General features: G+C 43.5%; 3 protein-coding genes across 8 annotated transcripts; all 3 read left to right on the top strand.

Annotated features, from left to right (window-relative positions):
• The first annotated feature begins 10276 nt into the window (after positions 1–10276).
• LOC148840612 (uncharacterized) lies at positions 10277–15852 on the top strand. The gene is made up of 4 exons (XM_088917604.1): positions 10277–10542; positions 12838–13122; positions 13821–14102; positions 14588–15852. Exons 1-4 carry the CDS (start codon positions 10461–10463, stop codon positions 14809–14811), a joined length of 873 nt encoding a protein of 290 aa, XP_088773730.1. The 5' UTR covers positions 10277–10460; the 3' UTR covers positions 14812–15852.
• Positions 15853–23605: 7753 nt separating this feature from the next.
• Positions 23606–43204, top strand: pgm2 (phosphoglucomutase 2). Its single transcript, XM_088922471.1, has 14 exons — positions 23606–23944; positions 29257–29424; positions 29547–29653; positions 30179–30263; positions 30732–30815; positions 31866–32059; positions 32754–32943; positions 33752–33849; positions 34798–34978; positions 35563–35656; positions 36535–36664; positions 37543–37732; positions 39109–39242; positions 40318–43204. Exons 1-14 carry the CDS (start codon positions 23870–23872, stop codon positions 40418–40420), a joined length of 1833 nt encoding a protein of 610 aa, XP_088778597.1. The 5' UTR covers positions 23606–23869; the 3' UTR covers positions 40421–43204.
• Positions 43205–45343: 2139 nt separating this feature from the next.
• Positions 45344–137844, top strand: tbc1d1 (TBC1 (tre-2/USP6, BUB2, cdc16) domain family, member 1). Of its 6 annotated transcripts, none has more exons than XM_088909116.1 (22): positions 45344–45456; positions 47610–48087; positions 82007–82528; positions 87722–87811; positions 89089–89193; positions 91029–91161; positions 91644–91735; positions 93577–93693; positions 95037–95162; positions 95322–95414; positions 96334–96596; positions 98152–98310; positions 99527–99658; positions 100610–100749; positions 111509–111694; positions 121200–121361; positions 125382–125540; positions 128281–128525; positions 129205–129364; positions 132357–132526; positions 134965–135141; positions 137084–137844. In XM_088909116.1, the coding sequence occupies exons 2-22, from the start codon at positions 47626–47628 to the stop codon at positions 137297–137299; spliced, it is 3909 nt and encodes a 1302-aa protein (XP_088765242.1). In that variant the 5' UTR covers positions 45344–45456; positions 47610–47625; the 3' UTR covers positions 137300–137844. The 6 variants fall into 6 exon arrangements, with proteins under 6 accessions (XP_088765242.1, XP_088765218.1, XP_088765265.1 ...); XM_088909092.1 differs by having other exon boundaries at positions 45357–45456; positions 47515–48087; XM_088909147.1 differs by lacking the exons at positions 45344–45456; positions 47610–48087 and adding an exon at positions 55512–55805.
• Positions 137845–143739: the final 5895 nt, after the last annotated feature.

Raw genomic sequence — 143739 nt, 5'->3', positions numbered from 1 at the left:
TTTGAAGACCGCTGTGAATTGAACTCGAGTACCTCAGAGCTGCGACTGCTGAATCTGACAGCTGCCGACACTGGCCATCTTCTGCTCCGAAACTCAAGCGATGAAGTTGTTTGGACCGGATATGTCAGCGTGGAAGGCAAGTCCCGTGAACAGCAGGGAACTCTCCTTCTTTGATTTCAGTTTGAAATGTACAGTATGTTCAGGTTGCGGTTAATGTCAACTGCACCGAGTTCGTCATTTATGTCAGGCTTGTATTGAATTATATTGTTGGGAGAGGGCCGTGCAGTCGTTTTTTTTTTTTTGCATTTTTCTGTTTGGATTGCTGGCCACTTTAATGGAACCTGTGCCAGGCAAGACCGACAGGGTAATGTTGAAAATGAGACTCAGTCATGTGCTCTCCGTGCCTCATGCCCTGAGCTTTCAGGATTGACTCCAGCTTTGTAGCACCTCTCACCAGGATAGGTGACTTTCTCATCGAGGATGGGGGAGTAAGGAAAGACATCAGGCAATCTATGTATTGTGTTATCTCATGTGTATATACTGTACATGCTGTCGTTGAATCACTGCATTCATTTCTTTCTTTCTGCTCACCTATCATTGCAGCCATTGCAATTTGTATGTGCAATTTGTATCACAGTTTCAGTGATCTCTTCTTATCTGACTCAATCTTGAGTGCAGTTAGAATTACATTGACTATTTGAGTTGTTGTCTACATTAGTGTTGGTTTGTTTCATCAGCTAGTATAAAAAACATTCTTTAAAATGTCAGCTCTTTTCAACCATATAGTAGTTACAATTTTCCTGACTTTTTCTCCTCTTCCACAGGTGTTGTCCTCATGCAAGGGGAAACTCTGAGACACACTCTCAAAAACACAGTGCATCTCTTAAGGCTGTGTTTGAGAAGCCCGGGAACAAAGACAGATGTTCTTGTAATGACTGTAGATCATAACACATCACACTGTACTGGTCGATTTACTGACCGTTGTGGATACAATTCATCTACTGCAGAGTTCTGGTTGAATGATTTAACAGTCAGTGACACTGGCTTGTACATAGCGAGGAACTTGGACAAGGAAGTCATCTGGGCGTGCAATGTGGATGTTAAAAGTAAGTCTTCTGAATTATTATCATCATCTTAATTTATATTCATCATTTAGCATATACGGTATGTAAATGTATTTCTTTAACCTGCCGTTAATTCTGTTTGTACTTTAACATAGTAAGTGTCATAATCCTACCTGGGCATTGGACTAAATTGATCACAGTTTCAGGTACAGTAGGTGTGTTAAGAAGTCAGCAATATCTAATTCAGACCAAGGCAGTTCCAGTCCTCTGATGTATGATTCCTGCATGGTTTAGTGTCACTGTTTCATTTGCACCTGGTCACCACCTTGAAAACAGTTGTTAACCAAGACTGGAGTGAGACTGTTAGTGGGGTACGACAGGTATCAGTTCTAGCATTGCTTCTTTTCCTAATCTGTGCCAAGGATCTAGTCTCTGGTGTAGTCTTGATGCATTTATAGGTAATGCAAACATATGCAAATACAGTGTTAGCAGCACAAACAATACAAAAGACCCTAGACACTGTTAAGATCTAGTTCAGGTGGGTAGCTGTGTCAGCATGCGTAGGCTGCAAAGGAACAAGTTATAGGTTTATTCCATGCTGAAAAAAAGAAGAAAGAGAACACAACGTTTCGGCCGTGGAGCCTTCTTCAGGTGTGAGAGAGACAGGGCAGTAGGCAAAGGTAAAGTAGCGGGAGAACAAAGGTTGGGAGGGAGGAGGAGTGAGAGGCGGGAGCAGGGGACAGAAAGAGAGGCCAATCAAGAGGTGTGAAGTCAGAATGGGTGCAGAGAGGTGTGAAATGAAACTTCCAATGAATGGAGAAAATTTAAAAGAACAGTAGTCTGTCGTTAAGGGAAGGGAGAAGGTGTGATCCTAGCTGCAGAATAATTTTAGTTTCGGTGGTCTTTCTGATATATGAGTTTGGAAAACCGTCTTTGAGAACACAGACGGAGAGATTAGAGTGGTCGTGGCCGTCAGAGGTGAAATGAGAAACAATGGGCTTGGAGAGATCTTTAATCTTTACAGCCCTGACGTGTTCTCTGAAACGGTCTCCGAGTCTCCTTCCTGTTTCTCCAATGTAGATGGCTGGGCATTTACTGCAAGAGATACAGTAAATAAGGTTGCTGGAGGTACAAGATGCTGTCTGGGTGATCCAGAATTGTCCTGAGGGGCCTTGAATGAGTGTGGTGGTGGCTGTGTATTTGCAGGTGATACAGCGAGCTCTGTTGCAAGGGAAAGTGCCTGGTGTGGATGGTTGTTGAGGGCGGTCAAGGGAGCTGTGAACAAGGAGGTTACGCAGATTAGGTGGTCGGCGATATGAGATGATAGGGCGATCAGAAAAGAGGGCCCCAATGGAGGGATCATCCTGTAGGATGGAAAAGTTGTGGTTAATGGTCCTGGGGATAGGAAGTGTGTTAGGGTGGTAAGGAAGCACCAGAGGAATGCAGTTGTTACGGCGGGAGTTCCTGATCGGGTTGATGGTCTGGGGGGTGTTTTTGGCTCGGGCAAGGGCCCTGTCAATCACACTGCTGGGGTATCCTCTGTTGATGAAAAATGAGTACATTTCGAGGGCTTGGTTCTCGAAGTCGATGTCGTCACTGCATAATCATCGTAACCTAAGGAACTGTGAAAAAGGAAGAGAGTTTTTAGTGTGGTTGGGGTGAAATGAGCTGTACAGGAGGTAGCTGTGTGAATCCGTGGGTTTGTAATAAACTGAAGTGGACAGTCGGGGGTAGTTGATAGACAAGTGGATGTATAGAAACGGAAGAGTAGTGGAAGATATGTTAATCGTATATTTGAGGGACGGGTGGAAGTTGGTGAAATGGTGCAGGAAGAACTCAAGCTGATCGTTGGAGCATGTGGCGGCACCGACGCAGTCATCAATATATCATTTGTAGAGGTCAGGGACATAGCCAGTGTAGGAAGCGAAGAAGCGTTCTTCTACCCAGCCGACAAAAATGTTGGCATAGCTGGGTCCCATTCTGGTGCCCATGGCAACTCCACTGACCTGTTGGTAAAAAAGATTATTGAAAGAGAATGCGTTCAGTGTGAGGACCAATTCTGCAAGGCGTACCAGGGTGTGGGTGGGTGGATCAAGCACTGTGCGTTTGTTCAGCATGTGCTTGAGTGCTGTAAGGCCGTCATTATGGGGAATGACGGTGTACAGAGATGTGATGTCCATGGTAAAAATGTAGCATTCGGTACCCTGAAATTGGAAATCATTAAAAAGTTGGAGCGCGTGGTTGGTGTCTTTGATGTATGAGGGAAGATCTTCAACCAGCGGTCTCATGAGGCTGTCGAGAAAGGCTGAGATGTAAGTAGTTGGACAGTTACATGCTGATACGATGGGGCATCCAGGGGTGTCCGGTTTGTGGATTTTGGGGAGGAGGTAAAATTGAGATACCTGTGGATGTTCCATGATGAGCCGGTTTGCCTCCTGGGGGAGCTCATTACTGCTGATAAGAAGAGAAATGGTGGATACCACTTCCTTTTGGTAGTCAGTGGTAGGGTCCTGTTGGAGAGGGAGGTAGGCAGAAGTGTCAGTTAGTTGTCTAGAGGCTTCAGAGATGTATAGATCCTTACGCCACACCACAACAGCGCCTCCTTTGTCCGCTGGTTTGATGACGATATCATCCCTGTTGCGGAGAGACTGGAGCGCCTGATTTTCTCCTTGGGTGAGGTTAGACCTATGTTTACTGGGTATAGAGAGTGCCTTGGGAGCTTGATTAATGCATTGGTTGATGAAATAATCAACTGGTGGAAAACGGCCAGAGGAGCCGTTAAGATCTAGGCAAAGATCTTAACAGGCAGATGCTCTAGGCATCTGTTAAGATCTAGGCAAACACCTAGCAAATGACATTTAACATAGATAAGCACAAGGCCAACAACACATGGGCAGTAATGATCTGACCTCTGACCTGGAAAAGGCAATGCATGAGATGAATGAAATATAGGAATAAGCATGTGTCACTTTGTTGGTAACCTCACTTAGTGTGGAGGAGATTATTGTTTACAAAACATTTTTTTACTATAAATTGCAGCCTGTGTGCTTGTATTTGTGTATGGAAATGTGTCCGGTCAGGGGATTAGTCTCGCCCTGTTTGACCGGGATAGGCTCTGGGTTGCTGCAACCCTTACAAAGGGTAAACTGCTTTCTGATAATAGAGAGTTTCATACAACATTGTACTATTTCTAAGCTTCACGAGGTGATTTCTTTTCTTTTCCCACAGGTAACGCACATTCTCCTCAGAACATTCTGTATTTCCAAGTCCTTGTCATCATCGTTGGTATCATTGCTGTTTGTTTTCTTTGTATACTGCTGTATAAAGCCTTAGAGACCTGGAGGAGGAACTGAAAGTTTGTCTTGAATGTACTGTATGCCACAGTGCTCCTGGATACACCTCCCATACTAAACCCGGCAGTGTATGAGCCCAACAAGGACGAGAGCTGTGGAGGAAACCACGTGTTTAACCCCTGCTGCTTGGAGAAAACTTTCTACCCTGCCTGAATGAGTACTGCAGCACCTGAAAAGATGTCGCTGGCCTACTGTCAATTTTTTATTGGCATCTTGATGTGTTTTTATGATTTCATGACTGTTCTGTCTTTAGATTTTTAAATTATACAACTTTATTTGGAAGAGTAAACCTCATTATATTCGAAAACACCTTCTGAGTAAACCAAAAAACCAAGGTGGCATGAATGTTATAGACTTTTATATGTCAAATCTAACATTTAAAATTAATTGGAATAGGAAATATATGAATAATATATCTAATATTTGGATTTTTATTCCAAGCATAATTATTCAGAATGTTGGGGATCTTGACTTTTTGTTAAAATGTAACTTTGATATAAAAAAATCCCAATTAAGTTATCTAATTTTCATAAGCAAGTATCATTATACTGGACTTTATTATGCAAACACAATTGTTCACCACATACATATTATATTTGGAATAATCAAGACTTCAAGTTTAAAAATAAATGTATTTAGTGGCTCAACTGTTGAATGAAGACGGTAGATTGTTTCCTTATCCTGAATTCCTGGAGAGATTTCAGTTCCCTGTCACCCCTAAGGAATATGCAATAGTTTTTCATGCCATTCCAGAAGGTGTAGTGAGCTTGTTAAAAGCAAATCAAAGCGCTTTCAGGACTGACTTCCTTTCTGGTCTTACAACTGATTTATTCTTGGATGGCGTGGAAATAAAGGATAAGAAATGTACTGTAACAATACTCATGTACGGAATCTTTGTAAACCCCATCTTATCCCTTCTTGTTTATCTTTTTGGAATGCAATGTTTGGAAATATAAACTGGAAGTTAGTTTGGACAACTCCTGATATCGTATTACCAATAAAGTTAAGGAGATATCGTTTAAAATTGTTCAGAAGTTTTATCCAGTTAAATGAGTGCTCTCTACATTTAAGCGTGAGCAGGATGATCTGTGTGTTTTTTGTCGGGCTGAAAGGGAATCTTTGGTGCATTTATTTGTGAGGTGGAGGTTTGTGAAGTTATTTTGGACAGACATGCAGAGTTTTGTTTGCAGGCAGTTAAAGGTGTTTTTTACATTTAAGGATTTTGATATTTTATTGTACTGTTTAATAGAAAATGTGGAAAAAGAGCATTTATTTCTAGTCAATTTATTAGTCATTCTGGGTAAATTTCACATCCATAAATCAAAATGGTTTAATAATACTCCCCTTTTTAAAACTTTGAGGAGGAGCTGAAACACTATTTCAATTCTATAAAAAAATTGAGAAATAATAAAGCAAGGAAAACATACGATATATGTAAAAAATACAATTTGATCACATAAGTTACTTCATTACCTCTGGCCGTTAAATGTTTTTTCTCTTGTATCTGTTTTTTGATCCACTGGTTGTAGTTGTATTTGTAAATTCTTTATACGTTTAATAAAAAAATATATATACAGAAGGTTTGGTTACTTGCCACAAAGCCCAGAGCCTAAGCGGAACAAAATTAAGTTTGCCTCTAGTGGGAGGGGCTCTGGGCTCTCGTGAGTCACTTGTCCTGAAGTCTTTTCATTTCACACATGCAGTACAGTAGGCTGTACGGTGCGTCTCGCTTTACTTCTGGGTATCTGCGGAGTATTTTGCCCCGCAGCGATACTCCTGCCGGTAGCTGCAGCATTCTGAAAAGAGAAAAGAAACCTCTACAGCAACATTTTAAATTCCACAAAGCAGATTAAACTGGGACCGGCTACCCAGGGACTAGATTTTTTTTTTTCTTATAGAATATACTTTAATCAGAAAAAAAACATCGCAAAAGTAACCATCTCACACATTAACTCTCCAAAAAACGACGGCGGAACGGCGGTGATTGTCCGTTATCAATCGTTGCAAGTGTGGGCGGATTTGCGCTATTATGAGAGTCCCTCCAAACCCTACCGCTTGCTGTCAAACATTAATCCCTGTACAGGGTCCATAGTCCTTTCCAGCGCTCCCTTGCCATAGGGAAACCCCATTTGGCAACGTCGCGCTTCATCCTCCTCCTGAGGTCCGCCAGGATCCTCTCTTCCAGCTCCCTCGCTCCCCACTCGATGTTGTGCCGGATGAGATTGTTCCTCGCGTCCCACAGGCCTTTCTTTGTGAGGGACAGCAGAAGCCACATCAGGAACTGCGTCCCCTTGTCTAATCCGGTAGGTGCCAGCCCCAGCAGAATGTACTGGTAACTGAGCACCGCACCCGTCTCCAGGAGTTGCATGGTGTTGTCCATTCTGCCCCACACCGCCTTGGCGAAGGGGCAGCTCCAGAACACGTGCTCCTGAGTCTCCTCGACGAAACACGTGTCCCGGGGGCAATGCGGGTTCCTGGTGAGCGAGTGTCTGTAGAGGACCTCTCTGGTAGCCAGTCTCTTGTGTACGGCCATCCAGTTGAGGTCCTTCAGTTGATTGTCCAGTTCTTTAGGCTGCGTCCTTTCCCAGACTTGTCTGGGAACTTGCAGCCTTTCGTTGGCGACCAGATGCCCTTTCACCTCTTTGTACAGGGCTCTGTGGTTGGTGCAGAGCTCCGGCTGTCTCGTGGCCTCGTACCTCCTGCTCCACTTGACAGCGTGGGTGTAGAACTTCGGTCGCCTCTCTGCCTTGGGCCCAGTGTTTGACCACTGGACCAAGTGCCTCATCGGGACGGAGAGCCACAGCCTGACAAAGTACTGGTACTTGTGGCCGATGGGCTCCCGCAGCGCCCGACAGAGGTTGCAGAAAAAGATGCAGTCGAGTTTCAGGGGGAAATGTGGGACATCTCGACCCCCATCCTCGACCGGCTGACACATCCGGTTTCTCGTGATGTACTCGTACTTGCCGCCCCAGACGAAGCCGAAGATCATCCCTTGCAGCGCTCGTCTGAGTCTGGCCGGCAGCGGGTACACCACCGCCAGGTAAACCAAAGGCGGCAGGACGTCTGCTTTCAACACCATCACTTTCCCAGTGTAGGACAGCGACCGCGTTTTCCACAGACCCAGCTTCGCGTTCACCTTGGCGATCCTCTCGGTCCAGTTGTGGGTCTCGTTGTCCTGGCTCTGGAAGGAAACCCCCAGTATTCTGAGGGGCTCCGTGCAGAGCTCGAGACCCTCCGGCGCCGTCGTCCTGTGCTTCCAGGGCCCGAAGAACTTCAGTTTGCTCTTTCGGCGGTTGAGCTTCGACCCCGAGGCTCTGGAGTATTGCTCTATGACCTGCAGGGCCCTCCTCAACCCCCTGTCCGACCTCAGGAACAGCGTCGTGTCGTCGGCGTACTGGGAGATCTTCAGGGTTTCCCCCGCGCCTCCCGGTATCTCCAGGCCGTCGATGACGGGGTCCCGTCCCACCGCCTCTGCTAAGGGCTCTGTGAAGAGAACATAGAGAAGGGGTGAAAGGGGGCAGCCCTGTCGTACTCCGGATTCCTGGGGAATGAAATCCCCCAGGTTTCCGTTCACGTTCACTCTGCTGCCCACGTCAGAGTACAGAATCTGAATCCAGCGGCTGAAACTCTCTCCGAAACCGAAGCGTTCCAGCACCCTGAACAGATAGCTGTGGTTCACTCTGTCGAAGGCTTTCTCCTGGTCCAGGCTGACCACCATCATGGGCACGTTCCGGTCCTCGGCCCAGGCGATGGCGTCTCTGGTCAGCTGGAGGTTCCAGCTGACGGATCGCCCCTCCACCCCGCACGTCTGGTCGCTGTGGATGATGTGGGGGAGGGCGGTTCTCAGTCTGCCGGTCAGGAGCTTGGACAGGATCTTTACGTCCACGCAGAGCATCATGATCGGCCTCCAGTTTTTGAGGTCGGCGGCGTCTCCCCCCTTGAAGAGCAGGGAGATGATGCCCTCCCTCATGGTGTCTCCGAGTTTCCCCCGGCGGAAGATCTCCTGCGCCACTTCCACCAGATCTGCCGCCAGGGTGTCCCAGAAGCAGGTGTAGAATTCCTTGGGGAGTCCGTCCGGCCCCGGCACCTTGCCATTCTCCATGGACAAGAGCGCCGCCTTCAGCTCCTCGGTCGTGATCAGACCCTCCAAGTCCTCCCTCACCTCCTCCGGTACTCGTGCCTTCAGCCCCTCCAGAAAAGCATCGCCTGCCTCCACCTCCGTCTGCTTTTCTGAAAAGAGCTCCATGTAGAAAGCGGTGGCCGCTTCTACTTTGTCGCTCTCGTCCAGCACTTCCTCTCCATCTCCCCGTCTCAGGCTGTGGATCACCCTCTTTTTCTGGGCTCCTCGGACCTGATTGAAGAAATAGGAGGAACAGGTTTCATTATTCTCATAATGCTCCCTTTGTGCCTTGACCAGGAAAGCCTTGGCTTTCTCGGTGTGCAGTTTGCGGAGCCTCTCCTTCAGGTCCCGTGCCCGGGCTGAATTGAAGGCTCCTCCCCCGTTAGCCGAGCTGTACTCCTCCTCGAGTTGTCTCTGGAGTCGTGCAGCTTCCTTCCTCTCCCTGGCCGCCTTCCGTCTGCAGTACGTCTGCGCCAGGGTTCGGGTCCTGTCCTTCACCGACTCCCACCATTCCACCACGGAGCTGTAGCCGTCCCTCAGGTCGACCCAGCTCGCGTAGTCTTTCCGGAACAGTGCCCTGAAGTCGTCTTCCTCCAGTATCTCCCGGTTCAGCTTCCAGTACCCACGACCGAATGCCGGCAGGCTGGTGTTAGCCACCACCGTCAAGCGCTCGTGGTCGGAATACCACGCCGGGGACACCGTCGCCGACTCCAGGGAGCAGGTCGTGTGCAGGAAGATGTAGTCCAGGCGGCTGCACACTCCCCGGGAGTTCTTCCAGGTCGTTCCGGCGTCGTTAGGGCGGCACCGTCTGAAGCCGTCTACCAGGGAGAACTGCTTGAGTAGCGACTCCAGCTCTGCCGAGCTAGCGTCGCTCCCCTTCTCCCGGTCGACGTTGAAGTCCCCGCCGAGCACCACCTGTCTGTTGGTGGTGCAGCAGCTGGCCAGGTCAGCAAACACTTCCTTCCGGATAGAGGGTTCCGTCGGAGCATAGACGTTAATCGCTCTCAACTTCTGCCCCCTCCAGTCGATGTCTGCGACCAGGATCCGGCCCTGCACCACCGAGAAGGAGGAAACCAGCGCCATCTCTGGGTTTCCGAGGAGGATTCCCACTCCGGAAGAGTGGACCCCTCCTACGCTCCAGCATGATTCTCCCTTCGTCCATTCCCTGGTGAATGTCAGCTTGTCGCTTTCATCCTTCAGGTGGACCTCCTGTAAGAAACAAACTGAGAAAGACTTTGAGGCCAGATCATGAAAGACTCCCCGTCTTTTCACCGGGTCTCTCAGCCCTCTCACGTTAGTTGTTAGGAAGGTTAGTTTCACAGTCATGATTAAACTAGTGAAAGTTAAACCTCCTCTCTGTACTTACAGTTGAAACTTGGGAGTCTACATCTGGGCACTGTTTAGCCTAGATGTAACTCCTCTCGTTCGGGTCCTGGGGGGAATATGCTGGGCTCCCTCCAGGTCTCGCTGGGGACTGAAATGTAAACATGCTGGACAGGTCCAGCCCTACCATCAGTCCGGGCTCCAGGGCGGCTTCGAAATAATCCTCGTCTTCCTCGAGGATACTCTCCGCCACCGCTTCAGGAAGACTCCTTTCCTCCCTTTTTCCGGGAGTTTCGGGAATCTCCAGTTTCTCCTGGGCCTCGGGGGAGGGGGTTCCGACTTCCTGTGCTGCCTCCTCCTGTTGTCCGTGGGACTCGGGGGAGGGGGGTTCCGTTTCCTGGGCCTCAGGGGGGAGGGTTTCCGTTTCCTGAAGCGCCTCCTCCTGTTGTTCCTGGGCCTCGAGGGAAGAAAGTTCCGTTTCCTCTAGGGCGAGGAAACGGTTCTCCCTTACCACTCTCTTTTTCTGTCCTTCCGAAGGTGGATCCGCCCTGGGTCTCTTCTCCCGCTTTCGTTACCCAGGGACTAGATAATCGTCGCGAAATGAAGACCGCCGTGGAGCTCTGCCTGCTGCTGTGTGTCCTATCCCTAGCCTTCCAGACAGCAGCTTCGAGCACGGGTGGAGGTAGGTCAGGCGGCGAAAACGTTTTCATTCAAATAGACAGCCTCCTTTGTCTAAGTACAGTACGTATCTTGAAAAAGTGAAATGATTTTGTGTCACGTATTTTAAATACTGGGACAAATCTGTTTTGAACAATTCAATTTCCCTAGAGTCTTACTCCGCCGTCCCGGCTCTTACCTGGTCCCGCGAAATCCTAGTTTTCTTGCACTTCACAAAATGACAAAACCGGTGACAGCAGAAACCGGGCACTTCTCACCGCTGTTTTTATGCTGAGAACCGTTTTATACTAAATAAAAATTTCTACTACACGACATAATGAAGTTTGTGAAAGGAGACAGTGGAGAAGACGGTGAGTAGTAGCCCGCGATAAGTCAAATCGCCTTTTTTTTACTTCTCTTACTGCAATGCAGAAGGGCAGACCGCGGTAAAGTTAGCGCAAACGATTTTGGCACACCTGTAGCGTTTTCACGAAACCTCCTAGAGTTGCGAGAACATTTGCATTTGCTGTAAAAGGTACATTGTGAATGTTTTCACAGCCTCCACTTTGCGGTTTTTATGCCATTTTTGTGACCACGCACGAGTCTTCGTATGTCCGTATCTTCGCAAGGGAAACAGACTTGTGAAAATGGTCTTGTTTCATAAAACGTTTAATTTTTCTGCGTTGGTAATGAACTGTGCGAGGAGGAAAATAAAAAATGTCCGTGAATATGTCCGTGACGACGTCTGCCAGCAGGTCTGCGCAAGCCTTCAGAACACGGCCAGGGATAGCGCCTGGGTCAGGAGCTTTGCGGGGCTTTGTCTTCCTAAAAACTGTGTGCACGTCCGCTCTGGAGACAGACAGTGGGTATTCCTCCTGGTTTACTGGGATTTTCTTAGCTGCGTCTGTGTCAGGGACTTCGAACCGAGCATAGAATGAGTTTAGTTCAGCGGAGAGAAAGGCGCTTTGTGTCGTATTGCTGGGTTGCGCTTTGTAGTCTGTGATGGTGCGAATTCCGTTTACCATATTCCGGGTGTCTCGGTCATCGTGATAGCATGATCCAGTTTCTATCTATAGTTGTATTTACCTCTTTTGATGGCTTTTCTGAGGTCAGATCTGGATTTTTTTTTGTACTTGTCTATGATTCCAGAGTTGAAAGTGACTGTTCTAGCTTTGAGTTTAGCGCGTATTTCAGGATTGACGCATTTAATGTCAACTAGTTCATAAAATTGGGTTCTATGACTTCTGAATACTGAAATATGTAGGAGAATCTTACTTATAATGTAGAGGGCTTCTTATCACTTGTAGAATTCCCTGTTTATTAAATTCTGTTTCTTAGGTCCAAAAATATTTAGAAATGTGCTTGTCGAGACCCCGAACGAACAAAACCTGAGGCAGACAGGCTGTTGCTACAGTAAAACTGGCTAATTGGTACTATAGATACTCAGGACAGGCATGCCATGTTTAATGTGGGGAAATGCTATGTAAATTCAGAAAAACACTTCCAGTGAACGATTCGGAGGCAGTTCATTTCATTCTGACACTGTAATGTAACTAATTTTAATAGTAATGCTTCAGTATCTGTAGCACCTTTGTCTCAAAGTGCTTCATGCACCAGAGGCCCCTTCATCCTTCAGTGAAATGCAGAACCTCCTGGGGGAGTGTGGCAGAGGCCCCACTGCCCAGCAGATCGGATGTAATAATAAGAATTGCGTACACTTATATAGTGCTTTTTCTGGACACTCCACTCAAAGCACTTTACAGGTAATGGGGATCCCCTCCACCACCACCAATGAGCAGCCCCATCTGGATGATGCGATGGCAGCCACAGTGCACCAGTACGCTCACCACACACCAGCTCTCAGTGGGGAGGAGAGGAGAGTAATGAAGCCAATTCATAGATGGGGATTATTAGGAGGCCATGATTGCTAAGGGCCAAGGGGAAATTTGGCCAGGAAACCAGGTTTACACCTTTTTAAGGGACACCCTGGGATTTTTTTTAATAACCACAGAGAGTCAGGAAGTGGGTTTTATGTCTCATTCAAAGGATGGCGCCTGTTTACAGTATAGTGTCCTTGTCACTATACTGGGGCATTAGGACCCACACAGACCGCAGGGTGAGCGCCCCCTGCTGGTCCCACTAACACCTCTTCCAGCAGCAACCTTAGTTTTTCCCCAGGAGGTCTCCCATCCAGGTACTGGCCAGGCTCACACCTGCTGAGCTTCAGTGGGCTGCCAGTTGTGAGGAAATGCCTCTCCTCTCCCTTTGCCTTAGTGTACTTAAACCATTTTGTCATTTTGTGGTGGTGTTTTTTTCCCAGGTGTGTTTTTTAAAAAGCCTGGAGATACTCTGCAACAGGTTCTGCCGAGAATCGATCCCAACTCGCAGCTGACATGGAGGAGACCTGAAGAGGAAGAGGAGAGCCTTGTTGTGACTTTAGTCGATAACCAGGTGACTTGCGTGGGGCAGTTTGAAGACCGCTGTGAATTGAACTCGAGTACCTCAGAGCTGCGACTGCTGAATCTGACAGCTGCCGACACTGGCCATCTTCTGCTCCGAAACTCAAGCGATGAAGTTGTTTGGACCGGATATGTCAGCGTGGAAGGCAAGTCCCATGAACGGCAGGGAACTCTCCTTCTTTGATTTCAGTTTGAAATGTACAGTATGTTCAGGTTGCGGTTAATGTCATCTGCACCGAGTTCGTCATTTATGTCAAGCTTGTATTGAATTATATTGTTGGGAGAGGGCCGTGTAGTCGTTTTTTTTTTTACATTTTTCTGTTTGGATTGCTGGCCACTTTAATGGAACCTGTGCCAGGCAAGACCAACAGGGTAATGTTGAAAATGAGACTCAGTCATGTGCTCTCCGTGCCTTATGACCTGAGCTTTCAGGATTGACTCTGTAACACCCCTCACTTTGTAACACCCCTCACCAGGATAGGTGACTTTCTCATCGAGGATGGGAGAGTAAGGAAAGACATCAGGCAATCTATGTATTGTGTTATCTCATGTGTATATACTGTACATGCTGTCGTTGAATCACTGCATTCATTTCTTTCTTTCTGTTCACCTATCATTGCAGCCATTGCAATTTGTATGTGCAATTTGTATCACAGTTTCAGTGACCTCTTCTTATCTGACTCAATCTTGAGTGCAGTTAGAATTACATTGACTATTTGAGTTGTTGTCTACATTAGTGTTGGTTTGTTTCATCAGCTAGTATAAAAAACATTCTTTAAAATGTCAGCTCTTTTCAACCATATAGTAGTTACAATTTTTCCTGACTTTTTCTCCTCTTCCACAGGTGTTGTCCTCATGCAAGGGAAAACTCTGAGACACACTCTCAAAAACACAGTGCATCTCTTAAGGCTGTGTTTGAGAAGCCCGGGAACAAAGACAGATGTTCTTGTAATGACTGTAGATCATAACACATCACACTGTACTGGTCGATTTACTGACCGTTGTGGATACAATTCATCTACTGCAGAGTTCTGGTTGAATGATTTAACAGTCAGTGACACTGGCTTGTACATAGCGAGGAACTTGGACAAGGAAGTCATCTGGGCGTGCAATGTGGATGTTAAAAGTAAGTCTTCTAAATTATTATCATCATCTTAATTTATATTCATCATTTAGCATATACGGTATGTAAATGTATTTCTTTAACCTGCCGTTAATTCTGTTTGTACTTTAACATAGTAAGTGTCATAATCCTACCTTAAGAACCCTGGGCATTGGACTAAATTGATCACAGTTAGCGGGGTACGACAGGTATCAGTTCTAGCATTGCTTCTTTTCCTAATCTGTGCCAAGGATTTTTTTACTATAAATTGCAACCTGTGTGCTTGTATTTGTGTATGGAAATGTGTCCGGTCCAGGGATTAGTCTCGCCTTGTTCCCTGTTCGACTGGGATAGGCTCTGGGTTGCTGCAACCTTACAAAGGGTAAACTACTTTCTGATAATAGAGAGTTTCATACAACATTGTATTGTTTCAACGTTAGTGTTTTTTGTTTCTTCAAATTTGTACTATTTCTAAGCTTCATGAGGTGATTTCTTTTCTTTTCCCACAGGTAATGCACATTCTCCTCAGAACATTCTGCCTTTCCAAGTCCTTGTCATCATCATTGGTATCATTGCTGTTTGTTTTCTTTGTATACTGCTGTATAAAGCACAGATGACAAAAAAACGTACAAAAAACGTAAAAAAAACGTACAATCTTGGAGACCCGGAGGAGGACTTGAAAGTTTGTCTTGAATGTATGCCACAGTGCTCCTGGATACACCTCCCATACTAAGCCCGGCAGTGTATGAGCCCAACAAGGACGAGAGCTGTGGATGAAACCACGTGTTTAACCCCTGCTGGTTGGAGAAAATTTTCTACCCTGCCCGAATGAGTACTGCAGCACCTGAAAAGATGTCGCTGGCCTACTGTCAATTTTATATTGACATCTTGATGTGAATATAAAATTGAATGTGGGGGGGGGGGTCGCTTGAGCAGTAATGTAATAGTGAGAGAGAGAAACTCTGAGGAACAGTGAGTCTGTCTCCCAATAATGTTCCATCTGTCTCCAGTATATGTCAATATTTTAAGATATGTCTCTGTAAATGTCTGTAATATGGCTGTAGATTTTATTTTACTTTTATTTTTGGTTTGTTTCATGTGATTTTCATTATTTGTATTTGCTTTGGCAACACTGATTGTACCCCTCGGTCACGCTGATAAAGCACCTTGAATTGAATTGAGAAAGAGAGGCAATGTTCAGGACAAGGCTTACTCTGGTTTCCCTGGGCAATCGCGGGACAGCAGTCGTAACAAAGGCAATTAAAATGTTATATACGCATACAATAATTATAGTTCATAATTTGTAATCAATCCTGATCTTTGATGCTAATGAATACCTTCACTTTACTCTGTGGGTAGTATTTTCATGGTAGCAGACCAAGCCACTGAGCAAAAATCAAAGCTCACCTAAAGATCATCATTTTTCTCACCTAAAACATCATACGTATTCCCCTTTCCCCCTCGAATACGTCCCTTCTCCACCCCACCTCCACCTCTGCGGCTGCCCCTGGGTCACCCCTCACTCTGCTGAGGGTCTCGGCCTCCTCGTCCCCTGGAGGCCGAGACCCTCAGCCAAGGGGGTTAAGCCAATTTGATTGAGACTAAAGGACTCAGACCTCTCAGTTTGCTTAGTTCCTGGGTGTTTTATTCCTAGAGAATTTAATTTGGGGGTTTTATTTATTCACCGCCAGTTTTAATTTTCTGCTTTTATTTCTAGATTATTAATTTTTATGTATAATGTAATAAAATAAAGACCTTGCTTTTGGCAGCTGTATACAAGCTTATTTGCTCTCCTATGCATCCCATGGCTGTCACACTGAAATGAATGCCTTGTGAACAATCACACCGATCAGCTCTACTTTCCTTGACATTTACAGTACCTGCGTGGTATACTGAATGTGGCTCATAAGGGTAATAATAACAAAAATGTAATATATTACTAATTTAATCCATTTTAAAATGGTGCTATTTAAATTACAATATTTTATAGTTTACACAGCACAGAACACAATCCCCTGAATGACGTGACGTACACACACACACTGCTGTGCAAAGAACTGCTGTGCAAAGAACTACACAAGTCATCAACAGGACATTCCCGGAAAGCGGGAGAAGAGACCCAGGGCGGATCCACCTTCGGAAGGACAGAAAAAGAGAGTGGTAAGGGAGAACCGTTTCCTCGTCCTAGAGGAAACGGAACTTTCTTCCCTCGAGGCCCAGGAACAACCGGAGGAGGCAGCCCAGGAAATGGAAACCCTTCCCCCCGAGGCCCAAGGACGACAGGAAGTAACAACCCAGGAAACGGAACCCCCCTCCCCCGAGTCCCACGGACAACAGGAGGAGGCAGCCCAGGAAGAGGTAACCCCCTCCCCCGAGGCCCAGGGGCAACAGGAAGAGGCAGCACAGGAAGTCGGAACCCCCTCCCCCGAGGCCCAGGAACAACAACAGGAAGAGGCAGCCCAGGAATTGGAGCCCCCCTCCCCCGAGGCCCAGGAGAAACTGGAGGTTCCCGAAACTCCCGGAAAAGGGAAGAAAGGAGTCTTCCCGAAGCGGTGGCGGAGAGTATCCTCGAGGAAGACGAGGATTACTTCGAAGCCGCCCTGGAGCCCGGACTGATGGTAGGGCTGGACCTGTCCAGCATGTTTACGTTTCAGTCCCCAGCGAGACCTGGAGGGAGCCCAGCATATTCCCCCCAGGACCCGAACGAGAGGAGTTACATCTAGGCTAAACAGTGCCCAGATGTAGACTCCCAAGTTTCAACTGTAAGTACAGAGAGGAGGTTTAACTTTCACTAGTTTAATCATGACTGTGAAACTAACCTTCCTAACAACTAACATGAGAGGGCTGAGAGACCCGGTGAAAAGACGGGGAGTCTTTCATGATCTGGCCTCAAAGTCTTTCTCAGTTTGTTTCTTACAGGAGGTCCACCTGAAGGATGAAAGCGACAAGCTGACATTCACCAGGGAATGGACGAAGGGAGAATCATGCTGGAGCGTAGGAGGGGTCCACTCTTCCGGAGTGGGAATCCTCCTTGGAAACCAAGATGGCGCTGGTTTCCTCCTTCTCGGTGGTGCAGGGCCGGATCCTAGTCGCAGACATCGACTGGAGGGGGCAGAAGTTGAGAGCGATTAACGTCTATGCTCCGACGGAACCCTCTATCCGGAAGGAAGTGTTTGCTGACCTGGCCAGCTGCTGCACCAACAACAGACAGGTGGTGCTCGGCGGGGACTTCAACGTCGACCGGGAGAAGGGGAGTGACGCTAGCTCAGCAGAGCTGGAGTCGCTACTCAAGCAGTTCTCCCTGGTAGACGGCTTCAGACGGTGCCGCCCTAACGACGCCGGAACGACCTGGAAGAACTCCCGGGGAGTGTACAGTCGCCTGGACTACATCTTCCTGCACACCACCTGCTCCCTGGAGTCGGCGACGGTGTCCCCGGCGTGGTATTCCCACCACGAGCGCTTGACGGTGGTGGCTAACACCAGCCTGCCGGCATTCGGTCGTGGGTACTGGAAGCTGAACCGGGAGATACTGGAGGAAGATGACTTCAGGGCACTGTTCCGGAAAGACTACGCGAGCTGGGACGACCTGAGGGACGGCTACAGCTCCGTGGTGGAATGGTGGGAGTCGGTGAAGGACAGGACCCGAACCCTGGCGCAGACGTACTGCAGACAGAAGGCGGCCAGGGAGAGGAAGGAAGCTGCACGACTCCAGAGGCAACTCGAGGAGGAGTACAGCTCGGCTAACGGGGGAGGAGCCTTCAATTCAGCCCGGGCACGGGACCTGAAGGAGAGGCTCCGCAAACTGCACACCGAGAAAGCCAAGGCTTTCCTGGTCAAGGCACAAAGGGAGCATTATGAGAATAATGAAACCTGTTCCTCCTATTTCTTCAATCAGGTCCGAGGAGCCCAGAAAAAGAGGGTGATCCACAGCCTGAGACGGGGAGATGGAGAGGAAGTGCTGGACGAGAGCGACAAAGTAGAAGCGGCCACCGCTTTCTACAAGGAGCTCTTTTCAGAAAAGCAGACGGAGGTGGAGGCAGGCGATGCTTTTCTGGAGGGGCTGAAGGCACGAGTACCGGAGGAGGTGAGGGAGGACTTGGAGGGTCCGATCACGGCCAAGGAGCTGAAGGCGGCGCTCTTGTCCATGGAGAATGGCAAGGTGCCGGGGCCAGACGGACTCCCCAAGGAATTCTACACCTGCTTCTGGGACACCCTGGTGGCAGATCTGGTGGAAGTGGCGCAGGAGATCTTCCGCCGGGGGAAACTCGGAGACACCATGAGGGAGGGCGTCATCTCCCTGCTCTTCAAGGGAGGAGACGCCGCCGACCTCAAAAACTGGAGGCCGATCACGATGCTCTGCGTGGACGTAAAGATCCTGTCCAAGCTCCTGACCGGCAGACTGAGAACCGCCCTCCCCCACATCATCCACAGCGACCAGACGTGCGGGGTGGAGGGGCGATCCGTCAGCTGGAACCTCCAGCTGACCAGAGACGCCATCTCCTGGGCCGAGGACCGGAACGTGCCCATGATGGTGGTCAGCCTGGACCAGGAGAAAGCCTTCGACAGAGTGAACCACAGCTATCTGTTCAGGGTGCTGGAACGCTTCGGTTTCGGAGAGAGTTTCAGCCGCTGGATTCAGATTCTGTACTCTGACGTGGGCAGCAGAGTGAACGTGAACGGAAACCTGGGGGATTTCATTCCCCAGGAATCCGGAGTTCGACAGGGCTGCCTCCTTTCACCCCTTCTCTATGTTCTCTTCACAGAGCCCTTAGCAGAGGCGGTGAGACGGGACCCTGTCATCGACGGCCTGGAGATACCGGGAGGCGCGGGGGAAACCCTGAAGATCTCCCAGTACGCCGACGACACGACGCTGTTCCTGAGGTCGGACAGGGGGTTGAGGAGGGCCCTGCAGGTCATGGAGCAATACTCCAGAGCCTCTGGGTCGAAGCTCAACCGCCGAAAGAGCAAACTGAAGTTCTTCGGGCCCTGGAAGCACAGGACGACGGCGCTGGAGGGTCTCGAGCTCTGCACGGAGCCCCTCAGAATACTGGGGGTTTCCTTCCAGAGCCAGGACAACGAGACCAACAACTGGACCGAGAGGATCGCCAAGGTGAACGCGAAGCTGGGTCTGTGGAAAACGCGGTCGCTGTCCTACACAGGGAAAGTGATGGTGTTGAAAGCAGACGTCCTGCCGGCTTTGGTTTACCTGGCGGTGGTGTACCCGCTGCCGGCCAGACTCAGACGAGGGCTGCAAGGGATGATCTTCGGCTTCGTCTGGGGCGGCAGGTACGAGAGCATCACAAGGAACCGGATGTGTCAGCCGGTCGAGGAAGGGGGTCGAGATGTCCCACATTTCCCCCTGAAACTCGACTGCATCTTTTTCTGCAACCTCTGTCGGGCGCTGCGGGAGCCCATCGGCCACAAGTACCAGTACTTTGTCAGGCTGTGGCTCTCCATCCCGATGAGGCACTTGGTCCAGTGGTCAAACACTGGGCCCAAGGCAGAGAGGCGACCGGAGTTCTACACCCACGCTGTCAAGTGGAGCAGGAGGTACGAGGCCACGAGACAGCCGGAGCTCTGCACCAACCACAGAGCTCTGTACAAAGAGGTGAGAGGGCATCTGGTCGCCAACGAAAGGCTGCGAGTTCCCAAACAAGTCTGGGAAAGAACGCAGCCGAAAGAACTGGACAACGAACTGAAGGACCTCAACTGGATGGCCGTACACAAGAGACTGGCTACCAGAGAGGTCCTCTACAGACACTCGATCTCCAGGAATCCGCATTGCCCCCGGGACACGTGTTTCGTCGAGGAGACTCAGGAGCACGTTTTCTGGAGCTGCCCCTTCGCCAAGGTGGTGTGGGGCAGAATGGACAACACCATGCAACTCCTGGAAACGGGTGCGGTGCTCAGTTACCAGTACATTCTGCTGGGGCTGGCACCTACCGGATTGGACAAGGGGCCGCAGTTCCTGATGTGGCTGCTGCTGTCCCTCACAAAGAAAGGCCTGTGGGACGCGAGGAACAATCTCATCCGGCACAACATCAAGTGGGGAGCAAGGGAGCTGGAGGAGAGGATCCTGGCGGACCTCAGGAGGAGGATGAAGCGCGACGTTGCCAAATGGGGTTTCCCTACGGCAAAGGAGTGCTGGAAAGGACTGTGGACCCTGTACAGGGATTAATGATTAACAGCAAGTGGTAGGGTTTGGAGGGACTCTCATAATAGCGCAAATCCGCCCACCCTTGCAACGATTGATAACGGACAATCACCGCCGTTCCGCCGTCGTTTTTTGGAGAATTAATGTGTGAGATGTTTACTATTGCGATGTTTTTTTTCTGATTAAAGTATATTTTATAAGAAAAAAAAATTTGTTCTTACCAGAAACTACCACTAGGGGGCAGAGGAGTCTAGCGTCTGAAAGAGCACAAATCACAATAATTTCTTACACTTGTATAGCACTTTTCTGGACACTCCCCTCAAAGCACTTTACAGATAATGGGGACCTCCCCTCCACCAATGTGCAGCCCCACCCAGATAATGCAACAGCAGCCATAGTGCACCAGAATGCTCACCACACATCAGCTCACAGTGGGGAGGAGAGCAGAGTGATGAAGCCAGTTCATAGATGGTGATTATTAGGAGGCCATGAGTGATAAAGACCACAGAGAGTCAGGAGCTCAGTTTAACGTCTCATCTGAAGGATGGCGCCCTTGGTGCCATTCTATACTGTGTCCCTGTCACTATACTGGGGCATTAGGACCCATATAGACCACAGGGTGAGCACACCTTCCTTACTGGCCCCACTAACACCTCTTCCAGCAGCAACCTTAGTTTTTCCCAGGAGGTCTCCCATCCAGGTACTAGCCAGGCTCGCACCTGCTGAGCTCCAGTGGGCTGCCAGCTATGAGTTACAGGGTGATATGGCTGCTAGCAAACAACAAAACGTGACTCGAAAGAGACTGCTACACAAAATACTTTATTGCTCAATCTCTTGGATACGTTGAGCATCCTACTGACGTGCTACTTGAGTAATAAATACCCTGGAACAGCACTTCCAGCCATCTTTGAGCCAATGACTGATACAAACTGGCAACCCTGCCAGACCATTTGGATAAAAATCTAGTACAGCCGATCAGAACCAGTAAGTCTGAATCACAGAAATAAAATTAGAATTGTTAAAAATGAGAAAAATCCATTCAGCCCATCTGTTTTGTAGTAATTGGTAGATCTGAGCTGTTTCTTGAAAGAAGTCAGGGTTTAGGCTGCAACAACATGGCTGGATGGCTTATTCCACACTGCCACAACCCTGTGAGAAAATACGTTACTTGTATTCTTGTGTTACTCAGTTTCCACAGTGTCTCTCCTCTTATTGATGCTGAAGAACACTGGGTTGATTTTGTCAACGTCTTTCAGTATTTTAGATTGGAATCTTGATCCTTGATTCATCATCTTCTCGGCTCAGGATTAAAAAGATTTAGTTCTTTTATCCTGCAGGACATTCCCTTAAGGCCTGGAACAGTGTGGTTGCTCATCACTGATCTGATTCAGCAATAGCTCAATCGTAACGTGGATGACAGTTTCTCATTAACGGGAGCAGTACTGTGTTACACTACAGTTCCAGTTTTAGTCTGCAGGAAATTAAACTCACAGGACGCTCAGATGCCTGGGTGGCCAAAGACATGTGATCAATATTCTAAATGAGATCTTACTAGAGGATTGTACAATTTTTACATAACATTCCTTAATTTAAAATTCTAATGTCAAAAATGTCTAAAAATTGTTTAACTTTTTGAACGTAACAATGTTTAATTGAATTTTTTATTTTCCCGTAATTTATTTATATTGTTTAAGGTGTAAATGTGGATACCTAAATGGTTTTCATACAGTAGGTAGGCTGTAGGCTACCTAAGCTGTAGATAAACTGTAGGCTTTTTCAATGTCAACCACAGTTTTTCTCTGCAGGTTTTGCTGATTTATTTGACTCATTAGTAAGTGTTCAGCTTGAGTATTTAAAGTCCAAATCGGGACTTCTCTTTTTAAACAAGTGTATATATTGTGGCGCCCTCGCCTGGCGTTGAGGCTGAAGAGCGTCCAGCGAGGGGCAGGACGGGAATGGCAGCCAAGGCAGGGAGCCTCTGGCCGGCGCCGCTGACCATCCGGAACGGCTGTAGACGGTGTGAGGTTGCCCCAATACTGTAAGATAGTTATCCCCCAGTTTTGCACCCCTTTAATACCTGTGCCCACTTACCACCCTATAACCCCTACCTGTACCCGAAATGACCCTTGTGTGTTGTGGCCTGTTTTACCGAGTCTCGTTTTTTGAGTGGTCACTCAAGAAACGTGTAACCACCAGCAGCCATATAACCCTGCAACTCACTGAAGCTCAGCAGGTGTGAGTCTGGTCAGTACCTGGATGGGAGACCTCCTGGGAAAAACTAAGGTTACTGCTGGAAGAAGGGGGACACTATACGGTAAACAGGCGCCGTCCTTCGGATGAGACGTAAAACCGAGGTCCTGACTCTCTGTGGTTATTAAAAATCCCAAGGGTGTTTTTTATGAAAAGAGTACAACATCTCGAAAACATTTACCATTGGCCCTTACCAATCATGGCCTCCTAATAATCCCCATTTATGAATTGGCTTCATTACTCTGCTGTCCTCCCCACTGATAGCTGATGTGTGGGGAGCGTTCTGGCGCACTATGGCTGCTGTCGCATCATCCAATACAATTGGTACAATTCCTGTAAAGCGCTTTAAGTGGAGTGTCCAGAAAAGCGCTATATAAGTGTAAGCGATTATTATTAATTATTACAGCTGAGTCGGACTCTCGTCCGATGAATAAAGCCGACTGTTTATGCTAAAAGCACCTGAATTATTGTCTCCATCGTCGCCGAACCTGTCGCGCTACAGTATCATTTGAACAAAATGGGACTTTGAAATTGGGCCAATCTTTTTTTGCAAGACGCTGTATTACTGTAAGTGCGTGATTAAAAGCAGTCTTAGGGCACAAGGGTTTTTTTTTTGTAGTTTAATTCATTTTGCCTCACACAGACTCCACCAGCATACGCCAATGCCCACCATGATCACAGGATTACGGTTTCTCATTAACGGGAATAGTACTGTGTTGCAGTACAATTCCAGTTTTAGTCCACTGGAAATTAAACTCACGGGACGCTCAGAAGCTTGGGTGGCCACAGACATGTGATCAATAATAAAAAAAATAATAATACATTGCAAACTGCTAAATCCTGAGGGCAGGTCATGAAGTACTGCACTACAGCAAAGTCATGTTATTATAACCACGCCTCTTGCTCGTCTCCCTTATAAACCGCACGTTGCTTTAAACTGTGAATGAATATATCGTCCCTGATCTTCATCTAACCACTGATTGGCTGTTCCTGTCTTCCCAACCAGCAGGCCGGCGGTGTTGACCCTGACTCACAATAGGAAGTCCTTGGATAGGCATGCATTTGTGAAAACCTTTCGTTGGTGTGTGTCCCTGGGCTTGTCGTTAACTACCCTCAAGGAAGGGGTAAAATACAGCAAACGCGGTTTCTCCTGAGTTTTCTTCTGGGGGTGAGGTGAGGGGAGGGGTTTGCTGTAACTCCCAAGCTCACTACAGCCCTGCCCGGCGGCGCTCTTTACGTCAAAGTTCATTCATTGCGCAAGAAAACGGGACTCCGGAGGCAGGGCTGGCTGGTTGGCATAGGGAGGAGGAGTACGACGTGCATCTCTGTAGAAGACGAGAGAAAAGCCCCACGAAGGCGAGCCTGCTTCCCCGAAGAAGAAGGTGACATGGACCAGGACTTCTCCAGCACGGGCGACGCGGAGCTGGACGCCGCGATCAAGCAATGGCTGCGGTTCGACAAGGTGAGGCTGGGGGGGGGTCCGGCTGTCAGCACCGGCTCCAGCCGGGTCGGTCAGTCGGGGGCTGTCAAGGCACACGGAGCCCGGTAGCTCTCCTGGGCCGTGCTTTCTCTGCGAGTTGGCCTGTTTAGAGCGACCGTCGCTGCGGCACTAACCCTCACCCTCACCCTGCCCGAAGCTCATGCGAAATTTCCTGTTTGCCGCACGTTCCCTGGTGTTTTATCGTCATTTCGTTTTCGTAGTCCCCCCCCCCCCCCATCCACCCCATTGCTTCTGAGTTGCTGTCATTTTGGGACGCACTTGTGATTAATATGCTGTGTGAACACGCATGGAACAACAACAACAACAACAACAACAACAACAAAAAAAAGTCCATGAGTTTTCATTTGTCCCACTGCATCGTAGCAGGTGGTCGGAGCCGGATTTGGGAAGCGGTTTGGTATTTTGGAAAGCCGGGAGTCCACGAGTTCGCCGTGAAACGTCTGATTGACCGATCTGAGGTTATTTAGCACGGATAGTACATTTTGAACGCTTAAAAGCAGGCGGATCTTGAACGTTATTCTCCAGCCGTGATATACACACTACGGTGGGACGTGGTGTATAGGCTCACGCCACGACGTCGGCGTCATCCGTGATAACAGACGAGGGGGTAGTTGTACCCGAGGATCGTTAACAGCAACCGCTTTCAGGAAATTCAGTTTGCTTAATGTTATGATCGTTTCGTCCAAAGCCTGAAACCTCTCTTGCAGCAGATCTACGTGTTTTGGCTTAGCAGTTCCTCAGTCTGACCGCCTTAGTTGAACTGGCTGTGTAAAAACGCGGCTGCGACTCTCTTTTGTTAAAGGGGCCGTGTATCGTTTAAGCTGCGTGAGTGTTGTTTCCCCGAAACACTTAAGAGAGTTCTATATTAAATTTCCGTTTTCTTGTGTAAGACGGCAAACGAGAAATCCGTTTTCCAAATGTTTGTCTAATTCTTATTCGCAGATGCGGAAGAGTGAAATAGTATCGGATATAAGAGAGATATGAGATCACTTTATTAGCCATATACAATTTCTTGCATTAGGAATTCGTCTTTTTGCATACCCTAGCTTGCTCTCCATGAGACACACAGATAGAGAGAAGCTTGGGGTCAGAGCGCAGGGTCAGCCATTGTACAGCGCCCCTGGAGCAGTTGGGGTTAAGGGCCTTGCTCAGGGGCCCAACGGAGTAGGATTCCTCTGCCGGCTGTGGGATTTGAACTGGCAACCTTCCAGCCACAGGCACAGACCCTTAACCCCAGAGCCACCGCTACAAAATAAAGTAACGTGGGAGCGACAGTGCACCAGGACAGGACAGGCCAAACTTCATAAACAGAACAGGCTTGACGACTGATGAGAAATGCCAGACAACACCGGCCCAAACAAGACGTTTTGTTATCCAACACGGGATGCCAGTTCTTTGCTGTGTGTTAAAACTACATGTCAGCAGTGAGCTTTAGACTGGGAGTGAGATTCTGTCCAGTAGGTTAGTCTGGGACAGTATATGCAACAGAGCAGACGGGTGGGCTGCAGGTGTCTTTGTGGAATATTATTCATGTCGGGTGCAGGTGAGGTGATGTTCAGGAAGTGGTCTTGATTAGGAGTGGAAGGCGGAACAAATTCAAACCCAATTTCGCACACCGGGTGATTAAATCTCGGTAACAAAATATATTCATCAACGGTATGGAAGAATTTGACAAATTTAGAATTAAGCACAAATTTAAATTGTGGAAGTGCTGTAAGTCATCATGTTGTCACAAACCCCTGGCCTCCCCACGGGTGATAGTCGGAGTTCTCTAGAGTTGTGACGTGAAGCGGCCCTTCCTGCTCACTAGTCACTGTATTGACTAATGCGATGTGATGTGCGAGCGAATTAAGTACAGGTTGTGCAGCAGATATTTCACCACAGAAAGTATCTAACGTAATCTGCATGCAGAGTTAACAAATAATTTACATTGATTGGCAAAACCCGTCTCGAAGTAAAGGGCATTTCTATTAGATTAAAAGAGATGTGTTCACAAGCCTGCTTGTTTACAATGTAATAGGGCTGCTTCATGTCACTGGAAGTTTTGATGCCTCGTTTTGAATCGCAGAATTTGGTGTTGCACATACCTGGAAATTTAGTCTATTTTGTGATGTAAATTTGAGGATTCTAGGTTTTTACAAGTTACTGTGAACATTTTACCAAAGTGATTTTTTCAAACCACGAAATATAAAAATAGCGTTGCAGTTCCCTTTTAAGATAAAAAAACAACCGCAGAACATGCTGAGCACTTTGTTTCGTTTGAACTCTACCGCATGCTTTTGTGTGAAATGTGTTATTTTAATCCATGACCTGGACTCATCCAAAATGGCTGTCTGTATTTTAGACCAGGTAGCAGTGAGGTGTGATGTACCAGGTAGAGGTGAGTGTCTGTGGAAGACCAGGTGTGACATTGTTTTTATAAAGAAAGTCAGCTTGTGTAAATCAGGGAAGGATCCCAGAAAAAATAAGTACTTCAAATTTGAACTGTTTATCTGGGCAAAGAACCATGCCTGATGCCAGGACAGAGGATGACTCAAGGAAATGGGCTATGGCAGTTTAATAAATAGTAACAATATACTTAGTGTCCTCAGATGCTTAGTCATCCACTAAGTTGTGCAGCTTTTCCCATAAACCAGAAAAGAAAAAAAATTGACTGCAGTCCCATTTATTAAATATTTATTATTTTCATGTGCAGTCTACTGGTCTGCTATTAAAAGAGTAAAAGAAATGTCTGTACTTGAGCCTAGGGGCTCATCAGGCCAGAACTTATCCTGGTAGCATTAAGCTTAATGCAAGCACGCGACTCCATTACTCTACCCCCTGCATGAGACACGCGCGTGTTTCAGGGTTACCCCTGGACTGTGCTGGTCCCCATTTGTACAGCTGTGTGAACTGGAGCAATCGGGCTAAGGCACCTTGCTCAAGTGTGGAAGTATACAACTGCAGGGACTTCAGGTTCAGGGACTTGAACCTTCTGCCTTTCTGTTATAAGCAGGAGCCTTATCACTACCATGTGCTCCCCTGGTTTTGCTAGAAGAAGTAAGATTATCAGGGATTGTGAAGATGGCAATAATCCCAGGACAGTGCTAAGAAGAATGAATTTATCTTTAACACCTGTTGCTGCGCATGTACTGTTTTTGAGATCCTTTTTATCCTTTTTATCGTTTCTTATTTTTTTATTGTTGAATAACATATCACAGAATACACCTCTAACCGTAATTTAACCAACGGAAAACCCCAGATCCCAGTCGCCGTCTGTCCCAGATCTCGCAAATGTCCGTCTTCAAAAAAATGGATAAGGGGATGAAGGAACAGCAAAAAAAAAATAGTGGAAGTAGAATAGATATATAAAAACTGCAGGAGAAGCTTTTTAATTTCTATTGCAAACCCCTAGGAGCAAACAGTCTGGTCTCCAGCTCCAAGCTTCCAGGCTGGGGAAAGTTCCAGAAGTAAAAAAGGCAAACTGGAAAAGGCCTGTTGACACCAGGGGAGACAGCCAGAGATCTCCAGCGCAGAGCTAACGTCATCATGGCTGAATAATGCCAGTGAGCCAAACTCTTTTTTTGTAACGTAGATTCAGTGAGGAAATCAGTTTTTGGTAAAAAGTACTTGTGGGGAAAACAGGATATTTCTCTTGCGTATTAAAGATAAAATAGAACACATTTTATTTACAACCTCCTGTGGAGTCCACAAATAAGACAGTTAAACTGTTAGGTCAACATAGACCTTTATGTAAAAAAAATCTCAAAGAAAATTGTAAATAACCTCAGAAGTAAGGGTTATCAGCATGCCTGGAGCCCACAAGGCCAGTTGTTTTAATAACATTACATGCTTTCTCACAGTCATTCTTTACGCGTGAAGAGCATTAGCTACATTAAGCAGAAATGAGACGCAACCAGTTCCTGTAAATTGAAAACTTAGGCTTGGAACTAACTGAATTAACCCAGAGCTCACAAGCCTTAGGAAACGCAAGGTTTTGAATTCGATTCATTCGGCTCACATGAGGCTGGTTACGCTGAGTGTACTCCTAGAGACAGGCTGTTCTGAATGGGCTTCAGGGCAGATTTGTAGTGATTTCATCAGATCATATACTGTACGTGAACTGAGGGGTCAGCCTGAGGGAGGGGGTGTGTCTCCCGAGTCTTTTCATTCATTCCTTGTGCTGTACTAAACTTGAAAGACGTTTAACTAGGCGTACAATTCATGATGAGGTTTAAAGGAGTCATTGGGACATTTCCTTTCTATTCTTCATAAAACTGTGGGATGATGTTCATATATTTTTAACTATGTGTATAGTTACCTATACCATGTATTAAATATATTCACATATTTATTAATGGAGAACAGTTGTCAGTAATGAGAGATACAGTACTGGAAACTGTGGATTGGAAACTGAAAAATTATACTGTGCTATATGGATGGTTATAGCATTTTCATATTTGTTTTTTTTGCGGAAGGGGAACAGATCTTTAATTTTTTTCCAGCTTTCCCCTTGTAGTTCATGCTTGTGTTTCCTTTAATTTGTAACTTTCGGGCTGCTTAATCTGATATATTTCTTTGCAAAATCTTAAAAGCAGCGCTCTCCTCTCTGCTGTAACTGTGGCATAAGGAATGATCAGAGCACCAGTGTTCACTCCGGTTCCTCGAGGGCTGCTGTGTCTCCTGGCTTTTGTTCCACCCTGGACTCTTAACGACTGGGACCATTTGTTCAAGTATCGGTTTGTATTGCCACTGGTTTCACGTCTTTATCATTGAGGCTTATAGGTTTCCTGTAAAACCTGGTGGACTGCGCTGCTCCAGAATCAGGAGTGAAGATCATTGGTGTCTAGTGTAGGTGTGCAGTAGGAGACTTTAGCCTTGGGAATTCATCTTATTTCCTATATTTCTGATCTCCTTCTGCCAGTGTATACGAGCTACAAACAAAATGGTGAAGAAAACCTTAAAAGTTCAGAAAGTGGTGTTAAAACATTAGCGAGTACCCTGCCCTTTCCACTTTCTTCATGTCTTTTGTCATCACTGGGCCACATTGCACCACCCTGCTCTGAGCGTTGTGATTGTTCAAGCTGGAACAAAAAAGAAACACTTGTTCAGATTGCGGTTTATTAGGAAAGTCGGTGCGGTGGCATCCTGTTGTGCCAGGTATGATGGGTAAGTGGACATTTCCATGCTACGAAGCGGAGAGCAAACGACTGGCCCTGAGGGAGGAGTGTAGTGGGGCTTTATCTCGAGAAGGGAGAGGATTGGGTAACCAGGCTGTTGTGTCTTCGCCGCAGAACCCGAAGACATTGGAGGCGGTGCGGAGGCTGGCGTCCGAGGGCGAGCTGGAGGAGCTGCGCGCCTGCTTCGGCTCCCGCATGGAGTTCGGCACCGCGGGCCTGCGGGCCGCCATGGGGGCGGGAGTCTCCCGCATGAACGACCTCACCATCATCCAGACCACTCAGGTACCGCGTCCCCGTCTCCACTAGGGGGCGATGCTGGGGTTGGCACGAAGGAAAGCCACGGTGTTGCTGGTCCTGTTCCGGGGGATGGGACCGTCTCTGAGTGGCGCTCTGTGTGCTTGCAGGGTTTCTGTAGTTACCTGGAGAAGAGCTTCCCAGACCTGAAGAGCAGGGGGGTGGTGGTCGGCTTCGACGCGCGGGCGCATCCCCCCAGCGGAGGCAGCAGCCGAAGGTACCATCTTCCACCCTCCCTCACCTGTCCCAGTACCTCTGGGCTCCTGTCCAAACAATAAAGCCCTATTATTGTATAAAAAAATTATAGACGTTTACAAAACAAGGCTTAATTGAGAGGCTCACTCTCTGTGAGTGTTTCCTTTGTGCTCCCCCACGTTCTGATTCTGGCAGGAGTGGGCATTGTGGGATTAGATTTGCTCTTTTAGGGGAGAATGTTTGTCTAAGACCAGAGTGTTTCTCACAGCTCTGTCTCCGTTTCTGTGTGCTGGCAGTGAGAGTACAGCTTGTTCTCTCCAGGCAGCCAGGTCTGCCTGTGTCCAGGTTCTTTGTCCAGGATGTGGTTACTGGGCCTCTCCTCTCTGGGCTGCCATGTCTTCATGTGTCCAGTCAGCTGTGGTCACTGAGCCTATACGTTTTCTGGGTTTCTTTCCCCTTACTGTCTTTTACCCTGGTCAAAAACTCCAGTGGGCGAGGTAGTTTGTCTTGTACTGTGAATTTGTCTAATTCCCAATATCTCCTGCAGGTTTGCAAACTTAGCTGCTACAGTTTTCATAAGCCGTGGGGTTCCAGTGTACCTCTTTTCGGATATCACACCTACACCTTTTGTGGTATGTCCCATCGTGTTTCTCCGATCTGACCCTCTAGCAGTCTGTACCTGAGAAAGAGAGACTGCTTATGTTCTTTACACCTGATCGTCTCTTGTTTACTTATTGCAGTCTTTAACTGAATTAAATGCTATCACATCAGTTTCAGTTGAAACACTGTAGTTTTGTTGATCAATTTTATCGATTATGAAATGCGCAGCTTTGGGATCTTCAGGTTGGCTCTACATGTAAACTACATGTGCTCATATCGCAGTGCTGTAAAAGCACTGTGGTGCTTGCTGCATATCAAATACTGGATGGCTCTGGCAGGTGGGCACATTGGAGGAGAGTGTGTACAGGATCTCCTTTTCCCTGTGGGGTCCTGAATTTCAAAGGCTTCGGCTCTAGAGAGATATTTACAATGCTAATGTTTTCATTAATTTAACGTTAGATTTCCCTCTTACCATACACTTCTGTCTTTTTTTTTTTTAGCCGTATGCTGTGTCTCACCTGAAACTATGTGCTGGGATTATGGTGACTGCTTCGCACAACCCCAAACAGGACAATGGCTACAAGGTATTTCACTCCTCAGAACCCTGAGATGAAAAGGCAGAAGCTTGTATTACATTACGTCCTGCAATTCACACAGCACGGATGTGTTCTTCACAGATTCTTTAGAAAACCGGTTACCCAAAGGTTCGTGGTTCAAGACCCAGCTCTGATTTCCTTATAAGACCCTGAGAGAGTTACTACTGTCATGTCATTTGCCAAACTGCTTTATACCAGACGGTGTCGCGGGAAGCCGGAGCCTACCTGGCAAGCAACAAGCGCAAGGCAGGGTACGCCCTGGATGGGATGCCAGTCTATCGCAGGGCAAGTGCAAGCCAATCATACAGGGGGACAATTTGGAGGCCACGGTAAAGGCTTAGGGGGGAACTTTGACCCCGACACTGGGATAACTACTCTTATAGAGAAATGCCCGGGATCTTTAATGACCACTGAGAGTCAGGAGCTGGGTTTAACATCTCATCCAAAAGACGGGCAAGCAATGGTCTTCCAAAAATATGACTTTAATAATTGCCATTACAAGGTGAAACACTCTGAAGTTGAACTTCTTAATATGTATTTGGTGCACCTGTGGCTGTTGTGGGTGAGCTGGAGGAGTTTCTTGCCTGCTAAGCGCTGTGTGACAGCGGCTGTGAGGACAAACTCTTGCAGTGTCTGTGCTAGGTCACATCTTGAACTCAGTGTGTTGGTTGTATCCAGAATATTGAGTGGTGTCTCATGATATACATTTGTTTGGAAACCTCTGGCTTGCTCTTGAAAATATGTCCTGCAACTCCGACAACAGGCTTTGTTTTTTCATTTGATTAGTCAGGAGTGAGGGTGAATTTGTTTTTTTAGTTTGTCTTTAATCTCATTTTTGGAGTTCATGTCAGAGAACAAAGTCTAGATGTCGGCGTTTCTCCATTTTAGGAAAGATTTTTGAAGACGTGGATCTCAGGGGGGTCAGAATTAAGGCCGGTTGAGCACGTGCATGAGGAGTGTGAAAAGTGTTCACACAAGTGTTCACACGAAAAGTGTTCGTGGGCAGGTCACCCGTGATGTGTGCTTGTCTTGTGCCAGGTCTACTGGGACAATGGGGCTCAGATCATATCTCCCCATGACAAAGGGATCTCTGGTGCGATCGAGGAGAACCTGGAGCCCTGGCCACAAGTGTGGGATGAGTCTGTGCTGAAGAGCAGCCCTCTGCTGAAGGATCCATATGCTGACATCAACAGGGACTATTTCCAGGACATCCAGAAACACTGCTTCCACAGGCAAGTCTGCCTGCTGTCAGTGTTCTAATTCATTCACTGCAGAATGTCCACTCCTGCCTGTGGAGAACTAGACGTCTGGACACTTTCCATTAACACAACAGCATGGAAAACATTACAGTACAGAACCATTACAAGTTTCTAAGGAGATCTCTCTAGATTTTCCTAACAACACTGTAACACCTTTTAGCAGTGTGTCACTCTGAATATGTGCTGGATCTGATGTGGTCAGCCCTGCTCTACACCTGTCCATTGACTTCAGGCCTTGAATCCAAGGAAAGAAAACATTCTAATGCTGTATTCTTAGTTCACGGTTCATGCCATAAGAATTTTTAAAGTGGGCATCATTGCAATTTGTCGTGTTTCAGACAAGACTTCTACAGAGCCTTCAGCTGAGTTACAATAATAGATTTCCATGGCCTGACTTAGATATATTTCTTTAAAAGATTAGAGCTAGTTTGCCAGAATGAGTGTTCAGTAAATGTAGAAAAGACATGAAAGTCACTTTGCGGCAGTTTAACAAGCAATAAAAAGTTACAGCATGGGTTAGTAACAGAGTAACAGGTTGATTTGAGAATGAGGGTGCCAGGCCTTTATAACCGAGAGGTATATGTAATGGGAGGAGTTCCCATCGGTAAGAGAACCCAACCTCTCATTGCTGGGTCTCCCGCTAACCCGTACTCTATCTCCAATCCAGGGACACTAACAAGGACTCCAAGGTGAAGTTTGTCCACACGTCGGTGCACGGGGTCGGACACAAGTTTGTCCAGTCAGCCTTCAGGGCGTTCGGCCTGACCCCTCCGTTTGCAGTCCCCGAGCAGAAAGACCCGGACCCCGAGTTCACCACTGTCAAATACCCCAACCCGGAGGAAGGAGAGGGTGTGCTGGTGCGTGCCGAAGCCTTTCTCTCACACGGCCTACAGAGCAGGCACAGGCTCGATTGATTGCTGGTAGTCTTATCCATACCAGGACCTTACACTGCAGTTGTTTGAACAATCCCAGGGAGTCTGCGTTTGGAAAGTTTGTTTATTATTAAGGCATCATTCCATCTTGTTTAAAGAAAAGCCTCCTGTTTTTCTGTCCCAAATCCAGTTTTGCAGTGAATTTTTATTGGCACCCACCTGTCCACAATGTCTGTCCCAAGCATTAAGTCGAAATTGGGGTCGATCCTACATCCCTTCTAGGGGCTGAATACCCATAATCATATCCCTCAAGGTCTGTTTTTGCTTAGTGTCTGTTAATATTCATATACATTCTGCTAACCCTGGAGTAGTTGAAGAATTAAGAATGAGTTGGCCTGTCTTTCACTGGCAAATGCATTTTATTATGTTAACATATATGGATCAATGTGAACATTTTTTTTTGTATTTCTCTAGTGTGTAAACCAGCCTCGTTTACTCTACAGTTATCATTACTTTTATTTGTACCACATTGCAGACTGTACAATATTCTGCTTAGGTTACAGTAACTCTCATGCAATACCACTCTTGTATCTTCAGACTCATGGTATTGTCCGTCTTGTACTTTTTCAATACCATTAAGGCCTGCTGAGCTAGTTAACCCTCTGCTGTCCTGTTTTCAAAAAATCCACTTTGCATTGTGATTCCTGTCCGGAACAAGCAAAAATGAGCCCAATTCCCACAGGTCAGTTGCAAAGTTAGTAATTAAAGGAGATTTTCCTTTTTTTTACCACAGACCCTATCATTTGCCTTGGCTGACAAAACGGGAGCAACTGTTGTTCTGGCTAACGATCCTGATGCCGATCGCCTTGCCGTAGCTGAGAAGCAGCAGAGGTATTGACTCTACAGAGTCTGTGCAAACTGTACCTGTTTTTTGACCTGTTGTTCGTTTTTCTGATTGATTTGTGTGTATGAAGAGGGAGGGATCGATGCTAGCATCAACTCACGCCAGTATCATTTCCCAATTATTTCGGTGCCTGAAACTCAGGTGATGTGCTGGTGCCATGACTAATATAACTTTTTGTATAATGTAGTTCACAGTCACAGCACCCAAAAATGTTAAATTATAAAATCTATTGTGATGAGTGAAGATACAGACACTGCATGAGCAACCATAGCAAATGTCTGTTATGAGACACCATTTCAATAACATAATTATATTTTATTTTAAATTGACAACTGTCCCCCCCAGTTTTGAACTGGCAGTTGTGTTTTTCACTTCTTGGCTCATGGCTGTGAAACCCATAACCGCACACGGGAGAGAATGAAGATTGACCACGCCCACTTGTGGGACACTCCCTCCTTTAACACATCACAGGCAACACAGCCCGCTACAGGAAGATCGGCACCAATTGGTAGAGAGAGAGGTGTTCTCGTAGCTCGACCTGTGCCTGGGGCAGCACAGGTCATTCAGGAGGCACAGTGCAGTACTCTTAAATGAATAATGAATAATGGGAGAGAGGTAGACCGAGTGCAGTCATGACTTTGACATTTAAACAAGAGTTCACACTTAGCTTGAGAGATAATCGTTCAAATTCAGCAGCTTGCTTGGACTGTGTGCTTAATGGTAGAAGGGATTTGTGTCCTAGCGTTGGTGTCAGCACCTCAAGTGAAGAGGGATTCAGATTTTAAATGGCGGGCAATGAGCTTCAGTGGTTGAGGAGCACAAAAGGTCCCCTGGAAAGCGGATGAGGGGAATTTAGTTAGGAATTTGCGATTGGCCGGCAGGCGGGGAAGGCCCTGACGTAATCTCTTGGTTTTGGCATGGATTTGTCTCCGCAGCGGGGAGTGGAGAGTGTTCTCGGGAAACGAGCTGGGAGCCCTGCTGGGCTGGTGGACCTTCAGCTGCTGGAAGCAGCGGACCACTGACCCGGGCGCCGTGAAGGATGTCTACATGCTGGCCAGCACCGTGTCCTCGAAAATCCTCAGGGCCATCGCGCTCAAGGAGGGCTTCCACTTCGAGGTACTGCTGTTAACGGGAACTAGAGCACTGGCCAAGAAAACAGACTGTACTGAAGGGCAGAGGACAAAAAGCGTGATGTTTTATTTCAGATATACACAGGAGGAGAGAGTGTCAGTTTGTGAAACGTACTGGTAATTTGAACAGAATGAATCAGAAGATCTTCCAGAACTTCAGTCAAATTTGTTATTTTGTTTACTTACAACAACCCTTAATTCCATGGCACTGATGCTCCTGCTGTGTCTTCTGGTTTTATTCCACAGTGGACTCTAAATGACTTTATTTGAATCAGTTGTTCATTCTCTATAACTGCAGCTTCCAGTGCTTTATTCTCTTACTATTGATTTTGTTGATGGTTTTATCCAAAGTGACCCATTTATACAGCTGGTTATCTTGGTAGAGCATTTCAGGTGAAGTATCTTGATCAAAGGTATAACAGCAGTGTCTCACCTGGGATTTGAACCTACAACCGTCTAGTTGTGAGTCCAAAACCCTAACCACTGCTGGACAGCAGCCTTCAGGGACCAGAACTGATTATAGTATTGTGTCTTCTTCACTTCCTAAATTTGTTGTCTAATCTTTTTCAGGAAACACTAACTGGATTTAAATGGATGGGAAACAGAGCAAAGCAGCTTCTGGACCAGGGGAAGACGGTTCTCTTTGCTTTCGAAGAGGCGATAGGTAAGCAGTCTTCTGCTGTGCTTACAGGGCTGCTTCGGCCTTCTCTTTCTTCTGCGAGTTGAAGTGGATCCATGTTGGATTTTCTTCATAATTCATTCATTATTCATTCACTCATTAATACAAATCGCACCTGTGGAGTTCTGCAAGCCCAAGTGTGAGTGAACCAGCAGCAGTGTCGAGGCCTGCGGTGATCCACAGGTGGAACAGGACCTGCCTTTCTAGGGTGGGGTTTTACTGCCACTCCTGACGGCGCTCTAAAATCAGGGATGAACGTCTGGGTCCAAAACCATTATCTCCTGAGTGGCCCATTTTTTTTCCTGGCATTTGATTCTCAGTTTCCTTACATGGACAAGGGGAGACACCTAGTGGTAACTGTAGGTAATTAAGGAAGTGTATCTGTAGCAGAGAAAGGATGGAGAAGATTAATAAAATGTAGTAGTTCAGGTGGGTAGCTGCGTCAGCATGCGTAGGCTGCAAAGGAACAAGTAATAGGTTTATTCCATGCTGGAAAAAAAGAAGAAAGAGAACACAACGTTTCGGCCGTGGAGCCTTCTTCAGGTGTGAAGAAGGACACCTGAAGAAGGCTCCACGGCCGAAACGTTGTGTTCTCTTTCTTCTTTTTTTTTCAGCATGGAATAAACCTATTACTTGATTAATAAAATGACTGCTTTGTATGCTATCTACCTGTTGAATCCACTGCTTATGTCCTACAATTGTAGAAGAACTGACTTTGGTTTGTTCTGCAGACACAACATTTCAAGGCAGGCTGATTTGGTAGGACTGACTAATTTGTGCCTGCAGCTCCGAGTTACAGTGAAACCCACTGAAGACAATACTGCCACTACATTGTGCTCTTTCGTTCTCTTGTCTTCCTGCAGGGTACATGTGCAGCCCTGCTGTTCTTGACAAAGATGGCGTCAGCGCTGCTGCCATTATGGCTGAGTTCACCAGCTGTATGGCTTCTAAAAACCTGACCCTATCCCAGCAACTAAAGGCAATCTATGAAGAGTAAGTCTAAATTAAGGCTTTCCTGGGTCTGTTGAAAAGATAATACAGCTACCATAAGTATACAACAAAACAGATTGCCTCAGTTGGCAAGGTTCTGAAAAATCTAGTATTATGTTTCTTCATACTTTGCTATAACTATCATATGTTTACACCTACGGCAAAGCTGAAACCCATTTGTACGGACAATTGCAGACCAGGCTCGCTGCTTCAAGATCACAATGGTATTGTTCCATCCATGGAGTTGATTTATACTGTCTGGTCTGGGAACTGTTTAATTGGCTAATTGATTGACCATGTCTAGATCATGGGGCTCCAGTCCTGGTCCTGGAGAGCTCCGATCCAGTTCGTATTATAGCTCACCTGTTTTTCAAGACGGGCGCAAATTGTAAGTTATTGGCGGATCAAGGAAGTAATAAGTTCAGTTAAGAGAACTCTGGACCTTGAGGGCTGGAGAGTGCTCCAATTGTAATCCTAAATTATCCTTAAATTACTTGATTTAAGGAAGTGCTTTTTTATTAGATCCGTGTGATTGTGAATTGTGGAATTGTTCTATATCTTTGGGTAAATCAATAAATGGGGGCTCTCCAGTTTCAGCAGAATTTCTTTCAATCAGAAACTTTTTGCTTTTATTTTGTTCCTGTTGAGCTACTGGTTCCCTTCTTTTTCAGTTTGTTCTCGCTGTTTGCGAGACACCTTTACGCCACATGAATAACCCACCTTCCTTACACTGACTGATGAGCCGGCTAGTTTCTGCCGTCTTTAGCACGCTGTCTGAAAAGAAGCTAAAACTAACGAAAGCACCTTGTGCAACATTTACATTTTAACAGTAGAACTTTTATTGCCTTACTGCCTGTTTTTTCCCCCCTTCTTCCATCTAGGTATGGCTATCACATTTCAGAAAATTCCTACTTCATCTGCCATGACGCAGACACGATCAAAGCGTTATTTGAAAGGCTGCGCAATTATGAAGGAGAGGGCACTTACCCCCAGACATGTGGAAAGTTCAAAGTGACTGGAGTGAGAGATCTAACGACGGGGTACGACAGCAGCCAGCTGGACAAGAAAGCTGTGAGTCACACAGTTTCCTTCATACTATGTATCCTAGAAATGTGGCCTCTGTTTGTATTGCCAGAAAGTATTCTGTTTTTAGAACTTTTTTTTTTTGGTTGGGCTTTGTTCCTGCTGAGCTCCTGAATTTTTGCGAAACGCAAAATTATCACGTAGACCACAAGGAGGTGAGGGTGTTTTTATTTTATCTGATGTTTCATTTAACAGCAGCCTTGTTGAGCAGCCCAAATGAGCTGAAGCACAAAATTGTGTTATCTGTAGCCCTAATTGGCTAACTGAACACTTCAAAATCCTTGAGTTATTTATGAATGTAAATCCTTAACCCAAGAGTATTTTCACCTTTAGTGAGTGTCTTTTTTTTTCCTAATGGCTATTTTAGGTGGATAAATGTCAGAATTTTATCATTGTCCCACCTGATAAATGTGAAGAACCTCTAGTTCTTAGTATGCTGGACAAGTAGAAGTTAATTCCACGTTGAAAAGTTCAAAGAAAAATACAGTTTTGACCTTTAAGCCTTCTTTAGGTGCAGGGTGAGAGAGGAAGGTTGCAGGGATCTAAAGCACTGGAAGAAAAAAAGGTGCGATTGAGTATGAGCAAGGAGCAGGAGAGCTTTCACGCGAATGGAGGTTCAATTCTAGGACACCGGAAGTCTGGGGGTTAAATTCCAGGAGACGTGGAAGAATCTGAAATCTGCGAATGGATGGGGAGGTTATAAAAGGAAATGAGGAAGTGGAAGGTGGGATAGTTTAAGGATAATCTTGGTGTCTGATTTCCTTCTGCAATAAGAGTCCTGCCGTTCCTGTAAAAGGACACAGAAATGTCAGTGTAACCGTGGCAAAGAGAGGTGAAAGGGGGGAACTGTCAGTGAAAAGATATATTTGATCCTCACTTGAGACTCTTCCCGTCTTGCCAATGTAAATCGTAGAGCACTTCCTGCACACTGACGCAGCCTGAACATTCTTGGTATACAATATAGTATTTAGTGTTACAGTGAAGGTTAGGATCTGGTTTAGTGTTGGATGCACGAGCAGCATTATGTATTTATTTTGTAGGACTGATGCCGTTATCAAAAGTGACTTATGTTTCCGGACATGTATACAGCCGAGTATTTTACTAGAGCAGTCTGGGTAGAGTACCTTGCTTTTGGGATTTGACCCACAACCTTCCAGTCTTGCGTCCAGGGCCCTAACCAATGCTCCACCCTGCTATGCCTCGGATAAGCCTTATCCACACAATCCCTTCTTTCGCTTCTTGACCTAGTTAGTGTGGCAGCTGTAAACTGCAGATCAGTGGTGGAGCTACCAGTCTTGTTCCCCTTGATAAGCCATTGCTCTTATTATGACATCAGACTGTAAACCCCTGCTCTCACTGTCTAGGTGCTTCCCACCAGTAAAAGCAGCCAGATGATAACATTTACCTTCTCTAATGGGGGAGTCGCTACAATGAGGACCAGCGGAACAGAACCCAAGATCAAGTACTACACAGAGTTGTGTGCTCCTCCGGGGAACAGGTCAGTAAAGAGAACGACGCCCACACCCATCCCTGCGTCTCTCCCAAATCGAGAGGAATGTCTCCTGATTGTCCAGTAGTCCAATTATTGGTCAGTTTTGCAAAGTGGCCTTGTGTTTTTAAAAGCACGCATGGGATGGATGAATATCCACTTTTTTTTAAGTGAGTGATAAAGCCAATACAGAAATGGGGATTATTAGGAGGCCATGACTGGTAAGGGCCAATGGGAAATTTGGCCAGGACGCCGAGGTTACTCTTTTCAAGAAACACCCTGAGATTTTTAATGACCACAGAGAGTCAGGACCTCTGTTTTAAGTCTCATCCGAAAGACGGCACCTTTTTACAGTTTAGTGTCCCCGTCACTATACTGGGGCATTAGGACCCAGACAGACCGCAGGGTGAGCGCCCCCTACTGGCCAATCTAACGCCTCTTCCAGCAGCAACCTTAGCTTTTCCCAGGAGGTCTCCCATCCAGGTACTGACCAGGCTCACACTTGCTGAGCTTCAGTGGGCTGCCAGTTGTGAGGTGCAGGGTGACATGGCTGCTGGCTTTGGGGATTAGCTCTGACTAGTGGTAGCTATAGCTCTCTGCTGAATCCTAATCAGGGTGAAGCTGCTTTCTGCGGCTTCTCCCTTTGACTTGCGCGCCAAGCAGATTTGGGAGCGGAATTCTTGTTATGGATCAGTGAGAGCTAATTCAGATTCCTGTATTAATATGACTGTCTGTAACAACAGCTGTTGTTTTTCATCGGGCGTCAGGAGGACAGGAGAGTTTCCAGTTTGGTATTTCCACATGATACGGCTGACGTGCTCCTGGCCCTCAGGCTCCCTGCCCGTATTATGCAGTCAGCTCTGTTTGGCCTTGTAATTGCTAGGCAAAAGATAAATTAATTACTGTCGGCTTCTAGGTCTGCCCTTTGTAATATTGCACCACCGGCTACTACCACTAGGTGGTGCTGAATGTTAGATTGTAAAGGAAAGGCTTTTAGCTTTGATTCATTGTTGCTGCTGTGGCCTGATCTAGACACGAACACATCAGAGCCCATCAAAAGATGTTTCTGACTTTCTGTTCACAGCGACACGGAGCAGCTGAAAAAGGAGCTCAACGCCCTGGTGAACGCGATGGTGGAGCACTTTTTTGAACCAAAGAAGAACAAGCTCCAGTCTCGGCCGGAATAAAATACTGTGATCCCACAGAGCCGCAAAACAAGCCTTAACAGATATTCCTTTGAAATGGTTTTAAGTCTTTTAAACACCGTGCACACTGTCGCGTACCTACTAAAACATACACACAGCTAACATTGCCATCGTCTGACCATAATAGTTAGTACTTTCTCCCTTCACTTAAAAATGAAATGTTCATTTTTAACATACAGTAAAACTACAGAAGTAATATTATGGAAGCACTTTGAAGAATATTCTTCTGTACTTGTGCTGTAAAACATTATATTCAAAACTTGCTGAAGCAAAATAAGGGAATAGGTATACTTGTATTAATATTACTGTTGGTAGTAATGTAAATCAAGTGTCACAGGCATTCTTCAAGGGCAGTTTTTTTTGTGTTCTCCATAAAGTCATTGCACACATGGAGCACTGAACCAAGGCATTATAAAGAACAGTTCGTCTATGTTTGTTTCAAATATCCAGAACAATTTCTGCATCACAAAGGCGGGAACATCCTTCAGAACTGTTAAGAACAATTTCCAGTTTCTTGCTGCACAGATTCTAGTTGTCTCACATCTCAGCTCTGCTTGTTTGTATCTTCCTGGCAGCCCTTGTCAGGAACTTCCACCCCATCTCAGTTATTGGGTCCGTGTGTTTAATTCCTTTGAACGATTTAGGATTTTGGTCCAGGCTTGAAGTTTACCGAAGCAGAATTCGTAAAGCGCTAATTGTAAAACCCTGGAACAAATGTCTGTTGTCACTTTTAGACCAGAATTAGATCCATTAAGTAAATTGAGAGCTAATGGTTGGAATTAAAATTGCAAGGCCCTGCAGCCTCCTGGAAATGGATTTTGATTAACCTCAGCTCAGCCTGAAGTCCATGATTTCATTACTTGTAGTACCTTGTAGTCCGAGATTCTCGAACAGAGGTTTTCCTGCCCTGGCTGCTGGACCTCTTCTTAAAGATTACTTAAGCACAGGAATTGCTTAATTGACCAGTAATTAGTAAGTATTCCCAGCCTTCGGATATAGGTGATATGGGTCAGTTTATATAAGACTTAACTGTATTGGGGTTATGGAGAACTGTAATTAGAACTTAAGGGAAGGGTAATTAGAAATTAAGGGAATGCCTTCCTCCCAAAAAGGGCTTTATGCTTGTCACCATCAAGCATGCTGCGTTAGATGGAGCGGTGGCTCTGTGGCTAAGGATCTGCGCCGATGGCTGGAAGGTTGCCGGTTCAAATCCCGCGGCTGGCAGAGGAATCCTACTCTGTTGGGCCCCTAAGCAAGGCCCTTAACCCCAACTGCTCCAGGGGCGCCGTATAAATGGCTGACCCTGTACTCTGACCCCAAGCTTCTCTCTCCCCAACTGTGTGCCAGTGTGTCTCATAGGGAGAAAGCTGGGGTGTGCGAAAAGACAAATTCCTAATGCAAGAAATTGTATATGGCTAATAAAGTGATCTTATCTTATTAGATAAACAGTCTCGTCCTTACAGCTCATCCACAGGGAAAATGGGACCTGTTTTTTTTCTAATGCTAGAAAGAAAAGTCCTGTTTCTTCACTTCAGTGCAGAATTGTCTTAACCTGCTACATCAGTTTCATGCACTGGAATGCCTTTCCTATAAACGGACCAATCAAAATTTAAAAATGGTAGAACGGGGTAGAATTATTATGACTTTTTCTGCTGAGTATGTACTGAAATGTATACTGCACTGCAGTGCTATTTACAACTCGCTGATAAATGCCAGGTGTTTTTTGCTTTTCAGATCTGAGACATCAAAGATGATTGTACGTCTAGATTGCTTTTTGTTTGTACACAACATTAATACATAGTACAGAAATGAGCTGATAATGTGTATGGTTGCTGTAGCAGAAAATAAAAATGAAAACCTGAATGCTGTCCCTTAATGGAAATTTATCAAATGGTGTTGTATTATAGCAGTTTATAGAGATTGTTGTGGAATGGAATGTAGGAAAAATAATTCATCCAGTAAAGGACAGGAGTATGAACACACTTCTATCACGGTAGTAAAGGCTTATTTCACACCGGAAATATTGCTACTGGTGGACTGTAGCTATATGTGTTCCATACATGGTTACTCTTTTAGTGTAGTTGTCAGTTACTCTACAAAAAACTTAAGTGTAATTCATTTTAAAAAAGTAAGAAGTCAAGTTTTGATCATTTGTCACAAACATTTCTAGCTTTTCAGCTTTCTTGTAACTAGAATTATTACACAGTATGGCAATCCAAGTTTTTTTCTTCACTGCTTCACATTTTTCATAACTCCAGATTTCCAAACTGAGCTGAAAGGAAGACTAAAGGTGTTGAGAGAAATTTGCAGGGTTAACCCCCCATTTCCCAGCTTCTTTGTTGACAATATCGGTATGAATTAAACTATTTTGCATGGCGGGGGGAAAAAGATGCATTTGGGTGTATGCACATTCACTCTGAATGATTGAGAAAACACGGCTCAGAACATTCACTTGCGGAAAAGATTTTGTTTGTGCTTTGTTACTGTTTCTTCTTTGTCATTCCATTAGAATACCCGTGTTCCTCAGGTGCTCCGTCTTTGCAAACGATACACCAGAATTCTGTAAAATATATACAAGTATACGATAGATGTGGAAGCATTTGATATGGCATCAACTGATCAGTAAGTGGTTGTTCATTACTTGGTGAAAGAAATTAGGCTACATTTTTTGGTTTGAAAGAGGCTGTGAAGCAATTTTATTTTTGCTCTTTGTGTCCATTTTTACAAACCATTGGAGATATTTAAATAAAGAACGGTATTAACTAGTAGATGCCTTATTCGTGTTTTTCTGTAGAAGCTATTTTTGTAACTGTTGACAAACTGCGTCATGGATGAGCTTTTTCATATAAACAGTGCTGCTCTTCTGCACTGGAGTAGCCAGTCTGGCTCGCTACTCGAAGGTATTACTTGAAAATGGGGGTAATGTATGTACATCAAGAAGGCTACAATCCAGAGAAGGCCATTTAGCTCATGTGGCCTCGAGTATCTTTTCAGTCCCAGAATCCCACCTGGCCATTTCTTACAGGTTTGCTCCGAGTCCGTTTCAACAACCTGCCTAGGGAGTTTGTCCAGACTCCTTCTCTGTGTCAAGAAGTGTCTCTTGTTTTTACGTTTGTCATGAATGCTTCTAAACCAGATTCCTCTTGGATCCTTGTTTCGATGTTGATCTGGAAGAGATCTAGACTGGTCTATGCAAGATTTTGTATACTTGAGTCATGTCCCCATGATTCATTCTGTTCCAGGCTAAAGAGATGAATGTGTCAGAGTGAGGCATTCCCTTTGCACTGGGAATTAGTCTGGTTTCTCTCCATTGGGTAGCCTCTACACCACGATTACCTCCCCTATAGGGTGATGACCACAACCGAACACTGTTCCAAATGAAGTCTACCTAGTAGTGCATTTATTATTGCTACCCTTTAAAGGTAATACTCTGAACTGAACATCCAAGCAAGCTGTTGTAAAAAAGGTTTATTTCTGAATGACGAAACCATTTAGTCCGTTATTATTTCATTTAAGTCACTGTGGTCATGTTTCACGACCAAGATTAGCTACCGTATGCACTGCTAGGCAAATTTTACCTGAAATACATACGGGTAGTCCAGGATTTAGATCATTTGGGGATCCACGAGACCACTGGTAAGAGTCCTGATCCCCCCCCAAAAAAATACCGGTGTAGTATGTGGTTCATTTGTGGGCACGGGTACAGGTGAGTGCTACTTTCATGTATTGTAAATAGACTGGTAACGCCGTATACTTCAATAGTTAGCGCTTCTATTCTCTATAAGACGGAATGCAACTGTGCATTTCTATGACTACAAAGGGGTGACATTTATTATCAAACTCGCATTAAGGTTATCTGATACCGGGGCTTTCAATTACTTTAAGATGCGAGTAGTGGAACAGTACTGACCATTTAACACAAGGAACCAAGCGATCATTACATCAAAATCATTTCACGAAGCCCTGCGCTCATTTCACTCATTGACTATTACTGCAGTATGTTTACATTTCCTACAACACTGTGCACTCGTACAAGCTACAGTAGCTCTCATAGACTTGCAAAGTCTATTTCAAGAAACGAAGTGAGCGCTTGCTATCCTTCCTGTGGTGGCTACGGCGTGAATCTCGGTGATTTTGGGCGAGGGACGAATAGGGGGACAGCAGTACAGAAGGACAAAGTTAAAGACCACAGAGAGAAAACTACTAGAATCCAAATAAGATGATTACAATCTGGTGTAAAAAAATCTAAGAAACACTTCTGAAACTCCTACTTACGTGCATTGTATGTACGTTATGCGTGTATTCAATTTGCTCAAAGTTCGCCCAAGTGGAGTATACAGTTTAAATGAAAAAGGACTAGGGAGACTGCAATTTAACCAGATAACTGAGGTACCCAGAGTATTAATTTCAATGGGGGGTGAAGACGAGGCGTTGATACCGGTTTATACACGGAGCTTATACAGTAGCACAAGCAAGCGCACCGACAGTGAGAAGCGTCCAAGCTAACACGACTAAGCAAAAGAAAACTTAAAACATAATATTCTCGTTATGCCCAGATTGTCACTCATTTTACTGCACGTCCTTACACGGCGGGTTTCCTTTACTGCTACTGGAAGGTTACCACTCTGCATGCAGTTGCACAGCGGGGAGAGGCCGCAGGTATCAGCTGGGCGGTATTAATAGACGCGCAGCGGCCGCCTGCTCAGGGCTCAGGAGCGCGCCGCTGATTTGTCGGCGTGTAGGGGGGGGCGGCGGGGCGGCTCTGAGCCGCAGGAGAGGCGACGTAGGTGAGACGCAGCGCAGTGCACCGGGTTTGGCAAGAGTGCGGTCCGGTTACTGCTGTACCTGCTCTGAAGATGCTGGAAGAAAGCGTTATCTAGGAAACGGAATTCCACATAAGGTTACAATAACAAAAAAAAAACCGGCTGATGTAAGGAATAAGAGCCGATACACATAAAAGGCAAATTATTGCTTTTCACCTGCTACCTCACGGTGGTCTCACCCAACCTCGAGATAAGGTAAGTGTCTTTTCCCGGTATCTCGCTGCGTAATGGTGCACAGTGCCGTTTATTCACACATGGGACTATCTTTTCGCTACCCTCGCCTGTCTGGGTTAAGCAAACATTTCTACCTGCCCTTATCATTCGCGCACTCGCACAACTGTTGCACTGCTACATGGCTTGTGTAAGCTAAAAAATTAGTGGGAGCTGGCTGTTCGGGTGACAATAAACAAAGTACCACACTTCTCAAGATCAGCAACAACGGGTTGCTATCTAAAAAAAAAAGCCCAAGTAGTTCTTATATTTTTAGGTGGGCGATCTTATTTACAGCAGTTTCCGTCTTCGGTGCTCTGTGGCGAGAGCAGATGCTGGCGGTGCAAAACGAGGAGGCAGCGTCAGACAGGACCTGAGCGCCGCTTCTCTGGAAGCTAAACAAGTCTTCGCAAGGTCGCTCTCCCTGCAGGCGCGTTGAAACATCGCTTTCGGGAGAACCGGAGCAGGGTTCTTGCCGTGCCTTCTCGTGTGAGCCGTAAAATCCAGAAATTGTCGCCACGGGGAAGCGTTTAGGTCTTAACCTTCTGCGTCTGCAGTTTTACTGTAATGACTGGCACAGCTCTGCGGGAGGAATAGAGCGAATGTAATAGGATATAAGTGCACCCCTCCTCGGGAGAAGTTAGTACCACAAGACGGAAGGAAGTCTGTGAGAGAGAGCCTTTAAGAAGTCACGGTGAAATATGGAAGTTAAACATAGTAATAGTCCATGTTAACTGAAATGAGCGTTAGGCCTAATGTAGCCTGGATGTACCAGTAGTAACATGACATAAAATAGCACTGGCTTTCTCAGTTCATCACCATTATATATTACTGTAATCGTTATTAGTGTTATTTTAAGTGTTTTTTTTTTTGCCCTCATTGAAACATTTCTACCTAATTTGATTTGCAGGCTGCCACATTCAAATAATATAATCATACAAGATCTCTTGGAAACAGCTTTGGTTGTGATTTCTGAAGAGCTCGGCCCTCCTAAAATTCTTACCACAGTAATTCTCAGCTGCTAAGTTTTCCCGTACTTTCATTACCCGTCTGCCTTGCCTTCAGGACGGTGCAACTGCACTTTCCTGTGCCGTGCTTTAGCTGTATTGCACTGATACGGTAGCAGTGTAGATAATGGTTAGCAAACCGGACTGTGGGCCGTGGGTTCAGATCCCAGAGGAGACTGCTGTTGTTCCATTAAGGAAGGTGTTTAACCCAAATATCTCCAGTAAACACCCTGCCTTTTTAAAAGGGTATTGAGGTACTGTAATCACGGTAAAAATGAGAATGTGTTTTCAATTGGCTTAACTCGGGGAGAAAACAGTGATAATAATCCCTGTTTTCCATAAGAGATTGCTGTAAGAGAGTGCTTGCAGTTAAACAGTATCGTTTAGCTAGTGAGCTGAGCGCTTGCAGCACAAACCTATGCCAGCCATTGCTCTTCTCCCAGCAGACTGCTTGATTTATGGATTGGGTGATTGATTGCGGGTTTCGGTTTCTCCTGGGCTAGTAAAAGCAAGCTGTTACAAGGATAGGTGAAACGTTAAACTACTCTGGGGAGAAAATAAGTCCATGCACTTGTTTGGGGGGGGGGAAGAGTGGGAGCATCCTGTCCAGCCCTCCAGAAACAGTGACCATTGTCCAGTTCAATCAGAAGTCATTCCAGAACAGGTACAAAGAAGAGGAGGCCACTCAGTCCGTGTAGCTTGTTTAATTGCCAGTCGCTAACTGATCTGAGGATATTTCTAAAGCGAAGCCGGGTATCGGCTTTGACAACATAATAGGAAAGCTTGTTCCATTCTCCAGCAACCCTTTTGCGCAACAACATGCACACCAGCCCTCTTTAGGAGCCTGCATCAGGCCCTGTGAGATGCAGGGGGCCAAGATGTCAGATGCAGACGGGTGTGGACATTTGCACGCTTTCACAAGCGTGAAAAAACAATAACCTGTACTACAAAATCTTGCATGTGGAGGTTGTAGGCTGAAGGAGCTTGACGGGATCCTTGTGGGAGAAATGCCAGTGTTTGTTTTCTTTTTGGGCAGGTTTGCTCGTGTGTGCTCTGTGCCTCACAGTGGTCGCAGGTCTCTCCCCGTCACGGGCGGTCATTCTGACAGGTCCGTGTTTCTGTGATGTCCAGGCAGCTGCTCCAGGACATGGAGGACGCGGGTGGGCTGTGTTTTGAAGTGAAGCAGAGGAGGGGCGACGAGCTGTTTCGCCATCATGAGGGCGGGGTGCAGTACAGTCTCCAGATGGTGGGCTTTCTGCCCGTGCACGCCCTCACCACGATACCCATGCTCCCCTGGATCGTGGCCGAGATCCGACACCTCAGCACCCACCAGTGGGGGGCGCGAACGGCGCCGGCGGCCGCTGACAAGCAGGTCGCCCTCCACGTCTCCCCGACCGCCATCCGCTGCGTCCTGGATACCGGCCACGGCCAGCAGTGGGACCCCTTGCGCTACAACGTGATCTTCGAGCACCGGCCCCAGCACGTGTGCAGGCTCATCCACAACAGCCACGATCCCAGCTACTTCGCCTGCCTGATCCGGGAGGCGGCCCCTGGCCTCCGAGAGCAGAGGAGCACCTGCTACGTCTTCCGCTGTGCTGATCAAGCCAAGGTAGGGCCTGACGCGCCACACCTCGCCTGCACACTCCGCAAGGCAGCTCGCGTACACATCCCTGCTGTGAGATGGCACTGTGTGTCGCCCAGCAGGGTCCAGCAGTACAGTGGTCTCTAATTTGGGCCTCGGAGATCCTCAGTCTTAAAATACAGGTGTATTAAACACATGGCTAAAGATCTTGTTGATCTGGTCTTCATAAGACAAGAAGTATTTCAATTAAGTGACCAAGAACTTGGTTGGAATGGAAGTCGGAAGATCGTAGAGTGTTATTTTACTTCTTTTTTCCTCATTCAGACATTTTTACCTCATCTATTTTGCAGACTGCCACATTCAAATCATAACAACGCTGCTACTGCACACTCTCCTGTTTTCTGCACGATTGAGTTTGCTGTGCTGTGCTTCAGCTGTACTGCACTCCACTCTGATAAGGTGTAGATTTCTGCCTCCATGACCAGGATTCTGGAACAGTACTGAGAAAATGAGAAACAAATGAGGAAAGGCTCATTAGCTTTCAGTCGGGCAAACAGATTTCGCCGTGCGTGTGTGACCTGATGTGTGAATTACTGTCAGCGTGAGGGAAACCTGCGGTCCCAGGAGATGGAAAAATGGGCCTGTTCGAGGATTTTTTTGGAGAAATGAGAAGTGAGATGGTACAGGTTCAAGAGCTTCCTGTGGGATGAGAATGGGGATAAGATAAGGTAAGATAGTATCGAAATGGAAAAATATTAAATTAAAAGATGGTGCTTAGCCCACATAACGTGATATAGAATACGGCTGGCGTGTGTTGAGGTGTTTTGGGTATTCTCTTCTTGCTCTAGATACAGCAAGTGATTTAAAGACATGTACTGTAGGTCCTTCACAGCCCCATCTATCCGAAACCTTCAGATGAGATAACTCGGTTCAGAAGAGCTATTTCTTGAATTATCACAGTCAAAACCTGTTTTGGGTAGGTTGTTCCAAACACCCACAGCTCTTTGTGCAAAACAATGTGCCTTCTAAAATCTGACCTCTGTACACTCGTGTTTAACAGACCCCTAATCTCTTTACTCGGCTTGAAACATTTGCATAGTAACAGTTAATAAATGTGAAGTGCATCTGTATTTTAAATATGATTACATAAACATCCATTCAACATTGAAATGCATCTAATGGTTCATTTGGCACATGCATAATTAAATATATGTGTATGCATTTTTAAAATTTGATTTTTTTCAAACTAAATTTTGCTAAATGTGTCCAAGGTGCACGCTGGGGATGTTTTTAATCCTCAATCTGCATGTACTGTATATATTTGTGTTGTGGTGTCTTTGGCTTTCAAGTTGGCGATGCTGGCTGTCGGCTCGGGGTTTCTAGGGATCAGAACCTTCCAGAAAGACGGAAGAGAGAGCTGGGAGTGCTCCAGGTCCCCACTGCAGAGCTGACTTCAAAGAAAAGGTCAAAGCTCAGCGCGGTGGGGGAATGAGTGGTACATCCTGCATTGAAGCAGGAGCCGTGGAGAAGGTTAGCGGCCAGCCGGTCCTGGGAGAGGGGCTATAAAAAGCTTGGTGGAAGGCTAGTGACCTCATAAGTATTTGTTTTGAGACTTAGTGAGCGGGCGATGCGCAGCGATGCTGGGCTGACTGATTTATTTTTGTAAGACAGAGTATGGGGATGGCAATGCCAAGGAGAACACAGCTGTTGGTCAGCTGTCCAAATGAGCTTTTAATAGTCCTGTGCAGCATCTCACCCTCTGCTGGACTGTTTTCCTAATAATAATGCTAATAATAAATCGCACAGACGGTGTTCTGTTTGCAGCCTCTACAGTTCACTTCCTTGCAGAATTGATTAGTGGGGGGCATTGCCACGGTGATTTCTGATTGATCAGTTTTGACTGATCTTTTTTTTTATTGTAACAGCACTTCGTCACTCATTGTATGGGTATGTCATCACTGGTGTTTTACGTGCATTACCTAAACGTGCATGTTTTTCTACTTAAGGACTCTTGACTTTTTGGTCTGTTTCAAAAGATGTTGAAATTTGTGCATACAATGCAGAGTAGTGTAGATGGTTCGATGACGTGTTTGCAGTTAAGTAAGACACTCATTCTGATCACATTTTGATTTGTTGGACTGACAGACCTTTCAGGGGTTTCCTGGTTCAGTGGTTTGATTGGCCAGACGAGCAGCACAGCCACTTTGCTGCAGTGTCCAGAAGTTTAGGCATATCAAGTGGGTGTTTCTGGATTTGCTCAGTATTTAACACGGCACAAAAACACGAAGTGGAACGTTACCATAGCAAAAAAACACAATAATATTTAATAGCATGTGTACATTATTCTAAGGCTTTACAAAAATGCATACACAAAAAAAATACTGTTCCCTGTGGGCAACACAATATGAATGTGATGCTCTGCATTTTTCCTTCTGTGTAAAAACAGGATTTCCCATGCTTCGATGGGTAAAATATTCAGACATGATGAGTAAACAAAATGGGATGGTGCACTGTGAAATGTTTAAGAGAAGAGCCTCCCAAAGTTGAGTTTTATATCTTTCACTTAACCTCTGGCTTGATAAGAGGTTTTGATTAATACAAAATCCAGAATCCATTCTTTTAAAGGTTCAGTTTTTTCCCCAATAGGAAGGTTATGTTTTAAAACATTGGCAGGTCTATAAAATTGTTAATTCCATATCCATGAGCATCCACTGATTTGGTGCTTTTAGTTTTATCTAGGCGTATGTGGCCCTCATTTCTGGAAAGTGGGAGCCCACTGTTTTGTGTGATACAGGGGTCCTATTCGTTTCAGTACTGCGAGTATTGGTGCAAGACAATACTAGGTTCCAAACTTGTAATCCTTTCTGTAATGTTTTGGTCCTGTATACATTTGTGTTGAATAAAAACGGTCTGTTAGGGCTTAAGGCATTTGGAATTCTCTATTGCCATTGCAGAAGCCATCTGTGTAGGCGACTCAGGCATCACCTCAGAAACAGTTGATATAATGGGCAAGTTTTTCTTTATGGGTTTTAAACAAATTCTTCAACAGGAAATACTGCCTGGTTGCCCAGGCGATGGCTTCCTGTGGTATTTTGACAGTCATTGTCATTATCATTTACCATAACTTCAAATGAGTCAGTGAATGAGATTCTGAAACAAAGGAAGGAAGCTTACTTGTGTCTACATTTGTGTGATGTCTGCACATTACTGTCTACAAAACCAAACAAAGAAGTTGGTCATTCCAAGATATTTGCTTAAAAACCGCAATTACAGAAACAGACGTCCATAACCACGCCTCAAAGCAAAGAGATTTCATCTCATTTGATATATTGACTATTCCCCCTCAGGTCTTAAATAACTCAGAATATTGTTTATAAATAATAAATAACAATTGTGTGAATTAGAACATTGTTAATTGCAGTGTGGCGTTTTTGTTGTTGGTTTTTACCCTGTGTTCTTTCTAGTCAAAGTATAAGGCCAGGTCCTGTGTCACCTCTGTTTCCTACAGTAGAAAAGAAATCTTGGTCTTTAACTCTGCATTCTCCTTCAGGACAATAACCGGGTAACACTGGTCTCTTATGTACCCTGGCAGAGAGCTTTTGTTCTGTCAGAGAGTGATCTGAGATGCTACAATTTTATATCCAGATATGGAAATGTTTTGATTTCCTTTCAAAGTGAATTTACTTCTTTTCTCAACACTTCATTCTACTGTTAAGTAGAAGTAGTATTCTACAGCACGTTCCACTGGGTTGATTTGTTTGGCAGCAAATGAACAGTATAGTCTAAACAGAATCCAGACCAGGGACAAAATGGTCATTTGAACAGGGCTCTGTACAGCATGTGGAACTCTGCTTGCTCCATGGTGCTCGATGATGAATGAGGACAGGACAGGTCACACGCACGCATACCGTGACTTCCCTCATGCTTGGCTCTGCTGATCCCCTGTCCCAGGCCCTGCTGGGATCCTCTTGGCTTTCCCGGTCATCTGAGATGCAGCCAGAGCGCTGCAGGAGCAGAACCTACCCTGTGGGCAGCCATATCTACTGTGAGACATATTTGGGTTTACATGTTCAGTGTTTTGTGTGTGGTCATGTGTTTGGTGCAAGTGAAGTTTTATTTAATCTCTGACCCAGGGAAAAGTGTGGTGTGGATGGTTGAGGACAGAATGCAGGCTCACACTGTGTCCGTTTTTCTTTTTCTTCCTCTTGGTTGGTCTGCTAGTTTTGTTTTGTTTTTATCGGTAAAGTTTGATAATCGGCCAGTGAAAGCTCTGTTTTCCTTTACATGAATGTCTAAAACCCTATACCGAACCCAGGATTCTACACTACTGCTGTAAGACTGGCTGCACCTCGATATGTTTAGTCCTGTACTTTCCGACTTCACAACTAGGTCAGGGTTTTAACTGCGACTGTGTAAGGTAGCTGGCAGGCATGTTGGATAGATCAATGCGTGAAACGGAGAACTACTGTAGCAGCAGGGAAAAAAGACTATTTCTAAGCCCAATGATGAGTTGTTAGTGAGGAGGTTACTAGTTTCAGCACCAGCATGATTTTAGATGTCAATGGTGATATTGAATACATTTGTCTTTACTGTCTGTGACATCCATGATGTCAAGTATTCCAGAACACTGTACAGAACTGAAAACAAGATGGTAGAGCTTATGAATGTGATACATTGCAATGGCATAAAACACGCCAAAAGATAAGCTTTCAGTTTGGAATAAACTCAGTCTGGAGTGTAAGCATTTATAATGTCAACTGGAATGGATTTCCATGGGTAGAGAGCGTAACGGAGGAAGCCTGCAGTATTTGTGAGGAAGTCGCTCCATCTCGGTTGTGTGAGGTAACAATTAGAGTAGTGCATGGCGGCATCAGGCCTCCTTGGAAAGAACAGACCCTTTATCATTGAAATCCCCTTTATCAATTATTCCAGTAGCTTCAAAATAAATGTGAAAACTTTGACACTTCAGAAAGAGCTTGAATTTCCTGGGGGTTTTCTGTTAGGAAGTGTGCTGGCAAAACAAAAGGAGCTGAAATGCAAATAAGTGTTTACTTCAACAGTGAGGGTGAGGTTTTTAGATAATCACACAGATAATTAGCCCAGGCCTTTTGTTCACCTTTGCAACAAAAGCAAGAAGCTTAAAATAACCTGTGGCTTACTTTTTAGAGAATGACATTTCTTAAGCTCTAATGTGAGCTGACCAATACCACAACTGTCAGACATTCAGTGTCAAGCCCACCAGTGGTAAAAAGACTTAGTTTTGGGAACCAGTTGTCTGCCTACTTTTTTATTTTCCCACCTTTTCCAAAGCAGTTTATTTATGAACATGAGTGGAATAGCTTTATTTTACTCCTGTGGCTGTTCAGAGCTTACTAACCCAAGGTTTTCATCCCATAATTTCTGGAAAGATCACAGGGAATCAACTTGAGCAGCATGTCTGGGTAATATGTCCACTGTACCTGTTTATTCATTTCTTATATGCATTATTCTTCCAAGATCATTTGCATCTCAAGCCCAAGCAATCAAAGCTCAGGTTTTGATTATACACTGTTGAATGCAATATAACTTTTTCGCCAGCTAATTGCTTTACCGGGCAAATTCATAAGCTAGGAGACAGAGCACAACAAATAACCTTTGACCCCGTGACATTTGACCCAGATATGTTTAGGGCAGTCTTAACCATCATCATAAGGAGAAGACAAAGACATGCACAGATTTTTAATTTACGTCTAACACACCCTTACTTTCTCCCAACTGAATCTGAAGAGGCTTTACCTGAATTATTTTTTTTAAAAAACGGACAATCTTCTGGAATCCATAAAGGCATTCGTTGAGTATACAAGTATATATACATAAAGAAGGGGATGAAACAGCAAACAGTATGAACTGCCTTTTAAAGTTTAATACTTCAAAGTGCAATTCAATAATATCAGTATTGTGTTTCACTGAATTCAAGAGCAGTGCACATTTTGTATAAGATAGTGACTGTGTTCGGTTCCATAGGAAATTCTGATACTGTTGTGTCTTGAAATGTGCCTCTTATGCATGCCTGTAGCTACTGCGGCTTCATAACGCCTTTCACAGTGTCTCTGACTGGAGAGACGGTTTGATGATGTGCATTGTAGGAAGGGGAATATGGCTATAATCTCTGTGAAAATGTCACCTGTATTAGTCACATTTCTTTTCCTGTCAAGTGTCGTCTCTGTTGTTTCATCTTGTGGCATCAAAAGGAGCGTGGACAAGGCTGCGTCTGTCTCTGCTGATGTCGTTATCCTGCAGGCTTCAAAAAACAGGGAGAGCAGCTGTCCCCTCTGACTCGGAATCAAAGGAGAACCCCCGACTCTGTGCTGGAGGGGCAGTATTGATTATTTGTGGGACCAAGGGTGGTGGTGTGCTGTGGGGAAAAAAAGTGATTTTTGTAACATTTTAAAATGAATGTGTCAGTGACCTTTATACAGCCTTTTTTGTAACTTTATCCAGGAGGGAAATCTTGATAATCAATTGAGAAATGATATTGAAGCAATTATACTTGCACTTTCATTGCAGCCTCTAAAGGTCTCTCTGCCTGTTTTCCTTTACTCAGACGAAGTGCTCTGGTGACCTGCTAATGTCAACAATAAAGTTTAAAAATGACCCCGTTTTGGAAAGCGTCTAGTCTTTTCGGTTAGTGTCATACTGTTATGAACAACAAAATCACAGATGCGGTAGACTGTTCTGGTAAACCTGCCGTCAAATTCAGACGTATTTTCAGCGCTGATGGATATTTAACTTTTCAGTGAGAACGCTGTTTAATATTTGCAGTTAAATCGTAGTCTCCGCTAGGTGGCATCAGCTGCTCTCCTTGCTGTAGTTGTTACAAGCTGTTTGTAGGGGAAGACGATCAAGCCCTAAACAGATTTATCTTAAAGCGTTGTATTCGGTTGCTGTCTTTTTTTCCTATTCAGAAGTGTTGACAAAGCGCCCCTTATTTTTCTAATCAAAGCTGTGACGAAGAGTGAACACTTTCCCCGATACAGTATTTTCATAGGTCGTTAACTCGAATCGACATTTAAGTGATCCTTCAGGATATGCGTGCAGCACTGCATTTCACTTTGACTAGAAAACAGAAAAATAAAACTGCGATACATATCCTATGAATACTCAAGGGAATTGTTAAGAAGACATTAGAAATGCATTCACCATATTGTTTACGTACCTTGTATGGGATTTTTTGTGAAACCCGTTTCAAATTGTTCATTAAGTGAAAACCTCAGAAATCAAGATGCTTAATTTTAACGAAACGTACGGCATATAAAACACATTTTTAAGCAAGCTGTCCAGCTTTATGGATTTGGAATGAATAAAACGTGTGTTGGAATTTTTGTGGCACCACTTCAGTCGGCGAAGAGAATGGGGAACTATTTGCACAGATAACCACGAATTCTTGTTTACCCAAATCCCGATACAATCTCAAACGAAAGTGTCTGAGCTCCAGTGAGCTGTTCCGTGGAGCGGATCCTAGGGTCAAAAGTCTGCCTCCCTTTATCCCGAACTCATTGGATTGCTTTATCACTGTTCATGGGCTGGTCGAGAAGCAAGAAAGTGATACAAGTTTGCGGAAGATCGACTGAATTAGTACTATAATTCTTGAATGCTTTGTAAATGTTGATATCCTACAACACACGTCCGAAGGCCGGGCGATGAAAGCAAGACTACAGAAATTGAAGCTTCTGAAACGAGATGTCAGAAAAGAGGAGACCAATGTCGTGAGTGCTTTTTTTACAGCTTAAACATTGTGAATTGCGTTTGAAAAGTTTAAACTGCTTATTATATGGAACTGATAGGATGTAAATCCAGCAGGACGTCGGTTCCAGTTGAGCGAGGGATTTTAGTGTTGGAAAACTCCCATGTAGTTAATGACTGCGGAATTGTTGCCATTAATGTACAAAACCCAAACTACCACAGAAGGAAATTAAACGATGTGGCGGGGGTTTAAGCAGTTTGTAATAACAAGTGCGTTTCTATCCAGTCTTACACTTGGTCAAACTGTAAACCTGTCTTTTCTGGATTTTTTACGCAATATGTGTGATATTGTTGGACTTCAACAATATGCAGGTGCAAATACGAATTCAGTTGTATTCTGCGAACTGACCCCACATCGTCATTTTATCCAAGTGTTGATTATTGTATTGCAGGGCAACATTTATTTAACTGTCCCGATAAGGGGATCAGAGAGTAAGAATTTGGTGACATTTATGCACATATGTCAAGTACTGTACTTTGATTTTACGTTATGCTCCTTAAATATTATAAATGATTTTGTCCTGTCCAACTGTGATTGGCATTGTTTTACTTTTCGTCTCAAAACAACTGCTTCGTATTTTTTTTTATTGCCTTGGCTATTCTGTAACTAATCGGTCATGCCAATAAAGCCCTTTGAATGGGAAAATTGAATTGAATTTAAAGAACGTTTTTAGGTCAGCTCTGGATAGCGGAAAACCTTTTTTTAAAGACATTAGATCACATTTCTCTGCACTCAAAATGTTTATGGACATTATCCAAACCTATTATATTAGCATACTAGAATGTTTATTCCCTCAAAGCTACTGTAGGCTGTAGCTGTAGGAGGAGATCTTGTGTGAATACACTGTCAGTTTGTTCCACATTTCATTGCACAGGGTTAAATTCTGTTTTTTACATAGTTCAGATTGACTATGCATAATCAAGTTCCACATTTACTAACACTTGTCTGCTTTATTTAACAATTACTGTCCTGCAATCATTGCTGTTATCTCTATCATCATACTAACAGTTTCTAGACTGAGGGAATATTGGCTCTAATGAAGTGCATATTGTGAACTGAGAAACAGGTACTGAAATTGGAGAAGTCAGTTTTACCCAGTGGCATTATTCTTATTTTTGTTGACTTTTTAATAGTGGCTTTGCCTTCGGGTGTACAAATTGCTTTTATAAAAGACATAGAAGCCATCCTTAGTAGTTAAGGTCCATAGAAGTTAACTGGGCAAGTATGGACTCGTTCACCATTAATTATTAAACTCCATCCAGTGAAAGATGGAAACTTTTGTTTCTGATGGGAAAAGAATGTCCATTTATCATTTTACTCATTATCCCCCTGTGCCCTTGTTAAGTAAATGTGAACATTGCTATGATGGTAGTGTAGTAGTTTTTTTGGGGGGGGCTTAATGCAGTACATGTGAAGTTCATCATTGTTAAAATAAGAATTGTGAAATGTGGAGGGAAACCGCTTGCTTAAACTGGAGAAGTGTACTTTGGCTTTTTAAGTGCCGTCTGTGTAAATATCCTCTACTTCTAGGATAAGTTAAGCTGGTGTCACCATCTGTAGGACCTGAATCCAGTGAGGCAAGTTAGCCTTCGCCAGGGCTGTGTGAGAAGTGACTGCAGGGTGTCAGGTGGGAGAGCCATTGCACTGTGAAGGCCACTGTTCTAGAATTCACCGCTGAACCACTGTGTTGAAGCTGAAATTCAAATGTATAGCTCCTTTTTCATTTGATGTTTGTGTTGCAGAAACAAATTGGAATGTTCCATATGTATCCCGAAATTCAGCGTTGGCGAGCATCTTGATCTGTTGTGTATTATTATTATTATTATACGTCGTGTGGAATATAGTAGAGGGGAACAAGCAGAGGTAAATTCCACGTGGAAAGAAAACGAAAGGCGAGGTTTTGGCCTTCAGGCAAGAGGGAAAGAGCAAGGGTGCAGGATTGTGAAGCACCGGTAGGGGGAGAGGAGAATGAAAGAATGACACATCACGCACAGTTTTCCTCCCTTTGGCTTGGAATTCGCTTCTGTTTGTTTCTCTGCAGCTCCCCACTCGAACCCGGGATAGTAGAACATGTAGGCATGTGTGCCTCAAGCCCCTCAGTAGATATAAATGCGTTATCCCAGGTGTTCTGTGGGATTGTGTGTAAGAGGAGGTGGCAGATTCCTTTGTCCTGCTCCAGGAGAGCAGAATTGTACCCACTTCACTGCAGCTTTCTCTGCCTGATTGATTTTTAAACGATACTTTGTGAAACGGGCATTTGCAGGAAAGCTGATGATGTAGATTCTAACACGTGAATCAGATTCAGTTTCTAAAGCAGTTAGTTCACTGTGCGGGGGGCTCTCAATCGGAGGTCTAGGCTAGTCTGTTATTCAGTTTGATAGTTCAGTGGGCTTCATTAACAGGCTGCGTTCAGTACGGGTCAGTGAGTTGAATGGAGCACTGGCTGGATCGAAGTCTTGCAGTGGAAACTAATGGAAGTTCAAGAGTTGCTCCCCTTCCTGAGAAACTGTTCAGAAGCCCAGGACTGGTCAATACTGCCCTGAGGTCATTTGTTGAAAGGCCTGATATTTAAAGCTCTGATCTGTCCTTTAAGAATGACATCTGTGAGCCCCCCCCCCCCCCATTTAAATGACAAAGTCTAGTGAGCTTGCGCTACATTCTTTGATAGCGGGGAAAAAAAAGAATGTGGCAGATACTGGCTTTTGATAATGTTGTCATCTGATCCTGTGGTCAGGTAGGACCCTCTCAGCCATAATTCAGAAATGCCCCGAGAGCCCGTTACTTCACAACATCAACATTAGAATCATGTGTTGGAAGTTTAAGGACTAATTGTGTAAACGGTCTTCTTCAACAAGCCACTGTTTTGAGCTTGTTTGGTATTTAGTGAAGGCATGCTTTAGAAACGGACAATAGGATTGCTTAAAGCAAAGCATTCATGAACTGCTTTGTAGACTGGAGCGGTTTCTGTCCCTTCCTCTTTTCTGTGTATGACTTTAATTTGAATAAGGCATGATTCTCTGAATGTTTAGTCATGTTTTTTAATATATATTTCAGTTAGTGCTTTGCTTAGATATTAAAAAGTACAGCACTGGCCCTGCCTTTGTACCTCTTGTGATGTTGGTGAAAGAAAGCAGGACATTAGCTGAGTGTGTCTGGTTTGCTTTTAAAGGGTTTTTGTCCTTTTGCAAGCATGCGGACAACTTCTCTTTTAGAATATTTGTCCTTGACCTTGCATTCATTTCTAAATAGAGCCCTTAACTGTGCGGTGTTGCCTGACGAAACAATAGATATCGAAAGGGAGTGAATCACTCTCAGGATGTGATAACATTGTGAACTGGCTTAGCACATAAATGATATGTTGTCTCATCTCAGAGGCACTTAAACTTTGACCTAATGTAAGGAAGACTTGTGGTAAACTCTTGGTGTGTGTCAGAGGAGTCACATGTCCCATGTGACCACTTCCAAGAAAGTAACCTTTGAACTTTTTGTACCACAACAAGAATATAGTAAGTGCAGTAAACACAGAATAATGCTGAATAAATTAAGATTTAGTGTACTTTTGTTTGTGTTACAATGACTTCCTTCTCTGTAAAATGGCAAGTCCCTGCTCGGAAAATTGTCCAGCTTTTTTTTCTGTGATGCAGAGTCATTTTCTTGCTATTTAAAGAAAAAGCCAGTCAGCTGATGACATTTTCCCCTTGATTTTATCCCAGTGAGTCCTCCACTCTCTGTGCTTTAAATTTGCCATGAAGTGCTTGTGGAGATCAACAGAAATCCAGTGGCAGATATCGCCGGTGACATCAATGTCCTCAACTGACCATTCCAGCTGTTTTTGAAAGGTTTACTTATGTACTTAAAACTACATGTGAAGCCCTCAGAACTACATTGAAGATAATACAAATTGTACTTGCCGTTACTGACTCTAAAAATAACAGATGTCGTCCATTTGCATTTATAAATATTGACATGTTGCATCTGGAAAAAAGTTTCTTTGCTAATTTAAGTGTTAACTGTTTAAGCTCTGCTTTTTTTCACTGATGCCTCTGAATTTATTGACTATTCCCTCATCCTAGTAAGCGAGTTAGTGAATTTAAGACACAGGGTGCTAGTATTTACGTCCCTAACTGTATGGTGAAAGATAATACTCTGCTTTTGATTGTGGTGAAATATTTTTTGCAAAGATTAATGGTCGATCTTGTGCTCCATTTTCTTCTGTAGGCAAACTGCGTAGAGATTATGGTTCTAATTCATGTACTGTGTATTGGGCTGCTTATCTGCTTGAGGTCTATGAAAAGGCATTACCAAAAACTTAAAGTAATAATGTTCATAAACCCATTCATTTACAAATAAAGCAAGTGCTGCCATCCCCCAGACAAAGGTGATACGAAAGATTCATGTTTTTGTATACATGGTTACATGCCAGCTACAAAACATAGTCACATCTGTATCTCCTACAGCTCTAGCTAATGTAGTCTTTGATGTATGTGGTGCCTTTCGTGTTGTATCATTTCAGTTTGTTATAATTGCTGTGAGATAAGGATGCCCAGCTTTTACAGGATTGGGGAACGGGCTCAATGAGCTGCTCCTGCTGTCTGTGGTACAGACACAGTGGAGAAAAAGTCCATTCACAGAGTGCTGTAATTCAGAACTGGTTATTTCCAGGAGCTCCTCCAAGAACCTGCGCACTTAGGTTCAGGGGCTAGTGACGATTTAATGAAAACAACCTTTCTGTTGGTCCCAGGCTAATCTGTACTGCTGAACAGGGGTGGGCATTACCCCTAACCTTGTCTTCTACTCATCTTCTTCCGGCTTTAGATTTAAAGCAGCTGTGAGATACTTTTTTGGATTTTAAGATGGGGGGAAAAAAACGTAATATTCTGATTTTCTCATTTTGTCATCATCATGGATGGCCATTCGCACTGCATTCTCTGTAAAAGAATGGGTTCAACTTGTAGGTAACTGTAGTTATGCAGCACAGTGCGCAGCACCTAGCAGAGTGTTCTGAAACACTCTAGGAAGCAGCAAAAATCCAGTGCACTGAGCTTCACAGAGGCGCACAGATGCAAGATGAGTTATGCAGGAGACGCCTTCAATCTAACTGCTGAGACAATGCCTTGCACAACTTACTAGCGTCTCTGCTGTGCTGAGCCGTGCAAAACCATTTGCACCCACAAGGACTGCAACTTTTAAAGAAAAAGATCCTTCTGTGATACAAAGTCTTTAAGTTGTCCTGTGGCCAGATTCCCATGAGTCTGCTTGGCTGGTTCATCTGCACGACCTTTATACGAAGCTCAGCTGGAATGCTTGTACTCCTTTACCAACAGGCTAGCGTCCCCTCATTATCCTGATTTTAATGAATGCCAGCACGTCTCTCTTTAATACAAGGCTGAGAACCAGTAGTGTGTCGCAAGCTTCCTGTACCATCCGCTGTGTAGCACTGTTGAGTTGGGTGTGTGTGTGTGTGTTGGGTTTTTTTCAGAGTGGGAGGGCAATGTTTTTAAGCTCGCGCATTTTTTCTCCTCTGAGCTCCAGTGAGAGAGGCCGAGACTGTGAAACTAGGGGGCAGGAGGAGGCTGGGAAGAGGGAGCTGATGACATCATAGCCACCGTGAGAGCCTGTAAAGTGAGCATGCTGCCTGGGTGGATGGGGCTCCCTGCGTTTCACTTAGTTTCTGAAGAAAGGAAACTTCCCCCGTCCTCCTGCATGGCTTCTGCCTAGAAGGGGCCGGAGGGGATTTTTTTAAAGGAGAAGTTAGGCATAGGAGAGACGGTGAGGGCAATCTGGAGAACAACGCAGAACAGAGGGAACTCAAATTTCGCCGGGGCTGGGAAATGGCACCATTGTTCAGCTGGGTAGCTAAGGTAAGGTTTCATTGAACACCGTGCCGTGCTTTTCCAACGTGCCCTCCCACTCGGAACAGGGGGGAAAAAAAACAACAACTCTCTTTTAACGGTTGTCCTGCACTGCACTCGTTCAGTTAAACAAAAAAAAAGAACTGAAAAGACCTTTTGCTTTCCCAAGATAACTTGTGAGATTGTCATTCTTTGTTTATTTTAGACGGTTAGGGGGAGATTAAAAAGAGGCCCTGGTATAAATTTGGAAAGTTTGGATGTGTTAAGCTGTCGGGGGAGTTGTCAGCAGTATTTTCTGTTCAAGTAAGGTCACATCTACAGTGATGTGTTGGGAGAACTCACAAGCCAGTTAATAGAAGAGTCAGTTATGAATGTGTATTTACTATGCTGGGAAAACCTAGCTAAGAGAGCTTCAATAAATGAAAAAATTGTAATTTACTGATTAAATGCACATTAAATGATGCCGTCCAGGAAATGTGTAAATTTGGTTTCTGAAGACAAGTAATATGTCTCCTGTTTGGCTTAAACACATGACTGCGAGTTGTAAGAACTGGCACAGGACAGAAGAAGTCCTGATGTGCAGACAATCTTGTTGCCTAAAATTGGCATTATTATTATTATTATTATTATGAATTATTATGTGACATTCTGTAGAGAACAATGGGAGGTAAAGGTAAGCAGGGAATCTTCAGGACTATAAATAAATAATAAATAAATCTGATTATATAAATATAATCAATAATAATTCCTTAGACTTATAGTACTTTTCTGGACACTCCACTCAAAGCTCTTTACAGGTAATGGGGACTCCCCTCCACCAATGTGTAGCCCCCACCAGCCAGAGTGCACCAGTACACTCGCCACACATCAGCTGTAGCGAGGAGGAGAGCAGAGTGCTTAAGCCAATTCATAGATGGGGATTATTAGGAGGACATGACTGGTAAAGGCCAGGACAGAAATTTGACCAGGACACGGGGGTAACACCCCTACTCTTTTCGAGAAACGTCCTAGGATTTTTAATGACCACAGAGAGTCAGAACCTCCTTTTTACATTTTATCCGAGGGCTCTGCAATAAAGTGTTTGAATCACTATACTGGGGCATTAGGACCCTCACAGACCGCAGGGTGAGCACTCCCTACTGGTCCCACTAACACCTCTTCCAGCAGCAACCTTAGCTTTCCCAGGAGGTCTCCCATCCAGGTATTGACCAGGCTCACACCTGCTGAGCTGCGATGGGTTACCATGGTCGAGCTGCAGGGCGATAGAGTTGCGGTTAATAGGGTGATTTGCCAGCTGACGAGGAGCCAACTACATGGGTCCAGGATGGCCGGAGAACAGAACGCCCACTGTAAATCAAGTTGGCCTGTAAATTGAACCCTGGTGGTAGATTATGGCACAGCAGAGCTTGTGGGTAGTGACCTGGGCTGCCTGCAGGACAGTCTTGGCTAGAGGTCTGCAAAGGAGAAAGCCCTGCCTCATTGTCCCAGGACTTTCTGACTGCCCGCGCCAGTGAGCATTATTGTAAAGCAAGGAATCTGCCCAATGTCTGCCAGCATTGTTCAAGTGAAGCTATAATGGAAATGAAACCAGGGTGCCACTCCTCAGCCATGTCATGGCCAGTTACCTGATATGAACCTCCCTCAGCACGTGTGGGATATTCACAGCCAATCCTTGAAGCAGCTTTGATTCTAGTGGCGTGGAGATGTGATGAGATTAAACTTCATCTGAGACTGAGGGAGTTCTGCAGGCCCTTCACTTAGAGCTGCTGAAACCCAGGAGCCTTTTAAACTTTTGAAAGGCCTTAACGGTCTCTCTTTACCTAGGGAAAGATTTTTTTCCCGAGAACACTATAAGGATTCAAGTGATAGTTATTGAACAGTCCTTAATTCAAAAAGGCTGCAACTTTTGTTTACGGAGTTCTTGGAAATCGTGATTCGTGTAAGTCATCTCGGTTCATCTAATTTCAGAACAGGGCTTTTTTTAAGGAATAAATGTCTGGGGGAAATGGCAGAGTGTGGAACTTTAATCTGTCCAAAATGAGGCCATTTTGTAAATGTGCGTTACATCAGCTGGGGAATTCACAGGTATTCCGGGTGTTTTCTTAGCAGAGAGCTGTGTTTAAGACATTATCTAGGACTAAAGACTTGGCGACGATGCTTTTAAATGTCTTGCCCACGTACAATTTTCGAGTAACTGAAAATGGTGAGTGATGAGAAGTTGACAAGCCTATGCTGTATGATCTTAGCTTTTCCTTTTAGTATGCATTTTTTATTGCTGAATTCTCTATATACTGTAGCTTCCCCACATTCTGTTTGGTTTTGTGATCCTTCCACTGTTTGATCCTTTTCACTATCTCTTCGATTCTAAAATACTCACTTATAAAGACTGAAAACAGAATTAAGAGTCATGATCTTACTCAGAATAATGTTGTTAAGTTCTTGGAAACAGACGTCCACACAGTAATTTGCCTGAATTCTCTGGAACACTTACTGATGTCAAGAGCAGACCACCTCAGTCCCACAATGCCTTTCTATTATACTTCCTGTCTCGTTCTCACCCTTATGACCAATTGATAGGAAGGGGAGTCTGTGAGACCAGCCAGCGGTGTGCCAGTTACTGCTGCCATGTTACAGCTCTTGGGTCCTGGGTTCAATTTTGGTCCACTTTTCCTTCTGTTCGGAGTGTGGGCTGTGGGTTTGTTATTGTAGTTATTGCATTATGAAGTCTTATTGTGCAGCTCTATGCTCTTCCGCCCCAGCTGATTTTCATGCTGAAATCTTTATGGGCAATTAGGCCATTTTTCTCACTGTTTGATGAAAACCCTTAAAGAATTGTTTAATTCAGTAAGTGACTTCATCGTGGATATATCTTCTCTTATAATACGCACTATTATAGAATTTCTGAGAAGCATTGTTAGTTACCTCCTTTAGAAGAAATGCCTCATTGTCCAATCTTTACTTTGAGTAACAGAAGCACAGACAGACAGCACTGTGCCTGAATCTCGAAGAATACCTGTGGCTGTCCCATGTCTCCTCTTTCACTGTCCTCCATAGGTTTAGCACGGTTTTTCAACAGTTGTTCCACACCATGCGTCCCGGTACATTTCCACTGAGCTGTCCCAAACGTTCACTCTGGCGGGCCAGGCTTTTGCTGAAGAATAATTCTTGTGAACTACAAATAACAAGGGTGGCAGGATCAACAGCAGATAATCGCAAAGTACACACAGGAACAGGATGTGACACAAGAAAGGAATGAAGAGGCAGGGAAAAGCTGCTGATGGAAGTTTCTCCTTTAATGGAAGTCGGAGTTAATCCATAGGGAAATCGGCAGTGACATGGCTAAAGAGCAAAGAACTTTTGTTGTTAATTACACTTGGTGACACTTTTCTCAACATTTTAGATGGCTGAGTTTTTACTAGAGCGATCTAAGTGAAAGTCTTTCTCAGAGTGAAAGAGCATTGTCCCATTTGAGATTTGAGCCCACAACCTTCTACGTATTAGCCCGGAGCTTAAAGTGTCCTTCTCTGCTGCAGCCTAGTAGTCTGTCTGCCTGTTTGTACTGTAAGTCTTTGCCATTCAGAACCTAGTATTTCTTCATTAGAACTCTAGTTTTACCGAGCTGATGGTACATCCTGACGTGCTCCTTATGTGGGATAAATGCACCATGTGTGTGATGGTGTAAAAGACATGACACAGACCACTGACAGTTTTTTCAAGGTCTTTTATTCAAGTACAAAATGTGCTACAATTTATAAGCTTTTCAAAACTTTAAAGATGATCGTCTTACAAGAGATGACGTAGGCTTGGAAAAACAGATCCGTTTTCTCTTCAGGTTTGGTCAGTTTTGTTCTTGCTTTTAATGGAAAATGGTACGAATTTTGTACTAAACCCAAAAGATTTTTAAATGTAAATAATATGAAGGGCTTTATTCCTGGGAAAAAAACAACAACTCCTTGTACAGTCGTGTGTGTAAGAAGTTGATGCTCTTTTGACATCTCCTAGTGTTTTAGCACAATTAATCCTGATGAACGGTCTTATAATTCATCACAGCTAAATCTGGTTTTTATTCTGGGGAATCTTCTGTGTTTGGAACTTTGTGATTTGAGGACGCTGTGAAGTTATTTAAGTAAGGCTGCATTAGTGCAGCACCCAACCCTTAGCAGAACATGACTGGACATGAAAGAAATGCCTGAATACCTGCCCTGTTGAGAAATGTCATGATTATAATAAACTGTGTTAATTGTTTAAATGCTAACCTTGTGATGTTGTAGCATAGGGTGAACTAATTTATCTCGTTTCAAAAACCAGAGAAAGTCACCGTGTAGTCACATTTGCATTGCAGGTTGCATTTCAAGAAATGTATGTGCCATTTGGAATATGAAGTTTTGTACAACCAGTTTAATTTAACGGACCATTCTTGAATAAGCAGTGTTGAGGTGATTTTGTATTGCATAATCATGTAGTTAATGACTGACGGGGTGGCGCAGTTGTGTGGGGGTTGTTGTTGCTGTCTTACAGCTCTTGGGTTTAGTTCTCGACTGGACTGCCTCCTCCGTAGAATTTGCATGCTCTTGTGTTTGTGTGGGCTTTTGTGGTGTGCACTGGTTTTCTTCCACCTCCCAGAGACATACTGGCTTGGTTAGTCCTAAACTTCCCTGTGTCTGTGCCACCAGCAGTGGACTGGATTCATGTCTTACAGTTGTAGTGCTGTATTGCTCTCTGCACTTCCAGGAAAGGCTTGTGGTTGCTGCGAACTTTGACAGGAATAAACAGCGTCCTGATAATGCATTCCTTCGTCAATGCATTATCATTTCATGGAAATGTGTACCGTTGGAATACCAAGAGGAGACAACATCTGTGTTAATCATGATGCAGTTTTAATTAATAGTGCCTTTTATTGTTACAGTATTCCTTCTCAAACTCTAATCCTGCATTTTCCTGATGTTAACGAACCCTCCACCTGCAAATAAAATAAAATTGCGTGCTCGACCAAGGGGGGGTTCAATATAACCTGGGAGTTTTCAGTGTTTGCAGAGATCGTGTTTTGACCAGAAGTCTGCTCCAGCATGCCGCGTGTTCTGTGATGTCACGTGTCTGTGATCAGGGACAACAGTGAAGGAAGCAGCGTTTGAATTGGTTATTCCTGCATGTTCCTACTCAGCATCTGCAGCTGGGTGTCAGTCTTGGAGCTCACAAGTGGCCTTGCAGATCTCGGATCGAGGTGTTGGCAATGGAAGGTTCTTCTCTCACTCTGAATCGGGGATCTCCAGCCTGGGCCTTGGAAAGCTACAGGGTAGCTCATCCCAACCCACGATGACTTCATGGAACTAATCATTGACCCCCTTGATCTAGATGCAGGTGGCCTGAAAGATCAAAGATCAGGGGTGGAAAGAGTGAGAGATTGCCGCTCTAAGGCGACAGTGTTTAAGACACAGCTGGGGTACTCAGCGATACATGGGCTGTTTACAGAGTTGGATGGAGGAAGACCGAAAAACGTCTGTGGCTGAAAGATGATTTTTTAGATGTTTTATGCTTCACGCACAGCTTTTATTGCTTGCTACCATTTTAGCTCATGTTTACTGGCCCTTGTAAGGATTTTATGTTTGTGCCTGAAAAGCAAAGAAGTATGTCATGAATGTAACAGTAAATATTTTGAACGGACTGTAAACTTGTATCTGAAGGAGGGAGTGACGTTAATGCCGGGTATCAATGAAGAGATGCAGCACACCCAGGCTTGATTGTCACTCTAGGAAACTTGCAAAGGGTTCGGTTGAGATGTCACGAAGGAAACATTTTTTTAACTAAATTTTGAAATGCACTTGTGCTCTATCGTCTAATAAAATATTAACAAGAAATGTCACAAACGAGGAGGGGCAATTTGCTCTGAATTTTAAACCCAGCATATATTGCACATGAAAGTGATGAGCAGTTGAGAAAGTGGAGAGAACAGGTGGATTTGCTGAGCTGTATGTAGGATAAAGCTGAAGTATTTTGAAGAAATCGCTGTTCAAGCCTCTGCCCAGTATGGAGTAGTGATATGAGGTCACACCCCAAGTGCAAACTGTTGTGTCTGTACCTGAATACTCCACTCACCACGACTGTATAAATGGTATTGTTTGCATTTCCTGAGGCTTAAAACTTTCATCCTGTAAACTGAAGGGATAAATTAGTACAGTGATGCTTTAATGGGATCAGGTTTAGCCCTTTTCTCTGGTTTTAAGCTACATGTGATTTAAAGAGCCAATGTCCTGAAATAACATCTAGTTTGTTGTTTCCAAGTAACAAGAATTGCAAGCAAGTAGTGTAGGCTGCAAAGGAACAGGTAAAGATTTAGTCCATGCTGAAAGGAGAAGAAAAGAGAGACAACGTTTTGGCTATGGAACTTTCTTCAGATATGAACTGGATACGTAAACTCTACCATCCCAGCCAGGTGGTGTCCAGTACTCAGCTCATTTATCTGTGCAAAACGTGTGATGCGTTGCAGCTTGGTAAATCATTTCAGATTTATGAAGGACTTTAACACCTGAACTTTGGCAGGTTGATGAAATATACTGCACCCAAACATGTTTAAGGGAAGAACAAATAGTGTCCTAAATTAAGAATTTCTATGTATTTTCGAGGTGCATTAGAAACGCACAAATTAAGAGTGAGTAAATCGAGAAACTGCCTAAACCATGCTACAGCAGAACTGGCCTCTGATCAGGCTTCCCAAATATTCTGAGGAGGAAGTGGAAAAGGGAAGCACACAGACATCAGATCCTGTGTTTGTCTCCTTTGGTAAAACATTGAAGTGTAGCATTGATATACCTTTTTGGGATGTCATTTGAACTCCAACTCTCCTGCTTCTTAAGCATGAAGTTCTAGGTAAGTGGTGATAAAAACTGATGGTTTACCACAGATGGACAGTTTGAGACACTCGATTTGCCAGCAGTGTTGTTCGGATAGAGGACTGCTCTGTGGATAGGTTTTCTGCCTGCCCGTATGGGCTCAGCCCATACCACTTCATTTTTCAATCGCTAAGCCAGTGGCTACGTACAGTACAGGTTGGTGCATCAGTGGTTTAGCAAATCTTCTGAAATCACTGCAGAATCTGTTTCTCTTTATATTCTGGCATCTACTGCCCTGTCACGCTTCTTATGCCTGAAGTTTCTCCAGGTCAGCCTGGTTTAAAAAGTTTTACTTGCTAAAACCTGCGCAATGTTAACCAATGGCTGCAATAAGTGACATTTTCCCATTATTGTGAGGCAAACCACTCCGTTGTCAGCTATTGCTGTTGTCGGCAAGGATTGACTTTTCAAGTCTCTGGAGTTTCTCTGGCTTTAGATTATTTTAGATTAATATGTAGAAAGTTTTCATTTACTATATTTCTAGATTGCTCTTTAGTCCCGGGGAACTGGTGATGAGTTAAGTAAGCCAAGGTGTAGTAATTGCAGTATATTTCCTGGTGTGGAAGAGAGACATTGTATGATGTCCCATTAGGGAAGTAGTCCATGTTCAACAATGCCATACTGCTCCCATGGGCTCTATGTGTTAAACCAGAGGCTTACCTCTGGTGCCAGCCAGCCACCTGCAAGGCAATGTGTGAAGGACGTAAGAGGTTGCAGTCAAGTTAAATGGCAAAGCCGTGCTCACTTTCCGAAGACCATGCCCGTTTCAAAAGCGATTCATTAGCTCCAGGCCATGACATGGCCCAGCTGAATACTCCCCGAGTTAAGGTGAGGATTGTGGTCATTCACGTTGGATTGTCTCCTGTCCACCTTTCACGGCAGAGGAAGATGGTGAAGAGGAAACGGGAAATACCAGCCAGTGTGATAAGTGGTCCCATTGGCAGCAGTTGCAGATGGACGTCTGATAGGACAGGTCCAGAGGGGGGTAGGAAAAATTAAACATGTAAAACAGCCGGGGACAGGTCAGGACAGTACTTCTACAAATGTGAAAAGTTTGCAAGAAGCTACAAAGACAGCGGCTGCACCATCTCGGTGGATTGATTAAGCAGCACTGTGATTGGTTTTAGATACTGAATGTAGGAAAGGTTATGAATCAGACGAGGCCACTCAGTCCATCTAGTCGTTTTGGCAGTTAGTAGGATCTTGCCCACCTGTAGCTTGTTCCAGACTTCCACAACCCTGTTCTCACTTTTAATTGCACTTACTTAACGCATAACGTAGCTTCCACTTGTCTTGTGCTTTGCATTGCACGTTTTATTGTGAAGAAGTCTTCTGCATGACTGTGTCAACGCCTTTGAAGGTTTCTTTCAAGGTTTGAAGGTCTTCTGTATTCAAGACTACAAAGATTAAGTTCCTTCAGCCTTTCAGCGTAGGACGTTGCTTTAAACCCAGTAAAGTATCTGGTTGCTCTTCTCTGGACTGATTCTCTGGACTGATTCCAAAGTAGCAATATCTTCTTAATTTAATTTTTATTTAATTATTTAATTTTATTTAATTTAATTTAATTTTTCAATAATGTGGTGACCAAAATTGAGGCCTTTCTAGTGCCTTTTACAGTTTCAATATCGCATCCCTTGATCTGTATTATTTACTTTTAACTTCCCTTCTCCACATTGACTAGAAGACATAAATCAATGCTAACATAAACAAGTATTTCATAAGCGTCTTCTGTCTTATTGTCAAATCCAGCACTTGCATTAAGCTTCATCGGCCAGATGTCTTGAATTTTATCTAAATCCTTTTGAACTTCCACGGTGTTTGCTAATCCTCTAATTTTGATATCCTCTACATGATATGTGGCGTCAAGGTTAGAGGAGATACATAAAAGTCACGCTATCAGGCACATAATTCTTGCTTTTCCTAGCTACTACTATAGCAGGCATGTCCGGACATCTTCAGTACAACACAAATATGTTTAACCTGTTAGTGTTTATAGATATACTCTGTCTTTTCATCTGTTATTCCTCGATGTACTTCTAAGAATGCAATAATGAGCTCCTGCAGCTGTGGAAGAGACACAAGTGCCTCTCAGTTCCCTCCTGCCAAAATAAATAGGTGTCCCTTGATAAGAAAGCAGTCAGGCAGTTTTAAAATAGCAGATGAAAACCGAGGGATGGTGTATTGCCTCACTAGCAGGGGTATAAAAAATGTAGTCATCTCGTGAGTGTCGCCCTGTGCCTCAGAGGCCACTGTGACGAGGACAGGGGAACTTTGTCTGTGGCTGGGGGAAGTGGTTTGAGCAACCAGCCAGTTTGTTTTGTGTGCGTCGGTGTGTGAGACTGAGGACCAGAGGAACTGCTGATAATGAAACCGGCCCCTGACCAGCTTTTGTGTAAAAGCTTGGAAGCCATTAAGAATTCTATGAATGCTGTCAATACTGCGAAGGGAAATGCATCATTCAATCAGTATAAAGTGGTTTAAGTTACGATTGAATATCCAAAACCATAAAATGCACTCAGTGAAGAGAAAGTCTAATTTAAAAGCAACTTGTTTAATAATAAGTATGCTTCTCTCTCCTTTTCTCTGTTTTCTGAACATATATTTCAAAATATATATAGAATATTTGTACATTTATATATATAAATTTATTTGTAAAATATGTAACTCTTTCTGTTAATGAGCCATTAATGTCTACTGCATCATCAGCAGTGCATACTGTATTACAAAAATACTGAGATGTAGTTTTTTTTTGGTGCTTTGTTTTGGTTGTGTGTTTTCAGTGTGTCTTTTCGGGTCTGTATGTTTGCGCAGCCTTTACATCAGCATGAAACCACATCTCTTTCATTTAGAAAAAAGAGCTTTTTAAAGTGATTTCATTTAAGCATGATAATCCCACAGATAAACCATCAATTTGTCCCGAGCAAGAGCTCATCTAAAACCCACTTTTAAAACCACTTTGTGGCTTCGTTTTCAGAAACTGGCTCGCATTTCTGATCAGCTCGTTAGTATTCTGAACTCCTGGCGGGACGAGGCCGTCTGATTTGCCTTTTTCCTGCCGCGTTTTCACACCGACGGCATAATCAATGCTTTTGTTTTTTCTTTTTAAAGGGTGTTGTGTGATGCTAATTAAAAGGATGGGATTATTGTCGGCAGTTCTCTGGTGGAGATGTACACACGCATGCATAATTGTCTATTAAGCGCGGCTGCCTGCTGCTAAAGCAGACGTGTGATGAACCGGGGTCGCACTCTCTGTCCGCCCTCTGTGGTGCTTCTTCGGCAGCCCCCATCTGAGCTGACGGGCGCAGAGCCCTGCGGCAGCCTCAGAGGGACTGACCGGGAAAGTCACATTTCGTGTTCACCCTTCTAGGTTAATTTGGGGGAATTATTGCGGTCATTAAGCTGACCTATGACTTCAGTAGACTGCTATAACACAGTACTGCTCGTACTGCACAGGATGTAGAGGCAGTGTGTTATGGTCAGTGGTGATACTGTTGGGCCACGCCGTGGCACAGAGGTTGGCGTTGCTGCCGCGCAGTGCTGGGTTGAGTTTTTCTGGGCTGCTGTGTGAGCACTGGATGAATGTTATCTCCGCGTTCGTGAGGTTTTCCTCCATGTGCTCCCGGAAATAGGGAAAACGGGCCCTGGTGCCAGTGTGTGCGTATCCGTTTATGGCTGGGTGTGCCCGGTGATGGATTGGCGCCCCATCCAGGGCGTGCCCTGCTTGGCACACGTCGTTCGCCCAGGATAGGCTGCCCCGGGGCCTTGTGTCGGATACAGCGGGTTGAAGATGGATGGATGTCATGTTGTCATGGGACGAAGCGGTGGCTCTGGGGCTAAGGATCTGTGCCTGTGACTGGGAGGTTGCCGGTTCAAATCCCGCGGCCGGCAGAGGAATCCTACTCTGTTGGGCCCCTGAGCAAGGCCCTTCACCCCAGCTGCTCCAGGGGCGCCGTACAATGGCTGACCCTGCGCTCTGACCCCAAGCTTCTCTCCCTGTCTGTGTGTCTCATGGAGAGCAAGCTGGGGTATGCGAAAAGACAATTCCTAATGCAAGAAATTATATAGGGCTGATAAAGCAACATTATTATTATTATTATCATTATTATTACATTATGTTGCCTGGTGGAGTGAAACCACAGGAGGGCACAGTGACAGCTATTTAACTGAGTTTCAAATGCTGGGGGAAAACCATGGGGAAAGGAGTGAAATTACCCCCGATCGGCTTCCTTTTTATAACCCGTTCTCATGGAAGTTTATCTGTAAGGTGACATACAGAATTTCCAGTGACCACTAATAAAAACAATGGGTGATGCTCTTTTTCCCTCGATCCAGACTTCTCATCCTCCTGTGTTGGGGCCGGTTTTTTTTTTGGTGTCCTGCTTTTTTCTCCATTAGAGTTTCTAAAATGGCGATTATTTTATCTCCTTTGCTAAGAGGTGCACAAGCTACAGGCTTGTAGGTGTCGAGGCGTGGAGGTTCACCTGCAGGAATGAGAGAGTGTACTGTGTGACCGGGAGGTGTTCGGCACAGCTGTACAAAGGCAGGCTGAGACAAGTCCTCCAACTTGTCTTCCTGGAGGCGTGCGAGTTATGAGGTTTTCAAGAGAGAAATGCAGTCTTCATGTGATTAGGCAATTGTCATTCATGCACTGGAATGTTTGTGGAAGCTAGGAAAAAAGATTACATCACTCCGCTTAGCGGGCCTTATCTGCTAAGTGCAGTTTGGGCTATGCTCTCTTTTACCCAGAGTTGAGCTCCATTCTGGCACGTTTTCGTGCCTTTCATTTGTAAAGTTCTATTAACACACCACTCATCTTAGAAACAACCTTCCCCGATCAGTAGAAGTGGAAACGTCGCTGTCAGTAGAACTTCTTCGACAAACCAGTTTGCTTTATAGTATGCAAAGGAACAAGTAATAGGTTTATTCCATGCTGAAAAGAGAAGAAAGAAAACACGAGGTACTGGAGTTACTTTTAGTTACTGGTGTAATCACTGATAATTCAGGATCTGCTTTAGTCAACCAAGACCAAAAGTCACAAACATTCCCTTCTTAAATAATTGGACCAGACACCTGCAAATCACGCTATAGTGTGACATAATGCAAATAGAGTCTTTTGGGACGACGGTGTGATTCCTGTAAGATGGGTAATGTAATATTCAAAATATCCTTTTTGAGTGGATCATCAAAGGGGATAGAGGACAGCTGGGGGTCAAAAGGTCTTCCAGTACTATCTAAAGAACAGGCAGCAGGATTCAATATTAGCTACTGTGTTTAAATTAGTCTGTGAACAAAACATCTAAAAAGATGCTTTTTAGGAATTCCGCTGTCCAGTGACATGTTACAGCTGTAGTATTGGAGTTTTTTCACAGGAGGAAGCCAGAAGTCCCCCAACCCCACGCAGTTGCTATTATTATCATTTTTGTGAAGTCTTCACCACGTGAAGCCTGGTCTTAAGAGATTCCACTGAATCAGCCTGGAAATATCCATCTGTTGTCTCCATACGACTTGAAACTGCTGTGAAACATTTCTTTCAGTTCAGTACAAAATATCAGCACCGTGGCCAACTTTTTTGGTTTTAATTTATTTCTCTGTGCCTAAAGATAAACAAAATATCATTTTAAAAATGTTTCTGAAGGAACATGAAAAATGACATGGAGTTTTGCACAGCTTTGGCAATGCTCTGAGGCTGACCTTGAGGTTGCTTTATCCTCTTCAGGGAATTGAAACGAGCATTAAATGGGAATTTTCCAAACATTTTGTGTGAAGTGCCAAGACTGGTGGCACAGAGGGAGTTCTGTTGAGGTAGCACATGGGGTAAAAAAACGAGGTGGACTGACAGTCAGGTTGAGTCGTCTTGACTTAATTATGCGAAATAAATTAAAATGCTGTGGGTCAGGCCCGGTTAACAGCAGACCTTTTTCTTCAAAGTCACATGAAAGAGGAGGTCACATCAGCAGGGCTTTTATCTCTCTCCCTGGCCCTGAAAGAACACTTCAGCTCACTGGTGGAGTGGTTAATCCTGGCTCTGTCTGCTGCATCAGCCGAGCAAACAGCTGCTGCCCTCAGCTGTTCACACAGCTCGTGTGTGTGTGAGAGAGAGATGGCGACACAGGGGAACAGGCTTTTATATTAGTGCAAAGGATGCAGTGGCCATTTGTTGCTGCAGGTGCACTGTAGGCCAGAAGAAGTTAAAGACAACGAAACGCTGTTGTGTAGGACATTTATACCACCTTGGGATAAAAGATGGCATTGTTTTTATTCCCTCTAAAATGTATTTTTATTGTGGACTTTTATCAGGTTTTCCAAAATGTCTGATAACATCCTGGCTACAAAATGTAGTGAGTCTAAATCCTTCATTTCTGGCCCAGTATATTAAAAATTGGTATAACTACAGTAAGACACATCTTTTTAGATGTGTTAATGTAGTAATCCTATAGCATGGTATTTAAATCTTATTGCAAAAAACAACTTTTTAAATCTTAAATGTGTCTTCACTTTCAGACTGTTTTGCTATATCCATTCCTTTGCATTGTGATAACAGCTCCGTTGTAAGACCTGTTGCCTGTACCTCAGGCTGTTTCCTGTTTTCGTGTACAGATGCGGCACGCTTGAGTGTTGCGCAGGGTTAACAGAGCAGATTCCGCCCCCTGCCTTTTCCTGTGGATGTGCTGTCTTTGCAGTTTTTCTTGTAATTCGAACCAGAAATGTTACTAGAATATGGTTAATTATTTCTACAAGAACGGCTTGTAAAAGCACTGTCTCAAAGCAGGTTTCTGAGACCTCTAGTGGGTAAGGAGGCAGGCTCTGAAACCTGTTGGTGAACTGCAGTCCCTCACTTCACTTCCTCCTGTTCCACGTGAAGGAGTGTCATCAGGAGCTGTGCTGGTCTCGGTTGTCATAACAACCGTATGACAGGTTAGAAAAGGAGAGGAGGTCATTTGGCCCTGTAGGCCCTTTTGGTAGTTAGTTGATCCAAGGATGTCATGCAGCCGATTCAACGGCATGGCTAAAGTAGCTTGTACCACATTCCCACAACCCTTTGGTTAAAGAAGTGCCTGCTGTTCTTGTTTTTTTAATGCACTTTGGTGTAGTTTCCACCCGTGTCCACTGGTGTGTCTTTCGTTATTCATTCTGAAGAAATCTGCTGGGTAGATACTGTCAATGCCTTTGGGGATTGTGATTACTTGTATCAGTTCCCCTCGTCATTTTCTCTTTTCAAGACTGATAGGGTTCAGTTCCTTCAGACTTTCAGTGTAGGACATTCCCTTAAGCCTCAGACGTTGTCTGGTTACTCTGCCTTTCTCTCGACTGGTTTTAGAACACCTACAGTTTATCTTTTCCTATAATGTGGCAACCAAAATTGTCCACAGTTTTCGAACTTTTTTTTCTATGAAAAATTTCTACGCATTTAACTCTATATCCATAAGGGTAAATAACAGCCTGAATGCAGGAGTCCCCAGTTTTGTCTGGGCAGCAGTCTGCTAGGTTTTGTAGCTCTTAATGAATTGCCTACTGAGGCAGAATGGTTAAAGCAGTTCAGTTAAACCCCCAGTCGTAAGGTATTAAGCTGGAGATGGTTTTAAAGAATCCTTAAAAGCCTGATGGATTTTGCTTCTCAAGAGCCAGAATTCGGAACCATTGATCTCAGCGGGAATGATATGAGAAAATCTCTGAACCTGTCTTAGTCTGGCAGTACAGGGCAGTTATTCTGTTTGAGGTGATCTTCTGGATACCTCATCAATCTTATGTCGCTTAACTAAATTAGCTGTGTTTGACACAATTTATCTAAAAAGCTGTCCAGTCTTTAACAGTTACTTTGATGCCAGATGAAGGTTTAACGTGGAGTAAATGGAGGTCCGATGGGATGCATCCCTGAGAACAAGCACATGATGCACAGGATTTGAGCAGCAATGACCAGAAATCTATATATAAAACCCAAAACCATTTGAAATAATTTAGAGAACACACATTTTTTCTTTGAAAATATGCAATAAAATGTTTTATATTAAACATGCACAAATTTTTTGCTTTTCAAAGCGTAAAATGAGAACACAAAGAAGATGACATGTGTTGAACAGAGAATTGTAGTGGCATTGATTTCTGCCTAATTCCCAGATAAATATAATTGATTTAGATTCTGAATGGGTAAGGCAGTGCTGTACACTGCACACCGCTTATTGCCCTAATTAGAAAAATTAGTCATCTTATTTCATGTTCAGTGTTCAATACAATCTAAGAATAAATGATGTAAATATATTGTAAGCTGTTCTGGTAGAGGAAACTGAATCGGGTTGTGAGGACCAGTGCCATTTCTATTCAGGTCAACAGCTATACTAGGCTGTAGAGTCTGTGCACAGCAAAGCCCAAACCTGTGACACTGAATAATAACAAGCTTTGGGCTTTTCATGTATTACAGGGCGGTGCTAGACTTTAAATAGTTAAAGAAGTTCCCAGCATCACTTATTTGGCAATGCTATTAGAAAGCAGCACTAGTGGAATGTTAATGCAGAAGTATTTAGGCATTTCATAAGCATTTTAGTCCAATAGTTAGGTGGCCGTGAGGAGTGGTTTTCCAAGATACCACGTGGGTTCTGTGGGCTGTTTGCTTAACAGTGTTATTCGCTCAGTTGTTTTATAGTCCAAAATAAATTGAAGTGAAAATAATAGTTTTGATTTCTCTTCCCCATACCTTGCCTTCAGTTACTTTTTAATTTATTTTACTGTAGGCACATTTCCACAGAAAAAAATATTATGTTATTAAGTTACGTACTAATTTATTAGTATTATCATTAATAACTTATTCAATTATTATGTCAGCAATCAAAATGTTTCTTTTTAGTTACTTAGAACTGCAGCAGTGTGACACCTACATGTGTAGCATTCAGCACTGAGCACAGGATCTGGGAGTTTTGGAATACAATCATTTCTAGTCTTCATGAGATGAAACCAGAATGTTTCAAACATATTGTGCAAAATGCAGGGGTGGAATGTTGCAACCATATATAATGGAGTGCAAATGTACTCGAAAACCTCAGGGTCTGCCATCACATTTTCATTGTTTTCGCACAGTGCGCTGTTGCATGCAGCCTCACTTTACATTAAAACGAATAAACTCTACTTGGTCTGAAAGTGACTTTAATGCTTCTACTGTATATGGTTTGATCGTCAGAGCTCAGAATGATTTGGGGTTTGTGCCTGTGGGTTTTTCTCACGGCGTGTGGTAGAATTTGATTTAACTGCGCTCTCCTAGTGGGGGTCGTCTATTAATTCACCTTGCTGTTTTCAGCCCTGTGTCTCCAAAGTCTGTTTAAGTAATATTTTAAAATGTACATTATTATTGTTGAGCTGTTTCATAATTTAGTTTATATCACCCCTTTTAGAAATTGTTTTGTTCAACTTTTTTCTTTTTTCTCTGAATTTCTTTTTCTTTTTTAAGATGCAAAGCACCATTAGGTATATATTGTTAGTAAAGTTGGTTTAACTGCATATGTATAATGCCAGAAAACTACAGAATGGCATGGGTACGGTTATATTTTGCCAACCACTGATAAATGAACACAACTACTTGTTGCTGCTTACAGAGATTGTGACTGTTCTGGGAATTAAAAGCCAAAGCTTTCCTTGCCTCAGGCAAAAACGCTCTCTGTGCTGGGGTGCTGCCTTAAATGTTCTTGAAAGAATGTGATACTGACCAGCTCTCTGATTTTCGGACTGCTTTGTTAACTGTTGTCATAGAAACACATGAACTGACCTAGCATTTTGTCTCTCTGTAAATGAGATTTAAATGATTTCTGTGCAGTCAGGGCTGTTAACACATACAGGTTGCCGTTTCGCAGCAAGTGAGTGGTTTTTCACATTTGAGAGGGGAGCTGAGCAATTTCAGTAGGATTTAGCAAGTCTGTTTTGCTTGAGAGAAGTACAGTTTTAAAGATAAGACCTGCACCCTGCACCCAAATTGGTGGTAGTGTAGGCCAAACTGGTTTTGAAATTCCTTCTTTGTAGAGGAGCAAAGCAAGGTTTTTCATTGTTTCTTTAAAAAGAACCTTTAGAACTTGTGTACGTTTTAAAGAGCTTCTGGTTTGTCTGTTATACTGTATTTAAGTTATTTGCTTTTAGCCTGAGATGCCTTTCTAACTTCCTTCCAGGGCCTAATGAATTTTCTATAGAAAACTAAACAATTAACTTCATTATAGAATTCTTGTCTTTCCATTCGAGAGAAAATAAACGTCTGCTTGCTATGTGTGAGAGTTGACTGCGTGTACACCAGAGGGGTGAACTGAAATCAGATTGTCTTTTTTCTTATAGGAAAATCTGAAATATATGAAAATAAGAAAAAAAAAATTTCAATAGGATTCTTTTGGAAGAGATACTTTTCTCCCATCTTCAGTTTTTTGGATATATTTGGCTGATTATATTGTATTGGACATTTCAAGAATTGTATTCCATAACTGAGTCAAATTAAAGGTATTAAGAAAGCACATTCCATGGGGTAAACTCTAGCACTTTTGTCATTTCAAGTGGAAGCAGATGTAGGTAGAGTCATAATGAGATGGTTCTTATAATCCTAACCCTAGACTGGGCTGAAATGCATGCTCATTTAAATACCATTTTAACAGCTTTCTTCAAGTAAATGAAAATTTGCCTGGAGAACATGCATTAATGAAGGAGATACATTTACAAGTGTTTTTTATGATTGGGTTTGATTGTTTAGGCTCATTGTTTTTGCTTTAAGGAACATTTTCATGTCTGATGAATGGAGGGCTTCAGAGACAGATTGCAGAATTGCTCAGTTTAAACCCCAGAGAGGGTTAGGGTTAGGACTCTCACAATACTTAGACATTTTTTAACCTCATGGCTGTATTTTGGGGGCCAAGTGAACTTTAGGAAGTGTGATATTTTTCTCCCATCATCATTTTTTTTCAGATATACTGCAAGTGTTCACCTCCGCAGTCAGTGAACATCAAAGTCTTTGCTGAGGTTGAGACATACACTTTTACTCCTCCAGTAGAGGGTGACAATTAACTGGAGACACAGGAGCAGCTACAGAAGTTTGCTTGCAGAGGGATATCAAGATATACAAGACAGTACTGACCACTGTTCAAGAGAGACTTTATGCAACACAGTAGCCTGTGCATTTATAGATTAATATTCTGAGGTTACTGCAGAGCACTCTTTAAATGCCTGTATCCTGTTGTTGATAAGAAAACACATCTTTTTTCTAAGCTTTCAAAACTACATTGGTAACATTCAGGAACAATGTGACAGCAGCTCAGCTTGTGCAGACCTGTCTGGGCCCTGTCCAATGTTTCCTTGTCTAAATATTTTTGAAGGAAGACTTAAATTTGCTGGGGCCATAAACAGAACTAGCTGTCGCTTGCAGAACAGAGTGTGTTTTGTTAGGTTTTTCTATGGCTCTTGTCTCCACAGAACATCTAAAAGTCAAAGATGCACAAGGGAGTATTACTCTTATGTTACGTTATTATTTAATTTTTCACAGCCTGGGTTTTTAGTTAATATTTAAATCAAGCTGTTCCCTGCTGAACTGACAAGACTGATGAAGTCTTGACTCAATTCAGCATCCCCTTTAGAGATTAGGACCATTTAAAATCAAAGCTCTCTTTCATTCTTGAGAACTCCAATCTTGGCGAGTAAAACCCAGTACAGCATGCATTTTTAAAAATCTTTCGCAGATAAAAATATTATCCTACTCTTTTATTTAAATCGTGCTTGCCTAGTGATGTCTGCATTTATGTAGTATATGTAATAATTAATAATAATAATTCCTTACACTTATATAGTGCTTTGCTGGACACTCCACTCAAAGCACTTTACAGGTAATGGGGACTCCCCTCCACCACCACCAATGTGCAGCATCCACCTGTATGTACAGTACAAAGTAAGTTGTTTTGATAGATATTGAAATACTTATTAGACACATCTAGATGTTATTTACTGTATTATAGGTGCTTTTCAGAACATTTGCTCACAAAATACCAGGCTGTAACATTATATTTATATTAATAGTGTTTTTTTTCTTAATGTTGTGTAGAATGGGTAAGCCTAGGTTTGTAAAGCCTTTGGACAGCAGCAGTGAATGTCATGTTATGTCTGAATGCACATTGTCACATGGGAGGTACTTCAGATTTTCTATATCTGAGTATTTATGCCAAATGGTTTTAAAGGCCTGCCTGGATGTTTGAAGCAATTTTAATACTCAGTATGTGCATGCAAGTTAAAGCTTGGCTAACAAGAAATATGCATTTCTAAGAGCAGCACAATGATAGAAGGTATGGGAGTATTAAGTTCAGTTTATTGAGACTACACATTAACATTTGAACTTTCATCTACAATTACATAACAAACATAATTCAAGTTGAAGGATGTTATAGCTGTGCAAACCATTATCCCTGTGGTTAGAAAACAATAAAATAAAATATTGCAAAACATTTCCAATGCAATAAACAATAAAGACAGGACAAATATTTTAGTAAACAGTTTGTTTATGATGGAGAAAGGGCATGTTTTATTTTCCATTTTAAAGTCCTAAGGTTTATGTAAGTGCTCTGTAATCCTGCCTTGAGCGTTTTGTGATCTGTGTACCAGCGTGTTGAGAAGAAGTACGTGTTGGTGAACGAGAGAAACTCCAGCTTTTTGCTACATTACAGACCTTACTGACAACCCATTTCAATCTGTCTCAGAGTATAAGTCTGGTGAGCTCTGTCTCTCAGGATGATTTTAAGAGAACGACTGAGTGTAAGGTCAATCAAAAAGTATTTCAAATAATTTAACACCATTCTGTGTAATAGAAAATCAAAAGCTTAGGGGAAAAAAAAGCTACCAATAAAGTAAAAAGTGAGAATTTGCTGTTTTTGAGAATCTGAAAATCTGTTCAGCATGATGATACCACATCTAAAAGGCCATCACAAAGTGTCACGCTTAAAACAAGCTGGTTTTACAACACCCTACAAAAGCCCCAGCCACAGACACTGGTCTGTCTGTCTTCCTGGAGGTGCACTTTAGATCTGACACTGAAGTAGCATTTAGAACCTGAAAAGGTTGCTTCTTCCTGAAATTTGGAATTTCTGAAAGAAAGCAACAGATATCGTCTCAACAAGTAGGCTACTGCAATCTCGATGAGGAAACGGCAGAACAAGGAAAGGATGTTCAGTGCCGGTTTAAGGAGGTGGCACTTCTTTACACAACGATTTGAAAGGGTTTGGAATAGACTCCCTGGCAGCTTTGTGGAAGGTGATCATTTTGGAATTTTTCAAAGGAAGGGCTCAATGACACCCTTAGAGCATAAAAGCTACAAATAACCAAAGAGGACTGGCAGGCCAAGAGGCCTTCCCTTGTAAGTTACTGTTTTTAAGTAATTAACTGCTGTATGTTAATTGTCTTCTGGTGTTGGTTTGGTGCCCCCACAGGTTCCCGAGATCATCAGCACCCTCCGTCAAGCCGGGAAGAACGCCCGGCAGGAGGAGGCCCAGCCCCGGCTCCACGACCCCGACGACGCCTTCGCGAAAAAGTTCGAGGTCCTGTTCTGCGGGCGAGTGGCGGTGGCTCACAAGAAAGCCCCGCCGGCGCTGATCGACGAGTGCATCGAGAAATTCAATCACCTCCGCACCGCCGAGGAGGAGGCGGGGGGGGCCGGATCTGAGCCGGGCAGCCCCGCCACTTCCTCCGCGGGCTCCTCTTCGGCGCGCGTCAAGCGCTCCCTGTTCTTCGAGTCCTCGGCCAATGAGGAGGAAGGCAGCAAGTCAGGTGACTTCAGTTCGGCCAATCAGAACTGCCAGCGGACTGTGTTCTTCAGAAGAGAGACGAGTCTTCCATCCCTGCAAGCGCTAGATGAGAATGGCATTTCTCCAGAGCTGCAGAAGAGGAATATGAATGGACCCTGTGGTGTTCAGCCCACAAACATCCAGGAAAACAGAACTATGCTGTTTACGGTAATTAGTTTCCTTTATGCTTGCTATGACTAAATCGTAGAGGTAAAGAGGAAAGTCCATCCCAGAACCAGACTTATAGGCGTACTGTGAAGAAAATGTTTCAGCAGAGGGAGTTCTTGTATACACACAGAGGTGCCTCACTTTCATTATGGCAGCATGTTTGTTGCAAAATAGGTCGATTCAGTTAACTATCATGTCTAAGAACCCTAACAGAAACCTACTGACTTCACTGATCAGGTGATTCTGATGAAGTTTGTTTTGTTAATTATCCAAAGGTAATTATTATGCATTGTTCTTACCCCCTGTTAACACTTCGACTGTGCAGCACAAGAATAAACTATTGGTGAACCTTGTAAATTGCTTAAATTTGTCGTTTTGGACAGGATGGGTAATCTCCTCCTTTTCAAAACCTGCAGCATTTAAAAGGGACTGGTCGCGGCATCTATACAGTATGTCAGATCTAGCTGCACCCTTGAAATTTACTGGTCACCAGTTCCATCCATTTCAGAACATTTCAAACCAAGTTCAGTACATTGCAGCATCACTTTTAAAGAGACAGCATTCTTCTGGTAATATTTGAAATACTAGTAGATTTCAAATGAAATTTAAACCAGTTCAGACTATTAGAAACCAGTTGTTCTTTCCACAGGAGTACTGTATGTTATGGCCTTCTGACTAAGTATAGCATCGTTCTTACTGGGACACTGCTAGTTCATCTTTCTGTAGGGTCAGGTCCATTGAACAGTAATGGCAAAATTAATTCTGAAACAACCATTTTTGCAATGGCATGAGAACGATTTGTGTTTTCCAGTATTCTTTCACATGGCCCAGTGAACAGCAATTTTAAGATAATATGCAGGTCTTGTAGACTGTCATCTGGTAATGTTGAATGTATTGGATTGAAGCCCATGATGAATCATCTGTATTTGAGGTTGCTCATAACATGATCAATGTTTTGGTGGGAGAAACTTTAGTCTTTTCAACCTCAACTTGAGGAGGCAGTGATTGCATGTGGAATGTCCTGCAAGGATACAGGACATTTAGGTCTTCCATAGGTCACAAAACCAGGATTTGCAGGATATCTACCTTCTTCTGTGATTATTTTGTATTCAATTATTAACAGTTGTGTTGAACTGATTAAAGTCTGCCTTTTGTACCTCTGTGCACATAATTGTTGAAATAGGAATGTAATAAATGGGTAAGTCTTGTGATTTCAGGACACAATAAGAGTCTTTCAGTAACTTAACAGTGTGAGCTGAAGGAAATGGGATGAGTCTTTTCAAATCATGGTTAGTCTAAATTTGTTGATTTTTGTGACAGTTGGTATTTTTTACTGTAGGAATGGTGCAGTTTATTTTTCTTCTGCTTAAGTTTGTTTGCTCATTTAGAAGTTGAATGTGGGAGGTCTGTCCTGGGACTTTTCTCAAACCTATAAAAAAGGATTGAAACGAAAGAGACAGTACAAAAATATACAAAGTACATGACGTGGGCCTTTGAGAAAGTTTTTTGCCACAGCTCTTCACTTGTAGATCTCTCCTTGGGGATTAGTTTGAGAAATTGCTCTGTGTTGTCCTTCTTTTGCCTGTATTGCTGACTGTAGCCCCTGCCTCTGTGATTAGTGTGATTCTTAACTTGCAGCCAGTCTGAAATATTCAGTGTTAACTACTCAGTCCCATTAAGAACAGGGGATCATAGGAATGGTTACAAATGAGGGAGGCCATTTGACCCGCTTAGCTTATATGGTTTTTAGTAGCCAATTGATCTGAGGATCTCATCCAGCTGTTTCTTAATATTAATTTGAACAACATGTCTGGGTGGTTACTCCTACTCCCACCTCCCTTTCTGAAAAGAAACAGCTCCTGTTCTCAGTGTATAATGTAACCCCTGTAGTTTCATCGTGCTTCAGTGTTGATTTTGAATAAGTCAATTGAGATGTCTTTTCTCATTTCTCTTGACAATTCTGAATAATTGAATTAGGTCCACTTGTAGTCTTCTTTGTTCCGGATTAAAACATTCACTTCTTTTAGTGTCTCAGTGTAGGACATTCGTTGAAGCCTGGTTTCTCTTCTCTGGACGGACTGATTCCAGAGTAGTATTGTTTTTGTAAAGTTGCTAGCAAAACTATGCACGATATTCTAAAAAGTCTTACTACTGTATTGTACAGTGTGAAGATTACATCTCTTGATTTAAATGTTATTCTTTTAGCTATAAATACTAATATTCTGTTTCTTTTTCATTGTTTCCCCACATTGTCTGTGTGTTAATGAAGTGTTGGATGTTATAACCAACCAAAGTAAGCGAAACATATTTCAGGTTTCTTAAATTACCTGTGACTTGGGAAAACAATTATGAAAGCACAGATAGTGAATGCGCTTCCGTGTTTAAGAACTGGTATGTTTTAGGACTGAAAATAGGAAGCACTTTTTACACAGGGGTTTTGATTACAGGATCAGGCAGCCAAGTCCTAGTGTTAAAGCTAATTTTGTTGCATTTAATATATTTTTCTGTTCTTTTGATTAACTATCAGCACTTTGCAGAACCTTCCTATAAAAAATAACTCTTCTTTTTTATTGGAAAGGTGTGCATGGCTGTGTTATAGCCTTGAACAAGGTGTGCCACCCGAATTGCTCCAGTCAAATGCCTAACTGTATAAATGGGTGCAAATGTAGTTTGATTAAAGTATCAGCCCAATACATTGGTAATAAACTAGCAGGTAACTATGATGTAATAAAATCCTTTTTTTATTTAAGTTTTGTTTTATATGCATATTTATATTTGCAGTATATTTATATAGTGTACAAACTAAATGAAACGGGAGATTAGGTGGAGCAAGAAGAAATGGCTTCACCATTTGAATAACTGGTGAGATTGGCCAGACGGTTGAATCCCAGAGTGGAATTTGGCCAGGAGACTAGGGTTAACACCCCTGCTCATTTGAACAGTGTCATGGCATCTTTAATGCCAAAGTCTTCTGGAAACGGTGACATTCATGTCAAATCTGAAGGACAGTACCTCTGACATCAGTGTCAATGCCACCATACTTCAGTGTTAGTTTGGACATTTTGGACCGATGTAAACAGCTCCTTTGCTAACAAGGCTTAGCTTCTGAGATCTGAGGAGTTCAGGCTGCAAGGTGATAACTGCACGATTAGGAGGTGTATGCCATATTGACAGTATTTCACTATCATCTAGCCTTATATGCTTTGCGATTGTGTGTGAATTGGTAGAAAAAGAGCTTTTTGATTTTCTGGAAAAGATGTACCTGTGTGGGTGTGAGAAAGCCCTGCACAGAAAGTCAGAAAGCAGTGACTGAGACTGAGTAAATTAGCTCACCACTTGCCTGTAGAGGACTTAGCTTCTAGAAGGGAGGCATTTCTGTGATGGACTGGCGTCCCATCCAGGGTGTATCCTGCCTTGTGGTTGTTGCATGGTATGATAGGCTCTGGCAACCCTGTGTTGGATAAAGTGGTAGGAAATGGAAGGGAAATATTTAAGGCAAAACCATCGACCATCAAAAAAGGTATCTATAGTTAACAATTTAATAAATAGGGTAAGTAAACAGGGTTGCAAGCTCAGCTGTAAATTAAAAAGGTTCACAGGGTGGCTATACAGCACATAAGGAGGTCAAGCCCCATCAGGTTCTTAGAATGGAACAAGATCCATCAGGTAATTACAAAATGTTTTGCATTTTTTAAAGAAACAAATACTAGTAGTGGAGATGGGAAAGATTTCTTGTATCACTCAGCCAATCAATAAGAACAGGATCAGGTATAGATACGCTGTTCCGTGCTGTTGATCTCTCTGCTACAGTTACTCATCTCTTTCCATTATCAGCTGTAGGAAGCCAAAACCATGTCTTGCAAACATTTAACCTTGAATTTAAAGTGCCCTAAACCAGGAAAACTCTTGAACTTTGAATCCAGTGTACTGCTGTTGAAACACCAACAGTTCTCATATTGCAGTTAAAAAGTAGCCTGATGAGTTTGTAAAGACATTATTTAAAAACGCCATTAATTTTTATGTTTATCTTTGAAATTTTTTTCTGGCAATTGAAACACTTTTCTTGAAATTTTCCACAAGCTAATAGTATATGTGGTGTTAAAGGAAAAGTCAGTCTGTGCCCTCTTGAAAATCAATGCCATCGTTATATATTTTAAAATGACTAATTTTCTTCTGTCATTTAGAACAGTGTTTCTGTAGAAATCAACAAAATAGAAATTTAAACTGTGCCAAAGGTTCTGATTTTTAAAAAAATCTTAGATTTTAACTGATGAATCAACAGTGATGATGACCAAGCACAGGTACAACAAGCTGAGACAAGGAAAGCGAGAGTGAGTCCTGATGTTGGTTGTCTACCAGATGCTACAGAGAACAGAGCCTGATGGTGTCAAACATTTTTTTTCCTCAAAATACTTTTGTGTAGCTAGGTCGTGGTCAGTGGAGTCTAAGATCAAAATGCTGTAGTCCAGGTATACAATTTCTAATTGCAGTTTTCTTCTAGAGTGCAGAAGATCAGTTTTTCTTGGCCGTTCTGTCCCTCTTGGCTGCAAGAAGGACAATAACCCAATGGGTTTAGACAAAGTTTAAGGCCAAGAGTCCTCACCGTGCCAGCTGACCTTTTCAGAGTTGGTTCAAGTGTTGGTTGCTGAAGCCACAAGCCTCTAGGGTACCGACTATGGATATAGGATGGTTTTCTTTCAATGTAGGATTCGGGAGAAACGTAAAATTCATAAAGAAACATACATGTTTTGAAATAAAACAATAATGTGGAAACTCCTCTTTGGTAACCACTTCTGTTTATTGTGTGTTAACCAAGGGAACTGTTCCAGATAAACAGTGAAACATAAACCAGAGGGTATAAGCAGAAAGTACAGAAAAGTGCATTTAAAACCAAGAAGAGGAGTCACTTCTTTACCTAACAGGATATAGGTGCATACAACGAGCAGCTCAGCCCTGTTGTTGAAGCCCAATACTCGGGCTTCGTTCAAGAAACAGCTGGATAAACTTTTAATCAGTTTACCACTTACTACTAAATGGGCCAAATGTCCTCTTCTTGATTATAACCTTTATGTTCTTATGGATCTTCCAAAAAGTGGAAACCATGATCTGTTATACAGACGTTAGAGGTGTCATAATTTGATAAACACTGAGTGCTTTCTGTCTCTCAGGGAATTGTCATTTGATTTGTTGCAGATTGGCCAGTCCCAAATCTTCATCGTGAGTCCAGATACAAAGAAAGTTGCCATAGAAAAAAGCTTCAGAGAAATCTCCTTCTGTTCTCAGGTAAGTAATCCTGTATTTATAATACTACTGCTACTTCAATAGAAGTAGTTGTTATTATTATTGTTATGGTTGTTGTTGTTTCCCATGCACACAGGATTAATCTCACCCTCATGTTTGCCTTCCAAGCTTCTCCAATACATCTAGATAAAACGCAAACCTAGTTTACAAACCTGATATCTGTGCTGAGATCAGTTCATTCATGCTTATGCTGGATGGGTCTGCTTGCCATCTCATCCCTGTCCTCTTGGTCATCGTTTTATACTGACAGATCTTAAGCGTTAATGTCTGGTGGTGAAATTGTCTTGTTTGTTGGGTTAAGTAATGGAGACACCTGCTGGCTATAGACAACCACAACATGTGAACCTGCAAACAAACTTAAAACACTGCCTGTGAACACACAAAGGGGGAAATTTTCAGTTTTTGAAACTGAAACACTATTAAAGTATCCCGTTTAATCACATCCTGATTTAGGGTACTGGTTAATGTTAAACTAACCAGGTTAATGTTAATGTTAAAGTTAATGTTAAACTAGTTCTAAGGTGGAAATGCTGATTCTGCGAAGTGGAGTCTTCATCCAGGGCTTACTTGTTTTCATTCCAGCAGAGATCAGAACCTTGAGTTTCAGGCACGAATAACTTGTTCTATAGGCATTTATCAGGAAAATCAGGGCTCTCTGTAACCTGAGTATCCAACTCCGCTCCTCAGCAGCTGTAGTGCCGTATGCTTTTGGGGTTTAAGGACTCAATGAACAGCTTAAAACCAAAGGTAATGATTTAATTAAGAGTACTGTGTGTCACAAGCCTTCAGGTGTTCAAGGAGGACATTTAAAGGATACATATAGTAGAAAGCCTGCTAGACTTGCAGGGTCTGGCTGGTCACCCTTTCTGTAAAGCAGGATGGTCAATCTCAGATTCTGCAGAGTCCACATTCAGCAGGTTTTATAAGTTGATGACTTAGAGGCTACTTTTAAAGGCCTGGAACAATTCAGCCTATGGTTATTTATGGTCATGGGGGGTGTTTTGGTTAAATAGTTTTGAGATCATTTAGAATCAAAGTCAGAATATCTTTCTGCCCTCAAGGACCAGTGTTTCTCTCCATTGAACTACAGTAATTGTTTAATTGATCAGCTGCTTAAACAAGGGTTCCTCATCTTCATATAACAATAGCCGACTGAAGATGACTTATGTTAAGGACTTGATTCTGGGCTTGAGACTCTCCGCGACCAAGGTTGGTTAACTTCTGGTAGTGATGAAGGACTTTCCTTTTCCCCGCCACAGGGAATTCGGCATGTGGACCACTTTGGATTCATCTGCAGGGAGTCTTTAGAAAACGGGACCTGCCAGTTTGTCTGTTATGTGTTCCAGTGTACCAATGAAGCGCTGGTAAGAGATCACGCTGGCCATCTGGACAACACGCCTGAATTAAATTGACCAGTCTTTTGTGTACCGCAGTGCAAGCCAACCAATGCGAAATGTGACATGTTCTTTTTCGTGAAGACATGCGAGTTGATAGGATCTTGATAGGATGTGCATTGTACAGTTTTACTTATGAAATACACAGGGAACTTGTAAAGTGTGCTGACCAATTCAGGCAGCTGTATTGTGAAAACCTTGTACTGTGTAGCAGTAGCAATGAATTAGAGGTCACCAAGGAATGACACCATGGAAACCGGGATTCAATGGATAGTGCCCATATACCCCAGCAAAGGCTTTCTCTCATATCCTCCATCATGAACATAGATGGTGATAATATAAGCCAATGTAGAATCAGCTGTGGTACCAACATCATTCAATGCACCCTCCACAGTCTGAGCTGCATGCGGAGCAAATTTCCTTGTTCTGAATCAACTAGCTGCCCTTTTGAAGGAACTTAAAGAGATATGCCAGGAATTAAACTACACTTTTAATTTTTAAAACACGCCATTATGAATTTCAGAATCCTTCTTGTGATTACTGTTGTCAGTTGGTGTGAAATATCCGTGTTGGATGTTGTTAAAAGCAAAAATCTCCAGTTTTTCATCATTTGCATTGCTTTTCATCATATCATATAGACTTCATTATCATTGTAAAAAGAATGGTTTAAATAGCATTCTTTTTTCATGTGTAAAAATGTCTGAAAACTGCACGCATGTTTTTGGACCATCATTAGTTGTTATTCTCTGAAGAACATTAATCTTTTTTAATTAAATAAAAGCCTGATTGTCAGCCTAGGGACCATGACCACACTGACGTGGAGAACTGCCAAACCAGTGAAAGTAAAATGTTCATTGAGCTTTGGGGTGTATTCTCCATCTTGAATGATGTGTGCAGAAGTGAAGCTGCTTCAGTCCGCAGCAGAGCAGATGTGCTGGTGTGAAGTCACGATGTGATCAAAAGGAACATCTCACGATAGTCCCATAAATCACAGAGAAACTGAGATGCGGGGCCAAAATCAACAATCCCAAGATGCAAAATAGTAATTTTATAATTGAAGCTTCCATGCACAATTGAGAAAATCTCTTCTTCATTATGGTAAACCTATGCACCAGGTGCCCATGTAACTGACAGACTTACAGTACCTGCCAGTCACAGGAATGGAATCTTGGACATCCCACATGCTGGGCTTTCGGCCAAAGAGTTCCACCGGGCAGGCACAGCAGAATGAACTGCAGCTCAACTGAACCTCCTTTATTCATGTACAAACCATGTATAGGGCTTGTATGGTGACACTTTCTCCTAGTGTCTTTTTAAATCTTGATGAGGATCTGGTGAGCACAGAAATGTAATCTATTTATATGTATATTTGGATATTAATCTATCAGTTTTCAGTCTTACGTGCACTTCGTCTTGAATATTTGTTGGTGTGGCCAAGGCAACTTACAAGCAGTAACATACCTATACCTATGCTCACACCTGACGAATACTTCACATCCGAAACGTTGTGTTTTCACTCTTCTCTTTTAGGTATGAAATAAACCTATTACTTATTCTTTTGCATAACATATCTATGACTGACACACACGCGTACTATAATTCACACATATCCCATAATGCCATTAACAAAGCAAAATAGGATCAAATGATCAAAATAAGCCAGATTCAACTTGTATCAGGCTCAAGAACGCAGTATTTTCAGTTCAGCACTTTTTGAGGGTTTTTGAGAATTTGTGGAGGGAGAGTTCCTCGGCCCGGGGCGTCTTTGCGCAGCCCGTGAAGGCGTTTGTGTCCCTGTGCTGCAGGTGGACGAGATCATGCTGACCCTGAAGCAGGCGTTCAGCGTGGCGGCCGGGCAGCAGAGCTCCAGGACGCAGGCCCCGCAGTGCGACAGCTGTCCCATGCAGCACCTCCACAGGCTGTGCGAGAGGATAGAGGGTAATGACGTCGGCCCAGGAAACCCAGGAAGAGGCCCAGACTTCCCTTCAAACTTTGCAAAGAGTTGAAAATGAATATAGCCAAACAGCCCTCCTGGGAGAAAAAGACTGAATTAGCACTTTCACAAATTCTAAGCAGCGGCTCAGTTAGTAGACACCACGTGATTTTTCTTTGATGCATGTGCTGTTCTAAGTTACAAAGGCAAAGAGCAGGTTGAAGTACAGGAAACAGGGGCTGTATTTGGTTACAAATAATGAGGATTGGAAAGTTTTATTTACTGTAAATGTTAGTGATTCTAAAATATTTTAATACTGTTTCCTTTTCCTTTAATTAAGAGTTTTTCAACCAATTTCCATTTTTTTTTTCAGATTTCAGGATAACTTTGCACTGTGGATTTTGTAGGACGATCGGAATATTATATCAGTGTTCTGTTCCTGCTTGATTTAATTAGTGAATTTCAAAATCTCTTCTCAACTGATTAGGTCTTCATCCATCCAAAGCCAAGCTTGAACTGCAGAAACATGTCGCAACACTGAACAACAAGGATCAGGCATCGATCTTTGAAAGAACTCAGGTGAGGTTTGTGGTTTGCACACAGTTTGATAGCTCAGGTTTGAGCAAGTGTCACATTTTCAGAGGTCTCGTATGCAGCTTGGTTTTGATATTTTCATTTTCCTTCATTTTCATGTTATTAACTCTCCTTTTTAACAGGATTTGAACCAAGGTTTGACTCCTATCTAAAATGTCCAGGAGACACTATCAATCGCCCTTTTTCGAGATTATGTTGATGTGTGGTGGGGAGATAGCATCCATTGCACTAAAACACAATTAGAATAGTTTTTCATCATCCCCATTTTAAACAGAACCACTTTGTGTAAGTGCTTATTTGGTACCAGGCAATTCTGTTTTAAATTTTTAATTCATTTGCTTTTGTTGGCGAAGCTGAAAGAGTCTTCAGTTTGTTTAGATCCGTTTTAAATTTGAACAAACAGCTGCGAAAACACGTTTTCCAAGTGAAACTTGTTTTTCGGTTACATCTAGCACAGATAAAATGAATCTCAATACAGCATTTGTTATGTTGTAAAAATGCCTGAGCTTCTATCTCTGTTAATACTCATCCCACATTAGAAAGGGAGCACAGGGGCTTAATGACAGTTGATTACCGCTTCAAAGGCAGGAAGTATGGCAAGAAAGAAACCCAGCAGAAAGGGCGCCAACGACAACTGGATCGACCTCTCCCTTCCTGTAATTGTCTGTCAGGAGCTGCAACATCAGGCTCCGGGTCTTGAGAACTCCCCCTGCTGATTGAAGAGATGTTAGTCCCGCGTAAAGCAAGCAGGGACCAGGCTTTGAAGAGAGCCAGCTCTGTTTGCTTTTCCATATTTGTGGCGCCGTGCAAGACGCGCAACCTGCCTGTTCGCAGTGCAGTCAATCATGCGATCGTGGGGTGTCCATTTTTAATTGTATACAGCATGATCTTGCTTGCAGCACTACTACCACACAGGTCACAGGGCCTGGGATTGAGTCTGGCCTGGGGCATCCATCTGTGTGGAGTTTGCAAGTTATCCCCATGTCTGTGTGTGTTCTCTCCAGGTGCTGGCTAGATTAACTGGCGGCTCTAAAATGCGCCTGTGTGTGCGTGCGTGTCCTTCAGTGCACGTCCTGCCTTGTGCCGTGTGTTTCAGTGACAGGTTTCGTGTTGCCACCAACCTTTCCAGGAATGGGCGGCTTTCTGATCATGGACAGATGATGTTATTGAAAAGCAGCTGAAATGGAGGGGAACTTCACCCAGGCCTGACCATTTGGTTAGGCTAAGTTACGCAGCGAGGGTGGTGTTCTGGGGTATTAACAGCTGTGTGATGGCAGTGTAATGAAGAGCAACGGTGACCTCTAGAGGAGACTGGCACACTTCAGGTTCTTCAAACAAAAAAAGATGCATTTATTCGAAACAAAGTAAAAAATATTAAATATATAGTAAGGGTACTGATCAGTTTAGGGTAGGCCCTGATTAGAGGGTTTTGCCCCAGTGGTGAGCTGGGGGGGGGGGAATGTTTTGTCAGTGTTTCGTTTCTAAGCATTTAAAACGTATTTTAAAAGAGTGTGGTTTAACAAAAAGCTTTGACTCTGGTTGTGAAATGGCAAAATTATGTTAATTTTTCAGATAAAAGATAAGAAATGATAAAGAAAATGAACAAAAAGTTACAAATCTACTGAGGTGTGTACTGTGTTTAGGTTTTAATTCTATACAGCTAATGAGCTAATGAATTAAAAGGGACTTTTAATTTCCCTTCGGGATCAATAAAGTCTTATCTATCTAATGTGCATTCAGCACATTTCTGAGAGTGACCATTTTTGTATACGGTTCGGTCACACCAAACAGCACGCAGGATTAATTGTGTTGTCTTTCCTCTTCAGAAAGCGAGACCAAAGTCCGAGCAGGAGGAAAATGAGCTGGTGATGTCAAACTTGAGGTTGCTCTATGAGGAAAGACAGAGGACCCATGTGCACAGCAATAATGGGGATTTGAAGCAGGTTAGTGCCTGGAGGAGCTCTGAGGGTCTGCTAGAATCACACAAGAGGAACAGTGCTCCTCACACCATCTCTGAGAGTTATGTGCTTCTGCCTTGCAGAATTCTATAGATTAAAGGATAAAAGTGTGGCATCACCTTCAGTCCTGCAGTCTGCTGCAGCCTCAAAAAATGATTACTTCCGCCTAATATTGACCTCAGTGTGGGAATGCATACAATAGATTTTTTTATTGTGCACTTTGCGCCAAATTGCCACTGGGTGTTTTCACAAATCGCTAGTACATAAGAGCAGAGAGGAGAGCTATTAAGCGAAGAGGATAGAGAAATATCTCTTTGGGCATGTTAATTCTTTCATCACCCAAGAACACCAACGAACCCATTAAAAATAAAGAAAGGAATGCTTCATTCTTAATTTAAAAAAAATAAAAATGATTGAGCTGGAGTTCCTGTCTATAGCTCCATGGGAAGGAGCAGAAATGTTTGGGCAGATGCTCTGTGACGATCCTAGTGTGATCTAGATTCGTCGGCTTGCTGCTCTTTGGGATCTGGCAGTGTTCGTGAGCTCTTAACAATAAGATAAGATCACTATTAGCCATATACAATTTCTTGCATTAGGAATTTGTCTTTTCACATACCCCAGTTTGCGCTCCATGAGACACATAGGCCCGCAGACGGAGAGAGAGAAACTTGGGGTCAGAGCGCAGGATCAGCTATTTATACGGTGCCCCTGGAGCAACTGAGGTGAAGGGCCTTGCTCAGGGGCCCAGCGGAGTAGGATTCCTCTGCTGGTCATGGGATTTGAACCGGCAACCTTCCAGCCACAAGCACAGATCCTTAGCCACAGAGCTATCCTCCACGCTATCCTATGCAGAATTTAAAGTGATTTCACTGCTATTATCTTTTATTTATATCTGGCAAAGTACTAACCATTGTTTTTTCATATTCTCAGAATGTTGTTTTTGCATATTTATTAAATCTATAGTCAAATCTCCCACAAATTCTTTAATGGCATCACATGGTTTCTGCCAATACTGCTAAACACTTTTTTGCCTCAATCTTGAATGTCAATGAAGAAAGAAACAGCTGTTTCTCTCTTTTTTTAACATCATGCATTTAAGCTGCTGTCGATCATTTTACTGTTTTTTTCCAACTTGTTTTCTATGTTATTGTAAAATTGTTCTGCTTTAGTTTGTATACATTTTTCAGTTTTATGCCAGACAATAGCTGGAAGGATCCTGGGGAGTTGTGTAGGAGGATTGGGGAAAAATACATCTAAATATCTAAAAGAGAAAATAATTATTTCTCTTATTTTCTAATGATAACCCCCAAGAGTCGGATTGTTTTCAGTCGTCGCAGAATGTGCCAGAAGATCCGCCCACTGAGGCCCAGATGAGCAGCAGTCGGATCCTCCTGGAACAGCTGAAGTCCCGGGCCAAGAAGTCTCTGACGGAGTCTCTGGAGGGCATCTGGAAGGTAAATTTCGGAGACAGTGTGCTGCAGGTGTCTTGTGTTTCATTTTGATTCTGTTTCACCAGCGGGCCTGACATTGGATGGCGGTCACCTTGTCTCTGTGAGTGGCCAGTGAGTGTTAACAATGTGAATCAACTGACTGGGTTGTTTGCTCCCTCCTAGGGAAACAGCAGGTACAGAGGTCAGAAGGAGAGCTTCGAGAGTGTAGAAGCTGGCAGCTCTTCCTCTTTTACGACACTGAGCAGCAACAGTAGGGTGAGTGGATAGTACTCTGGATTGGGGTTTCTGGTGCTTCCATCTTTATGAATTCAGTCGATTTTTCATGTCACTTTATTTGCTACGACACTTAAGAAAGCCACTGCCAGGTCAGAACTTGGTGCTGGCTTCTGTAAGAGCTTATGAAAGTGTTTTTCTGAACGTGCTCGGCTCTGTGTGATTCCGATTATGTGTAATGGGTGATAGATCCTCAAATGGCAAGAGCTACTGAAAATGATGAAAAGCATAGCACTCACATTCGTTACTTTTTTGCAAAGTGTTCATAAAAAGAGGAAAACGATTGTGAGTACCATCCTTTTCATCATTTTCTGTTCATTTCTGGTAAACAGTCTGTGTTACATTTTGTGTAACTCGGACTGTTACCCAGAAGCAGTCCTATTTGGCTGAGGATCCTGTGTTTTTAAGGCACGCTTGTTTCAGGATCTGCTGGCATAGTACCTGGAATTTTCCCTATTTGACGTGTTCCAGGCTAGGGTGCGTCTCAGGCAAGCCTAGTAAAAGCACAATCTTGATCCTGTTCTTCTGGGTCACAGACCATAACCACAGGCTTCTCTAATGCAGAGGATGGTCCTGTCAAGAAACTGGTATAACTTCCTTGTATCACTTCAAGAATGTGTATATATATATAGCAGGGACTTGACTAGGCTATAGCATACTTGCCACATTACTACCTGTTATTTGCTAGTTCCCAGTATTCCTATCAAATCCTACTGTTTCTCCCACAGTCCTCTAAGTGTTGAAATGTTGATCTGGTTCTGAACAGCCACTGCAGTTCTTGTTTCTCCTTTGAGTCCAGCTCTAAATTCATTATCTGGTCCCTTCGTTCATTTACTGTGGCTCTTCTGTCTCCACTGTCGCTGCCGCCTCCTAATAGTCTGTGGTGATGTTCGGCCCTCAGGAGCCCTCGCTCTCTGAAGCGACGGTGACGCCAGTGACGGCCAGCCCGCTGAAGGCCCACAGCTCCACGGGGGACCTCAAGCTCCTGGAGAGCCCCTCCGCCGACCTGCAGAGGCTGGCGTTCAGGCGCAGGGCCAACACCTTCAGCCACCTGCCGGCCTCCCACCAGCCGCCCTCGCAGGCCCTGGAGGAGTCCCCCAGCGTGGCCAAGCCCAAGCTCCTGAGGCACCACTCCGTCAGCACCGAGACGCCCCACCAGCACAAGTACGAGCCCCGAAAAGGCCACCCTCTCCGTTCCCACAGCTCGGTCGCGAAACGCGGCACGACCTCACTTTGTCCAGCTTTTGGGGAAACGGTAAAAGGGGGTAGAACTACCTTTTTGTAAAAACATCCCTGCCCAAAAAGGGTTCTTCCATGTTGCCATGACAAAATCTTCCCGCAAAGCCCGATCTTATGAGGTCTAAGCCTGGACAGGGGTTCTCAGGCCAGAAATTAGAATCCGCCCTGAGAGGCCCTTCTCTTAAAATCTCCTGAGGAAGCAGGATGGGACCTCGAGCCTGGAGGTTGCTGGTTCTGATCCAAGCCACTAGCCAACTGTGGTTACTCAGAGAATCGGTACATGACTGACCAGGCACATTTGAGGTTGCCTTGGGTGTAGTAGACCATTGGTGCCACACTCACGAGTGACCCCTTGTGGTCAGGTGTCTGTAGTTTGGCACTATCATTCAGTCATTTTCCATGCATGAAAAAATTGATTCCACGGTGAAAGGAAAAGAAAAAAGTTACACACCTGAAGAAGGCTCCACAGCCAAAACGTTGTCTCTTTTCTTTTCCTTTCAGCGTGGAATCAACTTTTACCCGTTCCATTACTGTAATCGGTTGTAGATGCAGCTTAAACTCCCTCATTCCGGAAAGTGGCAGTTAGTGTTCTAGTGAATTTTTCAAATTTTTCTGTATTTCCTCATAGAACAGGACGTGAGCTTGAGAGGAGTAACTGTTCTAGTAAAGTAGTTTCTGCAGTGTTGTACAGTATAAGATGTAAATTGGAGAAAAGTCTTGGACTGTCAATTTTCCTGTCAATACACCTTTTCATACATGCAGGAAAAGTCTGGGGGTAAAGAACAAGGACAACTGATTTATACAAGATAAGCTATCCTATAATTTACAGCTTGCTCCTCACCTCAACAGAATAAATATCACGACTCATTTATTTACAAATCCCACATTCCTTGTGTACTTTTCTCTGTGGCCGTACCTAGTGTTATGTGATTGAAAACACAGAAACGTATTTCTCACGAAATGTCAAGTCAAGAGATCTAAAGGGTATCAACCCCAGCCCGTTGTCCAGATGGTGAATGAGGGGTGGAAATTTCTCTGAAACATGAGTCTCCTGTGGTTTATAGGACATCCCAAGGAAAATTCATAGAAACTCATGTTTGTGAATCATTCTGAATTCTAATTGTGAAAAATTGTGCAAGTTGGCATCAAGGGATATGCAGATTAGCAGTGAAACAGGGATGTAAGTAATAAGTATTGATCTATGGAAAAGAAGCCATTGGACCATCAGGGTATAAACGGCAGTGGAGGTATTTCCACAACACAGTAGATTGAACAGTCATCTTTTTATTGCCACCTTTGAAAACAGAAATACTTTCTACATTCATGTCTTGCGCTTCTACAGTGAAATTTCTTCTTTGTTGTGTCACGCCACCTTCTCCTGTCTGAACGTTTTCTATTTTTCGCAACAGCTCTGCATGTTTCCTAGGCTTCTAAACCTTGTGTGGTTTTCCTCCCTCTCTGAATTGCTGGGGGCTGTTAGCTTGAACATACCAGACGCTGGAGAGAAGAACCACTGTGCTCCATCACCTCCGCCGTCACCTCCGGCACACCTGATGCCTTCTGTTTCCTCCCCCAACTTTTTCAAATCCCTAAAGCAGAGTACTGGCGGGGAGCAAGCCGGGCGCATGTTGAAGAGGAGGTGAGACTGCTCGCCAGTAGTCTAGATGCCTGTCCTTCTCGCCCCTCTTTTCAGAAGAGATATACGGCTTTTTACGGCCAGCTTAAATTGGCTGTCTGATGCCAGTTGTCTCGGCTGCACAGCAAAAGCTTTACATGCTGTCTTGAGTATTGCTACCCAGCGGTCAAAACACATCACGTATTTCAAGTCTGAAAAACTGTTCCCTGGATTAGACGATTTTTTTGTGTGATTTTTCTGCTGCATTCAGAAAGTTGCGGTGTGCAGGGAATGAACAAAGATGGATTAAAAGATTACAGTTAAAGATGTTCTTGCGCTGCAGAACAAAACTTGAAGCATTATAATTCCAATTTCCAATTGATGTACACCGAGGTATACATGTATCACATTGTTACTCTGTTGTATTATATAGCTCCCAATACATGTTATTGTAGTATACGCGTTCTCAATTGATAGTTAAGTAACAACTGAGAGCCTTCATTTTCTGTTTAGATGTTCTCTGTCTTTTAAAATGCTGAAATCAGGAGTGAAATCAGTGGACACTTCTGGTAGCACAGGAAGCTTTAAGAAAATTAGATGGTTTCAATGAACAGAAATGACAGGAGAACTTGCATATTTTCCAGTCTTAACTGTGTTATTGCATGTGAAGACAAATTATCACAATAAACAGCTTTTCGCTTTAAACCACTGAAAAAAGAAAATAACTACATCAACACTCTTTCAACTGAGTTCCCTTTTCATATTGATCTTCCCCAAGTCTAGATAAGTGATGATTTTCTATTGCACCTCCATCTCAGTTTTTTTTTAATTTTTATACCTCCACCATTCCACCTAATACTTTTTAAGAGTTCTGTAAGCAAAGCAATGCATTAAAATCTGTTATTAAAACATAATTTGAACAGAAAAATCACTACTGGCATTGTAATTTAAAAGAAAAAAAATATTAAGGACATTGCTGTTTTAATTTGTTGAAAATTCTTTTTTTTTATCCCATTCCACATTAAACAAAAGCCATCATGCGCCAACATGTGTCTTACAGTGTTTACATGTGCAGTAAAGAACAGGTCACCTTCAATAGCCTCCATCTCTTCTGAGGAGCAGGGCTGGTATTTCGGGCTTCACTCCTGCATGAAAAGTGATGCACAGAATGTCTGCTCTGCTCTCTGAGCCTGTCTTCCTCGTGCGACTCTGTCTTTCTGACCTGCGCTCTCTCCACTAGTGCTCTCAGCACCTCTCACCTTACCGGCCTGCGTGCTCGGCTGCACTCCTCCTCCTCTGTTCCCAACTTTCTGAAATTTCTGGCTCCGGTAGATGAGAACAAGCCCTGTGACTTTAAGAAGAAGAAGAAAAGGTATGGGAGCTGATTGAAACAGCCTTCATGGAGAATATAACTCCTTTGGATCTCCTTATGGGTTGTATCGAAACTCTCTCCTGTATGCTCTCTACTTGGTGCCTCTGGAAATAAAATGGATGCTGACTCCTGGTTCTGAGGTGTCTGTCCATTCTGAGTACACTTAAAGGTGCAGTTTAATCTGTTTCTGTTATTTTCAGGTCTTTAACCACTAATTAGTTTGAAGGTCTAACATGTTAGATTTGCTTTCTGGGGGGACCAGAGATCGCTCATCAATGTACATGTGACCTAGCCAAGGGGTTCTCTCAGTTATAGGAGAAACCACTTAAATGTCAAAGAATGAAACGGACCAAAAGAAAAATCCATAAGTACGTTGATCAAATGAGTATGAAGTAAGGCAGTATGGGGGCTGTCCTGCAGTTCATAGTCTAACGCTAGATTCTGTGCCTTCAGGGTGGAGTTTGCATGTTTTCCTCAGGTCCACTCCCCCCGTGTGCATGTTTCTCCCACAGTTCAAAGACATGTTTTCTCAGCTTATTGCATCTCTGCCTTGATGGATTAGGCTCGAGCTCTGTTTTTTCATGTCAAATCTGACCCAGTCGCTGGGCAGGGTTCTCAGGCAAACATTAACTCTTGCGAATAGTTGAAACCGAGCCAGTCCTGGAAATCCAAACTTGTGACAGAAGTTTCTGTGCGTTCACGATTGAGCTTTAAGAGTTTGTCTGCTGTAGAGGTTGTAGTTTTATTGTGGATAATTAAAAACCGTCAGGGAAGGGGCAATGGGTGGTTAAATAGGGGGAGCAAGGGACAACAAAGGCGTTTTGTTCCTGGTTTCCAGATGACCTTGTCGCGTCCTGTGTACACAACTGAATTGACTCTCCTTCACTGCCCAGTTTGTCCAGCTAGGGCTGCTGGTGAGCCCCCAGGGTCAGATTCTGCTTCTTGTTGCAGTGACCTGGACATCAGGTCCAGCCCAGGACGCGGTGGCTCCGACAGCCCCATGAGGAACCGCAGGCACTCTTGGCGGCAACAGATCTTCTTGCGAGTGGCCACACCGCAGAAGAGCTGCGACTCCTCCGGACGATACGATGGTAAGGCTTCGCCAGTGCTGCCGTTGTTTCGTACAGCCAAGCGGCAGAACAAATCCTCCATCACTGTTCATACACAGGCAGCGTATGTGTTGTAAAAAATGGCGCTCACACCCTGCGATTTCTAACCTGGCCAAGATCAGTGACAGATCAGGAACCATGGCGCCTCACCGAGATCAGCGGGTTGGGTCCAAGTGTGATGGTCTGGACAGAAGACCTGTACATTGCTTTCTGAATTTGTTGCATTTATAAGCGGAGTTTCTTTCTGATGCTTGATATCCCCCTTTTCTCAATCCACAGAAACGAAATCCACAGGCATATAAGTTTGTAAGGTGTAAAAACCCATTAGTTTACATGCAAAAGCTTCCGGTTTGTTGCTGAATTCTATAATACTGTATCACCCAGTAATACTTATTTTTATGCTTATGGAGCAGTGAATCATCAAAGTAAGCACACTTTTGCTGGTTTGTGAAAGTTAATTACCATATTTGCTCCAGTACAGTAGTTAATAAGATAAATAAAATGTATAAAATTGTAGAATGCAGACGCACTGAGGAACTATGCTGTGGGAGTTCACACTATAGATGACTTCTTTCGTCTGGCTGCAAAGGACGCATTTTTGTTGTGGTGAAAGTCTCTTTGTACCCTCGTACCTGTGTGAAACGAAGCTGGTACTTGCAGCAAGATTTTGTGAACTTAGTGTTTGTAAATCGAGGGATGAGTACATACTTAGTGTCTCCTGTTGTTCTTTTGCAATGCGAAATCCTTTTCCATGGAATTATGTTCCTTTTTATTGAAAGGGACAGAACTGTTAACTGAGTCTTTACTGAGTTGAAGTCTAAAAATATTGTTTTATAGAGGCAGGGTATGTCTGTTTTGAATAAGGTTGGACAGCTTAAACAGCCTTCAGCAACCATATGTTTACGGAAACTGTTAAGTTAAACTAGATATGCAAATGTCAGGGCTTCTCAGGAATGGGAAGGAGGGACATCTCCTTGTCCGTTTTTTTCTAGGATATGAAAGGTAGAATAGATTGATTAGTAGCAGGATTTCCTGCTGAGAAACTGATCTTTCATTTGGTTCCATATTTTTGCTCAGGCCTTCCAGGAATTGAGTGTGACAACCCTGATCTTCACCTCATTTGAAAATATCAGTGTAGACATCTAAGTACTCTAGGCTTATGCTAATATTGTTTCTTGTGCTTGACCTCCTCAGTTCACCTGATAACAGAACCACCACCTCTGAATTTGATGTAGTTTGTGATGCGTTGCCAATTGTTTTCACTAGGTGGCGCCTTTGTTCAACTCTGGTTTGTCTTTTTGTATAAAAACACTGAGGTAAAATCTAGTTTAAAATAAACAGTACGTTCTTTGAAACAACTTTCTTTGCCAAATGCATAGTGTCTGTATTTGCTCTGTGTCTTTTAAAACAGTTTATGAATTATTTTACATACACTTTTCATACTTTAGTAATACAATGTTTTCTATGGGAAGTTACTCTCCTATGAAGCGTCGTCTGTTTTATCAATGGAGTCAGCATAACACTGTCGATATGTTATCTTTCTGGGCAAACTGAAGTGTGCCTAAGACGGTGAAATGAATCTAGGGTCATAAGCTTTAGTACTAAATGTGTATTTCCACTAATGTAGTCTTTGCTACATTCTGAATACCTAGATATAGTTAGTATACATCCAAGTGAAAGAAAATCCTTTTTTGGCTGCCTTTGTTTTAAAGTTTTGTTAATACATAAAGATTAATAATAAATATTATAATATTTATTATTAATAATAATAAATAATAAGTATTTCGTGATTCTCTCAGGCAGTAATTGATACAAAAGTAGATGTGCAAGGTTTTCCGGTATTGTGGAACAGCTAGAATACTGTACATTGTCATTGCAAATAACAAGAACTGTATGAAGTAGTCAGGTGAGTTCTAGGGCACAGGTGAAGAGGAAAGCGTAGAGCCTGTAGCTGGGGGCCAGGAGGCACAGAGCCTATAGCTGGGAGGGGGCAGGGAGCACAGTGCCTGCAGCAGGGGGGGCCAGGGAGCACAGTGCCTGCAGCAGGGGGGGACAGGGAGCACAGTGCCTGCAGCAGGGGTGTGCAGGGAGCACAGCGCCTGCAGCAGGGGGGGCCAGGGAGCACAGCGCCTGCAGCAGGGGGAGCCAGGGAGCACAGCGCCTGCAGCAGGGGGGGCCAAGGAGCACAGAGCCTGCAGCAGGGGGGGCCGGGGAGCACCGCGCCTGCAGCAGGGGGGGCCGGGGAGCACCGCGCCTGCAGCAGGGGGGGCCGGGGAGCACCGCGCCTGCAGCAGGGGGGGCCAAGGAGCACAGCGCCTGCAGCAGGGGTGGGCAGGGAGCACAGCGCCTGCAGCAGGGGGGGCCAGGGAGCACAGCGCCTGCAGCAGGGGTGGGGCAGGGGGCACAGAGCCTGCAGCAGGGTTGGGGCAGGGAGCACAGAGCCTGCAGCAGGGTTGGGGCAGGGGTGTAGAGGCAGCTGTCACCGAAGGCATCTTGACTCCTGAACTGTGACTGCCTGCTTCACTCCTTCAGCAAGATCAAGATCATAAGTGCAGAATAACTGTTTGGAAACACCGTGCATAAACGTTTTACACAGTTTCACGGTTCATCTCAGTACGAATGTGACGTGCTCGTGTTGTATTGATGTTCAGTATTAAAAGGTGAGGAGAAATGTCGAATCGCGGCCCTGCCAAAATAGGTCCTGTAGGTACTTGTATACCCAAACCCAGGCATTTCCAAGAAATATCGGTGGCCTTGTTTCACTGCTAACCAAATCCAATAATGAAATCATATCTCTGTTCATGCTAAGACAGTGACTTTTAATATTAAGAGATGAGTTCCTTCATGTGATGGAGAACTCCTGGGAATGAAAGGAGCAGTGTACTAGGCAATATCATCTACTGTAGGTGTCAGGTTTATAAATGTATTTTCTCCCTGCATGTTTCAGAACATCTGACTTAGACATTTGAAAACAAACGTTTAGACAATTCATTATATTTAAAAAGTCTTTTCCAATCTTTTGATGAACCAATACATAGGAAACATGACCACCACTTTAATAGTAATTTAATTCTATTTGGGTGGATTTTTCAAATGTGTGCAAAATGAGGTTTTCTGGATTTGTTTTAAGAGCTACTAAGAAATTAAGAAATGCATCTCCCTGAATCTTGGATTTCCTGCAGTATTTGCTAAACATAAAACATTGCTCACTGGTCTGGAATCACACTTCATTGAAAGTGCAGCTCCTTCCTAAAGGATGTAATATTCCTTCAGAAGAGCGCAGGACTTCAGATCTTCTTAGAATCTTTCCTTCCAGGCAGAAAACAAATTCTCACAAGAAATCGCAAGCCGTTTCTAAGAATGATGAGAAGAAAGAGCACAAAGAGGAGAATGAGGTTTCACTTGCTTGTTTGCCCCCAGGTGCACAGGGTTATTTAGAAAAGGGGAGATTTCAGTGTAGAAACGTCATACTTTTCATCCATTAATTGGAACCCTGTTGATTACAAGAGGCCCCTGGTAAGGAAATAATTATATCGCCACCTCTCCACATTCCAGAAGGTACTTGAGGTTAATGATGTTTTGAAATGTGGAATGATTTATATGTCGGAGCTGCCAAAATTTAATGCAAAAAGAACTATTTTACTGAATATTCTGCATTATACAGCATTTCTTTCTTCTTGTGTTCTTATGATGAGGAAACAAATATTTCCGATCTGCTTAGTTAGTCTCTATTCTAGCAGTTCCCAGCCTGCGCCTGCGTTTCCATGCGAGAACAAGGAGTCTGATAGTGGACAGAAGAAATCTGCCCGATTTGACATTTGTCTTCAACCGCAGTTGCTGAACATTTTGTAGGAATATCAACATATCCACTTATGATTGGAAAGGCGGCTTTTCTGTCTTGGTGCACACAGAAAAACGGTACTACAATGGAGATTTCAGACACTCACTGGGGTGATTTTTGCCTGCTGATCCTGATTTTGCTGCTGCTTTTTTGTGTGCGTTTCTTAATTTGTGAATAGCTGCTCTTTGTCTTGAGCGTCGCCGGTTGTGAAGGAACTCGTCTCGTGGATGTCGGCAGTCATCGCCCACATCCGGCACAGAACAAGGCTGTCGGAACAAGAGCTGAAGTAGCCACCGGATTAGGAAGAGGGTGGTGTGAGGCAGACTAGGGCCACCCCCAGGTTAAGTGCCAGGGGTACAGTGACATTAAGGGAACCCTCATCATTGTTTTTTAATGAGACTCAAAAATCCCAACCGGCCAGCTCTGAATGCCACTGTCCAGCCTGCATTCACCTACACTGAACCCTTCTGGGTGAAAAAAATTATATATGGAAATATGTTTCTACTTCAGTAAGGAAGAAGACCCATTCACCGCATTTTTAACTTTCTAGCTATTTATTAATAGCCAAATATTTTCTAACCCCGAGAACTATCTGCTTTCATCTCAACTCTGCATTCTACTCCTTAAACCTTTTTTTCCCTTTAAAACTCTATGGCTTTGTTGCCCTTATCAACCAGATATAGGTACAATTTTATATTACTGTAATTCACCCCCACAAATTCGGGTTTTAAACGCCTGGAGTGTTACACCACTCTGGCAGTGCGTCTTGTGCCGCTCCGCTGTATCCATGGTTAATTTCAGCCGCTGTTCGAGCGGAGCGCGTGCTTTCTGAGGCCTTGTTGGCACGCAAGGCACGAGTTCCCTGGAAGCTGGTTTCGTGAGAAGTTCAGCAGACAGGGAAGACAGTCCTAATCGATCATACTGGAATGTGAGCTGTGCCCAAGCTCGCAATATCCCATAGTAACACTTCACCTCTCTAAAATCCCCTCAGTAGAGATTCAAGTCCTGCACAATTAGTTGACATCGGTATTCTAATTGCCTGACAAGCTCGTTTGCATACTAATGGTGTTTAGGATACTTGACTTTTACACAGAACTGTCTAAAACATGGGCATTTATTTTAAAGACATTAGAGACTATAATATACATTACTTTATTGTTCTTTTGAGCTCATAAGTACATTACAAGGAATAAAGAATTTCTTTGTTGTAATTAGTCATTTGACAAAATTGTAAAGTTTTCCATACATTGCTTTTGTTTTTCGGTTTTATACCTTTTCTTCTTAGTTGTGAAGGTTTTTTTCCTGACAACGGAAGCGTGTCCCGACTGTGTTGGCTATATCTTAATTTTGATCTTGAAGCAAGTGTTTGCTTGTCCTCAGAGATATGTTTGCCTGGTCTTTGTACTGTACGTGACTGGAAAGTGGAAAAAGTGCTCCGTCATGTTCTGGACTTGTCAGCTAGCGGATTCAGAACTGAACTTGATCAGCATGTAGACATTGCGGCTCACTGTATCATAACATTGGCTTGTCTGCTCATGGAAACCTCACGATTAGACGTTTGTGGTGAAAAGATGTCTTTCAAATGCTGAAATTGCTGCATTATAGAATTTAAGAGCCACTTATCATTAGCATTAATAAATCCTCAATTTTAATCTCCTATAATTGTAAGAATTAGAACCTATTTCACTGCATGGCTTGGTGATTCAGGTTTGATGTGTTTGTGGTTTCAGTTGGCTTTGGCAGAAAAATAATTTTTCAGATCTCGGGAGATGTTTGCCAGCAAAGGTCATGCTGAAAGAACTGACCTACTTTTTTAAATAGAATTCCATTCTGGTCCGAATTGTTCAAACATCCCTGTTTGAGGAGGGCGTGGATGGCATATACTGTATAAACTTGTCTTAATTTCAGACAGGCTCGACGGATTCCTTAAGCTTGAAGAAGTAGGTCATTTTGTTTTTTAAAAAGAAATTGCTCCCTCCTTTTTTGTTGGCAGGTAGACTTGCTTTTAGGAACACAGGCTTTGCTTTTGGGGGAAAAAAAGGGACACGGATATATTACTGGTAATGTTATATCATCATAATTGTGAAATGTTGAAGTCTCGAGATATTGTGAAAGGTTTTCATTAGCCAGGTACCAGAGGCAACCTTAACCTTTGGTTTCACTGCAGCCTTAGAGACAAAAGTTCAACAAAGAGAGCATATAGGAACCTCAGTGTCCATCGATTTCACTAACAAAACAAGGAAACAAAGTCTTTTGGATGACAAGTTTCAACAGAGGTAGACTGGTATTATTTACATATTAAATAAACTGTACTGGTTTCTGTTGGAATTTGGCATTAAAGTGACATTTTTGTGACAGTTTCAGAATTTTATAGTGGGTACGTAGATAACTACTTAACAAGCCCAAATGAACTCTGACCTCACCTTTCATCTTCGTCTGTCATCTTGCTGAAAGTCACATGGAGGTCGGCCTGCATTTGGCCTCATTGTCACGGACATCACACTTCTCAAGAGCTAAGCTTACTGCTTGGCTTACAGACCTGTATAGTATTTTTTATCAAGATCAGTAAGGGCTGCTGCCAGCACTGCCTTTTTTTGCCAAATTTTGTCGATGCTTTTAATTATAATAATAATCCTTTGCGTTTTATTACGCTTTTTATCTAAGTATCCCGTGCTTTTGATGAGTTTTAAAAAATTTGGGGTTGGAATCGACTACTGACCTTCAATGAAGTTGTGATGAGTGGGTACAGAGTCTCTGAAATTAATGTGACCCCTTGTGACAGGAACTGCCTCTGTATCCACAGTTGAGTCTCTTGAGTCAGAACACCTTTATAACTGTAGAAGTTCTATATGTCAGTTTAAGCCTTCAACTTCAGTTTTTTGTACAGTGAGGTATCTCCACAGATGGGGCATTTCTTTACTTTTCAAGAGGTTTTACGGTGATGTAAACTGCATTAAAATTAAAATCAATCCAAAAAAAGAAAAAAAAGAAATCTTTTGGGAGTTTGTTTTTCATCACCTTTGTTCTTTCTGTTTGTTTTACCAGTTAGTCAACTAAACAGCATTAAGTACAAGAGAGTGCAATTTGGAAAAGGGATTCTAAAGTAAGACGGGGATGCTCAGTCAAAGCTCTTTGTTAGACAGTGAATTGGAATCTGAAATTGGAACAATTTATTTTCAAAATTGTTCCCAAGGTAATACATCCATATTACCTTCCATGCAATGTTAAGATAAAGCTTGGTTATTCTAGTGCAGGATAAAGGCTGCTTTTGTGCTAGTGAAAAATTCTGCAGAAGTCAACTGATTATATTCCTTTTCTATCTTGCTTAATCCAGTTCAGATTTTACCAGCTGCATCATCTTCCACACAGGGAACTGGTTATTTACACAGTTAATAAAGTAACTGGCAATATATAACACTACAGGATGTGTCAAACATGATCAATTATATGTTATATATCTGCTTCACCAGTACAATTTTGTATAAAAACCTGAAACAAGAAAACTTCTGAAATGTTTTGAACTGTTTGAGAGCGCCGGACTGTTTTCTTTCCCCACAATGTAATGTTTTATCTTTTAGCACTTATCTCCCAAGACTCCGATACAGTGACGGACTGCATCTGCCCAGCTTTAATTAATATACGTTTGCTTTCATTAAAACAAATCGTTTGATTCACTGAGCTGTTGTCAAACAACAGCGGTAAGTGGCATCAGGTTAATTATGCTTTGTGAGACTTTTAGGTGTGTTCACGTCCTAGGAAGAGGCAGCAGAGACTGGATTCCAAGAATCCTTGAGCTTCCTTGTTGTCCCACTCATCTCGGCTGGAGAAATGAGCAGCAGCTTTGCTGGGAGTGACCCCTGCAGGCACCAGTGTTTAATTAGGGAGTCGTGTTAACCAGGATAATCTCCACCTCCAGGCTCTAGTATAGACATAAACTAAACTCCTCTCGCCTACTACAGTATTTATTCATGTATGTATTGTTGGTTTTAGAAAAGAAAATTGCTTTTATAATGTCACATTACAACAAATTCACAGATTACAATTAGTAAATGACCCAGTGCCTAACAGGAATATTTAAATTTAGTCCTGGGAGGCCTAGAAACACTTTAACGCATGGAAAATGAATCTTTGGTTTATATGGGGAAGTAAAAAGATTTTTACTGCCCTTAATTCAAGCTACTGTTAGCCAGCATGGAGCAGTTTCCCCTGCTGAGAGCTCTTCCCGGGAGTCCTGGCTTTCCAAGACGGAGCCAGAGCGACTTTCTGACTCCACGCCCTGCACACCGGCCTTTTCGACGCCCTCTGGCTACAGAGTTATCAGATCGGGCCTCACGGTTTTAAGCACCAAAAAAAAAAAAAAATTGGGGCATCGGATCCATTCCAGCAGTAACTTTCAGTGGCGCTGACATTTTACCAAGGGCGTCGCCCTGAGGTTCTCTGAAGGGGCCGTTGTGTTTCGTGCCTGGGTTTGAGAGGCCGGTAATCCCCTCCCCTCCCCCGCCTCGCCCCACGCTCTTCCTCCGAGCCCTGCCGAGTTAATGACGGGCCTCCGTCAGGCGAGCCAGTGATCCCTGTCAGCGGCGGTGCAGGAACAGGTGGCACCGTGCGGGATGGGAGGGTGGGTCCGAAGGAAGGAAATGTGATCCCGCTCGTTAAGGATGCGGTGATTGATTACAGGGCTGCCCTCGGGAGGTTGTGTTCTGAGGGTGGCTTCAGAACAGTTCAGAAAAGAAGCTTTTGTTCTTCCAAAAACTATTTTCTGTTTTATCGTCTCGGGTGTAATTCTGCCTCTATCTTTTGTCCCGTATTTTCTCTTCTTTCCTTTGATTCCTACATGTGCATAGATGAGTTTTGCTTTCCTAGTGCCGTTTGTTTTTGGTGCGTGCTGCAGGGTGGCTCTCTTGATTGCGTTTCACATCTGTGAGCAGCTGTTCCTTGCAAGTCAGTGGGCCCTAACCATCCGCTCAGGATTCAGCCACAGAAATCACGCCGTATGGAAATCAAACATTCGGAATGTCACAAGCAGGCTGTCGATATCTCTCGTGTTGAGCTGAATGCCTTGGCTATTAATCTTGATAGTTTACTGTAACACACCTTGATGGATAGCTGTTCTCGATCACAAGCATGAGGGTACATGCCAGGTATCATTAACAAAGAATTACTGGGAAATTAATTGATTTGGTCTCCTTTACAAATGCCACATTGAATTATTTATAACATCATTATCTAGATTGCCACCATAAAATATATTTGGGAACATAGGCATTTGCAATTGTAACTTGAAATCACGTGGTGTTTTGAAAAAATATCCCATTGTTTAGACTTGCATCTTACTGGTTTAGAATACAGTGCACAGCACAGTAATTCAACCTCGAAACCTGATATCCTTTAGTGTAGGTGTGACACTGATTATAGTACCTAGGAATTTCAGAAGAGATTTGGAGAGGGGTGGAGGTAACAGGCAAGGCAGTGAAGGGTGGGAAACTGCATTAACCCTTCATCTGCCAACCTCAGGAGCAGAATTTCAAAAGACTGCAGACTGTCCACTGAGGGGCTGAGAAAAGAGAAGCGTTTGCCTACAGTATTTTCCGTACAAAATAGGGGCTCCCCATGACGAACATGTCTCAACAACCCACTAGAGCAGACGGGGAAAGGTGAACATTTAATGGGGACCAGACAGCAGTCTTTTTTTACAAAGCCTTATAATTATGATTATAAACTTCATTCCACTGTCGGGCCATGTTAAAGTCTCAGAGGCAGACCAGCTTCTAAGATGAGTTCTCCTTCTGATGCAAAATAGACTACCAGCCTATTTCGATGTGAGGAAGATGTATTAGGATTTTTTTCAGGTGGGTAGCTGCGTCAGCATGCGTAGGCTGCAAAGGAACAAGTAATAGGTTTATTCCATGCTGAAAAAAAGAAGAAAGAAAACACAACATTTGGGTCGTGGAGCCTTCTTCAGGTGTGAGGGAATTTACTGTACATAATATTGGCAAAAGATCACAATAGCTATAGTCTTCTATAGATATAGACTCTAGATCACTATAGTCTGCTCTTATGCTGTTAGACACGCTGTGTTAGTTTTAAGTGTTCAGAGAAGCTTATATGACGACAACTCGGAGGTATTAAAGAAACCAGGGTTTTAGAGACTATGACAGTTGTTCTTTTAAGTGTCGTTTCTGATGCAATAGGCTGGTTTCACAGAATAAAAAGGAGATGAAATAGCATTGGATAGTCCCAGAGGCTGTGAGAATCGACGCCTGTGAAGCCTCTGGTAAGAGTTTAAAGCTGAAGTGAGCAAGAAGACCCATTCCATATCAAACTGTCCCAAGCCCCACCTGGAAATTCCCCTTCAGACGGTACACTCTTGTCCATTTTGTTTGAGCATTGTCTGTGTATTTCCCGCCTTTTCTTTTTATTTTGTGTTGCACTTAACCATACCTCTCCATGCTTCCCTTGGACTTTACACCGAGTCGTCTGTCCTTTATAATGCTTTGCTCTGCTCTTTATTAATATAATGTGTACATCGTATATAACGTGCTCTGAAGTACGATAAATCTTCCTAAGGTTCAGTCTAATATTGTTAAAGCTACTTGTAAACAAGGCTAATTTGATCTGGAGGGAATTCACAGTAATTCCTCTGGGGAATGTGCTAGACTAAGAAAAACTAAAATAAAAGCTGTTTTCCTTGCCAGCTGGGTTTGTGTGTTGTGCAGAAGTGAAGGGGTGACCTTCTCTTCGAGAGGTCGCGGGGGGGGGGGGGGTCTCGGCAGCATGAAAGCATTCCTCTCGGAGAGAAGGTCCCCCAGGCCGGGCCCTGGGTGCCTGTCACGCTCGTACTCCTCCTACCCCCGCGGGAGCCCGCCGTGACGCCCTGTGCCCGCTGGTCTCCCTCCGCAGACAGGAGCGATGCCGGGGAGGCGCCCCCACGAGCGGCGCTGGGGCCCGGGCTGTGCGAGGGGCTGCTGGGCCCGGTGGCGGAGGAGCGGAAGAGGACCCGGCAGCAGCTGCGGGAGCTCTGGAGGAAGGCCATCCTGCAGCAGATCCTCCTCCTGAGGATGGAGAAGGAGAACCAGAAGCTGCAAGGTGAGCTGCGCCGGCGGGGGCTTTGCCCGAGCCTGGGATGCCAGCAGGAGCAGGCTGGGGGGGGCTGTGATGTCAAGGGGTCAGTTAGCAATAACTGCTGTCCGAGACGGCTGACGTCACTCGCCCCCCTCAAAATCATACTTCCTTCCCTCCTTCTCGGTCTTCTGCCGTTCATGTGTGATATTAAGATCCTGCTTCTACTCACGAGATGTTGCTAAAATATGCTGTGTTACAGGACCAACGTGTTGGTTAATTTTAGGTCTGTTGCTTTAGTTGTCAGTCGGGATTAACACTCAGGATTTTTGCTAAATGTTTTGGTAAACTATTGACCTTTGTATAATGCAGAACAGTAACCAAATATTGAGTTGTTTTTAATTGCACTAGCACACAACAAAGCTGAGCTCCTTTGAAAAGCCTGTACATCCCTTGGCGTGAACAGCACCCAACAGTGTCCTCGCATTTATCACCTTTCTACTCCATAAGGATTTTGCTAAGAAGCTACCTTTATTCTATTCTGCTTAGTTTTCTAGCCCTGTTTTAATCAATGCACCACTCCATCTACCTATGACCCAGCTGGATTATTTTAATGTGTTGAATTTGACAGTGCCTTGCGGTGATGTTCTGTCGCTGTGTACGCCTCTCTAAGTACATGTGATGTTTGCATTGGGTATCAACACCTGTCTTGCCTGGCAGGTGTTTGCCTCCACCCTAGTAAACTTTCAGCGAAGAACCTGATGTTATCATCACACCTCTTCAAGTAGGAATTAGTGTCACAGAGGTAGGTCAATATTTGCCTACTGAGTCAGCAGATGTGACCCTATTTTTTTTCTGGGCTGTTGTTTCATACGTGCAGAACACACCAAATGGGTGGTCTGCACTTTGCAGATTCACTCCTTTCCAGTAAGTGATTCTGCTTCTTGGACACTTTGCTCCAGCTGTTGGCAGATGCATCAGTTTCCTGGGGCTTGTAAATAAGCTCACCTGAACATCTGAGTGCAGCTTGAGCTGTGTAATCCAGGTGTTTCGGGTTGGGATCTTGAGTCGTATCACTACCTAAGTGTGACTAAGTTGGCAGTGCACAATTGTTGAGGTGCGACCAAGGGTAGACACCTTAGTCTAGTGGACTTAGTTCAGTACAGTGTATCGAGCATAATTACATTAGAAGGAACAGGTTCGAGTCTCACAATCAAACTTCTAACTGCTTGGCGTTGTGCTCCTTCCTTATGTTCTTATATGAACCAGAGGCCACTGGTGGAAACTAACTGGGAGAACATTGGAAATTGAGAACAGGTTACACGTCTTTACACAAAGGGTATTGGGGGAGTGGAACAGGCTCTCCAGCCCTGTTGTTGAAACAGATATTCTGGCTTCCTTCAAGAACCAACTGGGTGAGATCCTTGGATGAATTAGCTACTATCGAGGGGTCTGGATGGTCCGAAAGTGAGGATCGGTTTAGCTCTGTTCCTGTTCTGCATTTTGCATATGCAAAAACACAAGAGCAGCTTTTAATTCGGTCACGTTTCAAGAGAATTTGTGTGCCTGTGCTTCTAATCTGTTCCTGCTCATTGGTTAATGACTGCACTAATGTCCTACACTGGTATGCTTCTCACCTGTGGTTACTGGAAGCATTGTTTTGCATTACAAGCAATTTTTCAGCAAAACCCGAGACAGATGACTCTGAGAAAGCTGTACAACTTGAACAACCTGAATAAGAAAACAGTGCACTGTGCTCATTTAGCCCACTGCTCATTTAGATATCTAATACCTCCACGACAGTTTTTACAGGAATATGGGAGTGCCTTTCTGAACTGCTACATGTAAAAAAAACACTGTGAAAAAATGGCAGCCAATGAGCCAAAAGATTGAAGGGTTGAATTACAGGGTGAAGAATGCAGCACCAAGAAAAAGAGAAGCCTGCAAGTTCCACTTTGTACTTTAATGAGTACGTGACACTAGCACACTGCCACGCTCACTGCTGAGTCATGTCACAGGAGCAGTGATGTGAAAATTAGAGGCTAGATTTTATCGGTTTCTGGTCGATTAGATATTACTCAAGGAAAAGCATTTAAATTACTGTATGTGGCAGCAGAGCAGGAAAAAATAATTTTAGTAAATTAGGCAGAGCAATTTTAGAATGTGTGCAATATGAAAAAGGACGTTTTTTTCCTGAATGAAATGAATCAAAACTGCATGCACATTTTTAGTCTTTCGTAATTTTGGACATAAGTCAGGGCAGATCCGATCTGATCTGATTGGAAATTGAGAACAGGATACACATCTTTACACAAAGGGTATTGGGGGAGTGGATCTGATACAGGAAGAAGCTGGCAAACGGTTTTGTCACGGTATTTTTAAATGTACCAAAACAGGTGCATATGTATTTGTAAACCCCTGCATTGCGGTGGCCACCCTAGAGCCTAGGAAATGGTTAGTTCTTTACTGATCTCCATGCTGGGTGTGGTATTTTACAGATGTATTTCCTGTCCTATAAGCGATTCAAAACATACTGATGAGTGGTCTGTGATGAGAGTTAAAATATCCCATACGACCGTTCATAAGAGCCCTCTGGTTAACCCTGGTGTCCTGGCTAAAATTCCAGTCTTATCTGTTACCAGCATGACTGTAGGTTCCTTGTTAATGAACTTGGTGACGCAGGATCTCCCTTCGCCTGATCTGCAGTGCAATGGGGCTGCTGGATAATAGTAGCGCCTCACACCTCCTAGGTTGCAGAGGTGGATGAAGATCTGTTTGAAAACCTCTTTGGTGTCCCTTAGAATACAATGCTCTATATACTTCAAATGTAAATAGCTATTATAATTATTTTCTGTTTTATATGCTGCATTTATGGGATAATGTGGCAGTAAAATTGAAAAGAGCATGTAAAATTGCATGCACGTTATGCAGTTTTTGCTTTCGGTACTTGTTTTTATTGCAAAAAGTTATGCTTTTGGCTAACTGACACAGATATCCATAATGTTCAGCACAATGAAGGTGCTGTGGAGTCACTATTTCCATGGATTCTCAGTTATCAGTGCAATGTGATGCCAGACCTGAAGGCAAATGTTTTCTTCTTTGTGATGTGTGGGAAATAAATGAGCCAGCATCTTGGATCTACAAAAGATTAAGCCGTTTGCTCTATATTTGATTCTTAGTTAAGGGAGCTCAGCCTACCCATACCCATTTGGTCAGGCTGACTTTTGGTCAGGAAGAAAAATGCCTGCTGTTTGTTGAAATCAGAGAATTGAGAATTGCTTTGCAGTCACGTGCTGTATTTAAAACGCTGTAGGCGTACCTCTAAGACCTCTAACATACCTCGTTCAGTTGTTACTCTTCTGTCCTGCATTTATTTAGTTTCTTCCTTTCCTTTTCTCTTGTTTCTCACTCCCTCACCCCCTCCCTTCGTTTCTTTCTTGGTCTGATGCTATTGTTCAGAGGAGCTGCGGGCCCTCTCCATGCCTGTTGACATTTGCCAGCATGTCGAGCAAGCGAGTATTTATAGCTCCCCAGAGAAGCCGTTGACGTGGGCAGGGACAGGAGGGCCCTGCCGGGCAGGGGATGACAGATGTGGAGAGTGGGTCTAGGAGGGGAGGAAGGGTGTGACACAGCAGATGAGACAATAATCAGAGGGTGAGAAGGATGATGAACTTTAAAAATAGCTGAGAGACTGAGTGTGTTGCATACCATTTGACTGTGCGGCCACGGTGGCAGTGTTGTTGTTATTGGTTTTTAAGAGGTGGAGGGGGAAAAAAAAAAGATTTTGTGCTTTTTTCTGGTCTGTCTGTAATATGTCTTTAGTAGGGGAAGCAAACGTTTTTGTTTGATTAAAAATGGGGATTAAAAGAGACGGTTTTGTTTACACGTCCTCAGATCGTTTCACGGACGAATGCGGAAGAAAATCCGTTTTGACTGACTGTCAGTGTTACACAACATTTCCCAGGTTTGTCAGTGCAGTTTCTTTCACAGAAGAAATAGTACGGCGCTTTTGTATTATCTGGAATGGGGAAGGCAGTGTGGTTCTGTGGTGAGGTTAAAGGCTTTGCTACCAGAACTTTCCCAGTTCAGGCCCCGCTACTGACTAACATTGTGTCACCCTGAGAACCATCTTTCTTCAGGCAACGTCTGAAACCAAGTTCCTGTTGTTTGTGGCCTGGTAACAGCAGTTGCTGATGCTGAAGCCGTTGCCGTTGCTGAATTTATCCTCTGTAAATTGCTGGCGATAAAAATTTCCATTACGAGACTTTATAGTGGTGAACATTAAAAGACATCTGTTACATTGAATAAAAAATAAGAAGTGACCCCTGAAGAGTTCAGGGAATTATACATCAAAAGCCGGGAATGGGCAGGGCAGGTACATTCACAGCAAAACATGCATTTTGGTTTGGGCAAAAGGCGTTGAGGGACAGGTATAAGTGTAACGGTATGTGGGCTGGTGGTTTTCTTTTTTCCCTTTGATCTGACAACATACAGGATATCTGTGAGCCCACATGAAAAAGGCAGCCTTTTGTTCCATTCAAGACCTCTTCAAATCATCGGTCTGCAGGTGGTGCGTTGATGAAAACTGGATAAATATTATGTGTATGTGTATAGCACTATAACATGCTCTGGCATAATCTTTAAATTGGTGGCTGACAACCAGGTAAATTCTTAATCATTTACACCAGGAAAATGAAGTCATACTACAAGACGCTGCAACCAGCGAAGAAATGCTGCAGGAAGATATTGCAACTCTGGAAGTTCCCCAACAGTGCCCTAGTGGTGACAGTGACACTTGTATTAGCTGGCGAAGTGCAAGTTCAGACACTGGAAGTTTTTAACATTTCGACACCGAAAAGGACATCTCTCTCTGTCATCTCTCTTGTCTGTTTGGCTTCATTGTCCACAAATTATTTTTCATTCTTATTCGAGAGGGATAAGCTCTCCAGCTTGTACAGTATCTTTCCTTGTTTGTTTCTTTTTGCCTTTGACAGTCTTGCAACCATCCTGTTTTTACAGAGGTGCTGGGCATCTACTGTCGAATACTGAATAGCGTCGCTCTGCAGCACTTGTAACAAGTCAGACCGTAAAGGTCTTCTAAACAGTGTTTGTTCTTCTTGATTCAGGTCAGTGGGACAGTTTTACAAAAAAGACACTCATTGTTGGTCAGAATAAAAAATCCAAACCGTGCGAGATTGTGGATTAAAAGCAAAAATCAAGGATGACAGTTGGCATGTTCTTCACTGGGTGTTCCAGTTTCTTCCTGTCACCAAAGGTATATTAGCTTGGTGTGATGGACTGTTTAAATGATCACTTCCTCCATTGCACCAGAGTGGACTACAGTCCTACCAAGGGAAAAGTGGTCCTGTTTCCTCTCCTGCTTAGTGTACTGTGCTTCAGAGCTGGGCTTTGGCATCTTGTGACACTACGACTGGTTAAGTTTCATTCTGACCATAGATGGACTCAGAACTTTCTGTAGAATGGTCTGAGCTCTCTGTGGTGATACCATTATGTTTTTTTGGCAATTGTTAGGTCCCGCGTATCCTCGTTAACTTGAACAGTAGGACTTTTCTGTAACAGTGGCCTGGGCAAATCCACACCATAATGAGTTTTGAATGTCAAAATGAGTCAGTAACTGTTCAGTGTACAGGAAAGGGGAAATTCTGTGGGAATTAACTGCTTTGTGGTTCCAGATGAGAAAACCGGTGAGAGAAATACCTTGCTATTGAAATACTATGGCATAGTTTCGCCTAAGAGAGAAGTCCGAAGGGATTGCAATTGAGCCCCTCTGTTTAACGTAGATACAACACTAATGTATCTGTAATCATATCGAATTTGAACTAAAAGAACTGAGTGAAAAAATATGATAAATTGTGAGCGCACTTGCTTCCTCCACAGTTTCATGTGCGCCAGTTCTGTAGAAGAGCCCGTGGTGGCATCATGAGGAAGCAGCCTGTTTTGAAGCACGCAGGCGGCGGGTCGGGCTCCGCGGGGCGGGGCGGTGCTGCCTGTTGGAGCAGGCTGTTTTCGTGTTGTGCGTGCCTCCTCAAGAGTCGAGAGCGGCTCGTTCAGAAACCACTTCCTCAGAACCAGGACCGTCAAATTATAAAATGGTAAATGTGTTGCAAAAGTCGCAGTAGAATCACTTTGTAACTTCTCGATTGTGTGCGAAGTTTTCCCGGAGCTTTGATGCGTCTGATTGTATAATGTAGTTAACAGTGTCACCATTGGCAGAGGAGTCACAGCTGAGGACCCTAGCGCCTGTGATTAAAACTGTACCATTAGTTTGTGGGCGCTATACTGACATAGTTGCAGATGTACCACCTTGGTGCTCAGAATTGTCTGCTTGGATGGTTTTTGTATTCTGAAATATGACTAAGAACAGCAAATGGCATAAACTGACAGCAGCATTACTGTGTGTGTAACTTTAAGTCATCAGATCGCAGCACTTGAGATGGGAGACTTCTGAAGAGAGCCAGGTTACCACTGTAGGTAATGTTGGTGGACCAGTATAGGGGAGATCTTTGATCTGGAGCAGAATTTCCCAACCAAACCATTGGAAATATGGTGAGTGGGGGCTGCTGTGCTGAAGGTGTGCTCTTCAGGCTGCGACACGAAACCGAGGTGCTGACTTCTTGGTTATTACCAGTCCCTTGGTACTTTTATGAAGGATAAGACCTACTGGCACATGGCCAGTGGGGCAGCACAGGGAGAAACAGATCCCCTCCTACTTATGAACCTGTTTCTGATGCTTTGGTATGAAAAATGACATCCAGGTGCAAGTAATTATGTACTTTATGAATTAATTGTAATAAAGAAATTGTACAGTAGCTAAACGGACTGTTTTTTTTATCCAGAGCGACTTACCAAGAGGTTATGATTACCTGTTAGTTTCACCCAAAATTGTTGGTAACCGTTAGTTCAGTGTGGTGCAGGTTTGATGGATTAATCCGGATCAAGTACCTTGTTCATCTCGTGTCCCCGGCTCGCATTTGAACCCAGAATTTGGATTTCAATCTCTGGGCTCCCGAATGGTTACCCCTACACCCCACTGCCATTAACCACATCCAAGAGCAGCTGGAAACACAGCACAGTGCTGGTCTTCATCTCATCCACTGCTTGTCCTTGAAGCGGAAAGGTGGCAGTATCTTTTCATATGTCTTTTCGCACTCTCCTCCAGGACTTTATCAATATATGTGGCATAGTGCCCATTCTAGGTGGATTTTGTCATCTCTCATACGTGCCTCGCTGGGCTCTTTGTTCCCTGGTTAGTGCTGCTCTCGGCTTTCTAACATTTGATCCGTTTTCGGTTTGATCATTTTCCTTGTTTTTTCTTAGCAGCTTTTGTCTCCATGAGCACCAGGGTTTCTGCGTCTGTTGGGTATGATCTGTGCTCTGTGGTGCAAAATGCCAAGTTTGTTTTTGTGGTTTCACTTTTCCAATACCTTTAGCGATGAAGACAAATTAAGGAGAAACAATAATCATACTCTCTTCTATCCCCAGTTTTGAAGTAGTCAGCAGGTAGTCTTGTCTCCGTTCACCAATTATGTTAAGCCTTATGAGTGCAGGGACATTATACTCAAAAGAGGGGTAGCAATATCATAGGAGTAAGCAATGTACAAGATATATTAATATATTACTGCCTTGTTGTCTGTTTGGGTTTGGTGTGTGATTAATGTGGTTAAATTGGTAGGAAACTTTCCCATAATTCTGTGGTGTAAGTATAGGAGTCCTTTCTTTGCAGAGTTTCAGTAACTGGTCATTGTGTCCAACAGTATAGCAGTAATAAACTTTTTTTTTAACAGATAGATAATTAATAGATACGAACAGGAACATTTACATCCAGCAAAAAGACTTTTATCCCGTGCAAGAAAGACTTGACAGACTGGTATTCACTAGGGAAGGCTGTAATTCCAAAGAATGATTTTGTTTTCGAAAACTCCCCTTCCCCTTTTGTTTTCTTAAAAGCATTGTGTAGCTTGATCAGCCAATAAGCCGGATGGTTGGGTAGCTGAAAAATGAGGATACTCCTTTTGTTGTTTTGTTCCAGTTGATGATTTAACTTGAATTTTGCGGTTTTCATTTTCATTCCCTTTTCCACTGAGAACTGGAAAAAAGCATTAGTATGATTTAAAGAGATACAGTGTAGGGCTCTGGCCATTTTGGAGTCACTCGTGACCAAGAATCAGAGTACAAGTCAATGCGGTTTTGATGTACAGCACAGGTGAGCACAGAAAAAGCACTAGGGGCCACTAGCTGAGCATTCAGCAATACTGATTGGGGGAAAAATACATACTTTGTATTTGTTATTAGTAAACTGTGGTCCTTATCAAAGCTGGAAATGAATGCTTTTGATAGCTGAGTTGTTTTAATTCTTGTTTTAGATTTTTTTTTGTTTTCTATTTGTTAATTTTCTAGCATGGTCTGTAAGACCTTTCCTCCCATTTATAAGGTACTTTGACTCTGTCATTATTCTTTTTCGGTCAAATGACTTAATTGAATATATAATGTACAGTACAATATGTGGGTTACTTTATCCAGTGCAAAGCATATGTTCAAGATTAAAAAAACACTGGTTGATAAGTTTTTTTTTTCAAGCAGCAATCGAAGAGAATATCTGTGGGCAGCTTGTGAGGGACCTTATCAGACACTCCTTTAGAAATTTGAAACAGGTTCTCATACAAAATGTTTTCTTTTCATGTACTTTTCCAAAATAATGTTTTACATACAGCCTTTATTACTTATATTAGTGGCATGGTGGCACAGTGGTGAGCATTGCTGCCTTGCAGCACTGGGATCCTGGGTTCAATTCCGGACCTGGGGTGCTGTCTGTGTGGAGTTTGTGTGTTCTCCCTGTGTTCCCAAGGCTTTTCCCACAGTCCAAAAACTTTCTGCTAGATTAACTGGCTCCGGGGAAAAATTGGCCCAGATGTGAGTGTGTTTGAGTCTTCCCATGCAATGGGCTGGCATCCTGTCCAGGGTCTATCCAGCCTTGGACCCAGTGTTTGCTGGGATAGGCTCTAGCTCCCCGGCGACCCTGAAGTGGATAGAAAACGTGTGATTCAAGGATCAGTACCTATTAGATACTATGTTGAGAAATGCAGGTACAGACCCACTTCTGTTGGGTGCTCTAAGGCTGTAAGTGATCCAAACTCACAATCTCCAGTACCCTTTTCTGAACTGGGTGATCGATGATTTTTATTCCTTGTGCTTGTGACTGAAAGAACATGTACGAATGCTTAATTGGCCAGGAGTCCATCCTTTTAGCATCAATAAATCCTACATTTTATTAACTCAAAATCCAGTGCAAGAGGGCTTCCGTTTTATGTGAATTGTGCACATTCAGTATTACCGACGATTCAATTGCATTCACTCTTCCAGATAATTTCCCATCATGTCTGTAGATGGTACTAATGGTCAGGTTGACAGTTTTCTGATCCATAAAACATGTTTGGGGTCATGAATAGGTGAGCTATAGACTAATCCAAGACACAGGTGCATTTTCACAAATTGAATGTTTTGTGCGTTCCAGCCTCAGAGAGTGACCTCCGGAACAGGCGACTAAAGCTGGATTATGAAGAAATCACGCCCTGCCTGAAGGAGGTGACCTTGGTTTGGGAGAAGATGCTCAGCACACCTGGCAGATCGAAGATCAAGTTTGATAGAGACAAGATCCACACTGCAATGGGGCAAGGTAACAGAGATGTCCTGCTGGGAGTTGTGGCCCACAGTGGGAGATTGTAGATTGTAGATCGCAATGGAGGAAACTTATGCCGAAAGCCTTGAGTCACTCAAGGATTCTGGGAACTCCAGTATTGCACTCCTCAGAGCACAGCTACTCAACACTTCCTGGCCAACCAATTGAGGGGTGGTTTTTTTAACAGCCAGCTCCTTATCTCTTTCCTTGCCGACTTGCCTGATAAATAATATCACAGTGATGAGGTAGTTGAAGGGACGTTGTGCAGTGGAGCAGATTGGGTTTGGAAAAGACCACATTCTGAGCCCTGCTCCAGCGTGTTAACCATTGTGCTATGTTCGTGTCACCCTCTGGAATTTATCTCCACCACCTGTGAAGTGTTCATATGCCTCTCCTCCTAGATGAACTTGAGCAAATTAAAGTTATTTTTTTTTCCTTCCTTTTTTCATTCTGCACGGACAGCCGCGCACTCTAAGGAACGTCACAGGGGGATCATCTCTGTAATTCTTCATTTTTCCAACCATGGTCAAGTAGAAAAACAAAAAAATAAGTGCGTCTTCTTTGCAAAATATTTGTGTATATTACAACTCTTCAATAATTTTCAGGAATCTGCTGGCAAATTTGGAAAAGAAAAGTCGGACGAAGCTTCCTTTAGTCTTTGTGTGTTAGTGTGATACAGTGGAAGGATCCCCACTTACCAGAAATCAGAATTTTTTGGGGGTTTTTCAACATATGAAAAAAAACTAGAGTCAAATTTCAGGTAAACAGCTTCCCATCACACCTCCCTAAAGGTCCTGTATTGAATATATTGGGAACCAGAACCCAGACTGTCTTGGAGAAACGTTGAGATATCTGACCTGTATTTCTCTCTCCCATTTCTTTTAATGGCGAGAATAGGCTCAATTTGCTGTTAACATGTGCCCTGGCTCTCTCAGGTGTTTCTTTATTGTTAAATTAATCCCAGAGCTTAAGCTGCTTTTTGGCAAAGAGAACAAAGATTTACAGTTCTTTGAGTTTTTTTTTCTGGTCTGCAGCCAAATTCTGAAGAGCTGTTATGTCTGGAATAATATCGCACCTTTTTGCAAATTAGGACTTAGTCCAATGAATTGTTTTGATTCCTTATGGTATAATTGCATGGAGAGAGTGTGCCCTTGGGCAAATACTGTGAGAACTTGCTGATTCAGGGTCTTCCAACAAAACCTGTCTGTTACAAGAAAGTGATGGAAACAGTCATGAAATACCCTGCCCTTGTCTGTGTGGTGAGCAGACCCAGTAGATGTACCAGTTACTGCATCAAGAATTATATGAACCATCATGCTTACAATTGAGAGGTAACAAAAACAAACCATAGCATATAATTTTGTCTCTTTTGAAATGAAATTACCTAGCTATTAGCTGAGGTGACTGTGATGTTTCAGCATATAAATTAAGGACTTCTCAATGGTTTTTCAGCACACAAATGAATACTTTTTTGTGATAAAATAATAATTATAATAATAATTGCTTACACTTATATAGCGCTTTTCTAGACACTCTACTCAAAGCGCTTTGCAGGTAATGGGAACTCCCCTCCACCACCACCAATGTGCAGCATCCACCTGGATGATGCAACGGCAGCCATAGTGCGCCAGAACGCTCACCACACACCAGCTATCAGTGGGGAGGAGAACAGAGTAATGAAGCCAATTCATAAATGGGGATTATTAGGAGGCCATGGGAAATTTGGCCAGAACGCCAGGGTAACACCCCTACTCTTTTCTTGAAACACCCTGGGATTTTTAATGACCACAGAGAGTCAGGACCTCGGTTTTACGTCTTATCCGAAGGACGGCGCCTGTTTACAGTATAGTGTCCCCGTCATTATACTGGGGCATTAGGACCCACATGGACCACAGGGTGAGCACCCCCTGCTGGCCCCACTGACACCTCTTCCAGCAGCAACCTTAGTTTTTCCCAGGAGGTCTCCCATCCAGGTACTGGCCAGGCTCACACCCGCTTAGCTTCAGTGGGTTGCTAGTTGTGAGTTGCAGGGTGATATGGCTGCTGGTGAAAAAATCAACGTGTTGCTCTGTGAAATTGTCCCCCAGTATTAGGATTAAGAAATTCTGTAGATTTTTTTGTAAATTAAACCTATTATGTAATTATTTGATCATTTTGTTGTCTCCTTCACGGTAATGAATTTCCCTATTTTGCTTATTGGGTCTCAAAATACGTATAGGGTGATTAATGTTACTTGCAGTGGTTAGTTTTCTGGAGGGGTAACTGGAAGGTTGTGGGTTCGAATCCTAGGGGAGTCACAGCTGTTGTACCCTTGAGGTGCTTCACCTGAATAGCTCCAGTCTGACGACCAGCTGTCTAAAGTCTGACACTTTGGATAAATGTGTCCACCAAATAATTAAATGAGAGTGCTTGTGAGGATCTGGAGCTGTGCAAAGTTACACTGAGCACGTAGCTAAAACCAAAATCATCCTATCTTGTACTGTGTAAAAACCACAGATTAGAATTCTTAACAAGTTTATAATGTTTTTTCCTCAAATTAACTTGGTAAAATTGTTAATAATAAAAAGCTTTGATAAGTCAAATGGAGTTTGTATAGAACAAGGTGATTTCAAACAATGCTGTCAGCACTGAACTTGATCTGCGAGGCCAATTTAATAAATTTACAAAAAGGCTATTTAGCACTTTGTTTCGAGAGCTGAGGGGTCTGATTTCCCATTATTTACCTCAGTTCAGGGAAGTGCCCAGAGTTCAGCAGAAATGACAACCGGAGGTCACTTTGTCTTGCAATTAAGTCCGGGTTCGGGAAGCCCCACCTCAGACTGTTTACACTTGTATACGAAGTAACCATATCTTTCAGATCTTCTCCCGAGCTCAGCTTACACAAGTCTCTTCTGCTCCAAGAGCAATCAGCCAGCAGAGGGTGGAGTACCGTCATGGTGGGGGGGGGGGGTGTGTTGGAGGCTGTGGTGAGGTCAGCAGATGGGCAGTTGCCGTGAAGCTGTCATGGGACCCCTTGTTGCCGGGCTGGGTGTCTGCTAGACCTGGCGTCACCAGCACACGGTCCGTGTCGACCTTCCTGTTCACACCCGTGCTCGGCTCACTCAGGCGGCCGGCACTCAGGCCTCCACGGTGCAGACACGGAACAAGGCGAGGGCTTAGTGGCCTAGCTTACCTGGTCCTCATCACTCATTTCCTGTGACTGCTGGAACAGTCTTACCAACGGGATTAATCTCAATACAGAAGTCAAAGTCTTTCTGCTCCTCCTCCTCACGTAGGTCATGACTTGCACAGAACTGGCCCTATTCCAGAAGTGGTCTGTTCGAATTGCTCAATTTAGCCATCATCACAATCGGTTTGTGATTAGGAAATTCTGTTTAAATATGTTTCGTTTCTCATTCATAAAAGAATACAGGAGCCCCCCCGTTTTGAAGAAAGTATTTTGTCGCCACAGGAGTAAATTGTGAGACGCCCAGACATGGCCAGTTTCTCTTGGGCCGCTAGTTTTATTTGTGTATATATAATCTGTTACTAGCACAAATTAGTGGTTTTAATGTTGGCATTTTTTATTCAAATGCTCAATAAATTCAAGTTTATTATATTTTAAACATGGGAGAAATACCTGCCAAGTGAACATTTTTTCTTTTGAAAACATTTGATCCTTTTCCCCTTTCTTCTAAAGAGTACAGGAGGCTTCCCAACGCTGGCTTCTAGGAATCGTGCAGAGGAGGAAGGTTAATGTTGTATGAAACTGGAGAACAAATAAAACAACTGTTGATGCAGTAATACCCCAGATATTTACAGGGAGGAAGTCAAAAGGAGAATTAGCGAACGATTCTGTTACACTGATGCGAGATACTTGTGAGATGCTGTACTTGTATCTTTACGGACTGTTACGAAGAAGTGGGGCCTCATTCGGAATAATCGGGGGTCTGTGGGCTGTCGGCGAGTGGCTGGTTATCGGCTGCTCTGTGCTCAGAGGAGCTGGGATCAGATCTCTCCTTGCCTTGTCTCCCACAGGGGTCCCCCGCCATCACCGTGGGGAAATCTGGAAGTTTCTGGCGGAGCAATACCAGCTGGCCCACCTGGTACCCAACCAGTTCCCACCCAAGGGCACCCCCTACAAGGAGCTCCTGAAGCAGCTCACCTCCCAGCAGCACGCCATACTCATCGATCTGGGTAGGGCAGAGCCGGCCAGCCCTGAACACCATTCCCCTGAAATGTTTTGTCTTCTCTTCTGGCTTTTTTTTCCCCCCCGGGTTTGAAGTCAAGTTCAGGTTCGGTGCCAGAATGATCACAGGGTTTTGGTCATAAAGCTCCTCTAGAAATGTGTGGACATGCAGAGTGAAGAAGTCATACAGTCAGCTTGGGGCAGGTGGATCTATGTAGCCATTCTCTGCATCTCGTGTAGGAGGTGCATTTTTTCCTCCCTTCCAGTCCCATGCATGCAGTCCCATCTGTATGCCCTGTGATTTTCAGTTCTTCTCAGACGCACTGGTCAGAGCGGGGCTCAGGAGTGATGGCCTGGGGAGGTGCGCGACCCGTGTTCAGGAGAGAGCTCGGGGGGCCTGGGTTCACTAGCACTGGGGGTGATCTGGGCTGGCTCAGTGAGGGCTTGGGACGGGCCTGGCCTTGGCAGGCTTGTGGTGCTCTGCGTGTATGCCGTGAGAAAATGTAAAACAAGTTAAAAAAAAAATTGTTGTGTCAGAAGATGTGCTTTTTCTAGGGGAACTCAGCCGGTGTTTTTTGTCTGCCAGTTTTTGCCAGAACCACAACTATAAACTTACTAAAACATATTCATATCCCTATTGCTGTAATCAATACTCAGAACATTACTTTGTGTCATAAGTAGTTGGTCTCCTCATCCCCGTCTTGATGATTTCAGAATGAATATGTCCAAGCCTGCATTCCTGCACGTTTGCAAACACTGCTCTACCTCTGAAGTTGATGCCAGTGAAACATTTCTGATACCTTGGTGCTTGCCATCTCAGCCAGGAACTTTAATAACATTTTTAAAACGGGTAGACACTGACTTAAGCAGATGGGCTGTCTTCTCAGTTCTCTTCAAACTCGTATCTCCATAATAAACATGAAAGCACGCTGCTGGTGCAGTCAGATCCCTAGAGCTTGGTACTTTAATTACAACCACCTCCCTTTATTTTAGGAGCTCTTTGGTGGAAACAAAGGGTGTGTCACTGAAGGTGTGTATGGGTTTTGCTTGGAGGGTAAATGTTGTATTGTTTTGTGTTCTATATTGACCACCCAGATTTTGCTAAAATTAGTTGCCAGACTCTTTGCTGTCGCTCTGCCCAGGCCATTTATCAGATATCCGCAATGATTCTTGTCATGCACAGTAAAATAAACACCAGGGAACACTTTTGTCTAGTTTCAAACCCCTCTCCTTATCTCTAGATAAGACTGCAGAGAGACAGTCGGTCTGGCCTGTGAGAGCTTTTTATCAGCAGTGCTTGGTTTGGTGCACCCTTTACAAAAGACTAGAGCTCTCACTTATGCATTATAAATTCTCTTGAGAGTGTTCAGTCCAGTTCCACATAACTTTTTGCTGTGCAGTAGGGTGCCTGGTGTACAAGAACAGCTGGAATTTACCCAAATGGTGGCTGCACTTCATCGGATTATAAATGGAGTATTCTTATTCTTATTCTTCCTACTGCTACTAGTCCTTTTTAACTGCTATTCATCTGCTATGAATATTATGTCTATGACTGTAGTGCTACATACAGAAACTTGATAACTTGGTGTTGAAATCTACCTTTTTAATTATTCTTCTGCCTGTTATTCCTCAGTCATGAGATTTTATCATTGTTTGCGAAAGCTCTATGTGTACTCCCTGCAGTCTTCAATATGAAGTGCTTGTTTATACATCCGAATCTTTTGGCTCTTTTTCTCATCCGACTGCTGTTACAGAGAGGAACTTCCTGACAGGTGGGAGGTGTAAGGGTTGATCTAGAGGCCACGCATGCAGTGGGGGGGAATGTGTGAAAGATGTCTTGAGTGTTGCTGTCTACCTGCAACCTTCTGAGAAGAGGTCTTTTCTCTTCCTGCAGCTGTTGTAGCATCTCTCCGAGCGTCGCTGCTCGGTTCTGTGACGTCAGAAAGAATTTCAAGAATGCTTTTGGGAAAAAAATGATTACTTTCTGTGAATTTACATGCTTTTGATATTTTTCGCATGTGGTTCTTGAAAAAAGAATGAAATGCGCCTCCAAAGAAAATAACGTCTTTGGTTGATATTTGTCCTTGGTTGTGCCTGCTTGTACTCCACAAAAGTTTGTGTCTGAAGAAATACAGCATATATGAACAAGACGGAGCTTAACTTTCCAGTTTTTCCTTCTGAAAGGAAAATTATGTGTTATTTTATGTTTCTATTATGTGTATCAAACATTATGCTGATTAAGATAGATATTTGCTAGACAAAACCACAAAAACAGGTTACATTCCTGACCAAAAATGTTATCATGCTGTCTTCAAATTTCATCACCTTCTGACTGAGAGCAGTAGCCTGTGGAACAGGAGCGAGATACAGCAGAACTAAAGTATCAGGACTTCTCCCGAGCTCCATCTCCCACATGTCTCAGCCACTAACAGTGCTTGCTCAGAGCAGGTTGAGGTCTATAACCCAGGCATGGCAAGTTCAAGCCTGGGTCATGTCAATAGATGAACAGTGGCTTATTCAGCAGCTTAGCCAGCGTCTCACAAGAGGCTGAATGGTGCTGAGGATTAGTAGGCCAGCGCGGTCTCAGCTTTTGTTGAGAAGTAATGTGTAACTGCAGTGAATTACATATGAAAAGTGACTTTTCCTCAAGACTGTGTAAATAAACACAAATGCTGACCAAGCCTTAGGGTAAAGAGAGGCTGTGGTGAGATTAGTCTGTGTTCCTGAGTGCTCCCTCCGTTTCTGCAGGCCGTACCTTCCCAACACACCCTTACTTCTCTGCCCAGCTGGGGGCTGGACAGCTGTCCCTTTACAACCTGCTGAAGGCGTACTCCCTGCTGGACCCGGAGGTGGGGTACTGCCAGGGGCTGAGCTTCGTGGCTGGGGTCCTGCTGCTCCACATGAGCGAAGACGATGCCTTCGAAATGCTGAAGTTCCTCATGTACGACATGGGCTTGAGGAAGCAGTACAGGCCTGACATGATCATCCTGCAGGTACAGGGCACAGCATTTGGCCTCCACTTACAGTATATCTGCTGTCAGGAAACGCTTCTTCTTAGTTTTTTTTTTTTGCACTGTGGCAGGACGCTAGTTCCTGGAGTGCCGTTTGTATCCTACCTAAAAAAAATACAAGTCGAAAATGTTATAATTGTTATTTTCTCCGGAGATTTCATAAACCTGAGTACTTGGCAGTACACTTAAATTGAGCTTCGCTCTTTTCCCTTATAATTTCTTTAACTCCAGTTTAGTAACATGTTACCATTGTGCACATGTTATTGTTTTGTTTCAGGCACAGGAGTTAATTTGTATAACTGTTTTTGTGGTTTGACTGCTTGGAGCTGGCTCATCAGATTTTAGCCACTGTAATACCTATTTCCATGCTACACATTTGAAATAGGTTTTAAGTGAAGAAAGAGCGTTCTAAAGGTTTTTTTTTTCAAACAAGATTTTAAAGCTTGATTTTTGTGTCCCATTGCAATTAGCTGGTGCAGTTTTCTTTAGTTTTAACACAAGATTACTTTTCCACAGTTTCCAGGTTGGTGTTTAGTATTCCTCCGAATGTTTTGCCTTGCTTTTCCAATCAGTTTCCCTGTGCCTTTTCTTTTCTGCACTCTCTGCTGTGTTAGTCCTTGTGGAACCGTGCTCTATACAGCTCGGGTTTCTTTCTCCACAGATCCAGATGTACCAGCTGTCACGCCTCCTTCACGACTACCACCGAGACCTGTACAACCACCTGGAGGAGTACGAGATCGGCCCTAGCCTGTACGCTGCCCCCTGGTTCCTCACGATGTTCGCCTCCCAGTTCCCTCTGGGCTTCGTGGCCAGGGTCTTTGGTAAGAAAGGCTTTTACGGCCTCCTTGTAAAAGGTCACAAGCCGTTTTTTTTTTTCAAGCTTTTTAGCTCCAGATCGTCTTCCCAGTTTTGTGCAGCTCATTGTAAACGTGCCCAGCACGCAACTCAAGGAAATGTTAGTGAGTAGGAAGCGCTCGATAATTCGCTGGTGATCATTCAAGCTGCTTCATTGGCCTCTCATTCATATCCGGCAGAATGGTTTCTTTGCTTTTGAATGTGTTGTTTTTTTATCTTCTTGAAAATGGCTTGGTTCTCTTTGACATGCCCTAACAGCCAGTTTTAAGACATCCAAACCTGCTTATGAAAGGGAACAGTTGGTTGGAATGGACTATAGCCATCGGAAGAGGAGCAGCTGCAGAGAATGGTGCACAACAGACATTACCAATGGATTACAGACAGCGATATTTGTCAGATTCCAAACCTGCAGATAATTATAAAAGAGCTGTTAAACAAGAGTGGTCTGACAGAATGGCAAGACAAAGTATAAATCAGTTGTAGTAGATTTACAGTGCATGACAGATTATGGGCAGCCACCACAATAAATATGGTGTGGATTACAAGCAAGCAAGCCACAGAGCACAGTTTTTAACAGAAGATGTCTGTCATTCGATCCTCTGTGGTTGTTAGAGTCAGACAGAAGCTTTGATAGCCTCTGCATACACAACTGTTTACAGAAATGCTCACGCTAAAGTCAAAGTCTCTTGATAGTGGTTTGGGGCTTCACTAAAGCTGTGAACATCATCAGGTGGGTGTGCGCATAGAGTAAATAAAGCTGGGATGACTGTTGTGGTCGCAGAAGAAATCGATCTTTAAAAGGTACTGTTTAGGATTTTGATGTGCACATGTTGGTAACCTCCCATTCACACTGTTTTTGTTGGCTTTTTTTTCTTAGTATTGCTAAAACTCGAAAGGACTAAAGGATGAAAAAACATTGTCGCGCGTCTTCGCCCAAACACAGATTTGTGATGGAAACGCTTTCTGCTCGGTCTTGTCCTGCGTTTTGTCCAGCAGGCACACTCAGTGTTAATCCTGCTGGCCAGTGCCAGCCCATTGGCATCTCTCCAATTCGTGGGAGACGAAAATCACACTTTGGAGCTGTTTCTAATTAGACAATAGACCTTTGTTGACTGCATTCCTCTTGAACAAGGAAGGATGTGTTTTTAGTCTTCAGTAAGAGGCATGGCAACTCCAGATAGCTTGTACAATTCAGAGCTTTTAAAAAGTAGGTCACAGGGTTAAAAGTTCAGCCTCTGGCAGTGCAGAAGACACTATAAAGAATGAATTTAGCTGAATACTGATCAGTCATAGATTGGACTTCAAGGACAGCTCGCTCAAAAGGAAGACGGGCTACAATTTTTGATTATAAGGAAGTTTTATGCTGTCAGAATTTTACTTGCTTTTAAATTTGGAAAAACAATTTTTTTCAGCGTTCAACCGCATGACAATCTCCCCCCCACGGCTGCCACACCCCAGATTGTTGAGCAATGTGCTCTTTTCACTCTGCAAGCCCTACTGTGCTTACAGTAGTGCTAGAAAAAAAAAATATGAGTAAGGTCACAAAGGAGAGCAGGTAATTTGGCCTAATAATAATAATAATTCCTCACACTTATGTACTGTAGTTCTTTTCTTGACTCCACTCAAAGCGCCTTAAATTTTTGGGGACTCCCCTCCACCACCAATGTGAAGCCCCACAGGGATGATGTGATACCTCACCACACACACCAGCTATCAGTGGGGAGGAGAGCAGAGTGATGAAGCCATTTCATAGATGGGGATTATTAGGAGGCCATGACTGGTAAAGACCAGGGTGAAATTTGGCCAGGACACCAGCGTAATACCACTACTCTTTTTGAGAAATGCCCTGGTATCTTTAATGACCATGGAAAGTCGGGACCTCAGTTTTATGTCTGACCCGAAGGACGACGACATTTTTGCAGTGTACTGTACTGGGCTATTAGAACCTGCACAGACCTCAGGGTGAGCGCTCCCTTCTGGTTCCACTAGCACCTCTTCCAGCAACAACCTTAGTTTTTCCCCAGGAGGTCTCCCATCCAGGTACTGACCAGGCTCACACCTGCTGAGCTCCAGTGGACTGCCAGTGCTAAGTTGCAGGGTGATCTCTAATTGATCCAAGTTGATCTCTGATTGATTCAAGTTAAGAACATTTTTGAAAGAAACCTGGGTATGGCTGGGAAGCTCGTTCTATTCTCTCTGGTTAAAGAACTGAACCCTGTTTTTTTTTAATGCACTTCCACCTGCTTTCCACTGAGCACCAATCGGAGAACACCGACGATGCCGAGATCTCACAGTTGCTAAAGAAGATGTCCCAGCTGGGTCAAATCCATCCATCTTCAGCAGCACTTGTTTATTAATTCATTCTATAAAACTTTACAAAGCTTTAAAGTGCCTAGTTAAATCCAAATGAGGCTGTGTTTCTTGTCACCAGGGTCGGTTGTTGAGAGGGAGTGCTTTAGGCTCACTCTCGAGCTTCTCTCTATTCATTGTGCTGTTTTAATGATTGCTCTATGGTCCACTTTGTTTAGATGGAATGTGGCACACTGTCCATGTACCTAAATACATTTGCTCTGTTGTTCTATAGGTCTCCTTTGTCGGTTTTTACAAATGTTTGTTTAGGTCACATTGCCCTCTAATAATGTTCCCTCATCCTTCTCCGTGCATTTAATTTTCTCTGTACACGAATAACTCGTTAGCCTTTTCCTTCTACTTCTGTTGTCGCTCCATATTCAGTTCAATGTGCCTCATCTCCTTGTGTTCAGTCTTTGGTGCTTTGAATTCCTCTTTCTCACTCTGTGCTAATACCGCAGGAATGTTGTTTTCATTGTCGCTGTCTTCTTAAAAGCTCATTAGGCGCAGCACAACAGAAAGCTGGATTGTTAGCACGTGGCAGCCTGTTTGTGTGAAGCTGGGCACTGCGGCAGGGCGGTGACCACAGCTCCGTCTTGTTCTCTGCAGATATGCTCTTCCTCCAGGGGGCGGAGGTCATCTTCAAGGTGGCGCTCAGCCTGCTGGGCAGCCACAAGCCCCTCATCCTTCAGCACGACAACCTGGAGGCCATTGTGGATTTCATCAAAACCACTCTGCCCAATCTGGGCCTGGTTCAGATGGAAAAGACCATTAACCAGGTAGGTGGTGCGTGCTGTTGTTGTATTAAGTAAAGTCATTAATTGGTCTGTTAAGTCAAGATATAAAGATAACACTCATAAACAAAGGCGTGTTCGATTCTGAGAAAGAGATGTGGTTTGGGGAAGCCTTTCAATGGATTGTTTTTTGCCCCAGGTGATGTTCTGCCTCATTGCTATGCCATTTCTAAACAGGCACATCTGCAGTTGTTCAGTATATATTTTTGCTACCTTAAGATCTCCGCGCAAACTTAAATGCCAAGCGTTTGTGCAAAGGTGCACAACATGTTTTGGCAAAATTAAGCATAGCAATAAAATATGGAAAGACAAATTTATTAACAGTATTTCCTTAAGTCTTAACTTAAGAGTTTACTAGATAAACAGGTATTTCTCTTAAAAGGAACATTTACATTATTTCTCCCATTTTAAAGGCAGGTGACATTGATGATTTGTTTAGTAGCTTTTGGCACTGGCCGAGTTAAACAGACAATTTATAATCTACAGTGTTTCACCTGTGCTGCTCAGTCACAGTCAGTCACAACTATATGAAATGTGGACTAAATACAAACAATAGCAAAGAGTCATTCTTATGAGAGGCTAACATTTCTTCCCAACATCGTTTAGAAGTATTAACGGGTATATAGATACCCATCGGTATTCTAGATACTGTATGAAACTTAAGTTCAAATCAGCACAGGTATATTCCCCTCAGATGAGGGAATGAAGGAAGAGTCAGGGCAGGTCTCATTGAATGGCAGTGATGTTATTATTTGTTTTCGGCCACCCAACGTTGTGAGACTGAACTCTTACACCAGCTCGGTGCAACAAACAGGCTCATGTGGCGTCGATCGATTTTACTACCCAGGTCTGCGTCCTAAAAAAGAGACATGCTCCTGACATGTTGAGACACTGCGACCTCATGCACAACTCTCCTGCTTGTCTGAGGCCTGGAACTGCACACACAAATTTCTGTCAACACACACTGCTGAAACACTTCTCCTGTGCACCCTGGGCAGAATCCTTTATTGTGTCAGATACCGCTTCAGATTAGATCTTGTACTAGATGTCCTAGCCAAACTGACGTAATGTTTTAATCTCCCGTTTCAGGAGAAAATTCCTTCTTTTGTTCTTCTTTTGTTTTTTCTCCTTTTGTTCTTTTGCTGTTAAAATAGTCAGGTAAAATGTTATGTCATGTTTTACACACACACACACAAAAACATTTGAAGTGTTTTATAAATACAGCCTGCTGCTTTACAGTTCAACCAGTAAAGCCCTTACATTACAGAGTTATAATTTAGAAACGGAGCTGGGGGAGTGAAGACAAATACGGCAGAACAGTTTCCCAGAACAGCTGTGCAGATACTGCTGAAAAGACGGGATGAAACAAGGAGTCCTCCAATACATACTGTAATCTGCCCACTCCTGTTCCCCAGGCATCTTTCTCCACATATTGATAGAATAAAGCTGTGGGAATACCCCAGAAACATCTGGAATTTCATTTAATTGGAGAAGCTTGAGCTTGTCGCTTGAAAAGCTTCGAATTTTCAAACCAAAGCAAAAGCTGTTTTTGGTGGGGGTTTTTTTCATAAAAGAAATGTCTTAGACTACAGCAGTTGTGAATGTGATTGTTTTGTTCATGATGTAGAATACTAGAGGAAAGAGGAGCTGCCCTTGAAAATCAGTGAATTTTGAAAATGAATGCAGTTCAATTCCTGCTCCAATACTGTGCTTTCCAAGATGTGGCCTGTGTGGAGGAAGGTGCTCTAAATGTGGTGTGGACTTAGAGAAAGCATGCAGGAACTAGCCCTTTCCAAACACACTGTTCCACACTTCCTGAGTAGGGTGTGTCTCCGGCAGGAGTCTGTAGAGTCAAGAATCAGATTTTTGCAACAGCTTAAGAAGTGCAATCTGGAACTTTTTCGTCTAAACACATTATAATCAGAAGTAAGGTAAGATTGTCCTAAGCCATGCTTTCAGAGGATTAATCCTTAAATGGAAAATATAGTGCTTCTGCAGATCTGACTCAGGAGTCTTAAGAAAGACTGTCTGATGGAACGATTTTTACTTGTGCTTTTAGATTGCATGCCTGCATCCAGGAAACACTCCACATATTGAAGATGTGGCCTAAAGTTAATCATGGGGTCATTTCATCATACAGTATGTGTTGTATGTGCTTTATTTTTTAACTATGCTTCCTGGTATAATTATTGGGAAAAGGGATTCAACAGCAGGCTCATGTACAAACTGTAACAACAAAGCAGAAAAGCAATATATTTAATACTATTTTTATTTCAAATAGAATGGGTATTTCTAGAAGCTCCTTCCAAATAAAAACTAGTTTGGCTCTTCCACCCAAGGGACATTGTGTTTGGAGAGGTACACAGTAAATCCAACAGGTGTTCTCAAGTAGTCACCCATGGTGTGTGCTGCGTTGTCATCAGGTGTTTGAGATGGACATCTCCAAGCAGCTCCAGGCTTACGAGGTGGAGTACCACGTCCTGCAGGATGAGCTGATGGACTCACCGCTACCCCTGAGCGACAACCAGAAGATGGAGAAGCTGGAGAAGACCAACAGCAGCCTGCGGCAGCAAAACCTGGACCTTTTGGAGGAGCTACAGGTTAGAAGAGCCTCTGCAAGTAGCAGAAGCCAAATGGAGGTGTCTGCATAATCGTCAGTGTGCTGCAGCTGTGGCTGGTGCTCTGGAGATGTGCTGCCAAGTGGAGCAAGTCTGGAGAGGGATACAGCCATCCAGTCAGCTTAGTGTAAGCTGAGCTGAATGAGGTCTGTGTGCATCTGTTCGAGAGTGGAGTCACAGAGCTGGCAGATCGCTGCTATAGGGCCAGAGAAAGGGGGCTGGTTTGTCCTGTAAACCAGGGCTCTGAAAGTCACTTCCTGGAGAGCTTTGGTGTCTTTTCGGGTTTTGTTCCACCCATGTTGTCTGTTACATTATTGGCCTAATTATTTAGCTGCCTACTTACAGTATAATTCATCTAACAAGGCTCTGAGGTGAGTTATAGGTATAAAAGTGAATGTCTTATGTAATCAGCAGTAAAAGGCCTTTAAAAATCCTGTGTATGTCTAATTGAAAAACATATTTAGGTTAATTGTTTAATTGACAACTGAGTTTGGAACAACACCCAGAATTTACACGGCTGCCCAGGAAGTGAGTCTGAGACCCCTGATGTAAGCCTTTTTCAAGCACAGGGAGACAAGGGGAAACAGAATGTGCTAAAGGTTTTGATTTGTGCAAATATTAGACAAAGACCAGCTGCTTTCCCATTTCGAACACCCCTCATTCACACTTTCATTTCATGTCATTCGGAATTTTCACACACAGTACGTAGTGTCCCGTTCTTCCCCAGCTGCACTTCCCCACCCTCATCCACCGGAGAACCCGAAACAGCTTGGAGAGCTTTTCATCCTAGGTGTTTTTTGGTATCGGGCATTGGTAATGAAAGTGAGACTATTTGAGCCGTTTCGGGTTCTGCAGGCTTGAGGGAATGGAAATGCTAAAACCCTAGCATCAGCCTTGTAGAACAAACTAAGCCTTACGACACCTGAAAAGAGACTAGCTTCTGCTCGGTTGATTCTATCCTTGGAGTTTTTTGAAAAATAACCATCCAAACCTCCAATGTGCCTGTTCTATTTATCGTACTTAATCAAATTTGTGTACAGATTTGAACCAGAACTGTAGCCTTGGCGAGCCAGTTGTACTTTGTTTCCTGCAAGGAGCTTTTGAAGTCAAACAGAGCAAACCGATGTTTGCTGTTTAGTTCAAATGTATTCTACTGTTCGATTACAAAGTTTTCCCGTGAAGAATGTTTTTAACACTGTAATGAAGTAACAAAAAATACACAGATGTCGTACCTCATAGAAGCTCATGGTAAAAGCAGCCATCTGAAATATCAGTGTTTCCTGCAGTTTGTGGCTTATTAGCATGTCAAAATCCTACCAATACTATATGTTATAAAATGTGCTGAAGGCCATGGTACAGAAACAGATACAGGTGTTGTCTGAGATAAGCTGGAGATACTGTATTCATTAGGTATTGGAGGTTTTACCCAATTCAGATGTCTCCAGTTGAATTATATGCAATAAAACAGCGAACTGAAAACATCCTGAGGCCTAGTATCGAATGTATGCATTATGTGTCCTTCATTATTACCAGCTGCAAGGGTGGAGTTGGTTCTGAAAGTGACACTTTAATTCATGTAGTACAAATTTGATTTTTACTCAGTGCTAGATGAATCTGTCCCAGATAAACCGACAGTGCACAGAAACACAGACTAAGCATGCTTTTTATTAGTAACACGCGTGATTCTAGATCTAGACAGCTCTGTTAGATATGGCAGCAGTGTCACCATACAGTGGGCATCCTCTGAAGAGTCGCTTCATTTTCATTAAAGATCACCGAGGCCAGACGAAGGTCACCACCCTGTTTACTTGGTCTGGGTCCTAGGCTTGTCTTTTCTCCTGTGTTTTTGTTTGAAGTTCTTGACTTTTAAGGTGAAGAGATTCACCCAGAGAGGCTGATCCGTGTTTGATTTCTTTCCCTCAAGATGGCCCACGCAAAGATCCACAGCCTGGAGGCCCGAGTGGAGAACCTGGTGGCCAGCGAGGCCAAACTCAAGCAGACGGTGCGCACTTTGGAGCTGGAGAGAGCCGCCCTGCTGGACACAGTGGCGGAGATGAGAGTGTACATCAGCACGCTGAATACCGCCGAGGACAGCACCGGTCAGCCGGGGTCCGAGAAACTGGAGACTGACCTGTCCTGAAGTGTTTGGGCAGAGTGTTTGTGTGTCCTTGTTTTTGCCGAGAGGGAGGGAGGGAGGCGGGTTTTTTTCCCCAGGTTTCCATGGCGACGCCACGACAGGAAGTTGTGCACTTTCCATTTCTGTTGTCGCCCGCTGGGGACACAGCTTCTCGGCTTCATGGCCCTCCGAATAAAAATTACTTTCAGCTGCGAGAGCCAGCCCCCTCCCTAACCACCGCTGACAGCGTCCCAACCGAATCGAACACTGCTGTAGACTGTCACCTCAAGCAAAGCTCCGGCGAACCTTAAAACGCACCTCGAGAAATGCCTTTGAATATAACCGTTTGTTACACTAAGCACACCGATAGCACGCGGAAGAAAGCCAGTTACTTCTTGAGGAGGGGAGGCGGAGCCGTGCAGTCGAGGGAGATGGCTGTTTCTGTCCTGCAGGGGAGCTGGCAGCATCGCACCCTCTCTAGTTTAAGTGATCTGGCACTCGCACCTATTTTTTTATATGCGTTTTGTATTCTTTGTGAGTGAAATCACAGTAAAGATCTGTTCTGTTTGTGGTCAGTCTTAAGGGTTTTTTTTTTGTGGGTGGGGAGGGGGGATTTATTTTATGCTTCTTGGTTTTTGACCTTCGAGGTGGCTCACAAGGCAGAAACTATTAAAACGTTACAGCATTGTACTGGAGAGAGAGAGGGGGGTAGTAGTGCATCAGTGCTTTGCAGTGTGGAAAGAAAAAATGCTGCTAAAATGTTTGTATATTACAAGCTTTGGCTTTCTCCTGTTATACAAGAAGACAAAATGATAAAAAGTACCATTTAGATTGCATTCTGAAATCAGCCAAATCTTCATTTTTAGTGTGCAGACAGGGAGTTCAAAATGTGTACAATACAGAAGAGCCCCGTATTTTAATAATCACCCTCTTGGAAATGGAAAGTTGATGATGCTGGTTTCAAAAGACCGTGTAGTCATGCAACATTAATACTTTCACTTTGAGCATCTTAATTCAGCATAATATTGAAAGTGTATTGCTGCTCTGGAATCAGTCCAGAGGAGAGCACCCATTTCAGGCTTAAAGGGCATGTCCTACACAGACAGGATGGAGGAATTGAACCTTTTTAGTCTTGAACAGAGAAGATTACGAGGGGACCTGATACAAGTATTCAGGTTTGAAGGTGTTTTTTTTATCTGTACATCCTTCTGCTACTCTTTTCAGTCTTGTGTTTGTATGCCAGAGATTCAAGTCCTCTTTGTTTAATTAACTTCAGAGCTGTCCAGTTCTAGCCCTGTGGAGGGACTACTGGCTTAGCTTGACTCATTTAAAGGCTTTAAACAGACTTTAAAGGGTCAAGACACAACCTCCAGGACCAGGCCTGAACAACCGTGATCCACACCATCATATGAAGATTTTCTTCATCATTTAAAGATAATGAAATAATCCCATAAATTTAGAATAAGCTCATGATTTCAGGGTGGTTCATCTTAATGACTCTTGGATAAAACATTTGTCCCCACGTTTTTTTGCGTTAGAGAATTTGTTTTCCAGAGCGCAGGTACAGAAGCCTGTGATATCCGGGAGACAGGTTCTGTTTACCTGGGGCTTGCTTTTGATTACTTTTTTCCTATTAAAATTGTTGTATTAAGACACTGAGTGTTTTTGCTCAATGACAAAAGAGGGCGTTTGGATTTTTTAGACTTTATATATATATATTGCAATATATATCTGCATAGATCCGTTTTGCATATCATGCATGGGATGTCAAGCTCAGTCCCTGGAGGGGACCAGCTGTGTAACTGTAATACTGTACTTCTAACCAGGTTATATACAGGTAACTGTACCTTTAATAAAGTCAAAGTCTGTCTATAATCAGCTGTAAAAGCCCCAAGGCAAAATTCTCAATATGTTTAGTATAGGAAATAATTAGATTAATTGTTTTATCGACTGTCAAGTTTGTAACAAAAACCAGAAGAGACAAAGCTCTCCAGGAACTGAGTCTCAGAACCCTGGTACAGATTGCTACGAATAGTAAAATAACACAAAAATATTTGCCTTCGTCATCTTACTATCACCACTGTGAGATTTTAGAAGCTGAATTTGGGCCAAAGCATTTCAGACCTCCAAGTCAAAAGGCAGTCCCTACTAGAAATGACAATGGCGTCAGTAAAATTACAAATGAGCTGGTGGCATAACATGTCTTTTTTTTCCTCTTCTGCATGATGAAGCACGTCCATTCCCTGTTAAAGTGGGGAAAAAAGTTGTGAAGGTTAGTCAGTTAGTAAGGTGAATTTGTGAACAATCCACAAAATGTGCTTCACAGGCACAGAAGAGTTTTGTAGTGTCCTTGCAAATCCTTTCCCCCCCGTCTCAGACATTTCTAGATGCCTTAAGAATACCGTGATGTTGGATGTCCCTGAGATGCACCACATTACCAGCACTGAAGATCTAAACTGGGACATCCCTCTGTTGGCCAAGCATGGAATAAGATGGTATAAGATCCAAACAAGATGGCAGGTAGAATAACAGTTCAATACCTAGCTCCTCAGTGGACTGTTCAGTTTGAACTGTACTGGAGTGCACAGCGTCATTTTGCAAAACGATGTCCTGTACCACTCAAAGAGTTGTCATCTACCTTGGGGCAGAAAACGTGTGATGAAGGTCGCTCTCCAAGGCTACTGTATTTCTGGATGTCGAAATGCTGAAAAGCAAACTGGACTTCTCCACCTCTAAAGCTCATTTCGTGGATCATTAGAAAATTCCAGTTCCTTGACTTACTCCTTTCCATGAGTCTTTGGTACTTCCCTACATGCTACGTACTCTACATTCTTCACTGGTAATGCTGAACTGTTCCTAGCAGTGCTCTGAGACATACTGTAGGAGTGCCTTCGCTTTCTTCTGCGGTACTGTTGGCCCAGTCTCTTCAGCAGTAGCATTTAAAAATAACTAATTAATCACAAAACAATTTCTCCGACAAGTTCAGACAAAAAAAAACTGGTCGTTCTTGTTCAAACTTGATTTTTAATGGTGCTGTCACTTTCTTAAATGAAACGGCATCTTAATTGTCCTCCCTAAGGGTGCGGACAGTGTTTATTGATCATCCTGAAACCTGCGATACAGGAAGCCAGATTCACCTGTTGCAGTCAGAACTTGATACTGCTGTTCAGAGAGAGGCACGCTGTCTCTTTCGTTTTCATTCCACCTGCGTTCTCAATTATTCAGGTTGGCCAAAGCAACATTCCATTGCATAGGAGGGTATTTGTCATTTTTGCAAGACTGTAGGCTCTAGGGCCCCAGGGCTCTCCGAATTCAATTGTGATCATTGTTTTTTGTGATAACTCTGAAAGGGCGTCTTATTCTAGATTCCTATTCTAGAAATGTTTGAGACGATATGAGAAAAACCAAAGGTTCACAACCATGGTCGGCAATAGCTTAGACGACCAGTCTCCCAGCTGAAGATCTTTTATTATCTTCCAGCATTGTATTCAACTGCAGAGGCCAGTACAGTGCCTTGCGAAAGTATTCGGCCCCCTTGAACTTTTCAACCTTTTGCCACATTTCAGGCTTCAAACATAAAGATATAAATTTTTTATTTTATGTGAAGAATCACCAACAAGTGGGACACAATTGTGAAGTGGAACGAAATCTATTGGATTTTTTAAACTTTTTTAACTAATAAAAAAATGAAAAGTGGGGCGTGCAAAATTATTCGGCCCCTTTACTTTCAGTGCAGCAAACTCACTCCAGAAGTTCAGCGAGGATCTCTGAATGATCCAATGTTGTCCTAAATGACTGATGGTGATAAATAGAATCCACCTGTGTGTAATCAAGTCTCTATAAATGCACCTGCTCTGTGATAGTCTCAAGGTTCTGTTGAAAGCGCAGAGAGCATCATGAAGACCAAGGAACACACCAGGCAGGTCCGTAATACTGTTGTGGAGAAGTTTAAAGCCGGATTTGGATACAAAAAGATTTCCCAAGCTTCAAACATCCCAAGGAGCACTGTGCAAGCGATCATCTTGAAATGGAAGGAGTATCAGACCACTGCAAATCTACCAAGACCTGGCCGTCCCTCTAAACTTTCAGCTCAGACAAGGAGAAGACTGATCAGAGATGCAGCCAAGAGGCCCATGATCACTCTGGATGAACTGCAGAGAACTACAGCTGAGGTGGGAGAGTCTGTCCATAGGACAACAATCAGTCTTACACTGCACAAATCTGGCCTTTATGGAAGAGTGGCAAGAAGAAAGCCATTTCTCAAAGATATCCATAAAAAGTCTCGTCTAAAGTTTGCCACAAGCCACCTGGGAGACACCCCAAACATGTGGAAGAAGGTGCTCTGGTCAGATGAAACCAAAATCGAACTTTTTGGCCACAATGCAAAACGATATGTTTGGCGTAAAAGCAACACAGCTCATCACCCTCAACACACCATCCCCACTGTCAAACATGGTGGTGGCAGCATCATGGTTTGGGCCTGCTTTTCTTCAGCAGGGACAGGGAAGATGGTTAAAATTGAGGGGAAGATGGATGCAGCCAAATACAGGACCATTCTGGATGAAAACCTGTTGGAGTCTGCAAAAGACCTGAAACTGGGACGGAGATTTATCTTCCAACAAGACAATGATCCCAAACATACAGCAAAATCTACAAAGGAATGGTTCACAAATAAACGTATCCAGGTGTTTGAATGGCCAAGTCAAAGTCCAGACCTGAATCCAATCGAGAATCTGTGGAAAGAGCTGAAAACTGCTGTTCACAAACGCTCTCCATCCAACCTCACTGAGCTCGAGCTGTTTTGCAAGGAAGAATGGGCAAGAATTTCAGTCTCTCGATGTGCAAAACTGATAGAGACATACCCCAAGCGACTTGCAGCTGTAATCGCAGCAAAAGGTGGCTCTACAAAGTATTAACGCAAGGGGGCCGAATAATTTTGCACGCCCCACTTTTCATTTTTTTATTAGTTAAAAAAGTTTCAAAAATCCAATAGATTTCGTTCCACTTCACAATTGTGTCCCACTTGTTGGTGATTCTTCACATAAAATAAAAAATTTATATCTTTATGTTTGAAGCCTGAAATGTGGCAAAAGGTTGAAAAGTTCAAGGGGGCCGAATACTTTCGCAAGGCACTGTATCTGTGGGCCCAGAGCCCCAGTGTCTTCAGTCTTATTCCAGCACAGCATTCCTTTATAATGCAACTTATATTTACCCATATTTTGATTTTTGGTGCCCCATTTATACATTTGGGTTGCTGGTGCAATCTGGAAAGTCTGGTGCTTTGTCGTGCTCAGTTACTGTAGCTGTGTTTCCTTCCTGGGATTTAAGCCTAAAACCTGTTGGACAGGAGTGCAGAACCCTAACAATTAATGTGGCTCTTGCTTACTGCTTAAGAGCCTAACATTACAATTAAATCATACTGTAGTCTACTTAGCTATTCATATTATTCATTGTTTGATAAATGCATGTTTCAAAACATCTTTGTTAAGATGCACTGCCTGTGTTGCAAATAAGCATCATCGGCACGGTTCTCAGACGCTACTGATGCAGACCAGCTCTTACCCAATTGGCACTGGGTGTGTACACACTTTAACATCCCTATGGAAACACCAGCCAGGTCTTGAGAAACATGGCCTGCTGGTGCTGTGTGATACAAAATGAGTCAAAGTTAGTGTGTGTGATCGTAAAAAATAAGCGATCAGTTCATTAAAATGACACCAAGAAAACTCAATACCCCAGAGACATGTACTTGATTTTCTAAAAGCCTACTGTACATGCACAGACTGATTTCCTTTTAAAGCTCTGAGTACGATATGATGCAATAATACTGTAATTTTGTTTTGCCTCCAAGCAGCTGTTTTACACACACAGAGACTTTAAAAAAATCCTACAACTCGTACAAATAAACATTACATTAAAAATAAATATAACATTACATAAAAGATCCATATCCATATGACATCAGTACACATCATTCCTATAGGAATCTACACAGAACCTTAAGGTTTACTGTACAATCACACCAAGCTCTTACAGTATATTATATTATTATTATTACACATCCACTATTCATTTTTGCACATAACCACTAATTGCGCTTGCCCATAAACCTATACTCCCTTATTGTGAACTTATTTATCGGGTAGCTTGATAGAATTTGGGATAACGTTATACCTCATTTTGCGTCTTTTTTGAGGGACTCTAAAACATCTGTTTGAAGGCATCAGTTGGTATTTTTCATGTAGGACGTGTGAGGGATGAGTGGAGATACTAACAGCTAGTGTCAGCACACTCTTAATGTAAGCAGTATGAAAGTTCTGCTCGAGTGGCTGTCCCACTGTTTTACGACACATCCCCAGTAGTCTGGACACCTCGGCTTTTTGTTGCACAGAAAGACTTGTTATATCAGATGGTTATGCCATACGGCATGACACTTTGAACCACAGAACTGAAAAACATAGACA

Source organism: Atractosteus spatula, chromosome 1, assembly GCF_055471065.1.
Source record: "Atractosteus spatula isolate fAtrSpa1 chromosome 1, fAtrSpa1.hap1, whole genome shotgun sequence".
Classification (NCBI taxonomy): Eukaryota; Metazoa; Chordata; class Actinopteri; order Semionotiformes; family Lepisosteidae; genus Atractosteus; species Atractosteus spatula.
The sequence above is the reverse complement of the archived record's forward strand: the minus strand, read 5'-3'. Positions and strand labels throughout refer to the sequence as shown.

Bases quoted from the DNA above. Each gene is read 5' to 3' on its own strand.
- LOC148840612 (XM_088917604.1), top strand. From the start codon at position 10,461: ATGAAGACCGCCGTGGAGCTCTGCCTGCTGCTGTGTGTCCTATCCCTA. The intron at 10,543-12,837 runs GTAGGTCAGGCG...TTTTTTTCCCAG, and splicing joins AGCTTCGAGCACGGGTGGAG to GTGTGTTTTTTAAAAAGCCT. The intron at 14,103-14,587 runs GTAAGTCTTCTA...CTTTTCCCACAG, and splicing joins GTGCAATGTGGATGTTAAAA to GTAATGCACATTCTCCTCAG.
- pgm2 (XM_088922471.1), top strand. From the start codon at position 23,870: ATGGACCAGGACTTCTCCAGCACGGGCGACGCGGAGCTGGACGCCGCG. The intron at 30,816-31,865 runs GTATTTCACTCC...GTCTTGTGCCAG, and splicing joins AACAGGACAATGGCTACAAG to GTCTACTGGGACAATGGGGC. The intron at 32,060-32,753 runs GCAAGTCTGCCT...TCTCCAATCCAG, and splicing joins CAGAAACACTGCTTCCACAG to GGACACTAACAAGGACTCCA.
- tbc1d1 (XM_088909092.1), top strand. From the start codon at position 47,602: ATGTCCAGGCAGCTGCTCCAGGACATGGAGGACGCGGGTGGGCTGTGT. The intron at 89,194-91,028 runs GTAAGAGATCAC...CCTGTGCTGCAG, and splicing joins AGTGTACCAATGAAGCGCTG to GTGGACGAGATCATGCTGAC. The intron at 132,527-134,964 runs GTAGGTGGTGCG...CGTTGTCATCAG, and splicing joins TGGAAAAGACCATTAACCAG to GTGTTTGAGATGGACATCTC.